Here is a 144,179-nt window from a genome sequence, read left to right on the forward strand (position 1 = left end):
GCTGCAGTCCTGATGGATTTATCCAAAGCTTTTGACTGTCTCACTGATTATATTCTTATTTGCAAGCCAAGGGCTTATGGTATGTAACAACTCAGTAGGACTAACAGAGCTCTGTGAATGTGTGTGTTTGTGTGTGTGTGTGTGTGTGTGTGTGTGTGTGTGATTTGGATTTTTAACATAGCTAAAACAGTTTTTGAGTCATATGACTACGATGTCTGCAGCGTGTCAGTTTATTGTGATGTCTGTTACTGAGGCATCATGCCGCAGACATGTAACATGATGTCCCCCCCCCCCGTCACATTATCCTGACACAAGGCCGACCAGCCATAACACCAACCTCTTAATGCTGAGCGTCAAGCAAGGCTGATGTTTGTACCATTTTTATGTCTTTTGTATGTCTCGGCCGGGGTTCGTTCCCACGACCTCCCGCATCCGAAGCGTACGCTTGGTTTGGTTCTTAATGGCACGGCAGCACAAGTAGGTTATTTAGTACCGAGGTGATTGGAGTAAAGTGCCTTGCTAAAGGACAAACCACAGTAGATGGCTCAGGTCGCTAACCACTGAGTCACTGTAGCTTCTCAGTTAATCAGGTAAGATGTAATATATGAAAAAGGTTTGTATATGTATAGGGTTATTAAGTTATGATCGCGTGATTGTACATCTAATGTAAAACATCTGATAAAATTGTTGTTGTTGTTGTTCTAGGGTTTAACGCCATTTTCAGCACAAGATAGGCTATACATGGCGGCCAGTATAACTGGTGGAGGAAGAACCCTGGAAAACCCAGGGAAGAACCACCGACCCACGAGAAGCTACTGGCAGGCTTTCCCACATGCCCACGCTAGCCGAGCCTTGGACTCGAACCCACGCAGACAGAGGTGAGATGGCAGTGATCCGGAACGGTGAGCGCTTTAGACCACTCGGCCACTCGGGGCCCCAGATAAAATTGTTAGATGTTCACAGATAAAAATAAATTTAAAAAATGTAGCTGACTTCATTCGATTTTTCGTATGCCAAATATATCTTGATGGATGTGAGCTAAAGAAGCACTACTTCATACTACGAATAAATGCAAATTACAAAAATCTTTAGAGAATTGTAACCCTTTAAAAAAAACAAAAACATTTACTGACCCATAAAGTACTGTCAGACATTTGGGTATATATAGATAATCGAAGTCAAACTGGTATACGTAGATAATCGAAGTCAAACTATCGGATTTTGTAAAGCATTGGTGACGTTTAAAGTTTATAAATAGCGAACAGGAATCTTGTATTCATATTTGAAAAACTTCGGCAGTTACCTTAGACGGTGATGATTCTAAGAAAACATTATAGAGACGAAAGCGTGATTCTCAGAAGAAGAAATGTGTTTTGTGGACAAACCGTCTGTATAGATGGGATTAGTTTCACAAAGGAGACGGAGAAAGAATGAATTGCAGAATATTCAACAGATACAACAGAGCTACAAGCCTCCAACCTATGAAAAATGAGTTAATTGAGAAAGAAGGGCGTTGCATAACAATTAACGGGATGTATCAAACTTCTGCGTCTCATCCTCATTAATCCTTCAGCCAATGTGCTCAGTGAACATTCCTTCAGTGTTCTGAGATGCCTGAAATCCTGGTTACGAGCAACAATCAGCCAACCGATTCTTAATCACTGCATGATAATGCATATTCACAAGGAACATGCATCAGAGAGAGAGAGAGAGAGAGAGAGAGAGAGAGAGAGGTGAGTGGGTGGGAGTGCACTTAGTGGGTTGGCGAATTACTTTAAACATCACCATTTTCAGCTTGATAGTAAAGAAAAGAAAATGTATTTATCTAGATTTTACCGCATCAGAGCGAGAGAGATAGGTGGGTGGGGGTGGTACACAGTGGGTTTATCCACAATTTTACTGCATGGGGGTGGGTGTGCATGACACTGCATAAGCTAATATTGTATCACTATAATAATAAAAAATATAGCATATTTATTTCCGCTCGTAAACTGTCTGCTGGGAATAATTATATGAAAATTTCAGAGTTATTCTTATCATACAGATGAATGTATACCTACAATGCACGTCGAGAACGTGATATGTATCATACGAAAGGGATTTATACTCATTTCCTAAGGTACATACAAGTTTCAACGTCATTTCTCAGTACTTGGTCGGCAGCCAGTATATCTAGTGGAGGAAGAACATAGGAAATTCCCGAGAAGAACCACCGATTCATGGGAAACTTCTGGCAAGCTTTCTCACATACCTATGTTGGCCGAGCCCAAGACTCGAACCCACGCGGACAGAGGTAAGATGTAAATGATCTGTACAGGCGAGCACCTTAGACCACTCGGCCACCTGAGGTGACGTGGTGCGAAGTTCATCAATCTTCGTTTCGATATTGTCAACTCCATCAAAAATGATTGTGCATGTGTGTGTGTGTGTGTGTGTGTGTTTGTGTGTGACTTGGATTTTTAACGTAGCTGTCACGTTATAAGTAAGGAAAAATAACCAGATTGCAACATGTATATGCTAGACCCTAAGGCTAATTATTCGCTTCATAAATGTTGCGAGTGTAAGCCTTGCGAACAATGAGTGTCAAGGCGATGTGTACACAGCTGGCCGGCCGGCTTATGTTACAATAGTGTAAGCCGACATCAAAAGGACGGGTGGGAAGCCAGTTGTATATAACATGGCCATAGGAACTTGTTACTGGCGCCTTATTTGGCTGCGTGCGATTCACATGTAAGTGGCATGAATTGCCGGTGTTGTGCTCAAAGGAACATCAAGTGGGGATCGTAAATCCACCCTTGACAGACTGCCGGGGAGTGGGCAATGGCTGCAAATATGTAGACCATGGGTGAATCGGCATCCACTCGGAACTGAGCAAGGCGTGGCCACCATTGGAATCGCAAGTTTAAATCTAGTGTCTTGAAACTAAACGTCAGTAGTCGCTAAACCATCTTGCGGGAATTACACAAGAAAGGTGTAAGCTACTCCGACATCATTCGAAATTGGCGGAAACACTGTTATTCTGGGAATTACAAAGGAGCTTCGGACAGGTCAGTGAATCATTTGCTCGATTATCGCAATCTATTACGGCAAGGTAATTGTACTTTAATTATGTGCAGTATGTATACTTAATTACTAGAATCATTAGTACGTAGACTTACCATTTGTAGGGTTTGATTCATTTGTAGTGTTTGATCTACATGCATATATTGAGATATGAGCAATGTTTATGTAAAGAATTAATATTGTAATTCGTTATTTGGTTAATTCGTAGTAACCTCGTGCATTTATTCATGTGATATTCTAGATTTGCTCACGTTGAATTGAATTATAACTTTGTATATTGGTTGCAGTGTGCAGCATTAGTTAATAAGGGTATTTGACTATTTGTGTATACTTTGTAGGAGTATAATGTGTAAGGATATATCAGCGCATGGATATGTGGATATCTGTGTACACTTTGCAGAAGTGTAATGAACAGAAATGCGTCTGATTATGTGATATTGTTCTGCATAATAAGATTGAGAATCTATATATATCGATGTGATGAAATCTATTGATATATGCATGATAAGCAGTTGATACCGTGTATACCATACCAGAAAGTATGGGTATTTCGATGTGCACGAATGTGTGACCAAAGAAGGTAATAGTTTATCTGATGATAGATTGTTGTTTAGTGTGAGACTAGATAGCTAGTGGAATATACTAATGTCCTTGTCTGTGTTCGGACAGGAAGCTTTTAGGGACCGGATGAGCTGTAGAAGACAGAGAATGGTCGTGAGTCTCTGGGGAACAAGAAAAAGAGAGAACGGAAGTGGAAGGGCGAAGGACGTGGTTGTTGGACTGAAGAGGTACTGAGTACCAGTCAAGTAATACTACAGATGAGTAGAAACACAGGACAGGAGGAAAATCTATCACACTAAGTCAGATGATGAAATAGGACGTCACTTGGTCGAGTGAAAGACGAGTGATAGGGTTTTGAATATTGAATTTCATTTGAGAAAGGACTATCTGTTATTGAATAGCATTAAATCTGTTGTTTATTTGAATTCCACCTTTTGTGTATTCAGTAATTTAACTTCGGCATCGCTGACTGGGGGCTCTGAGCTTTGCATCTCTATCACTACTTCAGTTTCTAACAAAAACGAGCCAGGTTGGGTCTTCTGTAATAACTAAAGATAATACTGGGAGCATCCCACCCCAACCCAATGCAGTCTACGAGACTTTTACGGTAGCTTTAAGAATTTTTCAGTCATATCGCTACGATGTCTGCAGTGTGGCAGTTTATCGTGATGTCGAGCACTCGGGCATCATGCCGCAGACATATAGCATGATGTTCCACCCAGTCACATTAACCTGACACCAGGCCTACCAGTCCTAACACTAACCTCTTAATGCTGAGCGCCAAGCGAAGCAGCTGTTAGTACCAATTTTGTACGTCTTTGGTATGACTCGGCCGGGGATCGAACCCATGACCTCCCACATCCGAGGCGGATGCTCTAACCAAAAAATGTTGGCCAAAACATGTTTAGAGATGAAATCCCTGGGTGTGGAGGTCAACTGCACCTACCCCACTTGCCCCAAATGTGTGGGCGCCCAGGGCTATCTCCACTTCTTCATGTTCCCATAGCTTTGTCAAGAAGTATTCAGTGATTTTTATTTTGTTTATTCCTGCCCTTTATCTTTCTATTTTTCATCGCTGCATCCCTTGGTATTCTATATTTGAATTTAAAGACGATGCGATTGGGGTCTTTCTTAATTTTATCCCTTCTTAGAACGCCATGTGCAGCCGCAGTCGCTATAATGTTACTTGTGTTAACTTGAATTTGGTTTACAATTGCTAATTTAATTCTTGCACAATACTCTATTTCAGCTCATTTAGGGCCTTTGCCACAAACTCTTGAAGCAAGCTCCCAGTTGTTTGTTTTTTTCTTTCTCTAATTCCTTCTTCTTGTTTTAAATCGTCTCCCTAGCTGCAACTTTCCATAACATTTTTTTAAAGTTAAATAAGTTTCTCTAAGATGGATTTTTCCCCAGTCCTTGCTATTTGACTATTGACTCATTGACCACTATATAAGCCTTACTAGATTGCGTGCAGTATGATACAGCGTGTACACATGCATGTACACTTTTACGTTGAGCCAAGAAGTCATTGTCTTCAAAATGTTTCAGCTTTCCCGTAACTACTGTGTCACGTAATCTCACTACTAACTTCGACATTATATAGTAAATGTGTCTCTAAATCTTTTAGCACTCATCAATTAACTTCATATTTTTCTTCAGCGACAACTCGAATTTAGAGGCCACAACCTGATGGAAACAAATATCTAAGTTGTACGGCAATCAAATCGTAAGCCCAACTTTGTCGCGCAATAATATGATAATGCACATTATGAATTATCCTGTGCCAGAGAAGGGTGTGTCAGAGACCCTTAAACTTGTATCGATTGAAGGAGTGTCAGTCTGATTCAAATCACATGCTCACTGTTGTACATCAAGATCTGACAGCAACCTATTCATAGATCATGTTCTGGTAACCAATGTTATTATCATAATCGCTAATTGTATCAGCCAGTCAGTTCTTACATCTTCGCGTTTGGAGACTGAGCAGCGTGGATAAAGAGCATGAATGTGTATCGGACATTTGATTCATTTTCAGATTTTTGAAAATTACATTTCCATTAGCTAATTCATAGGTCACCAAAACACGACCCCAAAGCGCTCGTTGTCAAATGTTCATGTAGGACAGCGGAGATCTGATTTTAATCAGGCTTAGGCAGTGGACTACCAATGCGGAAAAGTTCGGAATTAATTCATGTGATTGTGATTTATATTCCTGGAGAGACGTAAGGAAACGAAGATAAACTGGAGTATGCTAGATGGTTATTCGTTAAGTAAAGGTAAGTTATTGATTTGTCAGTTATCTTTATTCAGGGAGTAGATGTCAAACTTTTTTCGCTGACGATGTTCACGAGAGCACATGCATTGATGTCTACACACGATAATACAGGCGACTAAATGTTTCGTGACCGACCAGTTATTTTCGCGGAGAAGTGGGGGTGGGAGGCCCACAGAGATTTGTTATAATATAAAAAAATACGGCCCTCAAATAGCTTAAAATATTCTTACTTTGATATCTAGAAAAAAATAATTATATCAATTATGGTATTTGAAAAAAAAGAGTTAATTTTCTTGAGGTAAAATAACTAAATACTCTGGTTGTAAAGAAAATCCCAGCCACTTCCACCTAAGTAAGGAGCCAATCTTTGTACTGTCGATTTTTTTAATGAAGTTTTAGAAAATATGAGAAACGTGGCTTGTTGTATTGGCATGTGTGTGTGTGTGTGTGTGTGTGTGTGTGTGTGGGCATGTAATCTATATTTTTAACGTATTTGAAACATTTTTCATTCATATCGCTATGATGTCTGCAGTGTGGCAGTTTATAGTGATGTCTTGTACTGGGGCATCATGCCGCAGACGTGTAACATGTGGCAAGGCAGCTGCTAGTACCATTTTTATAAGTCTTTGGTATGACAAGGCCGTGGTTCGAACCCTTGACCTCCCGCGGAGTGGTATATTGGCATTTTATTAAATTGTATTAGCCATTTGTCATTACGATAATCATATGTATGTACTCCTATCAGAAGTAATCACAATATATGTTGTAAGGACCAAAATGGAAACATATACCTTAAAGACCACTGTACACCCTTAAGAGTTCCAACACTAAAAGTGATAGTTCCCTTTCAAGATCGAGCGCAGAATTATTGGGGGTGGGGGTGGGACAAACATGTAGTGATCAGCTTTTAAGTTTTATGAATGTAGGCCAAAACCTGTTTACAGATGAATTCGGGGGTGGGGTGGGGTGGCAAGTACCCCACCCTCACCCCCTGCCCGTATGTGCGGGATACCCATGTACACTTTTCAGCTGTGATTAGTGTAACTTGATAAACATAACTGTAAAACAGATTCACTTTGACAGACTCAGGTCAAATATATTTGTATAATTCGTCACCAAAACTTTATACTGACCTACATTTTTTCTTTATAAGGAACTTTGTGCCATCGACTAGTTTCAACAGGTAATTTAACAGGTGCAACGAAAAATCATAACAGAAACCACAGACAGTAATCAAAGTCAGCATTCTTTAGTTGTTTCAAGATTGGACAAAATCAACAAATACAGAATTGGCCAAGACAGATTTTCCAACAGCGTTGCTAGCAATTCCAAAAATAATAAAATAAAATGATAATAATAACAATAATAATAATAATAATAATAATAGTAATAATAATAATAAAGCGTACACTCTGTACAAATGGCTAGAATTGAAAACGATTGTATCAGTAATAGTTAGAAGGACCTATATTGTTCTGTTTGAATAAGGGGCCATCCATTTAGAACGTACGCAAAAATCTGGCAAAGCCTGACCCCACCACACCACGTACACATGCGTACTGTTTCACACCCCCACCCCACCCCACCTGCGTACGTACGCTGGACGCACCTCCCCCCAATTATATAGAATGGCCTATATTTAATCCACGCAGAAACCATGAAGGATTAATAATATTAACGTGTTTAATAAAACAGATATTCTACCGACGTTGAATGTCTGGCTGCAGCAAAGAAATAAGCTGCGTAAATTTTTAAACAGTTAGTGTCCGCTAAATTTCAAACGCCGACTGAACCCATTCCAACAGGTTACGTATTAGACAAATTATTATCGAGGTTTACCCCCCCCCCCCCCCCCCATGAATACGTACATTATCGGTAGACCACCCCACCACCACCTTACGCAAGCGTATGCATTTGGTTTACCCCCTCCCCCTCCATTCGTACGGACTAAATGGACGGCTCCTAATTAGGTGAATGGAAATAACTATGGAAGACCATTGTCGCCAAAATATGGATTTAAAACCAAATAAGTTGTTGTGGGTTTAAAGTCATTTTTGAGTGCAAGATAGGCGTTTCATGTCGACCAGTATAACGGCTGGAGGAAGAACCCGTGAAAACCTCGGGAAGAACCACCGACCCACGGGAAGCTACTGACAACGTTTGTAACATATTTATTTTGTCCGAGCCCAAGACTCGAACTCACGCGGACAGAGGTGAGACTGAAGGGCCCCCAACCAGAAAAGTAAACCACACTATTTGAGAGATAGAGAAATGCTGGTTTTGGAGATTGGGTGCTGGTGCATCCTTAGCTGTTCTGTTTGAAGCAAGCTTATGGCTTCTATCCTGATCGCTATCTGATTAAAATCAGATCTCCGCTGTTCTACGTGAACATCTGACGACAATCGCTTAGGGGTCATGTTTTGGTTCCCTTGGAATCAGCCAATTGAAATGCAGCTTTCAAAAACCTGAAAGTGAATCAAATCGTTCGGTACACATTCATGCTCTTCATCCACACTGCTCAGTCTCCAAACTCAAAGATATAAGACTTCATATGATTGGCTGATAAAATTAGCGGTTATGGTAAAAACATAGGTTACCATAACATGACCCCTAAGTGGTCGCTGTCAGATTTTCATGTATATCAGTGGAGATCTGATCAGATTGATCCTTATCTCTACGGTGCAAAAAGGTCACAGTGTACTGTGTTTAGTATAAAAAATGTATCAGTTCATACACTTGTGTATAAATGTGTCCAAGTCGTAAAAGTTCAGACTAAAATACTAAATTCATATACAAAATCACCCCCTCCCCGAGTTATGTGGTTCAAATGTTAGAGAGTCGCATGACCACACAACACAACTGCAAACACATGCCTTACTGTGACCACTGCATAAGGCAGAAACCAATATTGTGTAACACTGTAACACTTTATTTAAATCATTTGATTTTCTGAGAAACTTATCTTCAAAATCCTTTTTATGTATAAATTTCACCATTGTTCAAATTAATTAAAGTTTCAGAGGATGAAACAAGGTAGGCAACATAAACAACGCCCAGTGCTTCATAATGCATGGAACGCCTCATACTTCATAATGTATAACATATCTTTGAACTTAATAACTCTTTCGTTTTGACGATGTAGATAGTTCAGTTTGATATCAGACGCATTGAACAATACTAATTAAATATATTTGGGCATTTAGATTACAAACTTAAACGTTATTTAATGCCGATTAAAAAATACTTTGCATCATCTTATCCTAGGTGCTGCAAGTTTTGAACGATCCATAAGGAAGAGAGCTTACAGGTGAGCTTGTTCATCGTGTATGTATGTATGTATGTATGTATGTATGTATGTATGTATGTATGTTGTGTGTGTGTGTGTATGTATGTATGTATGTATGTATGTATGTATGATTGCATGTATGTACGTATGTATGTAGACAATTATCCAACTAATTCTCGACTACTTCTGCTTCTCCTCTCCAGCTTAATTAATTGAGCACACCTTATCATTCTGACCCTCTCATCTCGTCCCATTCGCTCTCGATTATTCCATTTCTTCTCCATCTCACCTAACAATCGTTCTGTCGTTCCTTACGATCTCTCCAACTCTCCAGCAATCTCCCAAGCTCGCTCCACGATATTTCCAGCTTGCCTCCACGATCTCTCCGAATTTCTCTTTACAACTGTTTAACAGTATTAGAAAACAAAATCACACGTTAGGTACTTTATTTCTGCTTTCGCCACCACAGGCTCAATTCATGTCAAAATATGTGTAGGGAATATGCCAGCTGAAGATTCTATTGTATTAAATTTATGCACTTACCTGCGGGATGCAAGATGCATTTTAATAATGGATAATATACAGGTTTACTTTCTTACATAATCACTAATAAGTTTCTTTTCTAATCAGGACGTATTATCTCCTAGTGTGTTTATCACTCCTTGATGCTTTATTGCTTAATAACAAGTTCTTTCTATTTTTGACATCCCCCCCCCCGCATAAATCCCTTTGGTACCTTAGGAGTGGCAAACAAAGATGAAAGTACCTATGTTACAGGTGTACATTACAGGTGTACCACATCTATAACCTGAGACTATTATACAGGTATTATTTACTGTCCTCTGTAAATGCACCTCAGGAAGTGTTTATTGTCCCCAAGTCATAAGTTAATCAATATATATAATTGTCTGGAGATGGAACTAGATCAGTGAAAGGCACGCAGGTTCATGTGGCAACAAAAAATTTAATGGTGTCGAAACAAAATGATGATAGCATTCAGGTATCTGAGCCAATTGTCAAAGTTACTTCAAAGATATGTTTATGTCTCCCATCTTGTCAAGTTCACTTTTGCGGAAGTTCGACTTAGCCACATTTCTCCAGGTCAGTCCGTACGTCAGTGCGTACGTACTTCCACACATTAGATTTATCTAATTGTTGAATTTTTTTATTTTTTTCACTTTCCAGTTGTTTTAATATGCTATCTCACCCTTGTCCGATTGGAATATAGCTTGGTTACAAGATCAACATGGAAACAAATGTGATCCATACACATTGTACAAATTATTTCGTAGTTTCCGGATAATGGCGTTGGAGATACGTGTATAAACGTTATTGGTATATAAGTATTTTCATAAATATGTCTATCCTGAGATTATGTCAGTGAAGTTGTTGGTTATGCCAAAAAAATATAATTAATTTAAATAATCTGTTTAGATTTGGGCAGTTTCCAGGACAAACTGAAGAATTTTACAGTGCCATATGTATTTAACTTTATTTTAACAGGATATGAACAACAAAACCTGTGTATTTAATAAAAAATTATCCGGTTAAGCGAAACTTGTCTATAAATGGTACTAGAGGGACCACATAGCAATTAATCATTAATTGACAGTTGTTACTAGTGAAGATGCTAAAGTGATCATACATATAATAGATGGGACTCAATGTGTCCTTAATCATCAGGTGTCCTCTGCCTGTCCGTTATGGTAGGTGTACTATGCGTTCATTGTAGTCTTTACAAGAAATCAAATTTTTTGGCCTTGGAAAGTGTTATATCCTGTATCTGTGGTGGCAAAATATGTGTCATTCTCTGTTATCTTAATGACACACAATATTATCCATTGTACCATTAATTCTATGATTGTGAACATTCTAAATCTAAATTAAACGAGTAAATTCTTTGCTTGTGATTTCACACATACTGCTAATTAAAGTTTGGTTCCCATTTATTTCTAAAAGTGTTTATTTACTCTCTCTCTCTCTCTCTCTCTCTCTCTCTCTCCTGTAATGCACCTAGTTATTATCGTAAACCCTGTTCAAATTGGAATCCTTTCGTACCTCGATAAATCTTGTATATCGAATGTGGCTTCACCATGCCGAAGAGAGTTGAAGTCGACGAGATTGACACTAAGGCCTGATTTTATATCCCCGTTTGTTTGTACCCCCTACCGCTTGCAATAACGAAAACGTTTAATGTAATAAAAAAGTGTACAGAACTAAGTCAACTGAATCATTGATTTATAATTTCTAACCTGACTGTGACAGGAATGGCACTAATACTGGAATCCCCTGCACCTTTCATGCTTAACGGACTTCCATACTAACGCTGAGAGTATAGAATTACATCCCATGCATCCATAGATGATAAAAACGTTTTTTTTTTAATTTTTATTTTATCTCGAAAAACGCGTTTTTTTACTATTTTAATAAATGTTTTGCGTTTTTTATATTTGGTACTTCCATCTTTTTTTTTATCATTGGCCATACAGCGGTCCTCTGTCATACTCTAGATAACAAATATCGATCAATAATGAATCTTTGATGCTAGCCTACGATACTTTACGTAAACATGCTACAACATAGTGCTGATATCTGGTAGTGTAGGCCAGGCGTGTATACATTGGAAGATGACGCTGTGTTTAACCTTTTGCAGTCCCTTTTTTGGAACGTTTCGCATGCTATAAAGTCCAATTTTTTTTAGTTTTTTGAGTATCTTCTAGTCATCAGATTAGGATAAATATCTTTCACAAAATGGCGTGTAAATAAGTAAAATATTGATTTTTGTGTTGCCTAAAAACGACTGGAACGTGGTTTTTTTTTTTTCGTTTTTTATTTGTTGAGAAAAAAAGCCTTTTTTACGATTTTTATTTTAATTTTAACGTTTTTAACATCTATTCATGCATCAATGAACAATTGTCACACATCCCCGTTTGTTTGTACCCCCTGTTTCCAATATTTAAAATGTCGAATCAAGCAAAGGAAAAGAATGACACACAACAAATTTGCCTTTCACGTGGATTTAACAAGTGGTTTAATTTCTATGTTCATGTGTGCAAAGGGATATACTTTCAAATTCTCAACGTTATGGTAATTTACGGAATTATCCGGCAGTTACCGAATAAGATAAACTACGTCATTATGTTGTCTGATGCACATAAAGTAGCCCATAGTGTACGCAATATGGCGCCATGTAAGTATGGAAAGTCCGTTAAGCATTACAGGTGCAGGGGACGCCAGTATTAGTTCCATTCTGGTCACAGTCAGGTTATAAATTATAAATCAGTGATTCAATTGACTTAGTTCTGTGCACTTTTTATCACATTAAACGTTTTTGTTATTGAAATCGGTTCGGGGTACAACAAACGGGCATGTATAGACTACAATAGAAATCGTTAACTCTTTGTTCATGATATTAGTAACATTTATTAGGCCCCTCCTGTACATAGAAATAATCGTGTCAATTTGTGTCTGTGAACTAGCCTTCCTGATTGCCAAGAAACTTGGTAAATATTAAGGTCATCACCTGAAGATGTGCATATCACGAAATCGGTTATGATCAAACAATTTTGTCTCCTTCGTTTCAGCTACAAAACAACCTAATTTTCAAGGGAATACAGTCATCATTGAACCAAAACGATATTCACCTTTCCCCAACTAAAATCACCATACTAGAAGTCGCCGAAGAAGCATCCTACGTGGAGACAAACCAGTTTGATCCGGATGAAAGTCGGTTCCAAAGCAAGCAGTACAGTAAGTAGAAATTTACGTTTTAATATTTGCCAACAATCCTTCCAAACCATTTTGATTTTGTTGTTTAGACAAAGTGATCAATCTAGGCAATCACTACTTTCAAAAAGGGGGAAACAAATTCCTGATATTGGGTTCTGTAAGTTATTTTACCTCACATAAGACCAAATGTAGAACAAGTGTTAACTTTGGTGTTTTTACTTGCGTTTAATGATGACGATATTTTAAGTTTCAAACCATTATTTATGTATAAATGAATTTACTAAAAGACGAATTCAAACAAAGTTAGTATAATCTCACATATACGTATCCCTTCATATGAGAGTTTTCGTGTCTTAAAACTCTAGTATCTTAGAGGTAACGAAAACACCACCATGCTGCTGAAGTTTATAATGTAATACATTTCCCTATTGAGTGTACATTTTCTGCTACATATTTGGACAGTGCACGTATTACGCTACACACTGGGACGGTGTACATATTATGCTACACACTCTGACGGTGTACATAATATGCTACACACTGGGACAGTGTACTTATGTTATACACTGGGACAGTGTACAAATTATGCTGTACACAGGGATGGTGTACATATTATGCTATACAGTGGGATGGTGTACATATGCTATATACTGGGACCGCGTACATATTATACTACACACTGGGGTGTACATATTATGCTATATAGTGCGACGGTGTACATGTTATGTTATACGCTGGAACGGTGTTCATTGTATGCTATACGCTGGGACGGTGTACGTTTTATGCTACACATTTGGACGGTGAACAAGTGCTATGTACTTAAACAGTTCCTTTGATATTCTCTGTAGTATTTGTGCTGATTTTAAGCGCCATAATTCATTGCAAAAATGTATATGGAATATGTCAGATGAAGATTCTGATATTATTTTAAATTTATACTCTTATCTGCATGATGCAGGATGGATTTTAGTAAAGGATTATATATATATATGTTTTGTCGTATCTCCAATTAGCTTGCTTTCTTCTCAGGAAATACTCCCTCCTAGTGTGTTTGTCCCTCTTTTATATATTAATAAAGTGTTATTTCCAACAAGCACCCCCCCCCCCACCGGCATGAAGCGCACTGGTACCTTAGGATTGGCATAAAAAAGATGAAAGTACCTATATTACACGTGTACAATACACACAACATGAGACTGATACGCAGTGTTATTTACTGTCCTCGGCAAAATGCACCGGTTAAGCAATAGACGTATATTAGTGTCGCTAAATATGGATCAACGAAAAGTACGGAGACTCATGAGGCAGCTATGAACACCTGTGGTGTCCAGACAAATCACAGATTTTAAGTTAGATTTCCTTACAGTGTGTGTGTGTGTGTGTGTGTGTGTGGAGGGGGAGAAATTGATACCTGAGTAATAACAAGGAAACAATTATGACACATTTCTAAAAGTATATATCTTCGACTGACATGAATCTGTTTTTACTATCCCGCTACAAAGTACATTTTACACTCCTCTTATCGATTGGTAAACAGGATTGGCTAACTAAGGATCTCATTCTGTAGTGGATGGAAATGGTTTTGAATATGAGATAATTTTATCATCTTCAAAATCGCTAGCACAAACCTCTATCAATACATTTTGAAAAGTGGTGTGTGACACGGATCGCCATTGTTGCTTGGTGTTTGCTTTCTCATTGGAAAATAGATCGTTTCGTCTTCATTATAAAAAATTTAATTTGACTAAGTTTTACACACTACTTGAACTCTTAACATTTCACATTGTAGATGTAAGCCGTCGTTCTCAATTGTTTGGAAGTTTATTTTTGCGTTTCCCAAATGTGGTAATCTTTTTATGGATGGAACGAATTTGGCGTGAATCGAGACTCTTGGTTTTGTGACATAAGTGGAGAACGTTGATTCAAGCTCACTTATGTCGTCTTCGAGATTGCTGGCACGGATCTGAGCTAACGCTTCAGCTCGTGTGTTAGGCGATACGGCACATCGTTGCCTCTTACTTTCTCAATGAAATCGTTTCATTTTATTGCAAAATTTCATTTGACTAGGTTTCACATGCAGCAGGTCCCTGTATATGGGGAGAGTGTCTTAGAGTCATAACATTATTAATTCACTTCTCAAACGATCAAGATGATGGAAGAGTGAGCACAGATCGACCTGCTGGTCAAACATTTGCTAAGAGTCATCAGAAAGCATAATTCGCAGTCGAGAGTGGCAACTAAACTTACCCTTCTGGTCGTTGATTTGATGAGAGTCATACGAAAGTGTTTAAGTGCTGATGAGGTTAGCTATATCTGCAAGGTAAATGGGCATTTGTCTCCAGAATACCTGCTTCGTCCAAGAAAGAGAGACAGAAGTCAAGATACCTGTTATCGTTGTCAGGAAAAAAGGACACTGGGCTTCAGTGTGCCCTAAGGAAAATTGAAGAAACAGAAATAAGAGGAGAAAGAGGAGAGGGACTCAGAAGAAGAAGAAATTGAAGATGAGGAAGAACTTGTGCCAGTGAAGAGATGGAAATGGAAAAATTTACAATTTGAGCCGGTGCGTCGGTCCTGATGTGAAATTTCATACTAACTTCTAAAAGAGAATGGACAAGAAAGAAAACGTAAGTTTCTCTTGGTTTTGAGCTTTTATAAAAAGGATGGTATGTTTTGTATTTATTAACACTGCATGAATATGTGCTCTTTCACCTCTCTCTATCCGTCTGGGCCATTTTTTTAGTTGGAATTGAAATGGAAGGGGTGTTTTCCTTTACGTACGCACTTTAGGTATGCAAATGGATAAAATGTTGTTGTTGTTATTGTTGTTGTTGTAGGGTTTAACGCCATTTTCAGCACACGATAGGCTATACATGGCGGCCAGTATTATTGGTGGAGGAAGAACCCGGGAAAAACACCGACCCACGAAAAGCTAATGTCAAGCTTTCTCACATACCCACATATGCTGAATCCGAGACTCGAACCCACGAAGACAGATGTGAGATGGCAGTGATCCGTAACGGACAGCGCTTTAGACTACTCGGCCACTCGGGGTCCCCGGTAAAATAGCCAGTCTGTTCATCCATCATTTTGTGTCTTGATTGTTCCTAAAGCGCCACACTGACGCTACAGAATAATGGGTTAAATGGATTTTGGAGTGTGTGTGGGGTTGGGGTGGGTGGGGGTGGGTGATTGGTAGAGTTGGTCATTGTAGGTGAGGGCTTAGGTGTTTTCAAACAAACTGTTTCTTCTTCGCTATGTTGATAGTATATATAATGGGTTATTTTCTTCAGTCTGTGTTGATAGTATATAACGATTTTATCGTCCCTCGGTGTGGTTTGTATAATATGTTTTTTCTTCTCCCCTCTGTGTGGATAGTGTATATTGGGTTATTTTGTCATCTTCCCTCTGTGTGGATAGTATATATGGGGCTTGTTTGTTTAATTCTCACCTCTGTGTGGATAGTATATATGGGATTTGGTTTTCTTCCCTGCTCTCTGTGTAGATAGTATATCTGGGGCTTGTTTTCCCTCCCCTCTGTGTTGATAGTATGTTTGGTGTTTGTTTTCTCTCCTTCCGTGTGTGGATAGTATAGTTTGGGATTTTTAGTATATAATAGTTTTTTCTTCTTCTTCTTCCCATGTGTTGATAGTATATAAAGGGATTTTGTTTTTCTCCTTTCCGTGTGTGGATAGTAGATATTGGGGTTTGTGGATAGTATATATTAGTTTTGTTTCTTCTTCCCTCTATGTGGACAGTAATTTTGGGGTTTGTTTTTCTCCTTTCCGTGTGTGGATAGTATATTTTGGGTTTTGTTTTTCTCCTTCCCGTGTGTGGATAGTAGATATTGGGGTTTGTGGATAGTATATATTAGTTTTGTCTCTTCTTCCCTCTGTGTGGATAGTATTTTTGGGGTTTGTTTTTCTCTACCCCGTGTGTGGATAGTAGATATTTGGGTTTGTGGACAGTATATAACAGTATTTCTTCTTCCCTCTATGTGGATAGTATATTTGGGGTTAAGTTTTGCTCCTCACCTGTGTGGATAGTAATTTGTGGTTAGTGTTTTTGCTTCTTCGCGTGTGTGAATAGTATATTATGGTTGATTTTTGCTTCTTCCCGTGTGTGGATAGTAGAATCTGGTTATATTTATGCTTCTTCGCGTGTGTGGATAGTATATTTTGGTTATGTTTTGGCTTCATCGCGTGTGTGGATAGTAGATAATGTGGTTAGTTATGGCACCATTCCGTGTGTGGATAGTAGATTATTGGGTTTTTTAAATGCTCACGTACATTTGTGTAGCTAGTAGAGTGTGTGGTTTTTAACTTTCCTTCTGTGCGGATAGTAGACTTTGTGTTAGATTTTGCTACTTCGCGTGTGTGGATAGTATATTTTGGTTATGTTTATGCTTCTTCCCGTTTGTGGATAGTATATTATGGTTATGTTTTTGCTTCTTTGCGTGTGTGGATAGTATATTATGGTTGATTTGTGGTTCTTCCCGTGTGTGGGTAGTAGATTATGATTATGTTTTCGCTTCTTCGCGTGTGTGGATAGTATATTTTGGTTATGTTTTGGTTTCATCGCGTGTGTGGATAGTAGATAATGTGGATAGCTATGGCACCATTCAGTGTGTGGATAGTAGATTATTGGGGGTTTTAAGCGCTCAAGTACGTTTGTGTAGATAATAAAGTGTGAGGTTTTCAACTTTCCTTCTGTGTGGATAGTAGATTTTGGTTTAGATTTTGCTTCTTCGCGTGTGTGGATAGTAGATTTTGGTTATGTTTTTGCTTCTTCCCGTGTGTGGATAGTAGAATTTGGTTTTGTTTATCTCCTCCCCGTATGTGGATAGTAGATTATGGTTATGTTTTTGCTTCTTCGCATGTGTGGATAGTAGATTATGATTAGTTTTTAGCTTCTTCGCGTGTGTGGATAGTAGAATTTGGTTTTGTTTTTAGACTCTTCACGTGTTTGGATAGTAGAATTTGATTTTGTTTATCTCCTCCCCGTGTGTGGATAGTAGATTATGGTTATGTTTATGCTTATGTTTTTGCTTCTTCGCGTGTGTGGTTAGTATATAATGTGGTTAGCATTTGTCTCATTACCTTTGTGTGGATAGTAGATAATATGAGAAGAGAAAAGTAGGGGATGTTTTCCTTCACGTCCGTGCTTTAGAAATAAAAGTCAAGTGTTCGTCATTCGCGCCATTCTACGGAATAAGCGAAAAGAAGATGGTAGCAGTCACGGCTTTATTTAACAACTTAAAAAAAGTTGGTATTGGATGGTAGATGGCTATTATGCAGTGGAAAAGCTTGAACATGAATGGAGGCATACAGTTGCAAAGGATTTTGTGACAAGTCAAGTAACAAGCCTGAAGGTAGCTATGGATCTTGTCCAGGGCATGATAGAAGGGGAAGTAAAGAGATTAAGAGGCTTCATTCACCCTCCTAATGTAAGAGTAGGTAGCTGGAAGGAAGCCCTGGATCATGTCACGAGAGTCAGGTGCTTCCTAGAAGATATCTTGGAATGTAGTGAGTGGTCATTTGTAAAGTGGGGAGTAGGCCAGCTCAAGAAAGCTGAAGAACTGATGAGGAAAGTGCTGACAGAAGAAGTCACGAAGATCAAAGAAACATGGACTAAAGAGAGAAAGGGAAGAGACAATATAAGGAAAAAAGAAGACTTTGAGAGGCTGAACAACAACTTGATCAAAGTCCAGGAAAAATTCAGAGCAATAGGCCATCCTGACTGGATGCCAGAGACAGAGATAAAGAAGAAGAATGGAATGTTAGGAAAAGTCAGGAGCTTGTGGAACAAATGGAGAAAGTAGAAGAAGAAGAAGCAGAAGAACCCAAAGGCCCTTTTCAGGGCCCCTCAAATGCCTCGAAAAGAATTGACTTTCTTGCCTCCCCCCGATTATTTTTATATAAATGTTGTATAAGTGTTTGTCTCTTGTCTGTGTTATATCTGTACACTCGCTCTTTGCTCAGTACTGTGACGTCACCTCCCCTAGTTACAACATTGTTACCAATCTCCCATACCGTGACGCCAGACGCTATACAGACCCCAATTTCCCTTGTCGCTTAGACAAACCCAATAGTCCCACGTTCCCATGTTCAATTTACCTTGTCGCTATACAGTCCCAGGGTGTATTTCAAAGTCTTGTCGCTAAACAGTCCCAAGGGGGTCTGGTAATTCTAATTCCCATTGTCGCTATAAATCTTGTTGCTAAACAGTCCGGGATGGGGTGGGGGGTCCGTAATGTATTTTCCCATTGTCGCCAGGGTATCCCACTTCGCTGCTAGTGTGTGACAGTAATCAGTTTTACGTTTTGGTTTTAGTTTGATGTTGTTCCGCATGTTAACAGTACACTTACCAAGTTTCTTTATTTGGAAATTTCTATGTTTTGCTTCTTGTTAGAAAATATTTTCTTAGTACATTGCAATTAGATATAAATAATAGAAAATCAATTCGGTTAAACAGCCGGCCAGAAATGTTCAGGCAATTTTCAAGTTTTCATACAAGAACAAGAGCTTATTATCTAAACAGTTAATCGTATTAAAGAGAGACAATGACATGCAATTAAACAAATATTAAATTTTTACGATTCATCTCTTTCTTTTTTTTTATTTCGTGAATTGATTCGCACACTTTGGTTATATAAATGATAAATTATGATTTCTGTATAGCTTATGAAATACCAAAACACTAATGCACAAATTTCATAATATTCTGTGTCATCTTATTCAAAGAATTTTATTACCAAAAATAATAATTGCACATCAAAACCATTGAATGTATTCTATTGCATATTAGTCTAAAAGTTATCATTTCTACAATGGATCACGTGACGGTATCTTCTCTTCCATTGCGTTCCCACCACATATTCATTTATACGTAACATACATATATGAGCCTGACGCTATAAATCTTTCACCAATGTGTATCATTTACATATTTGTACTATTTGTATTGGATTCACGCTCTTTTTTGGATGATCGGGAGAGAGGATCGGTTTTTCATAAATTTCTTCTTAAAGAGTATGAATAAAAGGTACAAATTTTCAGAAAATGAACCGTATGCATATAGCAAATTATATATGAAGTTTGCGCGAATTTCAGTTTTGCACGTTGGTCCCCTTTAAATGAGTAAGTAAAGATATATACACACAATATACTTGTGATCTATTTATAATGCATGGAAAGTCCCTGTTATTTATAAGTATTCGGGTGTGTTTTCGAGTACAGTTAAAGTTATTTATGTACACCAAGGTTCTCCTTCAGTGTTCATACTTTACACCTACACAGATAATATTTAGCTTACCTGTGTGAAATAGATGTAAATTACTACCACTGATGTCTGGTATAGGTGAAAGTCGCTGCGTCCGCTTCTGCACATATTAAATCATATACATATGTACACCCACGCTGAAATTTGACCATTCTTTCTTTCTATGTCCTATGCTCCATTTTGCAGCGGTGGGTTTCATAGCACATACCCCACCCCCCATCGGGAGGGGGAGGCTAAGGTCTCACTCGATAGTTTCGTATTTTGACACCTCCCTAATTTAAAGGTAGATTGCACGAACCTAATTATCACAAGCCTAGCATTTATAAATTGATACAGAAACTAAACCTGTAATGTAGTTTATATTTACTTTGAGTTAGGCTTGAAAAAGGGCTTGCTTGTTTGGTGGCTGCCTGTCACAGACTAGCACTGGAGATCAAATGCGGAACTCTTGCTGCAAATGAACAGCTGACTTGGCTTACATCTGCTACAGAAGCAAATATCTAAAAATCGAGATGGTTGAGGGGTGATGAAAAGTATCATAATTCGTTATAGTACCAGTGAACTTAAGTCATGCATAAGGCACATACTGATTCCTTTAGCTGCCTTGTCAAAGGGAAATATTCAAAAAAGCTCTTTGATGTCAAAAATGAATTTAAAAAGAGAGGTTGGTGTCAGTGTTGGTTTAGTATAAAAGCCACCAGTTGTATAAGGAATTAATCAGATTGCCACAGTCAAAATCTCACATGCATGCTTTCTACAAAAGTCATTAGTTTGTTTTTATATGCATCTTCAGTGTAAAATTATTCTCATATTTCTGCAATAGGTCATTGTGGATGAAAATTCACCAGATAAACTGTCCAGTGAGACTTTAAGAACTGGTGTCATTTTTTTCAGTCTTTTCAGTGTGATTCACTGTGCCATAAACCACTTCCTTATTACCTCTATGTCTTGAATCTGACATAGTTATGTATTCCAAACATACACTTCCTATAGATTTGATAGCACTTAATCATAGTAGAAGAAGGGTGTTAACTCAACACTGTTAGAGTTGCCAGGTATTGTTTCTGATCCATTCTGGTAATGAACAACAAATGCCTTATAAGTTTAATGCAAGGTGATTTAACTGAAGTATGTCACATACTTATTCAGTTTATCAATACTTTTAGTACATACTTAGTATATTTTCCTAATTTAGTGACGAGTGCCTTAATTTAATGATTTTACATACATATCTACTCATGATGTACTGTTTTAATACAGATATGTTATTGTATTTACAGAAATTTAAGTTATAATGACCTATATATAAGAAGTTGAGGGTTTTATTTTTTTTTGTAGGCCTCAGGGTGTATGGGAGTACACCTGCCAAAGTGATATTGCTAGCCAGGACGTCAAAGACTTCCTTGGGAGACAGCCGCACCAATTGTTGTGGAGATTTCAAAGGCTCAAATATATCTGCATCAGCTTCATAGGAGGTTTTGGTGAGTTATGTGAAATGGATGTCCCGTATTACATTGTGTTATTTCTCCTTCCCTTTTTTACTTTGCATGATTTTCTGTTTGCTTTAGAATTGAGTATATGCAGGTTACACTTACTAGCAAACAAAACTTCTCTAAATAGCAGCCGGTTCAGCAATAATATGTGCTAGCCAGTGTGAAAATGATGCAAAGGTGACCTTCTTAGTGTTCTTAAAATACATTATCCATACATATTGTTTTATCAGGAGACGAGATGAATCTGGGTATAGAAGTTCATTGTTTAAGTTTCCCAACTAATGTGGTTATGTTTACAAAGATTGGTCCATACACTTTATTTCAATCGATAATTTTGTCAAGTGAATCATTTAGTTGGTTTGATGTAATACCTCGTCTGTTAATATTTATAACGGATCAGAAGTGGTCCAATTTTAACAGGGTTTACCGTATATTTAAACATTTTATTAACATGTCTAACGGCGAAAGGTAACAAGGTATGAGATGAACGCCTACAGAAATGACAATATATAAAGACCTAAATTTTGAGCAAAAAGGTATTTTTCAGTCATTGGATATTTACAGGCTTTATTGTATGTTTCTATATATATATATATATATATATATATATATATATATATATATATATATATATATATATATGGCAACATATCTAAGAAAATTTCATGCTACATAAGCACTTAATGTTCTGTTAAAAAGTGCGCATACACACATATATACACATTATATATATATATATATATATATATATATATATATATATATATATATATATATATATATATATATATATATTTGGTTGACGATAAGTACCATGACACCTTGACAGTGTTCATCACTAGCTGCTTGTATCAGTCAGTATTTGGAACAAAAGTATAGGCCAGTGTTTCCTGTTTAAAACTTTCAATCGATAATGTTTTCAAGTTAATCATTTAGTTGATTTGATTCAATAACTCGTTTGGTAATATTTATAAGGGATCATAAGTAGGATGCAGTAGCATTGGAGTAATTGTTTTTAACTCATTGCTGGACACTGTTTACATTGCTGGGCACTGGTTACATTGCTGGACACTGGTTACATTGCTGGACATTGGTTACATTGCTGGGCATAATATACTATGATATTTAACATGAAGATATATTTTTTCATATTTGTTATAACGGATTCATGTAAAGTACTGTTATCAAATTGATTAAATTGAATGAGATGATGTGTTTATTGACGTTTATGACGGGAAAAGTGTTTTTCGTTTTGTTTCTAGTTGAATGTTTTATCAAAGCATAACAAGCTTTGTTTATCAATTTTTTTGTATCAGGTTAGAAAATATTTTCTTAGTGCAGTGCAATGCATATTCTAACAGAAATTAAGAGTGTTTAATAGACAGCCGGAGTACTTAAAGTTTCACACAAGAGCAAGAGTTTATTATCCAAGCAAATAAACACGTTGAAGATAGACAAGTATACACAGTTTTTTTTACACTGAAAAGTATACACAGTTTTTACAAATCATCCATCATTAGTCTTTGTTCTTTCTTATTTGGCAGATTTACTCTCACACTTCTATGATTAACACAAATTATGCATTCTATATAATGTATGAAATCCTAAAACGATTAATAATGCGTTAATTACATAAATTTCAGGCTCATCGTTTGCAGAGAAAATTCAATAACAATTATTTTAAAAACTCGATAAAAAACCTATTTATTGTAAGTCATTACAATTTAGTTTAAAGGTGATTATTCCTACAATGGATGAGATGATGTTATCTACATGTACTCTGCCAGTGCAAGAACATACATACATACATACATACATACATACATATGAGCCTGACAATATAAGTTTCATCGGTATGTGTCATTTACATATTTGTACTATTTATGTTGGATTCATGCCCTTTTTGGACGCTGTGTTGAAAATTGACCGTAGTGGATCTCTTTATAAATATATACACACAACAGAGCAGTGAGACCAGTTTAATTATGATGCTTGGAAAGTCCCTGCTATATATAACTATTCGAGTGTGTTATCGAACACAGATAAAATCATTTGTATATGGTAAGGCGCCCTTCCGTATTTATGCTCTAAGTCTACATAGATCAGATGATCCACGGTTTTAAATACATGTGTTACTCGTTGATGGTATCAACAGTAAACGTTTGCTATAAGCAGTGTTGACATAAATATAACTTGTGCGAGAGACTTAGAATATTTGTATTTGTTAGGCCTAAATGTCTGCACAAGAATAAATAATCATAAAAAAGCTTGCCCTCTTTTTCTCCAAGCCACTTCATGTTTAACTCACCTGTACTAAGAAGAGTTAAACTACTATCACTGGTGTCTGTTTTTGTGTCGTCGTCCGCGTCAACACAAATAAAATCATTCAGATATGTTGTTGTTGTTGCAGGGTTTAATGCCATTTTTCAGCACACGATAGGCTATACACGGCGGCCAGTATTAATGGTGGTGGAAGAACCCGGGAAAACCCCAGAAAAAAACACCGACCCGCGAAAAGCTACTGGCAAGCTTTCTCACATACCCACATTGGCCGAATCCGAGACTCGAACCCACACAGACAGAGGTGAGATTGCAATGATCCGTAACGGAGAGCACTTTAGACCATTCGGCCATTCGGGGCCCGCACTCAGATAAGTACAACCATGCTGAATTTCAATACTTCTTCCTTTGTCTGTCTTATGCAACATTCTGGAGTGGGTTTTAAAGCAACTAACCCCTTGTAGATACACGTATAATGGCTATTCTTTCGTTGTTAAGCTTTGCGTTTAGTAAAGATTTATATAGATCCACTATAGGCGGCAGGGTCCAGTTTTTATGTACAAATTTAATGCCGCAATCAGCGACCAAGTATATAAAATCATAAAAAATCACATACACAAATGAGGTCAAAAAGGTCCATATTTTTAGATACCTATATTAAAACAAAGCATAAGAATAGTATTCACTTGACCAGAGAAGTCAATAGCAGTTCACAGCAGAAGAGGTTTATGCACCCCAACCCCAATTTTATACATGCATTTTTCACATCCAAATGCCATTTTTGACAGCATGTGGTGCTCACAGTGCAAACGCAAGCCCTTTCCCAAGATGAAAATTTTGAAAAACATTGTCTACTAAATAGTTTGATGCAATTCAGAATAGTTGTCATCCAAGCCGTTTTTGAGATACTCTAGTTGCCTTGAACCCACGTGTCTACTGCTATGGGAGGCTAGTACTTCTTCCTAGCCAACTATTGGTATTTCACTATCAACATACTGCAGAGCAACTATGGAAGGTGTAGTTGCCTGACATCAGTTTCAAGAACAACACAAGCCCAAAACACCTAGTTCACAAATATATCCATATCTATAAATACTAAACAATAATAGCTGAAAAAGTCACACCATAGCCTTAAGTTAAGAAATTTGCCAGGGGCCAATTTACGAAACTGGACCCTGCCACCATAAGGCAGAACGTATTATGTTATACTTTTTTCTGTCGCCCGTCTTTCTATGACTCATTAGGTTCCTATGCATTAACTTTGTAGTCCGCAACCTGGAGCAAGTAACAGAGCCGGGTACCGCAAGATAATTTGTAAAGCGGTATTTCTCAACCTATCGCGATACTCTCACGGTAAACCGCAATTATATTAGGGGCCAACTCCATGATATTGTTAGTAAACAACATTAATTATCTTTAGATGAATGAAAGAGAATACAGCCCTGTCCCTTTCTAATTAAATGGCCAGTACCATAAAGCAAATGAATTTGCAATATGTATGTTAATTGTTGTATAAGTTGCAATCAAAAAGCTGTAACTAAAGTTGGATGATTAACCTTTTTGTGGTTTAACGCCATTTCTCAGCGCAAGATATGCTATATATGGTGGCTGGTTTAACTTGGTGGATGACTTCCCCGGGGAAGAAAACACGACAAGAACAACCGACCCACGAGAAGTTACTGGCAGCTTTCTAGCATTCCCACATTGGCTGAGTCCGACACTACATCCGACATTTTGAAGGACATAGTGATGACGTGAGAGACCCTAATGAAAATATACAAAGTACTGACAGTGAAGTATACAATTTTATTGATCCACTATTTATATAATAGGCAGGGAAACTTTGAGTAGGATGCCATCACCCGGACAAGATATTTTTCAGAGAGGACCAGTAAACATTAAACGCGCTTAATCAGTAAACGGGAGAATATTTAGTGGACTGAAGTATAGTTCTGATAGAAAAGAAGTGCCTACTTGAAAATCGTAGGATGATCCGCAGTCTTAAAAAGGAATACGTACTTATCATATTTCACATGCTTAAGTATATAATTTAAACATGACGTACTTTTGTGGGATTTTCTTGTGTTGTTTCTTTTAATCCTATATTTTTCAGAAAGTTGGATTTTGCCTGAATTAGTTTCAAATCACAGTCATCTGGCACCAGCTAAGACGCACACTAGTCAAGTTATGTCGCACCGAAATATATAGTCAAGCGCGCCCATCTATAATATATCATGCATGTTTATGTAAACTTGGTGAATAAAGTGCACACAGGGTACAGAATAATCACATTTATTTTGGAGTCAAAATTTCAAAGTTCACATCAGTGTGACTGAAATCATAAAACAATGTTGTTGTTTTTATCTCTCGCAAAATAACGCTAGTTCTACGTGACATACTTCAACCAAACTTCATGGATGGCATGCACTTGGGGCGAGGAAGAAGTGTTTTTATTCGGGCGAAAAAAAAACGTACAAGTCATGGTCATAATGACTAAAATAACAAAACGGTTTCTGGGCAAACATTTCAGTTATGTGCTTAGAAGACTATTAACAATGAATGTGGGTGTTCACGGTTACCTTGCTTGCACAGTGCATAAATATTGTGATACTTAGATTAATGAAACTTGGCAAGGGGCGTATCTGACGAGTATTACACCCTTATCTCTAATGTAGGTCACCGTGACGCATATTTCACGAATTACTGACATTGGTTAAATTTTTTCTTCTGGTATATTTCGCAAGCTCTGGGTCTTCAAGAATCAAGCAAACATTATGATTGTTTATATCTCTTGTACCCATTATGCAAACTTGTTAGACCATGATTCATGAACTTGGTGATGGGATGCATCTTGATGAGTGCTACACCATTATCTCTAACGTTCTTCATGTGACTATTTTGCATGCTTCAACGAATTGGGTTTAGTCTCATGTAGTGTTCATTCCGAAATTATCAAACTTTACGACTGTACGCATGTATTGTACCATACGCTTTCGACAAAGAAAGTTAATGTGTCCTACATTACACATTTTACAGCCTACTGTTAAGTTTTTGCCTTTAGCTTGTGCCCACATTGGAATTTTGTATCTACTCTAAACTGTTAGACCTGGAATTATGAAACTTTACGAGAAAGCTTCTTGATTAGTACAACAGCTTCATCTTAAAACGTGTCATTGTGACTCATATTTGAAGCTACTGAATTCGGTTTATTTGTTGTTTTTACTTTTCACGTTTTAATCATTATACAAGAAGATTGCATACATCTCTCTTTGTACTACACCCACAATAAAAAAAAAGTCGCTGTGACCTATATTTCACATTTGACAGGCTTAGGTTAAGGTTTTGCAATTAACTTTTATCAGCGTTGGTTTATTGTATGTTTTACGAACACACTTTCCTATCTAAAATCATAAAAGACGAGGTTACATTATGATGAGCAATACTCTCTGATTTTGGCAGTAGTTTATTGTGGCCCATATTTTATGCTCTGCAGACTTGGATTGAATTGTATTTCATGTTTATTTTTGAGGGGCTATTCGTGCTAGACGTATGAAATTGATGATGATTTTCATTTCTGTTGCTACCTCACTCATACAAGAAAAGAAGTTCATCTTTGATGTCTTGCTATCTTTTGCTATGGTTTTGCATTTATCTCATGATCACAAGAGGTTTTGGTATGTTATATGCATTCTACCCTACCTAGAATGATGAAACTTGGCAAGTGGATGCATCTTGCAAACTTCTTCGTCCGTTTTAGCAAAATAAATGTGTTTATATTTTTAAGAGACTCTGCTGAAATTTTGTCTTTAAGGATCATTTATGTTCCAGTTGTGGAAATTGATTATTGAATGCAACTTAGTTACTTCTGCATCTAAATGCTTTAATTACATGGGGCAAGTGATTGTGTTTATTATCGCATATATTCATTCATGCTTGACCTTTATACATCCTAGCCTACTGAGAAGTAATTTCTGACCAGTCCAGATCGAAGTCGGAGTAAAAATGTCGATTCAACAGTAAACTTTCCGTATTAATGACTGTACATTGTATATTGTAATAGGTTACCGTCGGCAGTTTAACTATACGTTGCGCAATTTAATAAATATAGGAACTGGATGAATGGATTACATTCATCTAAGGAAATGCCGCTTTTATGCTTGGACGAAGTTAATATATTATCAGATTTATTTTAAGAACAATGGTCGAAGTAAATAATTCAAAACAACATTAATTGGTGTTGATCAACTCATACATATCTATACCTGGATATACGACAATAAAATGTTCTTTTTATTGTTTAAAGTCTTTTAAGGCAAGTAATAGTTCCATAGGTACGTATGTAGGTAGCTGGGTGGTTGATAGGCAGGCAGATAGGTAGGTGGCTTTATAGTAAGCCAGCACAATACTGGTTGTATCATACCGTTTAAAATTTAAATTTTAATGTTTGAAGAGATCAAGTGTACAAGTAAATGCTTACAAGTAAATCTTAGCTAGAAAAGGGACCAATATTGCTTTATTCTGATTTTGTTCAGCATGATAATGTTTACAATGGTTACTGGATACTGTGGGATTTTATGTAGATGCGTTTTCTAATGGTTTATTATACCCTAGTTTACGTTCAGCGCAATGCGGTAGCAGTGTTTGGTGTTTCTGGTTTTGTTCGCAGGCAGAATGAAAATTACTAGGTAAGCAGGTATTCCTTTGTTTGTAGTCACCATAAACACTAAACAAAACAAACTATCTGTGGAACACTGGCAAAGACCCACCTGGTCATGAATAATAACCATCAGTTTAATTTTGTCCGTGAAAGCGGATATCTTTTGGAGTTTTAAAACACGCAAACTATATCCGTTTCGATAAATTCTTCGACCGGCCTAGTTCTCTGCGTATTGAATTTTAACAATATAATATTGTTTTTCTTTATGTATACAGTGTTATGTACATTTAATTTGTATTGTCTGCTGGCTTTTCTTCTCCATTATTACATGCTATGTATATTTTGTAATTTGTCCTTGACCTTGGTCCAAAATCGACTTCATGGTGTATCTGACCAGTGACATTTATTTTGTAAGCAGGATAATACATAGCTAATATTTCTCTGTGAGCATAGATTAAATATCAAGATCAATATTAACAGTAAACACGTTTTATTCTTGATTCGAACTTGGAAACTTCTAGAATGGAAAATTCCATTATAATGGTAATTGTGACCTAGGCCAAGTATACAATCTTGTTTACTTGAAAAATTATTATTTCCTATTTTAGTATCTCAAGTGGAATCTGTCTTATTGTTGTGTTTAGTTGTTTTTTTCTTCTTCTGTAAATCTTAGCTAGAAAAGGGACCAATATTGCTTTATTCTGATTTTGTTCAGCATGATAATGTTTACAATGGTTACTGGATACTGTGGGATTTTATGTAGATGCGTTTTCTAATGGTTTATTATACCCTAGTTTACGTTCAGCGCAATGCGGTAGCAGTGTTTGGTGTTTCTGGTTTTGTTCGCAGGCAGAATGAAAATTACTAGGTAAGCAGGTATTCCTTTGTTTGTAGTCACCATAAACACTAAAGAAAACAAACTATCTGTGGAACACTGGCAAAGACCCACCTGGTCATGAATAATAACCATCAGTTTAATTTTGTCCGTGAAAGCGGATATCTTTTGGAGTTTTAAAACACGCAAACTATATCCGTTTCGATAAATTCTTCGACCGGCCTAGTTCTCTGCGTATTGAATTTTAACAATATAATATTGTTTTTCTTTATGTATACAGTGTTATGTACATTTAATTTGTATTGTCTGCTGGCTTTTCTTCTCCATTATTACATGCTATGTATATTTTGTAATTTGTCCTTGACCTTGGTCCAGAATCGACTTCATGGTGTATCTGACCAGTGACATTTATTTTGTAAGCAGGATAATACATAGCTAATATTTCTCTGTGAGCATAGATTAAATATCAAGATCAATATTAACAGTAAACACGTTTTATTCTTGATTCGAACTTGGAAACTTCTAGAATGGAAAATTCCATTATAATGGTAATTGTGACCTAGGCCAAGTATACAATCTTGTTTACTTGAAAAATTATTATTTCCTATTTTAGTATCTCAAGTGGAATCTGTCTTATTGTTGTGTTTAGTTGTTTTTTTCTTCTTCTCATTTGGGTGGATTTATTTATTCAGATTATTTTTCAACGGAATTACAAAGTGCTTAATATTATTCTTAAACTGAAACATTAATTTGGAATTATTATGAATTCAGACAAGGACATCTTCGATTATATTATTGTAATACATCAAAATATTGCTGGCACATCGCCACACTCCAGACATCGCACATTATTCCATTCATGACGAAAGGCACACCAACATATTCAGCATTGGAACTTATTTCGAACACCACTGTAATTTAATAGAACTTTATTCATTAGGAGTTGTGATATAATTTTAGGACTATTTGGGATTTAATTCACAATACTTTAAGTTCTTTTGAAATTTTCACTTTGTATTATAGGAAATTAAATTATTTGTAGAATTAAAAAATAATTTGGTTTTCGCTCTTTTATGTTACCTTTTTTAAAAACCAAAGAGTCATAACAACTGCTATCTGAATTGAATTTAACTTTTGAACATTGTTTCAGATATTCAACATCAATACTTTCATTTTTGTCACAATTTAAAGTCATTGTCTATAACTTGTATGAAACACTCTAATGTAAATGTTTTATTTTACTAGTGCTAGCTTTAGACAATACATCTTCAAGGAACTTACAAAAGTGTTCCACGTGTCAGTATAAACTATTCCGAACTACCCATGTGGAAATCATTAGCATTAGTGAATGTTGTTTTCAGATTAACCCAGTGTAAAGGTTTCACTTTAATGTCAAATTTGCTACTGTAGGTATGTGAAAAATACTTTTAAAAATGCTTTTCATTTTTACAGATTTACTTTAGTGTAAAAGATTTGTGTTACTGGCAAATCTCCACGAGTTGGCATACAGGTTTAATGGTCACAGTGCTTCACATATACTAGTTTTAGAAAGAGTGTAACAGTTTAACTTCTGACAAAATCCAGCTGTAAGCATGGTAACTACATTACGCTTGGTCAGGGTTTGGCTTGCATCAAGGCGAGATATGGTAACATTTACTAAATTTTTATGCTTTGGGACTGTGTTACATATACATATCTTCTGCATCAGGCATGTACAATCATGCAGTGGTGAGTTTGTTTGACCGTCTTATAATTTTTATTTACTACAAAAATACGAGAAGGTCCATTTCTTTTTATTACACAATATATGTATATTTTCATTTTACACTTAATAAATACATTTTGCAACATGGCTGTTTCTTCAGTTTCGACAACTGTTTATACTGGAAAATCTAATTGGCTTGAATCAAGGGGTCAAAAAATAGGACACTGTTTGGTTGATTATTCTTTGGTTAGATCTTTTCAGCCTTTGTGATTCAGAAACCACTAATCTAACTCACCTCATATGTAGAATATGACCACCACAGTTTTGCCCTTTTTTCGTTTTAGAACCCTTGTCCGTGGGTGAGGAGTAAGGATTCTGAATCACTTTTTAACCAATTATATGGAATACTTTTTTCAAGAGCTATTCACTTTGCAATTGGAATATATTATAATTTACATTCCTTTCTATATGGCCGCTCCTGCCAATGTTAGTACTGCCAAGTGGTTGGGCTGTTATGTCAATAGGACACTTTCTGGTGAAATATTATTTTAGTACTTTGAAATTACTAAGCCTTTAATCAAAGATTCATATTCGGAATAATATGATATTAACACATTTTGCCATATCACATTCTGGATATACAGAGAGAGAGAGAGAGAGAGAGAGTACAGTTTCACAACGAAAAAAAAAAATAAATACCAAGCTGTCTATGGTCATTGCATAAAGGACATCTGGCCTCCAGTTTCACGTTCTGAATGAGAGTTCTTCAAAATGTGATTTAGTGGACTCTCACGTTTCATGCAGTAACAGCAAAAAGATGGCGCCTGCATGTGACAGATTTTACATTATAACCTCTTTATCACTCTCTGCGAGTATGGGTTCGTACCAATGTGTGTTTGTGCATGTATTTTGAAATATGGAAAAGCAAAAACACCATGCCCAATTGTAATGTATTTTCTCCAGTATACTTTGTGACAATTACAGACATGATTATATGAGTACTTCTTGTGTAGATTGCTAAACTCATTTAGCATTTGTTTTTGGCCAAACTTTTTGCATGACTGTACATGTTCAATGTTTTTTGATGGACGAAACGAAACATATGTGCCCAATGTCTGTGATTTATAGAGAAATTTGCATGAGTTTCCGCTGAGCAGTTTGGTGAATTAATCAAATCAGTAGGGCTCTTTCATCAGTAAAAAAAAGAGTAAAATGGAGCGTTGGAGTGGAGTCTGGAGTGAACAATAAATCTGGAGTAGAGACTGACGTCTGAGGTGTATTAATCGGGACAAAATTACAGTGTTTTTGTTTGTGTTCATTTACATAGATTTATGTCATCATAACATTGTTACTGCAGACCAAAATCCCAGCAATCGGTGACAATATGAAAAGTAGAGTCAGGTGTTTGAAATTACCAAAACATTGAAGTAGATTCCATAAATATTTTGAATGCATTAACTAATTCTGAGAGTATTATAACATTAATGCTAGTTTGATATTGTACAATTATTTGACTTCTGTTGGATGGTATTCATCCGAACTGACAGGCTCCACCTCTAAATATCATTGATTCTGCTTCATGGCTGACAGTGTTTGTTTTTACTGTATTTAGTCTTGGTATCAGATAGTGGGAATTCCACTCGTGTCAAATTTAACTGCTTTTAGACTCCCAGCTGTCTATCCTTAAAGCCCCTATTTGAGTGCCCTGTGTATGCAAGCTAGCCTTTAAATTTGGGATTTCTATACCGTATTTGTTATTTTCTAGACTGTACGTCTATATTTTGTACCAAATGAGACACTGTGGCTGTTGTTGTAATATATTTGATTGACAATACCTCCAAAGAAGTTGTTTGAACAGTTGTGTAACTTTTTCGCAAGAAGATTTAGTCTCAGCTCTCTGACTCACAATATGTAATACAATCAAGAATTTCAAGATGAAACAATGGTATTAATATAATATTACTTGTATTCAGCATTTACCACCATAAATAGCTCATGATATATACACCTTCTATTTAGAGCTTCTTTTTGATAAACTGATATATATATATATATATATATATATATATATATATATATATATATATATATATATATATCTGTGTGTGTGTGTGTGTGTGTGTGTCTGAAATTGTAGAAATATAAATAGCTTCATATCATGGTAGCTTCTAACTTTTCAGTAATGACTTAAATTAAGATCAATCAATAACAGCGCTCTCTCCAGAAGTCTAATCCTGTCAGTTTCATGCACCTCCACATCAAGAAAACCAGTGTACATGCTGTTTTGTTTATCATATGTTGGTCATTTAGTAGCTAAATAGGGACAAAAGAAAAGATATTCCAAAGATTCTATTCAAGTCAGATGTGCACATTTCAGTTAGTCACCTGGACACACTGCTGTTTATATCTTTGGGTTTTTATAATTAATAAACATATCAGGAGAATAGACAATACCATAAATAATATATTTACTAGTTGTTGGAGGGTTGACATAATAAATTTAGAACTTAGAACATTACGTCCAGGCTTTATTAACAATATATATGTATATATGGTATAGGTGATAAAAGGTGTCACAACTTATCTCAACAACATTAAATCCACACTTGATTGACAACTTTCATCTCATCATTGGCAACATAAATGATGTCATTTCTGATTGTATGTAATATAAATGATGTCTGGTGTTTTGTGTGAATTTTACAGACATTATAAATGCTAATTTGTAATATTGCATTCATCCTAACCCAGCAAGGAAAGAATCGAGTACAACTGTTAGAAAATGGCAAATGTGTAAAAAGCTAGTACTGTGTCCTGTAAAAAGTTACAACTAGCCTTGGCCACAAGAGAAATGTTTATTTCATAACCTAAGTTCTTCAAATTCATTGGTGGTACCTTATTACCCAACTGGTGGAAATAAATGTTAAGATTAACACTACTTTGTGACTCGTTGACTAGGAAATGATAACAGAGTCGTAATCAGTTTGTTTTCTTACCTTTGTAACACTCCAGATCTAGCCTCACATTTACCATTTTCTAACAGTTCTACTGGTATGTTTCTTTGCTGAGTTTTAATCTTAGGACAGGCCCTAAGAGCTTAGATAGTTTCTGTGTATTAGTAATAGGACACCCAGGTTGAATGACAATCTGCTATTAACATGACTGATGGCATGACAGATTCGTCCTGGCTGGTATTAACTACTATATACCTTCAGTAATGCGTCCAGTTAGTAACCACATAATTTGATGTCTGATGAACACACAATTGATGCAGATGCGTATGACTTAATAATGAGTGTCGTTTTTATGTATATAAATCTACTTAAACAGGCCTTGTTACTTCATGTATCAGCTGAAACAATTTCAAATTATGCAAAGTGTTCCTTCATATATAACAGTACACAAATCCTAGTACAATATTCAACTGGCATTGAAGTGTTATATCTGACTTTGAAAATTCATTGAAGTATTCAAAATATTCATGGAATCTACTTCAGTGTTTTGGTAATTTCTTACACTTATCGTATTGTCACTGATTGTTCATTTGCCATTGGTGGAATACAGCAAAGATGACATTGAAGATAGTCTTGGCTGATGTATTAGCAGTGGCGTCGCTAGGGGGGTGCGGGGGGTGCGGACCGCACCGGGTGACACCATCTCAGAGGGGTGACACCAAAATGAAAAATTGCAAATTTTACAGAGCACACACTGCTCGGTCTAGTCGGATTTCGTAAGCGGATAACCGATCATAGTTAAATACATGACTAGCAGGCACAGCAGTGGCGTCGCTAGGGGGATGCGGGGGGGGGGGGGGGGGGGGCGAGTGCGGACTGCACCGGGTGACACCATCAGAGGGGGTGACACCAAAATGACATTACTAAGGATTCTGTATGGTCTGTTACGGAAGGAGGACCATGCGGGTGACACCATGAGCTACCGCACTGGGTGACACCAACCCGAGTGACGCCACTGTGTATTAGATATACGTTCACAACAAATACTGTGAAGAATCATTGCTAAAATCCTACCTGTGATGGGTATTTCATTCTGTCCTTTTGATCTTTTGTTGGGATTTCGGGCCACTGTGACAGCATTAAAATCACACAGACATAACACATGGAAATAACAACAAACAAACACTGTAATTCCATCTAGATATAAGCATCAGCAACCAAACTCCAGACTCCAGAGTCCACGCAATAACCAACTCTAACACTCCACTTTACATTTTACACTATTCACACATTTTGTTGAAATCAGTTGAAGGGAAATTAAGCCCTAATATGTTATGAAATGCAAAAGCTAAATCTATTTTCAGCCATAGCGACAATACTAGTAACCGAAACACTCACAATAAAAAGTCAAATTAGGTTCTTTCTTGGGCAGAGGAAAACACATGTAAATTTCATACAGGTAAGTTGTGTCAAGTTATTGTCCACCAATGAAACTCGAAGGTCAAAACTCTTTCTTTTAGTAACAAATAATGACTTTGACCTTAGAGCAACTGGTTCCCAAATCGACAAGGTTATTCTTCATAAAATCATGCAACATGTCACTGAGCTTTCTGTGTAAAACTTAAGTCTAGAAATGAAATGCAGGAAAAATACCAAATAAAAAATAACAGTTTGATCACTGCCTGGAAGCTACTGTCCCACAAATCAATATCATTCTTGTCTGGGGTTACAAAAAACAAATATAGTAATATAATTACATTCTTTTAATATAGTTCATAATCTAGGAAATAGATGCATGAGCAAACACTAGTTTCAGCAAGACTGACCTTGGCTGCCTTAAAGCTACTCTAAAAGATTTTTTCCATAGGCAAAGTTGAACTTGTGTACCAAGCTGGATTGAAGTCTATTCACTTGAACTTTAGTTGTTGTCCAGAAATGCAATACCGAGTCAGCCTTTGTTTTAACTAGGTGTCCTTGGCCATTGGGATGTTGTTGTTGTTATTGAGTTACTGATTTAAAGGTCAACATGATGTTTGTATGGGATAAGGACAGCACATTTACTAAGTTCCCTTAAAATCTGTTTCTTCTTTTAACTTCGTTATCATTTGGAAATAAAACGCGCATCAAAATCTTCTTTTGCAAAAGTTACCTGGCTCTTAAATCAATTGTATTGATTTTTTCATTTAAGAGCAATTCATGAACCAAAGTTGATTGAAATAGATTTTCTCTCGCTTATTTTCCTGTTCAGAAATCTAATTTTTGAAGCAGTAACTTTTCTTTGGATCTTCTGCCCCAAATATCAAAGAACATCCTCCTTGGGTATAGGGGAACCTGTATACTTGGTTAATTGGAGATCTGTTCATTAGAAATTAAGTTTAAGTAATTGTTGGACATTACTTTAATTGAATCATCATGCTATTTCATATATAATTGCATTATCGTACCAAGTATGTACACCCACCCACAATGTATATGAACAAACACACTTATTCATGAGACCGTGCACAAATTTCACTGTATGAATTATAAGTAGATTAAATTATGCATTTTATAGTACTTTTCCATTAAGAATTATACAGGTAATATCCGTTATAACGCGATTCGTTATATTACGATTCCGCTTATAATGCAATGGCTGTATGACTCTCATTATATTTGTTAACGAAGTATATTTTATGTCTGATGAAACCTGGCGAACAAAACAAATGATATATGATCAAGAGGTTAGTTAAAACTGATGACATTGAAATTACAATGCACATTTTCTATGGAGAAGTTTTTCGAAATTTTTGTAACGCGATCCCACTTATATCGTGATGTTTTTCTTTGTACCAGAGCATCGCATTATAACGGGTTTTACATGTCTCATTTATATTCTGAATTGGTTTTGCATGAAATAAGTGGCTATGTAGCATGGACTTAACAAGTTGTAACATCTCATAATGTCTTGTAAAATAATACTTGATGCTGTTCTTTATATTCCAGTTCTAGAAGAATGAAATTGCTCATATTTCTTGGTTTTGTCCTTTTCGTGCAAGAACTGCAGGCAGGTGAGTTGTCTGTTACACTTGTACCTTATTGATACAGCTAAAATGAGTTGAATTATGAACATGTCCTAATAGTTCTGCATAAGAAGTCAACTTAATGACTTTTTGATCAATCAGTTTACTTTGCTTTAAAGAGTCTTTGCCTGGTGTCTCACAATGCTTACTATTTTTAACTCCATTCAATATTTATATCAGTTGCAGGAACAAAGTGTATTTTGTGTTATATGTTTTTTTCTTCTTTTGGCAATTCAAAATGTACTGCAAAAAGTCAGGAATATGCAATTATCATACAGTAGCCAGTGTGTGGCAACTAGTGTGGAACTTCTCTGTGTAGCTTTAGACTGGGAAGTGTGAGTCCCGTAATAATCACTGTTTCTGTCTGTAAATCAGATTGTTTGAGCTCTGTCTGTTTGTCCATGTATCTATGATGTATTTATATATTTGCATTTATGGCCTTTTAGCACAATAGTGGCTACATTGGTGCAATTATGATTGAGACAGAAAAATGTCAATGTGAAGAATTGCAAACAATGTTAGAAAGTTGAATCCTTTCAGATACATGTAAACATAAAGTACAAAAAGATAAAATACAGCAGTCGAATTGTTAAAATTCTGTAATAGGTATATAAAAAATAAAGGTTAAGGTAATACATTCCTTAAAATATATAGTCAAAATGTGGTATATAAACTGAATTCCCTCAGAAAGTTAACATTTTCTATGGTGTTACATCATCATACAGTTTCTTCATTACATCACTTCCACATGGTGGAAGTTAATACACTCAAGATATTACTCTTTTTATTGAATTTATTCTAGATATGTAGAAGACATTTTGAGTTTGCTAAAATCAAATATTATTATGTGGATGGGGATGTATTGGTATGCCAGAAGATGGAACAAAGTTTGGTATTTGGGACTAAAGAATATATGATATGCAGGATTAAATGGATTAGAGGAAAGTTTGATAGTGTACTGAAGAGTCAGTTTTCTTTGATAAAGTGATTGCTTAATTCAGACTTAATGTGGTATTTTATTCAGTATAGAGACTTTCTGTAGGGAAGTTCTAAATGAAGCAAAACAAAGTATATGTCCCAGATTGTTTATTGGATCAAGTACCTGGCATCATGATTTTAAGGCTAATCTGTACACCATCTAGCCATATTCAGGTTTAGATGTATGTACAGTAACTGATTACGTACAACCAGAGCAAAGTCTTTCCAAGCTGTGTTTGACATGACTTATCTTAAAGCCAGGGTTTGTTATTAATAATCCTCCTAAACTACAATTAAAGATTATAATGGAACTTGAAACATGCATTCATCCCTGGTTGGTTTTAAAAGATGTGGTGCTGCTTGGATATCCAGTATGGCCACAACAATGGACATCTTGAAAATCTTGTTATTGATACTCTTCCTGAATGGTGCCAATCTGACATTTAATATGGCCACCATACAGACATTTTGAAAATCATGTTATCAGTAATCCTCTGAATGGAAAGTCATATTGTCATGAGGTTTTCAACAGCAGACATCTTATTTTCTCTGGTTGGTCCTAAATGAAAATTGTACCAGCTCCTTCTGAATGGAAAGTCATATTGTCATGAGGTTTTAATCTTGTTGGATCCTAAATGAACATGGTTCTGCTTGGATATACAATATTGCTACTGATCCAGAAAGGATGGTCATATCAACATGTGGTTATCTCCGGAAGACTTCCTATCATAACTAGTTGGTCCTAAATATAAATGGCGCTGATTTGATATCCATTATAGCCATCTTGAAAATCATGTTATCTACTTCTTCTCAGCAGAAAGAGATAACACCATGGGGTCTAAAAAGTGATTCTTTATAATATCTAGCTGGTTCAACATTAACATTATTTTGATTAACCTCCAATATGGCTCCAATGGTAGCCACTTTGGCAACATTGTTCTTGCTACTCCATCTTGATTGATGGTCATATTGGCATTGAGGTTTCACTCAGATGATTACTTATGCTATTTAATTGGTTGAAAATGGAGCTGATCTTATCCAGGATGGATTTCACACCATCAAAATTGAAAATCTTGTTGTTGCTAATAATATAACACATGGTTTTAAATTGCAACAGTTATATAAAGAAGAAATGGCCTTATCTTGAATTCCTAGAAATTCTTTTTGGACAGTAGAGCTTCAGTCTCTTCAAGGGACTATTGTTGTCTTAGACATCCTATTACTAATTGGAAGAGGGAATATTCATCTTTGAACTGTGACTAGTGCCAGTATGAGAGAGAGCAGTTCAGTAGTAGCAGGTACATATTACATAATTAGATTTTTGTTACCCACAAGAAACTCCATATCACTGCACCTCTTTAAGTGATGGTTGTATCAAGATGGCATTTTCATTCAAACACTTCTAACAATATGTAATTGGATTTGAATGATGATGGCAACATGGTGTTCCAAAATTTGGGAACTCATAACAGCTGCTTGTCATAAATGGATGGCCATACTGAGATTTAAAAACGGCTGCCTTGACTGACATCCTAAACATTATTATATTGCTGCTTTTCCTGATTGGATGGTCTTGTCATAAAATGGGGATTTCAATAAAACACTATAACAGCAATTCTATAGCTGCATGGTTCTTAATGGTGACATAGTGTTCATCTCAAAAACTGTTATTACTGCTACTCTTAAATAGTGCATTGACATGGGTTTTTCACTGCAACAGATTACAGTATTTACATTGTGAGTGAAAATTGGAGCAAATCTGACCACAACACACACTTTTGTAAAGGAGCTTCTAAAACAAGACCTATTTGGTAAAAAAAAAATGTCATTGCTCACATTTTTGTGCTCCGCTGAACGGATGATCCACAGCTTTACTTATACAAATGAATTTTGACTAGACTTGATATAGTTGCATTACAGTGAACCAGTTGATAGTCAGCACTCTGACATTTAATTTAAAGCCAACAGTCATGGTTCTGGTTTTTAGCAAACTTAGATTTTGAGCTTGATAACACAAACAAGTAATAAATGGAATTTAATCATACTAAGCTTTTGTGGACACTTGTGATGAATAATCTGAATGCATGCTTCCTCAAAACCACTCTTTTGGGCATTTTAAATTAAAGGCCTTGAAATCTTTGAAAATTGACATTTTAGTTTTAATATCATGGAAAAGTCCCCGAAAATCCCTGAAATCATTAACTGATTGCTCTAAAATTGTTTTGGATTATTGCTTGTTATAAAGTTCCAGGAATATCATCATGATTAGCTAATTGATGATCTTGTTCTGATATCGAGTGTTTCAGCTTTTTTTTTGTTTAATGTTATAATACTGAGTTTTGTGTTTCATTACGATAAGGGTTATAGATAAAGGAAGATACCACAGTTATTCTAATAGAAGATCTCCTTCTTACCAATGCACCACACCCCTTCTTCCACAAAAAAGATCACCCCCACCCCCCTTGAAAATTGCTCTGCCCCTGGGGTGTCTATTAGAATAACTATGGTAACTCAATTTCATGGTTGAGGTTCAACCTTATGGAGTTGGTTTCCTTGCTAATTATGTGTATTTTTTTTGAGTTCCTTAGTATGAAAAATGACAACAATCAGAATGTAAAATAAATATAACGAAGCACAGTTTGGACTATCTTTGCATTTCTCAGATTTATCCATTAGCAACTTCAGCTTCATATGTCATTTTTTTATTCATTTTATGATTTTCAGAACGTTTTGTCCTAGCTATAACGATTGTATCTGTTTATATTTGACTCATACTTGGGAATATATATTAATTGGTATGTAAGTTGAATATATATATTTATTTTTTCCTCAGGCCAAAGATATGATAGTTTGTGTCTGTTAACATTTGGTAGCAATCAAGGATTTTCATTCTGACACGTTTCTATGACATGTGATAGTCATTTAACTGAAGTGCAAACATAATATCTTGATTTTCTGATCTTTTGTTATAGTTATAAGAAAAAATATTTATTTCTTTTGTTACCTTCCTTCATGAGACATATATAAAGGTTTATTAACTGTTTAAATTTCTGGATGAGATGTTATAATGCTGACTATTGTCATATGAAGAAAGTGTTAAAGGTAAAGGGAGATAATTCAATTTCATGGTCGTCATTGAACCTTACTGAGTTGGTCCCTTCCTAATTTTGTGTCTGGTTTATATTCATTAGGGATAATGCTTTAGTAGGAAAAATTGCTGCAACAAGAATGTAGGGAAAAATAAAATAGACTGATAAAACATTGACAACGACTCTGCCAGCAAGTAAATTCCCTGCATTAATATTGCTTGTCATTGTCTTCACTCTTCACTTTTCACTGTCCATAGATCAGGACTGCTCTGGTGGCATACTGGTTAGAGCATCTGTCTAGGATGCAGGAAGTCGTGGGATTGAACCCTGACCAAGTCACACCAAATACTTATAAAATTGGTACTCATAGCTGCCTCGCTAGGCACTCAGCATTAAGAGGTTAGTGTTAGGACTGGTTGGCCTGGTGTCAGGATAATGTGATTGGGTGGGACATCATGCTACATACATGTCTGAGATTTGATGCCACAGTGCTAGAAATCAATATAAACTGCCACACCACATACATCATAGCGATATGACTGAAAAATTGTTAGAGCTGCATTAAAAGTCCAACACAAACACACGCACTGTCCATATATCACACATCCAAGTATTGTTGTATAGAATTGCAAATAGTTGCTGTCATTGTTAGATCAGCAGTTTAAATCTTTTCCACTATGGTAATTTAAATGGGTTACTCTTAGTATTCTTGTTAACTATTTGATTACAAATATGGTGGGAAAAATGTGAGCTCACAGACTTGCTGGACTTTTATGCAAGAGTGACCCTTTCGCGATCGTTAATTATTATGGAAGCATATGCATTGTTAAATTACATGTACAGTTAAAAACACATTTGATTTTGCCATTAAAATATGTCAATATATATATATATATATATATATATATATATATATATATATATATATATATATATATAGATATATATATATACTTTCAGAGACACAAACAGATCCTGTATGCAAGGGTACAGATACAGTTCTGTTTCAAGATGAACATTTACCTGCTACATTGTATCAAAATAACACTCTATTATGCTTATGGAATTCAACAGGAAGTAGAAGTAAAAACTGTGAGAAAAGAGTGATAAGGGATGAAATGTTTAACATAAGACTGTACAATCTAAGTATAGATGATAATGGAATATATACCTTGATCTCTATGGATAAAACTGTTGGGAATAAGACCCTGCTCGTGTCAGGTAAGTGGCATCTACGTGCTATGGTGCATACAAGTATAGCAGAATCTCTTTGGACAAACATTCCTTGACGTGATAAAATAGGATTATTGTGATCAGTAGATTGTTATACTCCATGACATACTAGTAATTGTGAATGGAAGTTATACTTAAATCAATAAGAAAATGAGCATTTTGTGAAATTTAGCAAACAATAGAACCTTTATCAACTTTCAGATATGGAAATTATTTTTTGTTGATGATATTTGATTGGCCATCATTCTTCTGTATGAAATTAAGTCCCTTTAACAATTTTGACAACAGTGTAAAAATAATTCGGTGTAAGCCAGCACTCGGTTAGACTTATATTTGTGATCATATATGGTAAAATAGTTTAAAAAATTTCAGAATGATAATTTATTGTAACCTATTTGGATATCTTAAACCTACAGTTCTATCAAATCACTGATATCGTTTACAATCAGCAAATAAATCAAACTGAAATTGAGATGAAAAGGGGGTGGGGTTATACTGAAGAGTGAATTTAATTTTTGATGATTAATTTTGTCATAGCCACCTGCTTTATGAGTAGGAATGTTTTGCATTGCATGTAAAATATATGTAATATTAAAAAAAAAGGGTAATTTGATCTGTTGTACTTTGCCACACTGGAAGACTAAATGCATCAAATCCTCTGTAGAAATTTTTGAATATATTGATGTACTTGGGATGGGTTTCACTTTAAATAATTGATGAAAATGAATTTCACTTAAATTAAAGATAATCAGAAATTGAAATTGGAATATGTAACATTTCTGTCAAACAAATAAGCATTTCTGGAGAATGCATAATAATTATTATTTGATACTCGGTTAACTGCCTGTCCTAGGATGGGAATTAAAAATGTTAAACAAATTGGGATGAGCAGCTTCAAAAGAAAGTTTGAAGAGAAAAATATAAGCATTATAAACAGAAAGAAAGACAAATGTTGGTGTTTATATATAAGATGACTGTTATTTTAATGTATTGATTGCTTGATTATTTCTGTTTAAGATGAATGCAATGTACCAGTAATTAGAACAGAAGAAAATGGAATTTGTTGGATATGCATGATCTTGCTTGTGTCATTATGTGTCCTATTATTGGTTGGAGTGTTAATTATTTGCTGTCGGAAATTACGAAAGGTGAGTACATTAGTGTATGCTAGCTTTCAAATGGCTGCTTAAATAATGCAAATGACTTGGTAATGTATGTAGGAATTAAAGTAGGAAAGTATATCCCATTACCATTGAGTTAACAATTGTTTGAATAATGGGATCATTTTTAAATCAGTAGGGGCCCATCAGTGGATAAGTGATCTAAAGCACCAACTGTAATGGATCAGTGTCGCTTCACCTCTGTCTGTGTCGGTTTAGTCTCGGGCTTGGTCATTGTGGGTAAGTATGCCAGTAGCTTCCTGTGGGTTGGTGGTTGGTGGTTGAACTGGCTAACCATGTATATTCTACTGTGTGCTAAAATGGCATTAAACCCACAACAACAGCATCAAACCACTAAACATATACTGGTACCTATCTAACTGTTTTTCTGTCTGCCTATCTCATTTCATTAAATAACATCTCTTAAAACAAGTTTAAATGGAACCAGGTGTCTTACTTGCCTGTCATTGTTGATATATTCCATGCATGTGTCTGACTTGTAAAACTGTAAAACAAAAATGAATGGAGAAATTTAAATTGTTGATGATGTCATCAATGACACTGTTGCCGCTGCTTTCACCACTTGAAAACTGTTACCTGTTTCTTTTTATGCGAATGCATGTGAGACCATAACACATATCCAGGATAAAAATCACAATGGCCTTTCTCATATTTTAGTAGGTAAATAATGACTGAGCTGGACCACTAGGCATGCTAATGATACTACGTTTATTTGGTAATAAAATGATGTACATATTATTTCAAATTACAATTTTCTTATTATTTACTTACTCAGTACATCTTTAGCTTATGTGTGCTACTGAAACCTTACTATGGCAATAATGTTAGTTGATCACTATCATATTAATGAAATCCAAATGCTACATAAAATGGAAATGATAAAATGCTACAGTCATGGTACTGTAAAATCAACATGCTACAGTTGAGGTACTGAAAAATCAAGCAACATAATTCAATTTGTTTTATGACACAGAAGTAATGGAGTGCAGCAATCTCATGGATTCCGTATGGAATACTTCAGGAATTCGTATGGAAGAGATATGGACTGAAAAACTTTAACCCATAAGGACCTTTTTCCAAATGGAAAGCAGGCATCATGGAAAATACTCTCTGAAGAATTAATAACCTAAACTATCTGATTCAAATAGAAATATTGGTGGGAGTTAGAGTACGCGTATATGTCAGTGTAGCTGATGTTGAAGGATGAATATATACTCATATAAATTTGAAGAAACACATGTATGTCAGTTTTCTTTAATTTATTTCCACAGATGTTGTTGTTGTTGTTCTAGGGTTAAACACCATTTTTCAGCACAAGATAGGCTATACATAGCGGCCAGTATAACTGGTGGTGGAAGAGCCCTGGAAAACCCACGGAAGAACCACCGATCCACGAGAAGCTACTGGCAAACTTTCCCACGTACCCACGCTAGCCGAGCTTGGACTTGAAACCATGCAGACAGAGGTGAGATGGCAGTGATATGCAACGGTGAGTGCTTTAGACCACTCGGCCACTTGGGGCCCATTCCTCAGATGACCAAAACAGTAGAGAAAATATAAATATTATTAGAAAATTAATTTCTGGTAGTACAAGCATAGATGAATCTTTGGACTTAGAAAGTTTTGTGCAAGGTTGATTTTGGGTTTGATCTGATGTTTATTCTGAAAAGTAATTTTGTTGGCTTCCTACTAGAATATGCTCTACAAAACAAATCATACCCTAGTGAAAACATGACTGAAATTTCAGCAAAATCACTGAACATTTCTTGACATTCACTCAAATGTAATTTTTCACTAAAATTATGGCATTTTAGGAGATTTTACCAAAATTTCTTAAAATGTCAGTGAAATTTTGTAATTGTAAAAAAAATTCTAAAAATATAGTGATATTTTGTGATTGTAAGATCTCACCACAGTTTCAATGAAAGTTTTGGTCAAAATATTTGTGAAATCTCACCAAGCTTTTTAGTGAAATGAAAAAGACTTAAGTCATGCCATAATGGATTAGGTTTTGTATGCAAGAAAGAAAATGAGGACAAGAAAAACCTAAATCTTATTTGATAATGTCTGTCAAAATAATCCATTTTAAAAATTATTGTGAATATTTATCATTGATTCCCAATAATGTCCAAGAATCATTAGGCACTTTAATACAAATCTGAAGCAGATTTTTTATGGTCTAGGCAGAAAACGCTTAAAAAACCCGTCTGAAATCCGCTTTAAGTTTGCCTGGAAAATTTTGGATGGGATGGACTATTACCAAATTCCATATGAACTATTTACACATTCCAAATGGACTATTGCCAAATTCCATATGGATTATTCACAAATTCCATATGGATTATTGCCAAATTCCATGTGGGATTTTAATTTTATTCCATATGGACAAGCTACATATCTCATGGACTAATTTGCATATTCCATGAGATTTTCCATATCGAGTATGTGCGGAATATATTATAATTTCCAAATGTATGAGCTGAAATCTATAAGATTGCTTCAGCTATAGAATAGAAATGTCCACATGGATATTTCTGTAAAAGTACGTATGGATACACATCCAATCCATGTGGAAATTTTCGTACGGGTGATAATTTAAACAGTTTTCAGATAGTTAATGTAAATGTTTCAATGAATTCAGTAATGGCAATATTTGTATCAAGAGATAATATATGATTATATGCAGGCTTTGATGGAATACTATTGTAGTCAAAACTAGCTTTGATATAGAATAACATTCAATGGAATACAAATGTTGATTTTTAAAATTTCAAACATCAAATAGATTTCAGAAAAAATATGCAAATTTGCAGTTAGTATTTAATGATAAAAACATGAAATTAAGTTTTATTAGACTGGATATCAATTAGATGTTCAAAACTGTGCAATATGAAAAAAGAATTAAACTACACATTGAAGATAAAAACAAATTTCACCAGGCCAGTCTGCAACATTTCATAAAAACAGATAGAATTCAGGTGAAACGACTGAAGCAACTCATGTTGCCTCAGAATAACTACTTTATAATAAACCTTGGAAACATAAAAATATGACATAAATTTGAAATAATTCACATATTTGAAACATTGCAAAGCATTTGAAAATTGCTGAAAATAAAAGTTCTCATTGTAGATGGATGTCATGTTGGGCCAACATCAGTGACTCAAACAGTTTGGAAAACAGGAATTAATTATGTGGCCATTTATTCTGTGTGAGCTACTCAAGACAAGTATTTTTAAGACACTTTTACTGTGGTCTTGACAGTTGCCACAAATATTTGCTACTTGTGGTTTGAGGAAAATGAGTCAGAATAAAACACACTGAAAGTACAGTTAACTGAATCTACTTAAACATTGAACCAGCAAGGAATAAAATACACTGAAAGTAAAGTTAACTGAATCTACTTAAACACTGAACCAGCAAGCATGAACAAAATTACCATACAGATGGCTCTATGTTTGCCACTTGACAGTAATAAATTTCTTTCTCAAAATAAACTTGAACTGAGAAAGAAACACATCAGAAATGGAGAGACTTTTCTGGTGGCCTTGTGGTTAGAGCATCCACCTTGGATGTGGGAGGTTGTGGGTTTTAACCCCAGTCAATCCGTACAAAAGACTTGTAAATATATGCTAACCCCTCTCTCTCATGAGGACACTAATATGGCAGTGGATGTATTATCTCTAGGAAGACTCCGTATGAGGCCTTATTAATTTAAACTGTTAGAAAATTGTAGAAATCAACATGATTTCCTCTCATCTCAGATTCCATTGGGGTACAGTTTTAATTACTAATTCATTTGGTGACTAATCAGGTTATGGTTATGGCCAGAGGTCATATCCCCAATATAGAACTTTGATATTTCTTCTATAGCAGTGACTCAAATACAGGATGGGGCATTTTTCTACACCCAAAGGGATGGTTCACCATGAAAATGTGGGCAGTCTTTTGATCTCTGAAGAAGGCCATCAGCCTCCCGCTTTGTGGACAAATTTAACAATGAAATTATGGCAACCAATATATTACTTTTTAATGCAGTTTATGGGCATAACAATAATTTTAATTGTGCAATACTATCTGCTGTTAGTACAATATTCTGGACAAAAGGAATTAAGTAAGGCACTGGGCTGGGGTTGTGGTTTCATGTTCTTGACCGATTGGAAGGGGAATTTTCACTTTGAACTAAGTATTATCACCAGATTGTGACACAGTAATAGCAAGTTAACATTACATAATTAAAAGTTAAAATTTTGCTCTGCCCCTCCGAAAGCTACAAGTATGATGCATATTTGTATGTTTGTATTTTGCAGTAGAATGATATATTAATAGCAGTGTATGTGAGAAATTTCTGTCTGTTTGTATTTTATGTACATCACAGTGCTGGTTTTAATTTCCCAGTGTGATATGTCATTGATTGTCATATGTTTATGTTGTAGTAGAATGATGTAGTTTACTACTCTCATACACAATTGAAGTAGAGTGTACATTTTAGATACCTATTTGAAGAGATTACATTTGTTAATTAATTTCCAGTCATAAGCAACATAACACCCCCAAAATATTCTACTATTTTAATTTATTTTGTGTCCCAGGTCTGTAATTACTTACTTATTTTTATTGAGCACCACCGACCATTACTATCATTATGTTTGCAAAATGTGCTTCGTTCAAAATGCCTACACACAAAATTCAACAATGCCACTTGTACAAACCTTTAATAAATGAAGCTGGTTAATATTTTCTTTCCTGTTTTATCATATGATACGTATATCACAAAGATACATTTTTGACTGTAAAAATTTAATAAATGAAGCTGGTTAATATTTTCTTTCCTGTTTTATCATATGATACATATATCACAAAGATACATTTTTGACTGTAAAAATTTAATAAATGAAGCTGGTTAATATTTTCTTTCCTGTTTTATCATATGATACATATATCACAAAGATACATTTTTGACTGTAAAAATTTAATAAATGAAGCTGGTTAATATTTTCTTTCCTGTTTTATCATATGATACGTATATCACAAAGATACATTTTTGACTGTAAAAATTTAATAAATGAAGCTGGTTAATATTTTCTTTCCTGTTTTATCATATGATACGTATATCACAAAGATACATTTTTGACTGTAAAAATTTAATAAATGAAGCTGGTTAATATTTTCTTTCCTGTTTTATCATATGATACATATATCACAAAGATACATTTTTGACTGTAAAAATTTAATAAATGAAGCTGGTTAATATTTTCTTTCCTGTTTTATCATATGATACATATATCACAAAGATACATTTTTGACTGTAAAAATTTTATTGTAAAGGAGGCAGAATAAATGTAATTTCTCTTTCCTGATATAAAATACAGAAATTTCAGTTGAACTTAATTTATTGATACAGCAGATGCTACCGTAGATGTTGGGTGGAGCACATCAATATGTGATATAGCTGATCTGTCTATCCTTCTATGAGTGTGGCAGGCCATTTGTTTGAAGAGTTCTTGAATTTATTTACTATACAATAATACAAGTTTTAGCTTTTTATGTCATTTTGTATGACTATATTTGACCATTTATGCTTTTTTATTATTTCAGAGACAGTATTCTGGCATTGCACATGGTGATGGTAAGTGAACATGTGTGTGTATATGTGTAAGTGCATACAGAGCAGTTTGAATAATAGCATCTGTAACCATAAATGCCCCAACGAATACAAACTAAGCAAAGATGATATAAAAAATTAAAATTTGTTAGTCATCCTGATGAAATTTTGGACAGACAAATATATCTGTGTGCTATTTTCTGTAGAGAACATTTGCATTTAGGACATAGATAAAGAAACCTAAGGCCAATTTATACTGCATAATTGAAGTTAAGTTATACCCCTACGGGAGGAGGTAGCACATTTACCACAGCTGTTCACCACATCTACACAGGCAGACTTAAAGGTTGGATTAAAGTACCCATAAACTTGCTTGCAAATCATGAATGGTTTGTTGCAAATATACTTTGTGTATGTATTTAACTGATCCTACTGTGAATTTAAATATTTATCCTTCAGTATGATACTATGCAGATGAATAAAATAAACTTGTTTATAACATAATTATCGATAATTGCATACAGGTAATGTAATGTCATCTTCAGCTTTCTTGTAAACTACACCACTCTGGTGGCCTTATTGGTTATAATGTTTGCTTTGGATGCAGGAGGTCACATGTTCAAACCTGCCTGAGTCATACCAAAGACTTATTAAAACAATTGTACTAACAGCTGCCTCACTAGTTGCTTAGACTTAAGAGCTTAGTGTTGGTATTTTGTCAGGATGATGGGACTGGGTGGCACATGATGCCACATGTCTGTGGTGTTATGCCCTAGTGCTTAACATCACTATAAACTGACACACTGCAGATATTGTAGCAATATGACTAAAACATTTTTAAAGCTATGTTAAAAATCCAAATCATACACACATACTTGTAAACTAGATTATAGCCCCAAAAGTGCTAAATCAAATAAAATTGGATATTTAGATACCCTGATCAGGTTCTAAGACCTGATTAAGTTCTGGTGAACATGACTGTGTATTTAAATGTGATTCATATTAGTAAACATTCTGGACATTTTTTAGGAAGCAAAATTTGCTTGCAGGAATAAAGAAGAAATGAACTGAGTGAGACAAATGACAATTATTAAAATTCTTTGCATTCTGATTTCATTTTCATTTCATTATTGAGTTAGCAATTATATTATTACATTTTCTTGTACAGTTCGGTCAACTTTAGAAGCTTTTATTAAAATATAAAAGCCATGCTAGCACAGTTTAGCAAAAACCTAATTGAGGTTAACAAAATAAACTTAGCCTGCATATTTGTTGGCATATGTAAATAACTTGAATACGTTTTCATGTCATTAAAGCAAATGTTTCAAATTTTTGTATGCATTTTAATTTTGCTTTTTGCGTAAGATTTCAAGATTTCTTAGAAAAAGATCAAAACTGTTGTAATGGTCTGCTTAAATGTTCAGTGTGCAGTTGAAATTACAGAATTACATGATTTGTCATTGTGGTGGTGTCAGGCTGACATTATTTTCTCTTCAATGATAAACCCATTTGCATCTTGGATGGCACATCCAATTGTAACCTTGTTTATTGCACACATTAGGGTGACTACTGCAGATACACTTACTCATTTATAAAAGTGTACAAACTAACACATAATATACATTGCAGTAATAGTTTAATAAATTTGTCAACAAAAAAGTCTGTTTCTGCAACTGCCAGGTCTGTCAATGTTGTAAGGTAAATGTGTATATTTAATGAATTATTTTGGATCATTAAGAGAACATTGTTAGTACGTATTACCTAACTTAAAAGTTTAATGCAGCCTGTGGCTTGAGTTATTTCTTGCATTATAAGCCCTGGTGGCCTGTCCTGCAAATGTAATGAAATAATGCAGCAGGCCTTATTGTTAGAGAAGGTTTTCTTTGTCAAAATAATGATTATATTTTGCAACAGAGATGGATTATAATCAAGCATGGTGTGGCGTTCTGTCGTATTGGGGTGGGGTTCTCCCAATATAATTTAATTAAATTAAATTGAAAGTTCCACCCTGGCTCGTTAGGTTAGAAAGTTAAATTAGTGATGATGTAGATTTACAGCTCTGAGCCCCCAGTCAGCAATGCCGACGGTTAAATTATAGAGAACACGAAGATGAAATTCAATCAATAACAATTTAATAAATGTGATAATTTAAAAAAAACCGATAACTTACAATCACTCGTCTTTCCCTCAACCAAGTGACAGCCTAATTCATCCCGTGATTTACAGTGTGAGTTCGATTTTCCCCCTGTCCTTGCATCTACTCATCTATTTCTTCCCGCTGATTCCTTCCTTCTTTCCGTTCCTCTAACTCCTTCTTTGTCTCTGTTTCCTCTCTACTATCTCCTCCAGCTTCGCTCCAGACTTCAACTTCTCCTTTCCCTCTCTATTATCTCCTCCTCCAGTTCCGCTCCCAGACTTCAACTTCTCCCTCTTCTTCCCTCCTTTCCTCCGTCTCTCTATCCGAGACTACAGGACCAAACTTTAACTGGTCTGTCCCTCAAAGCTTCCTGTGAAAAACCACAAGGCATTAACAAATGTTTTATCGAACCTCACCTCACACTATAACGACAATTAACCATCAGATAGCTGTCACTGTTTCAGCCACGCATGCATACACATCGAAATTCCCACACACTTCTTGCAGGGTAAACAATGGCGTAATAACACAGTATCAGCGAATTGTTATACAGACATCAATACATTGCGTCATGTCAGTATATACACATATATATTTAATCTCATCATACTACAATCTGACAAAATCAGACGCATGTCTGTACATTACAAATATTCAACAATGGCAAAATCTATAATCATATAAACATATGTGTTAGTCTACTATAAAATACCCACGTAGTAAAGTACAATATTAACTCTTACGACGGCTGGCAAGCTATATAATTCTTTACAAATATCAACTCATTTCTTCAAAATATGCAAACATATTAACAAAACAAAGTAATTCTTCGTACTACGATTCTAGTACTAATAAAGTATACATACGACCTACAATTAAAATGCAGTCACATTCCACAAAGACCGAACAAATATCTACTGACCTTTTGAAGCTTTCTGTACTTAGACCTTCCCGCTCTAAGATTTTCCCGCCAATAACGAATGGCTATTCGGAGTTACGCTAACCTCTCCTCTGTAACTAACTTTTGCCGGAAAACGCAGGGATATCATTCTACCCAAATCAAGGTCTCCCCCCATCTCGATTCTGATTGGGTGGCGCTGTTCCCCTGTCCAATTGTCTTAACAGCCAGTTCAACCTGTCTGTCTGTTTGCAGGGGAAAGAAGTTAGGACACTCCCACTTCTTCAGGCAATTTCTTTTGATCTTGGAAACATTTCGACACCTAGGTGATAATTGGCTGTCTGTGACTTCGCAACTCCAATGTCCGGTCCTTCGATTCTAGCCACAACAATCTTACGTAACGGATTAGTGCTAGCCTTCGGCAATGTTCGACATCAAACAATGACCCGTCAGAATTGCCTTGATCATACATGTTTCAAACTGGGCTACTCTGGGTCGGGGTAAACATGACACATGGGATTATCATGGGAGATCCAGTATTGGTTATCTTAATGGGAACAGTTTTACAGTATGTGTGCGTGTGTGTGTGAATATATATATATATATATATATATATATATATATATATATATATATATATATATATATATATATATAATTCTTGGCCTCTCTATCAATAGAAAAGAGAATACTAGTCTTCAGGAACTTGATTTGATACTCGTTGGTCTTGTATCAAATATCAAGAATTGGATCATATTCAGGAGATATTTTCATTGTAAATTTTATATAATGTACATGGAACAAATAAAATGTTTCCATACCTTGTAACGAAGGAATGTTAAAACTTATAAATGATAATTAAAAAATGAAAAGATTCTACCATACAATTCAAGTTTAAACTATTCCGTTTTAAGATAGACTTTACATATTCATTTTCTAATTTTAGCAGAAGAAAATGGGAAGGACTGTATGCACTGGATCAAGAAACAAGAGGTAATATTCTCAAATGCATGTTTCTTTACAAAACTTTAATGCAACATGTGAAAATCACCTTTATTTCAATAGTTGCACTTCTGAATCTTTTTCAGGGGGTGCTACATTCATGTTTCAAGGCATTTGCTGAAAAGATTCAAGAACTGTATGAAACGATTGTGTAAAGGCTATGTATTTTGAAAATTTCTATTGTCAGCCAAATCATTCTTAAGTCTTGTCTACCTGTAGCCATGCAAATTATATATGTCAAGGTTTACCAAATCTATATAAGAATGGCCAACATTATGTAGCGGGAGTTGTTTGAGCTTTGTTATTTGGTAGAAAAAAGAAATCCGGATGCAATAAACAGACCACTATTAATTTTTTCAAACATTGAACTGGTTCTCATTTTAAGTCACCAGAATCAGCTACAAAGAGATGAATTCAGGAATTCTCAGATGTGCCGACTATTACCACGGCAAAATATTGTTGAGCATCATGTCAAACTGACACGATGAACAATACAACTGGAGGTATTCTCACTACTATAAAGTATAAAGGAAGAAGCCATGTTATATGCAGATGCTTGAAAAGACTTTAACCAAATCCATCTTTTTTGTTATTACAGAGACAGTCATAGATTCAAAAAATATGGAGAAGTCACATCTTCCTCAAGGCTGAATTGGGATCATTGATAACCATCTGGAGATTGGATAAAATCAATGTATTATAGATTATACTACCACCATTGTTAATATTAGTAACAATTTTAGTGACAACGATGTTGTTGGTAGTAGTACCAATTCAGTAGTACTAGTGCTTGAAACTGTTGCTTTTGCTGTTTTGTTGTAAAAAAAAAATGTTTTCTTTATTAGATTAAATTGAGAACAGCTTTCTTTTTTCATGTTAATGACTAAAGATTTAAAGAATAATTAATTTGATAATGGATATTATATTACATTAATATTCATTCACATCAATAACTTGATACAATATCTTAAATCAACATTAGTTTAGCTTTAAGTCAGACTGGTTCACAGTCACTACAGGCACAAGAAAAGCAGTCGAAGCAAGCAGTGGCATTTCATTCACCTTCTGATTTTACCATTCTGTAATGAATACAGTTTGGGAGCACACTAATTGTCTTAAATTTAATTTAAATGTACCAGTGTATAATATTTTACTTTATTAAGGTAATTTTAAAAAATATTTTAATTTTAATTGCATATTGAAAATTTGAAAAATAAATGCTCAACTCTTCAAGTGTGTGTTTTATTAGCATTTTGGAGATAAGTTGCCACACTTCATTGCATAGTATTCACCTACACTCCAAACAGTGTTATAGAACCCCTGGCAATGATCAGATTAGGAATTATAAATTGATGAATGAAATGAATAAGTTTTTTTTATTAATTTTTTATATCCTTGATGGTTGTAGATTCTAAATTTGATTGGGGAGTACAATCTGCCGGGGAGAACCTAGAGCTTCATTAAGACTCCAAAACTAGGATTGACTGAACATAGGAAGGCAGTGTAGTTGAATAATTACTGATTATGGATAGTCATGTGCGATAATAACATACAAATGTTGAGTGCACGTTTCCTTCAGTTACTAATTTATTCAAACTTAGCAACCATTAATGTAACTTTCTCAACTCCATCACATTTGAGTGCAGTCTCAAATACCCTTACCCCAATATTAGCAAAACAGGTATATTTATGCTGATTTCTATAATTTTATTTTGATTTGATCAAATTGCAGCAGTGGATTTGTGCAGTGTTTCTTAAACTGTGGTAAAATAAGCCTGTATGTTTTCTAATCTATCTTGGCTTCCAGGACAACTTATATTCAATAATTAGGCCATATGTCATGGAATATAGTCATAATTGGAGCAAAATTGGATGAAACACATCTGGCATCTCATTTTCGACTTTTTCAAGCTCATCCTGTAATATTGGAGAGTATTGGTCCTTAGTTCTATACACACATTATAAAATAGGTTGAACTAAACAAGTGGTTCCCAAAGTGGGCATTACCGCCTCTTTGCAGGTAGTTTGATTACCCAGGGGGGGCACTAATGCTGAATACTTCTTTTGACAGATTATGTAGTGGGGTACTGAGTGTAACCAAGGTGGGCGATGGCCTGAAAAAGTTTGGAAACCACTGAACAAAAATATTATAAAGAAATTCTTTTGAACTGTATATGCTATTTAATCTTAATATTAGTCTTAATAGGCCTAGAGTACAATTTGCTTTGTTGCTGTTTTTTCTTGAATTCGAAGCTCCATGTCAGATCACTAGTAATTGTGATGCATGTAAAATATATTAAGCATTTGAGATTTACAAATTGATCTGTAGCATGCAGTCATCAGAAAAGAGGCAATTGTTTTTAATCCAGTCATTTTTTTCATTGATGTGCCAGGAGAAAGGTATACAAAGTATAATACATGTTGCTTTTTTAAACCATATTTGCAAATACATGCCTTGATAAATGGTTAAAAATGCAATTGATTCAATGTTTGTCAAGTGTTGATTTGTACTTTGTCATGCTTTTACTTGTTTGCTGTTCTGTTTTGAATGTTTTTAGTTTATTATACTCATCTAAAGTAATTATGCATGATACATGTAACAAACATCTCAATGTAGTTACCAGGTCACATCAGTTGTTTCATGATTATAATAGAAAAAACAAGTCTTAGAGGATGCAGACATTCAAACAATTCACCAGGTGCCTTTAAATCACCAAAGATGGGCCTCAGCTAAGTGGTTCATGCTGTATTAGAAATGGAACTGTTGATGTTGGTAACAGGTGGAACATAAGCCTTAGCTATGTTACAATCACATCATCATGTCAAGTAACAATTTTTACCTTATAAGTATGGACATGTACATTGGAACGTGGGACAAAATAATCAGTTTGGTTTCTTTTACTGTTGGATTTGAAAGCTTTAGTTTGACAGATGTATGAAACAGATTTGTGAACAATTAACTCAGGGTGGTGTAAAGCCATAACTTAGGTGTTTCTATTTATGTAGGTAGGTCCTGCTTTTGAGATTTTTAAGAATTATATCAAAATAAAGGTGTGTTACATAATAAAACCTGTTCACAATCAAGGATTCCAAAACAGCACCAGAAGCAGGCATTATTGTATGGTAAAAGGAGATGTTTTGTACATATGTAATATTTTTATTGCATTTATTATGTAACATCAGATTTCCAACTTGAAGATTTAGAATGCCTCCTGCACAGTGTTGAGAAACATATCAATATGCTTCCTGTATTTTTTATTACTGTCAACTCAGTAAGTGCCTTCTCTCCTGTTTAATGAAATATTCAAATATAAAAAATAACATAAATCGCGAGGGATTAACTGACCATTTAAATTTCCCAGTGAAACAAAGTTTTGTTCTTAAATACATACATTTCATGTTTTTGCCTTCACGTGTTTTCATTATTTACTTATATTGAGTCAAATAATGGCTTCTGTGAACAATAAAGGAAGGTTATACAATGCTCAAATACTGTATTACTTGTGAACTAGACATATTAATTATGGCAGTAGGAATCCTTGGCCATAATTTGGCTTGTGCAAAGCCTGCATGGCTCCACCAACAGACAGTTAAAGTCAAATTGTGCTATATTTATATATAGTGATTTAACCAGACATTGGTTAAAAGAACTACAAAGATTTTCATCATGAATGTTTTAGCCAACAGCAGAGGAGTGATTTGATTTCATGGGAAAACTCAATTGAAATTAGAAGTTCTTAGAGAATCGCCTTAATATTACTCAGTTTTGATCCAATGTTTTGGATGAATAATGTGAAAATACCTTAGGGATATTATTGGAGACAAACTTATAGCAGTTCAGTGTGGTGTCATGTTGCATAGTTGTCATTAAGAGATTGTGGCTGTTTCGATCAAAATTTCCTAATTATGAATCTCAAAAACAAGTTCAAAATATCATGCCCTCAATGTTTGACAAGTTCTGATTTGTTTCACTTGTCTTGCCATGTCTTGTTTGTTATCCAAATATGTCCTCCTATAATATTTGTATCAACATGGGCCTCAGAAGCTGGTTCAGATACCAGGTGCTGATCAGGTATTGATCTTTACTTTGTCCTGCCATTCTTGCTTACATGTATTATTTAGACTTTTATGTTTATTTATTTCTATCTTGCCAATGTATTTTTGTATGTATTTTCAGATTTTGTACTTATTGCATAAATCATTCAATAAAAAAATATTATCATGAGAGAGAGAGAGAAATCTGTAAATATGCATATTGTTCATAATTTGGTGCAAAATTTCTTTGTTTGTTTTGATAGTAAATTTCAAGATTGTAAGATGTTGCTGTTGTAGGGTTTAATGCCATTTGTAAACACATGGTAGCCAGTATAAATGGTGGAGGAAGAACCCAGGAAAACCCTGGAAAGAACCACCAACCCATGAGAAGCTATTAGCAAGCTTTATCACATACCCTCATTGGCCGAATCTTTATGGCAAGTTTTAATTAATTTCTTAAATGCAATGGATTTATGCATATTTGTATGAATTTTGCAATCTCAAATGATTACATGCATATTGTAAAAGATTTAAATATTTTTAGTGGGAATTTCATTAAACTTTTGTACCAGTATGTATGCAGTGTTTACTCTTATTCCATAATCTTTCATACACTAAAACATTAGGGGCCATCCATTTAGTACGTGTGCACAAAAAATCTGGCAAAGCTTGACCCCTCCCCCTTGTACACATGCATACTTTTTTACAAACCCCCTCTTGCATATGTACACTTGACACATCACCACCGAATTCTATAGAACAGCCTATATTTAATCCATGCAGAAATGATCAAAGATTAATAATATTAATATGTTTAATAAAAGAGATAGTCCACAGATGTTGAATGTCTGGCTGTATCAAAGAAATGAGCTGCGTAACTTTAAAAGATTGTCTAGTATCCACTAAGATTCAAATGCCGACAGAACCCAGTCAGACAGGTTACATCTTAGACAAATTATTATTGCGGTTTCACCCCCCAGACAGGTTACATCTTAGACAAATTATTATTGCGGTTTCACCCCCCAAATTTCCTATAAGTATGTACATTTGGGTTAATCCCCTCTCCATGCGTACATACTAAATGGATGGCCCCTCAACCACCACCACGGTTACATAATAAAGGTATAAAATTTCACTTATTTTACAATGTCTTGAAAATATGCAAATTATTGTAAATAAAAGTGTTTATTTTTCATTAGAAGTGTCATATTAGATCTAATAACTTATCTACCCTTCTCTAAATTTTGGTCTATCATTTCTCCCTGTCAAATGGCAAGTAATAAATGTAGCCAGATCATTGATTAAAATATTTTTTAAACAAAGAATTAAACAGATGCATACAACTTTGGTGTTTATGCCCAATTAGATAAACTGTCACACACAGCAACAAATTCCAAGGTGTATGCCTTAGGAGAACATGAACTATGCAGCAGAACATGTCATGAGGAATATTGTATAAAACACTTGGTGGTGTTACATATTTGCCATGGCACTTCACCATGTCTTAAATGTGGCATTGGAGTCAAGTCGCATTATGAACCTTGCCGGCCATGTGGATCTGTTCATGAATATTATTGCACGTGTAGCTAAAGATTGTCACAAACATATATAACCACATCTGTTCCTGTGCCTGCACAAACACCTGACATTGTTGAAGCAACTGCTTGAGGAAACAGACACAGAAATTAAAGAAATAATAGCTAGGATAGCAGTTTCTGATATTGGTAGAGTACGCAAATTAAAACAAGGTCTTGACAGACTTTCTAAATTATCCTCTTATACAAACATGCCAAATGTGCATCAGCAAACCCAAATAGCAACAACAGTGTAGACAATGAACACCAAATCGAATGAGAAAACTGACATACCCGAATTATTAAAACCAATAGTTACGCTAGATCAACCTCTTGTCCCTGATAACCCATCATTGGTTAATATAACAATGGATAAAACAACAATTACTAATACAACAATGGTAAAATATCTTAAACAAATAATACCAAGAGGTGCATGAAAAATTGATATACTTGCATTATTAAGTATGGTTGAGGATAAACAAAATTGTCGTCACAGTGAGGAAAAAGATTGAAGCTTTGGTTATGTTCGTGCAAAACAGAGTGATCTCAATATAAATTTCATATGCTAGTGATGAATTACCCCACTCAAATGTAAACTAGGCAAAGTTGCTTGACAACTATTATCAAACATGACTCCTGGAATGAGATAAGTATTGCAAAGCTTTGATCCTTCTGGATTTACAGCAGACATTGTTCTTTATGTGCCTTTAGTTATGCCACTTAATCGATAGTCATCAGACATGGATGAACTTAAAGCGTTTACAACATACTGCCTACACAATCTTGAACCGTACATTTTGACATCAAAGCCATTCATTTTGAGATTGACGATGGAATTGGAAAGGTTGTCGATTTATCGAAATATACACTTATTCAGGATCAGGGTGGACTCTTTATTGATGTTCACAAATTGAAGTACTTATCTCACCAAATCAAACATTTCTTGGATCCAGTTACATACCAACACCACAGTGGCTTCTGCCACAGTCAGTGATAAATGTGAAGAGGTCTGCTCATCGATGTTTTAAGCAGGCAATCCTATCCGCTTTAAATCTTGCTTGTGACAAGAAAGACCAGCCTCAAAAATACCTGAAGCACCTAGGAGAACTTAATTTTGGCAATATTGAAATTCCTGTTGAGTTGACTAAGGCCACACGGAACAAATTTGAATCATTGAAATATCCTTGTTAATGTGTATACTTGGGATACAAGATTTTATCCTCTTGCACTATCCCCATCATGAACAGAGAGAATGAATCTTGATTGATTTGCTGTTGCTGACTGATATGACTGGTTCAGACTCATTATCTCTTTATGTATGGTTAATGAATCTTGACGGTTGCTTAACTGGCACATTATTGTAAGGCCCTTTTTGGTCCTTAAGGGTGCTACATATTTTTGTACATAGGAACTGATAGTGTTATGTAAGAGAAGATCAAAAGCTTGGGGATGGGACGATGGAAGAGGGGTTATATCATCAACATAAAATCGAGAACAATTTGACAATGTTTAATAAATTGTGAAAATAAATAAATAATAAATAAATAAAATAAATAAATAAGAACTATAGTTATTGTGTACAATCAGATTAGGTAATTCTAATATAACAAACTGGGGGGGGGGGAGCTGTCAGGTGTGGTGGGAGACAACTGTTACAATATATTTTTGTTGGAATAAATATATTATTCTTGTTTATTCGATATTGTAAAACATGTTATTTATAAAGATCCAATATGTACTAACTTGACACTTTGCTTTTTCTTTTTGTCACTTTGGATTTTGGCGCCGACTGTACTCGTCAGTTGTCTGACCAACAACGACAGCCCTCCACTATTTATAACCTTCTCCCAGACATCACATGACACAATTCAACCAGTCGCTGAATGCACGGCAACCCATGCAAGCAATCAGTGTCTTGTATGGTGTGCCATGTATTGCATTGTAAGCAATACAGTTTGCATGGTATACCATGTCAACATTACAAATACATAAATTACATAACAAGAAGTATTGGAATACTGTATGATTTGTCTATGAAATGAATAAGAACATTTTATGAGATCAAGTTTATGTGAAATTAAACTTTATGATGATAACTTAAGTCTTGAATAATTGAATCGATTCATGTAGACCAGGGTTCTGCACTTGATGCAGATGACCGGTACTGTCACATCAAAACATGAATTGCATACATCAGTACAACTGTATTGCAATGATGTTATCACTAAAACATACAAATTACCTTCTTACAGTATCCTACTATCATTAGAGAGAATAATTGCGATGCGAAAGTATAGAATCTCTAAATACGAAACACTCATGCTAATCCAAAATGGCGGAGATCGTGATACAAGGATATACATGGTCTTTTCTAGTCATGATTTTGCAGGTATTTTACATAGATTACAAATAGCAATAGCATAAGAACATAATATTTGTAGCAGATAAGCTAAACAGTACACTCTGAAAACTTTAGGACAGACTTTCAAAGACGTTTTACCGAAAGAACCTCTACCTCGAAAATAGGTTACATATGTTAAGATCGGTTGCCAGGATTGGCTGCTAGTTTGACAGTCGATAGACATTAGAGATAAATTAATTGCTATGCTTTGTTGTTGTTGTTGTTGTGGGGTTTAACGCCATTTTTCAGCACACGATAGACTATATATGGCGGCCAGTATTAATGGTGGAGGAAGAACCCGGGAAAACCCCAGAAAGAACCACCGACCCACGAGAAGCTACTGGCATGCTTTCTCACATACCCACGCTATGCTTTGTAAGTAAACAGTCTAATTCATAATCATATTCACCATATTTATAAAAACAAACTTAATAGAAGCAAAGACTGAAAATATTACCCAAGTCATTGTGAGTCTAGCCATGGTCATTACAGTATGTACACGGGTATATAATGTCCATGTAGACTTTTACTAAGGCGGAATCAACGAAAAACAGCAGCGGACAATAATGTCACAACCACGTAAAAATATGTCCAGCTTGACTGCACTATAACGAAAGATGAAAGTCCTGTGTATCATATACGCGGACTTCAAACGTATCCAGGCTTCAGCGGAAGACGAGTTGAGCCCAGATCTATTTCAGCCACCATACAACGCAAGTCACTGAACAAGTCCCATGCTAATTCTATCATGCTTTAGTTGGATGGGACGTGCAAACTGGACCACTAATTTTGTATCGTGGTTAGGATTTAGTTGAGGTTTTACTTAAGCTTTGTACCTACTGGGTAATTATCCCATTACCAGTGTTTAATCGTGAATGAATCCCTTCGTAAATTTACTGAATGCAGGAAGAAACATAATGATGTACTACCCGTGAGAAATCTGCAGTTGTACATGCGATAGCGAATGCGTGTAACCAAAATTCATCGAGTACATGGATTTCGCCATATGTTCAAATGAATACGAATCTGCCCACAATGTCCACACATGAGTGAGAAGATTTTTTTAAGCTCATCAACAATTCCGTATTCGAAAAAAAAAACATGGAGAACCTGCGCAAACGGATTCGAGTCGACCTTGTTAGGGATAGTGAACAAGATGAACATCCAATTCGTATTGACGATCCGGCGTTTGATTCCCGAAAGATCTCTGATGGTGAACTTGTTGTCGTTCACAGTAATGGTGCGTCTCTAGGCTTTAGTTGGGTATTAGATTCATGTCTTATATCAAATTGTGTACCAGGTACAAAAATTCTAGTCAGGCATATGTTCTTCACAAGAATATTTACTCCATGATATTCCCTGTATCTTTGTTAATGCTGCAGCGGAATCACCACCGACATTTTTTTAAAAACAGTCCACCGTTGGAACTGGAAGGTGTGGAACCCGAGGTTCTTATTAAGGTAAACTTATTTGTTTCACATCGAACAGAAATTCCCTTCAAGTCGACTTGGATTTGCGGTACGACCTTTCGTACGACGTTATATACAATATAAAGACATGATTGAAAAATTGTAGTATTTAGTAATATCTAAGAAAATAAAAATAATTCACACATAAAAAGCTCTGCTTTAAGAAAATCAAAGACTTTTCCGCTATTGATATTTTTACGCAAGCAACACATAAACCATCAAAGCACGGTGATATATTTCCAAACTAGGTTCGTGCACTTATAATTGAATTTGCTGGATCAGGAAAACCCCAACTGTTGATGAATATGATTTTACGGTGGATGATATTTGATCGGTTGTACGTGATTGAACAGTCGGCTGATGATCAACCGTGTAATGGTGTTTTATATTTTTTCCAAAAAGCGTTGAGTAATATAGCGTCATCGTCCACGGGAAGCGATAATTATTATAATTTGTTCCACTATCAATGAAGTACATACCATTGTTGAACTTGATTCAAGTGAAAATACTATTGTAGTGTACGACGATGTGATGATTGAGCACCAAATCAATCCCGCACAAATATTTTTGCGGACTCTACACAAAACACAGACGTAGTTTATTCGACTCAATGATACGCACACGTGCATAAAGTCATCCGTAACAACTGTAACATGTTGATGACATTTAGTGGCATTGACGCGCAAATATTCATTGGATTTAGTATGCCGCCGACCACTCTTGGGATGAATTTCGTGATATGTTTGCTCGCATCACATAGAACGCGTACAGCTTTCTCACTATTGATTTGAAAGATGGATCTGACCACGAATATGTCTCACAAAATTATCGTACGGGTCTGGACGAGTCTAACAAAACAATATAATAATCATAACAATTATAATAATAAAATCAAAGGTCCGCCAGTGATGTCATAGGAGGGTATCAAAAAGCTTCTCGTGAATATCAGGAATTGATTCATAAATCTTAGAAAGCCGTAAAAGTGTCAAAGACATGTTACAGTCAAGACAGACTGCACGAGGTGCACTCACAGTGGAGTTTAACAAACATTTGATCCGCTGATTAAACCAATAAAGGAAATTGCGGAACGTACTGAGGATATACAAAATGCAAAAATATCAACAGTGGAACAAGTGGAAGCGCTAGCGGGAGCAAAAGAAGAACCGGCTCAAATTCTTTAAAAAAACTAAACGCGCCAAGGATATAAAAAAGCAAGAAGAACAACTGTAAAGACTTGTTACAGGCTATTGAGGAAATCAAGGATTTATCAGAGACACGAATAAACCATTGGTGTGATTGCAAAGGCATCCTTGTACTGGACGAGGATGTTGAAGAGGAAGTTACTAAAATACCAAACGTGCCACCCAAATACAAGTTGCAGCTGCCAACACTGGTTCAATACTTTAACGAAACAGCTCGCCAGGCAATCTTTGCAGATATTATACAGACCCAGCAACTCGAAAGAGTACAAATACCATCAAAAACACATGATAAACACAGGGACACTGTATGGCCTTGAATGAGAATTATAAAGTTTATTGGAAAGAAACAAGCTACCAGTGATTGGTGGAATCATATTGTAAAAACTTTATGGAGAGAATTTTTAATACTGTACGTACCTCAACCAAAAAACCTTTTGACTCTAAAATGTTTATACGTAAACATTGGCCCACACTCAACTCTGCCTTCGCAATTGAATCTCCACAAATGTTTGTTAAAATTGGACAATCGTCCTTGAAATTAGTTCTTGGTTGTCGCAAAGATATTCCCGAAAATTATAAATTGTTTGCGTACACGACCTACAAGGACTATATATGACATCCAGTCATTGTAGGTCCTGCCGGCAACATTTGATAATTGGTCAGAATTACCTTAACGATGCAGGTTAATTTAACCTATGACGCCAACAGTGGTAGCTATGAAAGCGGGTTTTGATCAAGTGTGGCTTTTCAAGGTTCTATATTATTAGGATTTTCACCAATAGTTGAAGCAGGTGATTTGCTATCTATTACCCTGGCGGAATATGTTTATCTTCACCGTCATAATAATTGGCTGACACATATTCCTTTAACCCTTGTAAAACAAGACGTGCACGTTGCAGATCTTCGAGGTGAAAACTGATGACACAACTGTATATTAAAGATTGACTTGATATTTAATGTAATGACAGCCTTGCGTAAATGCGTGAGATTCTTGCGTGTTCTTAACAAAAGAAAACCCTTTTACGTGACATATTGCGGAACTGGTCTCGGTGACGTTGTTCGTGGACTGTTTACAGCCATACCAAATGTGCTTGGGGATTGTCTCCACGCGCTGCACCAGTCGCTAGACGTGTTGCGATGCAATCCATTAGTAGTATCAGAAACGTATTCGCGGATCAGGTGAAAATCTGGGATTACAAGCGGTTCTATCGATATTAGATTGAATACGGTGATTAGTGCTTCCAACACCATTAAAGATGGTTACGCTACTATCAATATAATCAATGATGGCTGCGGTCAACACAATTATTAATTAGGCCGCTCAAGAACGACTTTCGGATTTGCTGGTTGCAAATCTGGCAATGGGGCTTTATCTGAACGGCAACCTTTCACAAAAACGTATTAGACAAAAATCAATAATGCAATTTTTTTTTCATCATGGGTCAGTTCAAAGATGTACCAGTTTATACATTTTTGAAGGTTCGCCTGTATTGATGGATCGAAGTAAAAGAGATTTTCAGTATTATTCTTACCCGGCTAGGGACTTCAATTAATTACAAACAGTTGTTTTCTTTCTAAGTCAGGCATTCTTGGAAAATGAATGAAAACTTCTACTCGCCGACAACAATAACACGTATGGTCCTAACACCACAGTTAGATCTGTCAATAATGATGTCATGGTGTTGTTCAACAGCGGACGATGTTCATTCGATGGAAAAGAAATCGAATTATGTAGATATACAATTGGTTTAATTGCTTTCCATAGATGTCAACAGCGGAACGTCCATCCTTCTCAACATGTTTCTACCCTTATCTTGGAACACGTTCCGGATGGTGCGGCAGTAAGAGTGATCAGGTACTCCCCGTCTGTGATGACTGCCATATTTTGTATTCATGTCTGAGGCAGAGCCAACTGCGACGCTGTCTCTCTCTCTCTCTCTCTCTCTCTCTCTCTCTCTCTCTCTCTCTGCGGCGATGCCCATGCTTTCCCAGCTGTCTTGAGCGCCCTTCATTTTATTCCACATGCGCGGAGCATCATCCAGACTGACTGGGCCGGTAAATTTCTACAACCTACTTGCCCAGGGAACAACCAAGTTTTTCGTCCCCTGCCCCTGCAATACTCTCTCTACCAACTCTTGGTATTTCGTCTTCTTTCGCACATGAACCCCTTATGTCCTCTCTTCCCATGGTACAGTAAGTTCCACCAGGATCGTTTCCTTTGCAGTTGGTGACCAGGTAACAACACCAGGTCGGAGAGATGTATTAACGACATCACGAAATACGTTTCCTGTTCAGACGACTGAAATATCCAATGACTTTGATTCCTGCAACAGTTATGCATTCTCCTGCGGCTGAGGTCTTTTGCTGTTGTCCCGCTTTAACTAACTTGATAGCTGTGGTGAGCTGTCTTCTTTGGAACTCTCTACTTCCACCTTTCCATTTCAAGGATCTCAGCCATCTCCCTTAGTAATTTGTCATGTTGCCACCTTGAGTGACCTTGAGCAAGCACAACATAGAATCCTGACAATATCTGAGCGAGTGGTCCTCTTTCCTGACACAGTTGACAAGATGGGTCTTCTAAGAGTTTCTTTTTCACTAGATTGGCTGTTGAAGGAAGTAGGTCATACACCGATCGTAGCAGAAACTACAACTAAAATATCGCCACATTTTTGCCCAAGTAAATTTCCTCTCTGGCTATGACCACTTAATTCAACTTCCTTTGAGTTCATTTACTGATCTTAATTCCTCGTCTGCCCTACATATATCCTCTTGGACCATATTTCTCCTGTAATTTTTTCCACATTTTTCCATATTCGGGTTGTTTTTAACCATAGTCCTTCCCTCACAACGTTTGTTGAACCTGTAATATTCCAGTGCCTTAGTGCCTCTGCCTAGTTCATTCCGTTCCTCACTGACCATTTTCTTCCAGTTCGTACTCCAATGCCGGTACCGGTGACGTTCTAGTCTCTCGAATTCCTAAGGGCCAGAAGTCTCGTTCTTGCTAGAATGTATTCCTCTACCAAGGATGTCAGTGATATCTGTAGGTTATTAGTTCTGCCATATAACCCAATAATTGTAATTGATGGAGGAACACCAATCTATCATCGTAAATGCCTGTTTATCACTTACTCGAATTTCAGTACTGTACTAGGAGGGATCTCGTTAATAATCAGTGGCCAAATGAACATCGCGCGCCGGTCATGCTGTTCGATCCAGACCTTTAAAGGTCTCTGGAAGCCCCAATTTGTTTATCTTTCGCATATCTTTCTCCACCTGCTGTCTGAGTAAACTCTGAATTATTTCAGTCCTTAAGGGTTGCGCCGAACCATTTGATAAGGCATTTAAGTGAATTGTCTGATAATATAAGTATGTCTTCGCCTTGTATCGTCATTTAGACTTGGTTTTGACACGACTATTGTTTTACCACCAAACACCGAGTCTTCTTCGGTTTACAATTCGTTCTTGCCCATCGAGTCGTCTCATCTAAGGCTGTGAGAATCCATCTTGCTTAGATATAGGTCTGTGTTGTTATCGTCATATCATCTATAAACCCTCTATTGGAAGGAAGATGAATGCCTTACTCTGTTCATTCCTATCACAAACCTATTTACTAAGATACTACACCCAGTTGCAATGCCCTTTTCCAGTTTTAACCTTTTAGTTGTGAACTTGTTTGTTGAAAATCTTAAATGTATAATGTTGAAGTAACTCCTGATCAATTACCTGGCATGGTTAGGGACATGGTAGTGATGGAGAGCTGTCTCGATCAGTGGATGAGGTACCGTAAGAATTGGCTAGGTCGAGCCTCACGACTATAAAGCTTTTCCAGTGTATTCTAACTAATCATGGAATTCCACCCATCTGGACAGACGTGTCTATATATCTGTTATCTATCTTGCATGCTATCATCCGATTGCCAAGGTAGTGAATTAGATCTCCCATTCGACGCGTAGCAGTGAGAGTGTCCTGTACTGCTCGATCGATTTGGAGTATTTCTCCTTTGGTGCCAAGTAAACTTCAGTCAGTTGCCAATAAACTGGAACGTTCCTGTTCCTCCACACTGTGAGGAGAAGCTGGCATAATCCAATCATCTCAGTCATCTCAAACGCCTCGGGCTTTTTTGTGCATCTTATATAGTGTTTCGCTAGACCGTGGAGCTTAACAGGATCAGGATGTCATCACATCATCGTAAATGTCTGTCCAGGTCTGTTCTTGTATGTCTAGACGTTCGCTTGGTGGCTCTGCGGCGTAAATTTAAATACAATTACCAAAATGGTCTTCTCCCTGATGATCCGAAAGGTAAACTTTCAAAACCTCGTCTACCTCCTCTTTACTGCTCTACTTCTTTCCAGACCTTTCTGACCTTATTAAGCTTGAACTGAATCTGTACGGATTGGAGATAAAGGCTGCTGTTTCTTGTTCTTATCTTCCTCTTTCTCTTGATACTTTCCGCTGGTCTAATACTATCTCTTAGCTGCTTCAAACACCGCTCCGGTGGTCTAATGGTTAGAGCGTCCGCCCTGGATGCGGATGGTCGTGGTATTGTATCTCGGCTGAATCATACCAAAGACAAAAAAAATTGTAGTAACAGCTGCCTCGTTTGTTAAGACTTGTCGGCCTAGTGTCAGGATAATGTGACTGGGTGGGATATCATGCTACATGTCTGCGGCATGATGCCCCAGTGCTACACATTACTATAAAGCTGTCACACTACGGACATCGTAGCGATATGACTGAAAAATTGCTAAAACTACGTTAAAAATCCAAATCACACACACAAACACACTGCTTCAAACCCTCCTTGTCCGTTTCAGCTGCTCTTTTAAACTGTTTCCTAAGCGGATTTAACTCCCTTCGTATACTCTTAATCTATTGCTGCCTTCTATTTGGCATTGGTGCATTTTCCTCTCTGTTTCTTTGCCTCCCATGTCCAAATCTGTCCTTCCCATCTGCATAGACAATCGTTGTGACGGTTAGCAGTTTTCTTTCAGTACTACCCTGTAAAGTTGTTTCAAGCGTCTAGTTTAGATCGTCGTCAAATTTCTTTCAGCTGCTTCCTGTCACCTCCGACCATTCAGTTTTCATCTTTCTCTATCTTATTGCTGTTAGCTGTGGTTCTTCAGTTAGCACTTGTGATTCTCTTCCCACGCCTCATTTTGAAAGATCCTCCTGGGTCCCCCACTCGTCTGCGAATGTCAAAATGTAACTAGAAATGTTGTCTCCATCCTGGTTTGTCGGCAAGTCCTGTCTGTATTTCTTGCAGAATAGAGACTGATCTTAGATCGTCTGAAGATCAAATGTTGAGGCCACCTTTTATACTTTCCAAGAATAGTCTTCAATGTGATCTGTCACAATCGTATCTGGGCTCTCTGTTGCTCTCATAACAGGAGCTAAGACGCTACCAACAATGCGGTTGTAAACCTGACTGGATGCCGCCATTGTCTCACCAGATCAATATGTACGTTGCTGCTGCCAACTACGTAACCTGATTCCATCTTTGACTGATGGATTCTCACCCCTCTATCTTTCTTACATACTTTTCCGCAGTGGCACTTTGTTTTTGCCGTAACACCACTGAATCTCGTTTGGACTCGTCGATTCGTCGTCTTTGTATCCGTCCGATTTGGCTCATCATCCATCCTCCTATATGAAGGCCCTGGGGGTATTTTCTTTTGTTATCCCATGTAGCATGCTTTGGTTGTCTTTTTCGATTCTGGACAAAGTTGATGTTGCCATGAAGATTATTGGACCTGCCCGATACACAAGAACATCTGGTCCAACACGGATGTTTATAACTGATTTATCTGATAACGCGAATTCTCAATCGTGTACAATTAGGCGACCTAAAAATGACGATACAATAGTGTTTATATGGGTTTTACTGACCAGGATTGGTTGATAATGAAAGATAGATTTTAGTCAAAAGAATCTTTTGAGAGCTTATCGTAGATGTAACCGATAAATATATAAAGACATTGCTTTTTTAATGGAATTTCAGTCCCTTAACAGTCTTCAGTTTGGAACACTCGTTCCTGAAATTTGCACCTGTTTCTTTGGTGCGAAATTGAAAGCACATGTTTCAAAGATGTGAATGTCCAGAAAATGCCACGGCTCATATCCTTTTATCTACACAGAAACTGAGATCCAGGTTGCATCTATATTGATAAATATAGATTTGACCAAGAAGACTCAGAAATTTAAAGTTATTGAAATTTTAATATCATTATGTTTTCATAGGTTTACTGTGATAACTGACTTAGTACCACGAGTCCTGAATAGATTTTAATAACACTCTGGTCAGCACTTTTTGCAGTAAAACCCATTTTCCAATCGACGAATAACAAATCCATAATAGCAGTACAAGGGAACTAACTCGTACTATCTTATCAACTAATGAATATACATACACATTCAGTTACATCACTCTTCTTAAAGTAGATTTTCTCCCATGAACTTGCTTACGTTTAAAATTAGTACACGTGTCCTTGGTCATACTTAGAACACTTTTCTTTTAAGAGTCTTAGATTTACTGCAAAAAAGTTGACATGAACTTTCAGCCTTATGTGTTTAAATCAATAATGAAAAATTAACTTATTCCTTAAAATATTAACAGTCAGTTTGACTAGGTATTACAAATAAATGATTAACTAATTTGAATTAGTGAAAGTTCGGTTTCCAATAAAACTTTACCATTTCTCCTTTAACATTGCATCACTATCTGGCAATTAACAAACATTATTAGATTATAAAGTCTTTCTAATACACAAATTTTGCTTAGACATCTCCTTCTAGTTGTCTGTCAGTTGTTTCGAAATCAACCATTTTTACTCACACTTTCTACTTCCTTGTCTGTGAATGCGACACATTCAAGAAATTGCTATTTAGCGAACATTATACTTAAATAATTTGCTATTTGGCTTACATTATATTTAAGGAAATTTCTTTTTGGTGGACATTACCATTAAAGAACCATCTGAATACACCCAGGTAAAACGATATAAGACAATATGGCTGTCTTTCTATCTTTCTCTCTTGAACACGTCAGGGCGAAATATCAATATAAATATTATTTAGAGTCAGGATCGTCTGCTACATGTATGTATAGATGAAATACTTAGTTGTCAAGATAAGAGTGATATCCAATTTTTCTACAATAATATACAGTACCTGGCATGTGACGTATTCTTCATCCCGATATATTGTATTTTAAGCATCTATAAGACACACATGTGCAGAACGGCACACGCATCACACATATGAAAATATAAAATCACACATTATATATATATATATATATATATATATATATATATATATATATATATATATATATATGTGTATGTATGTATATGTATATATATATCTTCCCTTAACCCATTCGTCATGTATCAGATCTTGAGGAAATATGACCGAAATTACGTACGTAGTTTTCATTGTGTTCAGCTATAAGGAGTATTCATTTCCCTTTACATATAACAGATAATGAAATGATCTCAGTTTGATACATCTACTAGGAACACGCTATCATTGTGTCGTTGAACTGTATTATGTGCGACAGACAAATCTAATGAAAATACTTTTGGTCCTTTTGTTATATTTTCCATTGTAAACATCTACAGAGAAAAATTATCTCTCTCCTCTTCCCTTCCCCCCCACCTCTTTTCGATGCATCCTTAGAATAAACATATTACGATATATATATATATATATATATATATATATATATATATATATATATATATATATATATATATATATATATACAAACGTAGACCAAGGATGACAATACCGGGGTGGGAGTGGGAGACAACGGCACCCCTCCTCCGGACATGCCCTATACGGCTTGCAACTAAAATTCAGCTCCTGGCCTTCACGAGTGGCTTAGCTTCGAAGTTCGACGGACCAGGTTTCCACTAACATGAGAAGGGGTGAAGGCGGGCCACTGGCGACTTAAAACCAGTCGCCTCGGGTAGATGGGACTCGTACATCTTGGATGATAGCTCGTCTAGGAGAAGGAAAAGCTCTGATTTCAACCCACTCGCCGGAAAGGCTAAGGGAGTAAACCACGACAGACAATCCGGAGATGGAGTCCCTAAGGCGATATGACATTAACTTCAACGTCATTCTGGCAACCTGCGACGCTGTTGGTGCCAAGCTGTATCGGCATTCGTCGTTCCTTTGGGTCCACCAGCTGCGTGGAGAGGGGGATCTGCTGCATGGGCAACAGTTGATTTTCCATACCACCCTGCCCAGACTTCGTAGCTCCACTGGAGAGGACTCTCCAGCGTCGTCGTACTGCGTCGGCACAACACGAGAAGTAACAGTTCACCGGTTCTAAGTCAAAGCTCGATTAGCTTAGAGCTTGGCGCCATGAGTTACTTCTGACGGTGGGAGAGATAACCATATCTCACTGGACAGCTACCGCCCGCCTCAAGCTGGGCAGCCCCGAGTCAGCAAGGTGCTGTTCGCCACGGCGTGCCTGCTTCACTGGGTGCGTGGAGCTTAGAGAACCATCTCGACAAGTGGGCTACAAACTCCTCACCAGGCAAGACTCAAAGAGAGCCAGAAAGAAGGCGAAACAACAGATTACTCTGGAGCTACACCATTGCCCCCCGTGGATGGACGGATACCAAGTAGAATAGCATGAACTCAAATTGCTCTGCCACAACTATCTGAACTTGGAGAGAAAAGTTGAAGATATGTTTAGTCGAATAAAGAACGAACGCTTCAAGAAAGATTTTGAGCCTAAGCAATGCAGTTTTGATATTCTTGATAAACGCTGTGACGCTGTGACGCTTTAGAATCTCAGTCCTAACTGAACAGCTATATATTCTATAGATGTGATAAACTGAATGGCTACGAAACATAGGAATAATGCGAGGAGAAAATCAATATATACACATGCGACTGTTCAAAGATATCGTGCACATAGGCATATATATTATGCAAAGCCACTACCAATAATTCTCAAGGTTACTAATTTTAAAGACATAAAAAATGTGCAGAAATTTTTTAAAAGAAGGAATAAAGAAATAGGTGTAAAGTAGTTAATCGCCAGCCCGAAGACGTCACTGATAAAGAGATAGACGATAGGAATGTGTTATCACAATTCATGATTAAAGCTAGATGACAACCTACTGGTCTAGTAAGTTTGTGAAAGACATAAACCTCGTTCCCATATAGTAAATCAATCTGTGAAGTGAAAGTCATATCTAAATCTGTCGGAATTCTGGCATATATATATATATATATATATATATATATATATATATATATATATATATATATATATATATGCAAAATAATCTACGCACGATCTGAGCAAGCACGTGTTGGTGCAAATGACAATGATTACCGCACCCCACGCAAAGCGACGGAACGCCCACAGACCAAGATGATATTCAGTCATGGACTGCATACCGTTAATTTGAAACGCTACGAAAACCAGTACATAAATAGGAATGCGGTCAAGGCCCCCATGCACAAGACGTGAAAACAACAATACGCATATGTACTTGGAACCTTGAACAATTGTTTAAATATAAATCTGAAACTAACTTTCAGTCGTTCATGACAATATTTGACATCTGCGCTTTTGTAAAACTCCGGCAAATAAGAAAGAAAATTAGACGGTTTTGCATAGGAATACTTTTATGTTTAATAAAATAAGGAAGGAAATTCTGACGCCATAGAGATACTCAATACGTTTGACTGTATTTGGTAAGTCAAAATTAGAAGAAGAGAACACAGTGAAAAGAAATTTCTTTGAACTTTAGGACTGCCTCAGTCTTCACTTTAAAAGGAGACCATTTAGATTTAGATACAAATTTGATACTTTGCTTTGCATATTTGCTAACACACCGACGACATAGAGATACTCAATACACGTGTCTGTACTTGTTAAATCAAAATTAGTAGCAGAGAAGACAGTGAAAAGAATATTCTTTGAACTGGAGGACTGCGTCAGTCTTCACTTTAAAAGGAGACCATTTCGATTTAGATAAAAATTTGATACTTTGTTAACACAAGGGTCTCCGATACTGTACAGATATAATTGGCGTGACATCTGTGGGCTTGGGAACGTGGAGAGATTCGTTTGACACAGGCGAGAATTGGGTCGAATTATTTTTTTTAAAAATGTACTGTCAATAACAATAACTTTCTTTTCTGAAGCTTTTCTCTCATTGGTCAAATACATGAATTGTTGAACTGGTGATCTTAATGACTTCCTAAAACTGATTTTATAGATGAAAAAATGCTTTATATGAATCCGACGAGTATGATATTGACAAAAAATCTTAATATTCTGTTTGGTTTTTAATGCATTCAGTATCTCATTGATTGATTCATGTAAAACATGCACTAAAAAACCGTAAATGGTAGACATCACCAAGCTAGTGATGGAAATTGTACATTAATCGTAAATGATATGACAAGCACAGTTGACTATATGATTCCTTCAACCAGTCTTTATAAATATTGTTCAGATTTCGAACTGGTTCTATGAATGAATCTATACCTTTCCATATTACGTGTGAGTTCACATTTCCACTTGTCCACATTAGAAATAGACATATATCGGAATAAATGTACACGAGTCAAATCTTCGACAGGAACAGATGGAATAAAAAATGAACGAATTGATTAATTTATTTCAACGTGAACTTTCTGAGTTTTGATCAAATTTTATTAATTCTTTATCCGATTGGGTTGATTAATTTGTACAGTCTGTCGTAGGTATGTTGTTGCTGTATTAAAATATAAGATAATACAACCCTCGTTGTGTAACAGGTAAAGTAATCTCATAACGAGGCACGAAATATATTCTCTTCATAAACTTAGATTTAATAGTTCAATTCAGAATCTTACAGACTATAAAATGAGTAGAAATAAGTTACAAAATAGGATTCGCAACTAAAAAGATAATTACGAAAGTTAAAAGATAAAGGAACTCAAAGAGTCATGTTCAGATATTTTGAAAGCTGATTAAGCAAACCGGTATGAATACACCAGATCGTTACTGTATCCTGATGACTCAGAAATTATTTATAGTTTTGATTACATAACTGAAACTCCAGATAATGTTTTTTAAAATCCTATATCTGAAGTTGAAGTTCTCACAAGTATCCGAACGCTAAAATAGGGAAAGTCTGGTGGACTGGATGGAATAATAGCCAAAATGATAAAAACACAACTCCAAGCATATTTTCTTATTTAATATAATTACTTGTTAGGACTCTGTGGTCATAAATTAAGTAAAAGAAAGAAGCAAATCCAAAAGTTTTGTAAAACGTAACATCTGATTTAACTTTTAATGTTATAAAATGAAAATTTAAAAGCAACTTACTGTATTATAAATCGAGTCCAAAACAGTCCTGAAAAAGTTTTATTAGAGTCCAAAAGAAAGAAGACTTCCATATAAATTTCAGAGCCACGAATATACTGTTCCGTCAAAATGGCTTTGCCCAAACTATTTTGAATAATTAACAGTAGTTCCAAAATAAAGTTAGAATCCAATGAGCACTTTCTATTTACACAGAAAAATCCCAACACGTTTTCTTTTGTGTGGTCTCAAATAATATATAAATACAACGTGAAATACGTCTGCAGACATGATGTTACAGCAAGAACACACACAAAAAAAGAATAATAAATTGTCCGGTCCTAACTAATTATTTACAGGTAAACTGGTAAAACACGCATATGCTCACTACTGCTACGTGACAAATCGCAAATCTCCAATATCGTAGAAAAACTCACAAGATTTAGTCCATCGATACCATCTGACCGACTTGTCTAATGGGAAACAGCCCGAACCTTGTAATCATGTTTACCGCTAAAATATTATTAGTAACTGTAAACACGTAGGTAATCATCTATGTATAGATCTTCCCCAATTTTACCATCTTAATATATTGAAATAGAACCGTAGAACGTATAACACTTCAACTAAAGGTAATCACCACAATTTACAGTCACGAATAAAATTTACAAATATTACATTTATACCTAACATACTCAGCTAGCATTTTGACCCCGGGCAGTTCCTTAAACAATGGGGCTAGTGCATTTCCTTCTCGTTACATATAAACGGCTCCGACGACGACCGTAACAATTTTATGGGGGTATCTCTCTCATTGATATCTTGAATACAATGTTTACCAGTATTTTAAGCTAATTTACTGGAGAAGCCCAAGCTTGATTCCACAAAGGCAACTCAGGAATAGATTTTGTTGCTTCAAGCAATGGTTTACAAGATGGCCGCTATCGCTTAACCGGCTTGAAGCAGCTGTTCCGTTTTTTAGTGCCGTTTTCATGATATTTGTGCTTTTTGCCTGTTTTCATCTATGTTATTGTGTTCATTACGTATTGGCTGTTAAATTCGTATGTGTTTCTTCATCTCCTTGTTTTGGAAACGAGAATAATTAGACTTTTTCTCAGCTTTCTTGCTCCACTGTTTTTGAACAAACCGCCATCACGTGATACTCGACTGTCAACCCGTTTATGCTACGATGGACCCTCATTAATTGCTTTAAATGTTCACTCCTTGGCTCTCCACACTACATTGTGCTCTAGACTAAACAAACTGGGACTACATTCATCATTACCTAAATGTAAACAGAAGCGTAAAAAGAAACGTTGTTTCAAAGCTGGCCGGCGTAGAACAGGAAGAAGAATTCCAGTTATCTCCCTTATTTCGACAGAACCATTTAAAAACATTTCGACCGTTAATTAGATAAACCTAATTCAAATCCCAATTAATTCGTCAACCTTTATGTCAACTATCCAAGAAATACCTCTGCGCATTGCATTATTCAATGCCCAGTCAGTAGGACCACCGGAAAAACGCACAGAAATAGTTAATTTTATCAACGACGAAAATGTTGACATATTATTCCTGACAGAAACATGGCTAAAAACATCAGGCGATGAGCCCAAGTGTGCGGATCTAACACCCACTGGTTACTCCATCAAGTCGTTCCCCCGTAATTCTCGCGGAGGTGGAATTGCTGTCATCACAAAGAACTCCATGATAAAACGTCTGAACTACATCACAACATTCAATTTCGACCATACATCGTTTGAACTAGTCCAAACATCACTCACACTGGAGCAAAGGTCAGTACATTTTTTCTGCCTATACCGCCCTCCTCCTAGTAGAAAAAACAAGCTAGCTGACTCTCTCTTTTTGGAGCAGTTTCCGAATCTCCTGGACTATGGAAATTCGATAGGTGGCAACCTAATTGTTCTTGGAGATTTCAACTTTCACTTTGACTGTCCCGGAAACTCAAATACATCAAAACTCCTAGATTCCTTTAATGTTTTCAACCTCAAACAGTCATTTAACCAACCCACCCATAAACATGGTCACATTTTAGACTGGATTCTTCATAGACCTGATGATAACATTCTACGGTCCTCCCTGGTATCCCATGACCTTGCATCAGATCACCTCTGCATTTTATGCCATCTTGACGTATAAGTCCCTAACCCTCCACCTTTATCTGCTACTAAGAGAAACCTCCGTATGATAAATAGAACCAAATTAATGCACGACATCCAAGCTAACCTAACAACTTGCTTACCTCCTACCGGAGAACAACTCGATAACTGTCTGCGTTCATTACTTGACAAACATGCCCCAGCTACCAAGTGCAGAGTATCAATTAAAAAGTGTTCTCCATGGTATAGCAGTGTTAGGGACCAGCTTCGCACTGCTAAAAGAGACCGCCGTAAAGCTGAGAGGCTCTGGCTTTCCACCAGACTCACTATTCATAAGCAAATCTATGAAGTCGCTAAGAAGAACGTCACAGATATAGTCCATGCAGCGAAATTAGCCCACTATACTATTAAGATCATGGAAATGTCTCAGCTGCAAAGAGCTCTTCGAGATTACTAACAAGCTAATGTCAAGGAACAAATCAACACCACTTCCAACTACCTTCTCTCCAGTCGACCTTCCAGACATGTTTGCAAATTTTTTCCGTGACAAAGTACAAACCATTAGAGATAAGCTTGACACCACAATTTCAATCGACTCATCGTCACCATACAGTTGGGATACAGAATTTGAGAGGCAACCATTAGCAGCATTTGAACCTGTCTCTATGGATTTCATACGTACAATCGTGTTGAAGAGTGCACCAAAGTCATGTGAACTTGATCCAATTCCAACATCACTGCTGCTTGAGTGCTTAGATTCAGTATTGCCTTCACTAACTGGTGTTATTAATACCTCTCTCTCTCATCTGGGGAATTCCCATCATTTTTCGAAACTGCCATTGTAAAGCCTCTGCTGAAGAAACCAACACTAGACCATAACGATTTAAATAACTACCGCCCAGTTTCTAATCTCCCATTCATTTCAAAAATCTTAGAAAAGGTTGTTCTATCCCAGCTTGTATCTCATCTAAATTCAAACAGTCTTTTTAGCAATGTACAATCTGCATATCGCCATTGCCACAGTACTGAAATTACTCTTTTAAAAGTAGTTAATGACATTCTCTCTACATTGGATAGTGGAAAGATTACAGTCCTCACCCTCCTTGATTTGTCTGCAGTATTTGACACAATAGACCATGATATATTATTTCACCGTCTCCAGCATGTATTTGGCATTCATGATACAGCCTTACTGTGGTTCAAGTCCTACTTGGTCAACAGGACACAAATTGTATCTGCAAATGGAATACACTCCAACCCAGTTGATCTATGTTGTGGTGTTCCACAGGTGTCTGTTCTTGGACCAGTTCTCTTCATTCTGTACACTCAGTCGCTCTCAAGTGTCATAGATCATCATCCAGTGTCTCATCAATTGTACGCTGATGACACGCAAATATACAAAACTAGCCACCCAACTGAAGTTGATGCTACCATCCAAGGTGTAGAGAGGTGCATTTCTGATGTGAAATCATGGATGACTTGTAACAAGCTGCAGATGAATGATGATAAAACTGAGGCCATTCTGATCACAACACAAAAACTTTCTCATTCAAATCCTTTACCTCAAACAATAACTATCAACAACGCCAACATTAAATTCACACAATCAGTACGAAACCTAGATTTTACCCTGGACAGTACTCTCACATTGCACCAACATGTCATGAATATCTTGAGCTGAGACACATCAGCTCAATTCGTAAATATCTTTCAGTTGATGCCACTAAAACACTTGTGTGTTCATTAGTACTTTCAAGACTGGACTATTGTGACTCAATTATGTCTGGTTCATCTCAATATCCACTCCAGAAACTTCAAAAAGTTCAAAAAACAGCTGCTCGGATCATGCTTAGAGTACCACGATCAGAGCACACCTCCCCGCTGCTCTGTACCCTACACTGGCTATCCATTCGATCCAGAATCAAACACAAAATTTGTTCTCTGTGCTACATTTCACTGTCGGACTCCAGTCCAACATACCTATCTGACCTCACTCATGTGTACACACCAGCAAGATACTTACGCTCCTCTTCTGACAATCGTATACTCATTATTCCAAGTATGAAAACAAAGTCATATGGACAGCGTTCTTTTGCATACCAGGGCCCAGCAATGTGGAATGAATTGCCCACTGAACTTAGACACAACGACACAGTGATCACATTCAAGAGGGCTCTCAAAACTCACTTATTTCGACAGCAAGAGCAAACTTAAAGACCTAATAATGTGTCCTGCCTGAAATATTCTCAGCATATTTTTTATTTTTTTAATGTTTTTCTAATTTTATGTTGTTTGTTGTTTGTTTTTGTAATAATATTATTATGTTTCTTATCTTATAGGTGTTGTCTAAAGTTGTAAAGCGCTTAGAGCTTCTAAAGATTAGGCGCTATACAAAGTCCTCATTATTATTATTATTATTATTATAAAACATATTATTAGATAAGGAAGTCATTTTATTCTCTTTTTGAAGACTGTTCCAAGGCTTTGAAGTGTTGATAATGTCAAGTTACCGAAAGGCTTAGTCAACAACGGTATCGGTTTAAAGTTGTTTGAAGTTTCTAAACTGGATGTGTAAGAATCTACGTTCTTGTCTTAATAAAAAGGCCAATGTATCCAATGTTTCATCATTACTAATGACACAGGAGAAGGCTGCATAATAAGCCCTTTTCGGTTCAGTCTATTTATAGATGATTATCAGACCTCTGGCAAAAGTGTCTGAACGGTAAATTTAGTACACAAGAATTATGTGACATTATTGCGCTGTTGTATGCTGAGGACGTTGCAAATTGTGCTGTTCTGTACAAATGCTGATTAATATTGTGGATACATTTTGTGAAAATAATGGAATGTATGTTAATATAGCTAAGCCTAAAGTATTGTAGCCAGAACCGATGGATTTTGATTATTAACAAAGAGTGGCATTATAATGTCAAACAAATCCAAACATCATCTCTGTGTAAATATATGAGATTGTATTTCACGCCTAAACTCAGTTTGGACAAAAGAAAGGCAAGACACTCGCAATTCATGCAAGCAAGTCTCCACTTACATTAAGCATTATTCAGAGTAAGTTAGGCAAACTTTATGTGATAAAAGCTTTGAAACTATTTGATGGTATTATTGCACATATATTAACTTAAGTCGCTGATATTTGGTTGTATGACTATTCATATACAAACAAAAAAGCACATGATAGATTTTGTACTAGATTTCGAATCCTTCATATTCCTTTTACTACACAGAGACTATGAAAGGTTGACTATGTTTTATTTTTGTGTGCAAATGTATTAAGAATTGGATTAGGTTGATCTGAATGGGTGATATCCGACAACCAAGACAATGGTATATTAAGCCAAAAGAACAACAACCGATTAGTCCGGTAGAGTGACATGGGTTTTGAAAGTTAACGACATACGATTCAGATTTGGATTTGGTTATATTTGGCATGAGACCGAAAATTGTTTTTACTCAACTTCACACAACGTCTTTAAACAATTTAATTCGGATTGGAATTCAGCTGTAAGCAAATGGAATGAAGTATATCAATATAATCAGATTTTTGCCATTCAGTTTTATATAACCATTGGTTTACCTACGCATCAACAAAATGCATTAGGCCGAATCCGTCGTTAAACTCATATTTAGCTATAGAGGAAGGACGGCATAATGGCATCCCTCCAAATCGACGTATATGTATTTTATGTGAAACATGCCAAACATTACATTGTTTATAATGCTCATTTTATGCATTTTATCTTAAAACAGACTAATACCCGGGTTTTTCAGCTAAATTAATCTTTGGGAGAAATCTTCTACTTTCTGCACAATAAGTTACTTCAGCAGTCTGCAGAAGAAAGTAAATGGACACACACACACACACACACACACACACATATATATATATACATATATATATATATATATATATATATATATATATATATATATATATATATATATATATATATATATATATATATATATATATTAATTTTATACCTATATAGCTATATGCAATATCAAAGCTATATAATGATATAATGATATATCCGTTCCATCTTCCCACACATTTCTATTGTAGGAACTGGACATTTCCTGTCTTCCTGTTGTTAGTTCATTGTTATAAATTCCTTTACATCACTGCAACATTGTTAGTGAAATTTAACTGTATTATTATGGGCCTTAAGCCTACACTACCAAAACACAATTGTCGCACACACCCACCCACACACATGTATATATATATATATATATATATATATATATATATATATATATATATATATATATATATATATGTGTGTGTGTGTGTGTGTGTGTGTGTGAGAGAGAGAGAGAGAGAGAGAAATAGGTGTAAAATTAATTAATTTACAATAAAAAACTTACATAAATATGTGCGAAAAATATATATGAGAAATATAATTGTTTAAACTATCATATGGTGCGTATCAGAGTAAAATTCAATTACACCAGTTGAAACAAATATAGTGATGCAATTAGAAAGGAAATATCAGATAGTAAATCTTCCTATGGATAAATAAACTTTGCTATGCCTTGTTAAATGAATTAAAACTGTCTGTTTATAAAGAGAAGAAAATAATTTACATTTAATAGTTTTTGCTTTTAAATTACGTTTCGAGCAAATTTGCTAATATGTAATGGGACGATGTATAAAAATATCCCTCTTGTATTTCAAATAGACTTTTGGTCAAGTCATTTTATTTATTATAACTTGAAATACTGCTAAATGTAATTTATGTACCTATGTCCCTATGATTATGATTTCTGGCCAAATATTGGCATGATTATCTTTGCTTTGTGACCCTACGAAATCCCGGAAGGAGTACGGAACTCTGCGGGAAATCTTACCCTCACTATAGAATTGATTTGAAGAAAAAACGACAATATTCACTGAAAAACAGCGTAACGTTCCTAATAACGGGATAAATATTCATCAGATAATAATTACCTCATATAGAACACAGTTTCTTTCGTTGTGAAATACAGATTGCTTTTTTTCAACAAAACTTTAAAATTGATGTAGCAGGATGCAATAATAGCAATGACCCGGATGTGAACCCTAGTAAGGTCACGACATTTAGATCAAACACCCCAAAAGCAAACAAAAACAATGACAAACGAAAAAACAATTTTTTTTCCCTGACTGATTGATGCGACCAAGAAAAGCATTTGTAACGTTGTGTAATTCTATAATATACTAACATTTAGTAAAAGGTACATTGATCTTGATCTAGATTGAGTTTGTGCTATATAGCGATAAGTGGTATATTAAACGATGGTTCCGATTCAATCGAAGTGATCATAACGGATCCTACGTCGTTTTGCTAGATTCTGTTCTTGCCCCCCCCCCCTCCCCGACTTTGTCAAAATATCATTTTTCCTACTAATAGCAAGGGCAAGGACAAGGACAATAATTTATTACACTCAGGTTGTAAAGGTTACAACATATCAGGTATACAAGAAAACGAAATCAACATGAATATATAGCGTGTGATGATATTATATAGTGCTTAACAGGGCTTACGTTATCTGGAAAGCACAATCTAAAAACCTGCAAATATTTTTCAAGAGTCGTACATTACCTGTATTCATTAATTGATTATATTTATAAACGTTAGTCCTGGTAGTGGGAAAGTGAGGCATACATTTTCGTCTTTCATCGTGAAAATAAGAGCAAGATAGAAGATAGTGACATTCATCCCATATTTCTTGAGACCGACAAAGTGTGTAATATCTTTCGCTATATGGAACATGAGTTGACCTACACGTTTCGACGGGAAGCTATGATATGCAGTTCTGAACTTAATTTTAGATATATTTGTGGTAATGAGAAATAGATATTTTCTAAATCCAAACCCGTTTTAAACAACATCCGCGGAGTGAAGTGCTTCTTCGATTACACGATCGCCACTATCAGTGTGCACTGAGTTTACGTCTTTAATATGCTAAAAACAATCTTTCATTGCAATAATCGGAACCGGTTTATTTTCTTGCCGACATTATGTATAATAATCCAGAATAGATTTGGATCTTTTGACTGTAAAGAGCGTAGTTTCATTTGCAGGGATTTTTGAAAACGAGAATAATGTTTTGCAAGAGTTTTCTTAAAGTATATACTGGCAGTTATCATACTAGCTTTACTCCCTGCATTGTTTCTTAGTCTGTGAACTTTGCTATACAACCGGTAGCGTTTTCTGGCTTTCATACGCTCACTGCTAAACCATTGCCTGGAGTCAGTTTTATACCTGTGTGCATTTTCAAAACTTTAAGCCTGATATTCTTTATGAGCAAATATTAGTTCAGCAGAGCTTATTAAACATTATTAATGTCAATGATGATACTCTTTACATCGTCGGGTGCTACATTATCGCTATTGATGAGTTCCTGCAATTTACAATCAATATAATTCAGATTGTGAATATTTATATTAGCCGAGTATTCAGTTTTTCTTATCGTATCCCACAGTCTCAAGGATCTATAGTTTTCTGTGATAGAACCATCAAGTACATACAGCTGATTAATTATAAATTGGTAATAGATATAGCACAGTGAATATATCGGAAAACAAAGGGTTAAAGTTGAGCATTTCAAACATTTTGAACGATTGGAAGCCACTTCAGATCGTTAGTAGATACTCAATTATGCTTTTGTCACTAGACGTACATTATCCAACTCTTCGGTCTACACCCACCCTCCCGTTACAAATAAACATGTTACTATTTCAACAAAAATTCAGTAAATTCATATCATACCTATTTCTATTTTTGTCGTGTGAGTATCGTTTCTGAGGTATAATATATTTATCTGGTTGTTCAGTTCCCTCAATGTAATTCATCTCGCTATTGTCAAGACTGAGTACTTCAGCATGGTTTGTATTAAGAATGTTATTATAAATATCCGATAAAATTAGAAGTTTTGGCGTTGAATTCACCAAGGAGAAAAATACAACTAGAGCTGTTAAAAACAAGTAACATCCCATTTCTATTTCTTTAAGTGCTTCATCGGATTTATACTCCGAGCCATCGGGGAGTATATCTATCTAACTATCTATCTATCTATCTATCTATCTATCTATATATATATATATATATATATATATATATATATATATATATATATATATATATATATATATATATATATATATATATATATATATATTTATATACTGATCCAACAATGACAGGATAACTACCAGTTATTACATTATTTTTAATTTTGATCCATAGGGTATATTCTAATCCAGATTCTACAACATTCACCCACTCAGTGAGAGAATCCTTAATAAGAACTGCTATATCTCCATAACATTGGATTTCTCTTCATTATCTTATAACCATTAACGCTGATTATATATATGTCTCTAAGCTTAGTTTCAATAAATTTAAAAAAATCATAAGAATAAATAAATTCCAAAATTTCAGGTAATAAGAGATTTAGTCCTAAGCCATAAACATTTACAAAAGCGAATTTAACACATACAGGTTTAAGAGGTTCATATTGTACAGGTTCACATTCCTGATAATTACTCACTTGACACCGTTAAGCATTCACTGGGTCAAAATTCAGGGTAAACATTGGCTAATACATTACAACGGTTGTCAACTTTCAGGTTCACGCAAAACTTTTTTCGGTCCAGCTGTATGGTCACTTAGCTTGTGCATTATTGACGGTCGTGTAGGGGCTTCAAATGAGATATAAGAGCCTATAGTAGATACAATGTTGGTATTAACATCAGCCGTCTGCCAGGTAAGATTTTGACATGGACGACCGGTTGGTCCGTTGCTGTTGCTTGCTGTTGGTTTGTTAGTTTACGATTTATGTAAATCCTGTCCGCGTGAAATTCAACTCTCAAGTTTCTATCTGTCTTTCCTCTCCTGAAAGTTGACAAAAAGGTTTGCGTCTTTCTGCATTATCTTTTGGATACTGTTCATTTATGCCTTATGGTTTTCCTTTGAGATACACTGGTGTTGCATGACTTACTATTTTGCGATCCTTGCAGCAAAATAATTTTTCAACAATTGGTCGAATTCTGGGGCCCTTCCTTCGTTGGGTGTCTTCAGATGTCCCCTGTTCCGATGTATAGATCATATGTACTCGTTGGAATTCAAAGATTATGGGGTCAATTTGCAGCTCTTGTCGTATGAAATCTTGTAACACTTCCTAACTATTACGATTCTCGTTTTCGGTTTCAGCTATTCCAGTAAATACCAAATTGTCTCTCATACTTTCAACTTTCATAACACTGATGCTTTTTAATGTTCGTTTTTCGTGTAGTATAGGAGATAGTGTTTTGTCTATGACGTCCGGTTGTTTGCTCGTATTTGTTTATTCATATTTTATTCATCTTGTCTGTCGCTCAAAAACTGCAAAAGAGTTTTCTATGGTTTTATATTGACTTCTCATGCCTGAATTTTCTTTTGTAACCCCCTGAACTTCATATCCAGGTCATCTATATTTGCCAGCTGTTGTATAACACAGGTGAACCTTTTATCTATCTCTACCAAATATTCTGTGCAGCAATCCAGTCATGTGATGCTAATTTGGAGGCGATAGAAACAGGTGGAGAATGAAATGCACAGGGATAGGTTGGGTAGTTGTGGATGCTGGTGCCAGTGCCCAGAATCCTGATGGAGGTGGCGATGTTTACAGTGCCACTGGCATTGTGTGATTGCATTGATTAAACAGAATACTTGCAGCGCCTGATGTCAATGTTGTTGAAGAGCACAATATACATTAGGGTTCATACTTTGCTGAGTTGTATTTGGGTTTGATATTAAGTTGGTGGACGACATTATTGTGTTTAGGTTACATTTGGGTACACCGCAATCTCCATGTGAGTTTTCGATTTTTGACGTTTCATTTGCTTTCCAGATAGTTTTAAGTCACTCATCACTCATGGTCACGCATATTCAAAATAGCGGATGGAATTAGCGGAGAATAATATCTCTGCACATTATAAAGCACTGAATATTTTCCCTTACCTTGCAGACATATTTAAAAAGTTCCATCGCTTTCACACGCCAACACGACGTAAGTCCTGCTGCGGGGTTCGCGGCGAGCAGGCATTAGTCCATTATTCAGGCCAACCGCAACCAGGCACGGTTCCGACCGCCATGCTGTCAGACGTCCCCTTCATTACTGCAGTTTTGCTTCGCTGCAACCAACCAACACATGCACAACAGTAAATAGTTAAGCTCTACATACTGCTGGTATGGTCGTTGCGTTGATCAGACAGCCTTTTCTCATCACAACCAGCCGTGAGGCTATCGTTGAGCAAATCTTGACCAGGCAGCGAGTACCTGCCGTTAATATACACATTGCTTGGTTTTGCCGAGATCGGTCAGCCAATGTCACAGTTAAGCTCTACCTGCAGTTGATACTTTCTTGGGTTACGGTGATCAAAAAGCCGTCTGTTTCTTGTGGCCAGGAATCTGCAGGACGGTCTTTCTGAACCCATCGGAACTTGCCAGTCTGTCTCTCAATTAAGGCCAACCGTTAGTAGGATCTAAACCGCTAAGCCCAATTATAACTAGTCAGCCTCTAGCCACTGTCAAAGCCATCGTGTTGCCGGATGTCCTCGTCTCTACACTACTGTGTTTCGAGGCGATTAGGTAACCGTCCTTGTGTCACGAAAAGCAGCCGGGAAGCACACTAACGTTAAGATTGCTATGACTCTGCAATTCGGGAGCTGCACAGAAGTGTTGAACTTCTACTATGGTAACATAGAGCCATCAGATTCAAAAGCCGCTAGTTTGTTCCACCGACCTAGGGATGTGAAAAAATGCTTAAGTTAATTAACTCGAGCGTTGCTGACCGTGTTAAGAATCGAAGCAGATGCATGAATATTTACGAGGAGAATTTATGATATATGTCCCAACATACTTGAACATTGCCAACAACCATCACAAGCTCCATGAAATACAAGCGTCTTGACAAGATGACAGAAAAGTCAAACGCATTCCGCCGGACAATGTTTAGTTTTATTCTTATCGCTCAGATGGAAGAGCCAACATATATAATTGATGGAATAAGAAAATTATACAATAATGGAATATTATTGATACGACTGATACACTTTGTCAATATGGACACCTTCAAGTTATGAAATTGCGTATGACATCTGCAGATGGTTGCAAATTTAATAAGTGTGCAAAAGCCCACACAGTAAAGTAGTCGTAAATGCCTTAGAAGAGAGAAACGACTTTAATCAAACTTACCTAACACATCCATGTATTATATGCCAGTATAGTTTCGAAATATTTAAAACTCAAAATTTATGCACAAATAATTTAGTGTTAATCTAATGTGTTTTCGTCTACCTTGGGGTATTGCTATAGTGTGAAAAGTTAATATGCAAAGACTTTGGTTTTTCCAGTTATAAGGAACCATGATAAAATTATATGGTAATATGATCGGTCTGTCTTAACAACAGTCATGAATCTGCACATCACTGTCCGATTTCCCATGGAAAAGAGTTTGATTTGCACACTCAAGATGACACAGCGAACTATAGTAATGAGTACCTTTAGGTTCCTTTCCATGTTAATTATGAAGCAAATACTCATTGCTTAAAACTGAAAGGCGTCAAATATTAAATGTTTTATCTTCTACAATGTAAATTTCTTCTGACAATTGAATGTCAAGATCCAGAATACGTATGGCAATGTCAAGGCAACTAATTTATATATATATATATATATATATATATATATATATATATATATATATATATATATATATATATAATGTACGCTGTTTCATTGATATACCACGAGATGTATAAATTTGTCAATAAAAGGAAATGAGGCTTGCCGAGATTCCTTTAATTGAAAAATGTATACATTTATACAACGAGTGGTATATCATTGATACAGCGTACACACTGCACATATATTTATGTATATCATTGCAGCTACACATATTTGCCCTCTAAACGGAGTTAAGATTGACTACAGGCAATTGTGTATTGATCGGGTGAATGAATTTCTCACATGCCTGCCAAGTGTGTCCACTACAAAATATAGTTCTGTACTTTTTCTGGCTATCCACAATCACCTTTGGACACTGATAAGTTGATTACTTTCTTTTTTTGAGTTTCTAATTTTCTTCACAATGATTAAATTATTATAAGACACACTTATGATTTAAACATGAAAGATGGTTTTAATGAGGAAAGTATAGCACCACAAGCACTGAGCGCTCAACCATTCATGTACCGGTGCATGGAAATAAGTGTGGCGTGGAAACTAAGCGAAATGACGAACCAACAAGAGGTTATTAAAATATTTAATATATTTACAGCTGATCTAAGTCATTATGCTACTTGAACTAACACTACTTCCGACCATAAACTTGTTTTTTTTTCTCTCTCTTTCGGTTTGACTTAATTTTTACCATCATTCATAGGTCAAGAGACATCGTCGTACGACACAAACGAAAATCCTCTACGCTCGCATTTTCATGAATTTTCGCCCATATCTTGCTACGATTGTCCAGAGAGAGAGAGAGAGAGAGAGAGAGAGAGAGAGAGATTTATAGGTTTAAGGAAGGACAACAACAAGAAGAACAATAAAGCATTAAATACATTACATTATGTGTGATTTTTGCAACCGTGAAATGTATCGTATCTTGTCGACTGGCTATTGCAACTTTATATCATTCATTATATAAACACTGTAGATAAATCCCAAGGAAAGTGTACACATACCGTTCCGACTAAACATGCTCTTGTAGATTACATGGCGTACATGGATCCCAAAAGCGTTTAAATTTAACGTTAAATGCACAAAAATGATATACGTTTTCAGGAACGATTGGCTAAAAAATCAGAAGTACAATTTAAACCTTTTGTGGGCATTTTACTTTAAAGGCAAAGTGAAAATTTTGCCCACAAATGATGACAATTCGTCATTTTCGAACAATTGTCAAGATTTACATATCAGCGTGGAATAAAACTTGTCTTAATAAATGAAATAATGAATTATATGTAATACGTATTCCCGGTAGCTCATACACACATTAAAAAATCTTTTAGTGACGAATATGTGAAGTTTGTCTTTATGTTGGGTCCTTAAATTTGTAAGATATAGCATCACATGGCCTTCACATATACTGCTGTCGTGTAAGATAAAATGAACACTGGAGTAAGCAATACTAGAGGAAATGAAAACAAAGCCGACAAAGCACCAATGTTGCCAGATATATAGGAAAGCAAATGTATTAAATAGGTGAAACTTTTGTCACCTATCAATATATCACTAAAAGGATTGAGCCAATGAGATTTTATTGCATCCTACTGTAGTCCTTAAAAAAAAATCACTGATATTTTTATTAGATGCTTCCTGAAGATTGGCTAAGCAGTGAAGAATGTTACTTGTATTCACTCTTTGGAAACAACAAATAAGTCACTTTTACTGAAAATTTAGTTATTATTTTCAAAAGCAATTATTCCAGAGAGTGCAACATAACCTGTTATGTTATGTTGAAGTTGGCGCCTACTATCTTACCAGTTATTTATAATTATTCATCCCATGTATGGTATGTTATAAAATATATGCAAATTCAATCAGAACGTTAGCCAAATGTTGCGGCTTAAGAGAAACTGCAAACTGAGCTTGTCACTAAGTAATGCAAGATCTGATAAGTTAAATGATAATTATGAACTTTTGATTGGTTCTTTAGAGTAGCCACTGTACTTCGACAATGGAGAATACATCTGAATTATATATACTAAGAATGCTGTATGGATTGGGTCTTAAGGTGAATATACACAAATTTATATACGTAATTAATTTTTAATACTTTGATTGTGTATGAGTAGATAAATGGTAACTTAGTGTTGCCAGCATTTAATAAACTTAGTTCTGGATCACTGACTCACAAGGTATAGTGAAAAAAATTGTTTTGGAGAAGTGCTTTTGAATATGATATTGTTTAAAAAAGATAATTAGTAGCAATTTCAGTCACTCTTGACAGACTATTTTAATATTGTTTCAAAAGATTGCTGGATTTTAGCAATATTTTCTATTGGTTTGTGTAAACGTGTTCTGTTGTGCAAGTTTGAATATGCACTGAACACTTCTGTAAATTATTTAAATTATGCTTCATCGTTCTATTGGATTCGAAGTCAAATGTCATCGTCTGCATTTTCTTAAACGACATACATCTCCTGATTATTGAATGGATTGTAACATTGTGTTTGAAATAGAGTATACAATGTAGAGTCTAACTTTATAACTTAATTTATGAATTCTTGTACATGTAGTTCATGCGTAAAGGGTAAACTTTCATGATAAGGCACGTCATACGTAAGAAGACGTATTATGGTAATTTACCCAAAGAACTTTTTGCAGCGTGTAATAAGGGTTTATTGTTTATTAGCCATTCTTTAGGTATTAATTTTAGCCTTAATTACGACAAGGTTACAAGCGCACAGTGTATTAGGTCTGTGATGAGGAAACTATCCTTCAGCTACACTGATCAAATGATATATTGACGTTAGTAACACGGAGATATATGAAGTAAGATGTGATAGTTTGTTTACTTTTAAGTTAGATGAATATGCTTCGGTTTGGTTTATAAAGGTATTGAATAATTCTGGTAGGCAAGAGTTTCCTTGCCAACTCTAAGCCAGAAAATGATCGATTTACTTCTTTATAAAGCAAATCAAAATTAAGACCCACCAAATTAAACCAATCAAAAATGTACAGAAGTTCGAATATGGCTTGATAATAAGACATTTTAATTCTTTCTATTTACAATACTATTTAGCTGTATTCAGGTAATGATAGCAGTTGACATGGGGTTGTTGTTCTTTCGTTAACCAAACAAGTTTGGTACCGACTTTTCTGTTGCTTGTTGATATTGTGTATGTCATTAATAATTTAATTAACAATCGCCAAAGTTAAAGCAACTATACAATACAAAATACAAAACTGCAGACACTGAACATAGTGTGCATTGGGCAAACGGACAAGAGGTGGTCAAGGACAATGGCAACACCTGGGCAAAGTCCAACGTCGGAACTTGTCCAATGCAAACCAACTGTATAATTTACCAACAACTTGTACGTTCTCGAAATAGTTTAGATTTAGTGTACTTTAAATGTCCGAGCAAAATGCGTGGTAGAAGTTCTTTAGCACCTATACTTATAAAAGAAATTGAATAATGGTATGTGCAACATGTTATTAAAGAAGTTGGTGGGCTATAACATACAGTCACCGTCTAAAATGATAGTCAAAGAACTGTTGCTGTCTTTGTCTAACTAATGACTATTTAATTTTGCACGTACTGTTGAAGCGTAAACATTTGCCCTAGTGAAACTACATCTATCTTGATTTTTTCACTGCTTTGTTGGTTATGAAATCTTATTCACAACATAAAGAATGAATTGTTACAGATGTGTGGCATTTCATGCTCGCTGGTTTGGTGTCTTGAACTGCATGTTTAACACATTACTGGCTATGTCATGCAGAGGAAATGGGAGCTAAATACCCTTACCAAGGACATACTGAAGCAGTCGACCTGTGCCGACATGTGCGTCTATCAAACCTTTCACCCTTGGATTACGAGCCCGACGTTTCAAGAAGTTGAAATACCGCGGCTCCCTTGTTTTCGTATGCATTATGCATTGTGCTGTTCATAATTTGTATGTAATTTGATTTTAATATGTCTGTGGATATATCTGCATTTAATTGATCTACCTCATAAACATTTAATTATTCCAGCATGCAAAAGTATGTCTTCATGCTTTCGCAATGAAACTGCTTAATCAATAAACACTTTATTATCGTTGGCTTTATTATGTCTTTAATCCACTTCGATTGATGTTTTTTCAAAAAGAAAAATTGTGTCATTTTATCTTCCCAATTTATTGTTTTGTTCAGGTTTAAATTGACCTGATACTACGGTATATCCGTAAGTTAGTAGGTGGCAGATGTCGATTTTGAAACAGCAAATTTTGATGTATTCATTTAAAAATGAGATATCAGGCATTTCAAATTGCCATAAACACTTTCCTCCATTTAACTTGCCAGCAGGTAACCTATTAACTAACTGAAACAAAGAAAACTTTCCAGGTTACGGCAATGATGCCGATGCATTGCTTCCTAAAACTTTGTCCAGGATAGCAATTAGCTTACAATGATAATCAAATATGCATAGATGACGTACTTGCAAAATTAAGAATGAGATAATATGTATGTATGTATCAGAGTTTAACGGCAAATTAGCACAATAATGACTATATGATACCAATTAAATTTCAAGCTAAAAGTATGTAAAGACCAAGAGCTTCACAAAAACTGTAGGAAGGTGAACCCTTCAGAACATATGTAAACATGGATAGGGAAATGGTTTGAACATTTGTTTCTTTATTAAAGACGTCTGATCAGAGAATTATGAGGCTTCTTCTGGTTTCCAATTTTTATTGTGGTCATCCCTGTGAGGTTAATTTCGTTCATGTGGCGGTCAGGAAAACAGTGTTATGCAACGGGACTTTTGAAAGGTTTCTTGACTTGTAGATTCCTCCTCCTGTTTAGTTTTTAATTTCCCCCTCATACTCGATTGAAGAACACTATGCATGATATTCAATAAAGCAAATTTTGTGCTTTGCGCGTTTTGCCATGTCTTGAATCTATTATAACCACACAGTTCGAAGGACCCATTCAAAGATTGGTTTATGGGTTGTCTTGGTTTTACTTTGACGATGGTGTCACTAAGACTGACTGGTCTGCGTTATGCTGTGACGGATTTATTTGGTGAAATATTTGTTTAGAATCATTCAAAAGATAAACAAGTTTTGCAAAGTCATTGTGCCTAATAGAGGGCAATCTGGATTGATAGCAATGACAAATTTATCTTTTTATATTTTACATTGTTTTGTACGGTCAAAGGACGCCACGATTTTCCTTTCTCGCCTTTTTCTATTCCATAATTCAGAACAATTTTATGATAGTTCTCATTGAGAAGGCGTGGAGACAATTTGTTTGTAGGTTTATCAAATAATATTTTTTAGTCAGAGCAGACGATCCTTCTCACTCTTGCATTCCAAATATGATAACCAAAATTGTCTCAACACCTAATCCAGCGAAACAATGACTGAAACATTATGGCTGACGGAAGGCAAATTGACAAAATATAAATAGTTAAAAGCATATATTTATGTTGCTGTTGGTGATATAGTAATATTAAATTGTTTGATTTATGTTTCGATAAAAAAGCGGTATCTAAGTAGATATTATTTAACGCTGCTGTGTTTCTAATTATTGTTTGTTTGTGTTGTCCGCCTTGTATAAGGATTGTATAAGGAATCCGTAAATCCGTATGCATGTATGCTCTTGAAATTACTATTACAGCAAAAATCACAAATTGTATTTAGAGGATTAATGGGGAATATATAGACATTAAACCTTAATATGATTTTAAAAGATATAAAAATTTGTGTCAAAGGGCTGGGCCCAAAACGATCTTGTTGTTTAGATTACCAGTGCTAAAATTACAAACAACCGTTCTATATCTGAGTATTTAAATCACGCAAAGATAGTTAATAACGACATAAAAATCTGTATTTGCCATATAAGTCTCTTTCGTCATGTTTGTAGTCTAAATAATAACGAACATATCACTACTGTTCTCGAATTGCATTGTCATTTTTCATGTAAGTTGCATTGTGTTCATTTATATGGATTAATCATTTCCTATTACATGTAACAAACAATACAAAGTTTAGAGTTTAAGACAGTATCTCAGAATATGTTATCATTTGTAGTATTTAATTTTATGTAGCATGTGCAACTGACAAAATGAAAATGTCTTTGTTGATTTTTGCTTTCCTTGCTATTCCATACACCATCAGAGGTAGTTTTTGGCTTTATTATGCCTTGTGATGAATGCTTTTCAGGCTATTTGATCGATTTTGCCTTTCATGATACATAATTCAAATCAGTTTAAATATTAGAACATTAGAATTACCTCAGTGTGATTTGTGTTCCATTTCAGGTATGAAGACCGTTACAGGCCAGGTTGGATCCGATGTAAAAATAAACTGGAACCTTGACAATAGAACGGAGGAGGTGATATATATTGAACATAAGCGAAAAGCTATTATATTACTGTGGGCAAAAGAAAACTATTTCGATCCCATACTAGAGTACAGAGATCGAGTGCATTTCTCTTTTGTTATAGACGACAGATATGTGAGATTGATTCTTTGTATTAAAAATGTGTCCAAATTTGACGAAGGACTATACACGTCGCACACACAGACTGATCGCAAGAAAATAGAAAGCGTGAAATTGATCGTTACAGGTAAGCGGATGTGGATGGTATTATATAGATATTTATATACCTAAGTAACCTAATACAGGCATTTTAAAAACAAAATTAAACATGAACATTTATAATCATATGCATGCTACTTCTGAAAGTGAAGGCAGCTTCAAAATAATCATCACTATATAATACATAATTATGACATGTTTGTTTCTCAGTACTTACGTATTCGGTAAAACAAGAAATTATTCACCTCTAATGTATTAGTGTCTCGTTTGAAAGAAGGGAACATTTTGAAACTTATTACATTCTTCATATATTTGCATTGAGCGGACACACACACACACACACACACACACACACACACACACATATTTATATTAAAGCGACTGTTTATATATGTTGTGTATAATTTTGACATAGGATGGTCGAGAGAAAACAGTCTAGCTTTAAATAAAGTCAGATAATGTCTTGAACTTACTGTTAATTATACAAGCTGAAGGTGGATTATGACCAAGATTTGGCATAGAGAACATGAAGTGCGTTCGGATAATATGAAGTGCGTTGGTATAAACTACAATTGCCCCTACTTACGGCAATACAATTTTTTACCTCACAGTGTTATGTTGCAGCCGTGTTACTGTTTCTTTTGTGACAAAGTTGTAATGTACTGTTGTGAGGACCTTAATTTGTAGGGTTGACTTGCTGTTACAAAGATGCCATTATTACAAGTTCTAAAGGAAAATCCTTGAAACTCTTGCTCAAGTCTTGTGCATCGTCCAGTCAGCCATCCTGTCATATTCTGATTCCAATCAAGAGATAATGCAAGGACTTTATGATATGATGTATTGAATAAATTTAGCTGACATTGTTAGAATAGGTATGTATCATTTGTGAATCTTACACCTATGACGCATTATTCCAATCCCATGTCAAGAAGAGATCAAAGGTTGTTTTGAAGCAATCAGCATTACTCAAGAAAAATGACGTTGTTTCCTAACAACGTTTTCTTAGTACTATGATAATTGACTCATTCAAAGAAACAAACATGATGAGAACAATTACATACAAATATTTACTTAACTGACCAAGGCATTGAACCTATTCGCATTTTCTCTTACGATGCTGGTAGTAGACACATTTGTCTTGCTACTTTCAACTGGATCCATGCGCGTCATATTCAGAGAAATTTTCGTATGGCCAAGTGTTTAGATATATAGAAGCTGTTTTGACATGGCTATTTAACCCGCGCACGATCCAATAGGTGATATTTTGACTTAATTATGTTCTTTTTCTTATTTTCTTTTTGCATTTGGTAGTGTTTTGTTTTCTTCTTCTTTTTATTAGACCAATGATATTTGGCTGCAAGCCTCTTTTCCCCAAATTCCATATTTACTATAAACTATGCGAAGGACCGTATATCCGTTTGGCGTTTGGTCAGATCTGATTTAGATGAAAAGAGCAGTCGTTAATCGGAATAATAAACCAGTTCTGGAGCTGTCGACATGTTTCCTATAAAATATCTTTTGTAATTTGTTTTCGATTTTTTTGTTGTTGTTGGGGTGGTGGTGGTATTTTTATCGTGTTTATACTGTCTACATTACCTGGTATCACCGTTAAGCTGCATCATGTATCTTCAGGAACTCGGTTCAGAAAGGGCACTATAATGGTTTGCAAGTACATGTAATATTAAAAAATCGACATTATATGAACATCCATCAACAAAATCTCTACGGCATTAACCCTGAATTATAAAAGCAAAGTAATAATGTGCGGACCTACATTTAAAACCGAGCGTTTCTTCCCCACTTTGTCTAGACTCTGCAACCATGTGTGATGTTGACACAGGTATGACCTTGTGGGAGCCATTGACCCATTTAATATAATACTGTAAACAGATTCCATTGTTTTGTTGAAATCAGGATATGGAATTACTGCTACACTTCCTATTTATCCTATACAGTGTTTAAATGTATATTACAGTAATTGTAGTTTCTTTTACAACAAGAGTGAAGAAGGAATGCATTTCGTATGTTGAAAACAAGAAATCAGTCTTTCAAAAGATAAGGGCATGGTTATATTTCATTGGGTAATGGACATATATAAATTTGCACAACATTGTAGGAACTCTGTGTCAATTCTGGCTATAATGTTTAATGCTTGATTGATTTAATATTATTTTTACGACAGTAAGGTCTTAAACTAAGTAACATAAAAGAGCGAAAACCAATAAAGTTTGTAAAATTCAACAAACAATGTATTCTCTAGATACAAAATGAGAATTACAAAATACTTTACATTATCTGGGAGTGAATCCCAAAAAGTCCTAAATGTTCTATAACAAATCCAAAACTATAGAGTATTTCGAATTAATTGCAGTGGTGTTCTGAATGAATTCCAGTCTCGAAAGTGCTGCTGTAGTAATAGCCTGTTACAGTGCTGATATGCTAACATTCTTGATTTATCACAATATAATCCAAACTGTCTCTGAATGGAGCCACAATAATCCCAAATATTGATTTAGTCCGAAAATATTATTATGTACTTGGTAATCCCAATGAATATTTAAATAAATAAATACATAAATCCTCTTAGATTTTAAAACTGAACAGGTCTAAAAGACTAATTGTGTTTCGGATGTTAAATTTGATTTTTTTCAATGTACCAATTTTGCTCGAAGATGCTTTCCACAATATAGAAGAATATATATTTGATATAATATTTATGTGTCTTTTCTAACAATATCAATCCTTTTGAGCATGGTTGTATGTGTTCTTGCAGCATCATTTATGACATAAACAAAGCGTAAACTCGTATCACATTATAAACACTTTCTTTATCAGCTGGTATGTAGATGTGTGGTTACAAGCTCTTGGAGCAATATGAAACAAATAAGGAGAGGTAATATGCAGTACGTGCAGCCTTGCAATGTAATGAGTTGGCCTTTTGCCATCATAATGCAGTAAATCTGTATATTATCTTTAGCACGTGTTAGGGAAATGTACGTGATAATTATGTTTAGAACGCAATTATTCTTGCAAAGATATCACAATCTTTTGTTATACTTTGCATTATCAATAAACGCTTATATTATTTATTTTCAAGGTGCAGGTGCTGTTTTTTTTTTCTCTCCGATTGCACTAAGGTCAGTTCTCACCAACATTTACATTTAACACAACTCAGGGAAAGGTTAAAATGTTAAACGTTTTATATCATTTAAGTACTTGAACGTTGCAACATCACATCACAAGTAAACAACGAACACAAATTCCATAACTGTATATGATGCATGGAAATATAGGTTACGTTTTGTCGAATTTACTATGTTAGTGTTCAGTAAAATATATAAACAGTCCCGTTAGTTCTTTTCATATTTTCTCTATTCACAGGACCGTTAGAGGAACCAGCAATAAAATATATTTCTAGACACCAACATGACAATCTTTATAACAAAACTGAGTTATTGTGCCAGCTAAGCAAGGATTCCAATGATTCGGCGGTGTGGTGGATAAATGACTCTCTTCTAGCTTCAAATAAAAAACACGTGATTTTCAAAAATACCATAACAATTGTTAATGTAGAGGAATCTGACCAGTATGACAAATTTTCATGTGCAGGCGATGTGAACTCTGTTCGAAGTAAACCATACAGGATAAGAATAGGTACGTCAATTGAACACATTTCTCTCATATTTGCTGGTACGGAACGTTAAAACCGGACACTCTCAATCTTTAAGATATTTGTTTTTCAAGATGTGATTTAGGAAATCAGAGAGGTTTCATATATTGTCTAGAATTTATTACAATGGTCATTTGTAATAAATGTTGACTCGAATTCTTAAATCGATGGAGACTTTAAAGAGAATATTACAAAGATATTAATCAGAACATAATTCAGAATCAATATGGAATAGCTTTTCCTCTGTTTCTCCTGATGCGGGATGTCGTGGGTTCGATCCCGACCGAGGCATACCAAAGGGGAGAAACAGAACTGCATCATTTGCAAGAAAGTCTTAATCTTCATGCCTAAATTTCCTTGACATCAATTGTCCTTTCCGTTTATGTCAGCATCCAGTTAAATATAAACAGCTAAAATGCTTATGAAAAGTTTTCCACTTTTTGATCCAAAAGTACAAAAATAACATCAAGTGATTTAGTTCATTCATTAGAGCAACTGCTACAGATCTATTCCTTGGTTTATTTTCTCTGGGATTTATTTGTCCATCCATCTATAATGATATCTGCATCTATCTACTTGACACATTCCATGTACACTTATAAAATAATTTTCTTTAATTTTTTTAACGTATCGGCTCTTTTCCAGAAGGTCCAGACAATACTACGTTAGAAGCTAATAAAGACATACTTTATGAATTCTCTACTTTGAACATCACATGTATGGCCAACTGCTATAATTCATGCTTGTTTGGTTGGATAAAGTATGGTGACCGTGTCATGCCAGACACTTTGACATCGGACTCAGCTGGAATACGTGTTGAAAAAAATGTAACAAGGGAAGACGCTGGGAATTACTCCTGCATGGCAAAGAATAGAATCACAAACAAAACCGTGGTTAAGAACTTCACCCTGAAAGTTATATGTGAGTCTTCCTTCACATTCTTCACCTATATGGTATTTATTTCTGGTTATTGGTGTATCACCATCAGTCAGCAATACCATTAGATGTCATAGTCATCTGGATGAATACAAGGAGGACATTCTTGTTCGTCATCTTCCCGTTTCCTGCTTCTTTTTCTTCGTCTTCTTCTTATTATTATTTTTATTATTATTTACAATCTTCATAGGCAACTATATAAATCTTATTAACATCATCATCATTGTCGTCATCGTCGTCGAGTTAATGAAATGCAACAATTTCTGATGTTAATAATTTAAAGATGGAACACAGTTATCTATTATTTAATCACTTATGATACACAATTTTCTTAGCAATTCCTGCTATAGATATAATACTTTATTTCCATCTGTTGTTCGTTCATAAGAAGTATGCACATGATATTTACAGAAATTTATTTTCGTTCCAGATGGTCCTGATGACGTATACTTTAAGGAAGTGAATAAGAAGAATCTTCCAAGCTTGTCAACAGTCAAGTGTTCTGCAGATTGCTATCCTCCATGCATCTATTCGCTTAGTGGGTCAGGGGTGGATATTGTAAATTCCAAGGAACTTTGGCATACTGTAAAAGAAAAAGAAACCTATACATGCAGTGCAATTAATCCAATGTCAGGAAAAGTTTCAAGGACAAGTTTATTGATCCTTTCACATAAATATGGTAAAACGTCTACTGCAGAGACAAATACGTGACAGACGATAACTTTGCAAAAGGCGAGGCATAGCGTTTCGCTGAACCTTTATCTAATACACTATTTGCATACATTTGTGATGCTTTTGAAAGATTGTATGCTCATACCTTTCACAGTTTGCTATCAGTTGCTGTTCCTGGTTTGAATATTCAATTCATTGTGTGTTAATGTCATTAATGTAAATTTTGTTGAAGTAATGGCAAACAGAAAATCCAATATAGGAGCAAAACGAAGAGGAGGAGGAAGAACAAGGAGTAGGAAAACAAATACAAGCAGGAATATTAATGTTTTACAAATGAGTCGTTATCATAGTCGGCTTGGTGTCAGGATAATGTGACTGGGTGGGACATCATGATACATGTCTGCGGCATGGTGCCCCAGTGCTAGACATCACTATAATCTGTCACACGTCAGACATCGTAGCGATATGACTGAAAAATTGTTAAAGCTACGTTAAAGATGCCAAATCACACACACACACAATAGTGATAGACGTAGCAATAGTAGTGATAGAAGTGTAGAAGTAGTAATAGTAGTGATAGAATGACATAAGTAGTAATAGTAGTGATAGAAGTAGTAATAGTAGTGATAGAAGTAGTAATAGTAAAGATAGAAGTATAGAAGTAATATGATTAAGTGGACCTGGAGGAAGAGTGTATGTAGCAGTTGTAGTAGTTATGATTAGTAATGGTAGTTCTTGCAGTTGCTGCTGTTGTTGCGTAAAAATATGTAAGTACACTCGCGATTTGGTCCATTTTTCCTTGCAAGCAATCAAATTCTTGATCGATTGTTTTGAACATTATTTTCTAAAGAAGTGTAACATTCATAATATTAATGGATTGATTACAGGAATGTACACAAAATGCTCGTTAGCCAAACCAAATAGCGTAGAACGTGGGTCGCTTTGAAATTCTTTAGTATGATAATTCTTTTTGTTAATGACATAACAAATACGCATTTGACATGTACTGATCATTACACTATACTCCATATATACAGATTTTGCAGAGTAAACTATTTTGATACGCCAGTGTCTGTGATGTTTTGACCAACATTCAATAGACTTGTTTTCATTTACTAGCCCAGTACATTCCAAGGAAAACTCATGTTTCCATGAGTTGTCGAAATTAGGAAAATATAAAATGCATATGTCATGAATATGGGGAGAGTTATTGATACACCAATGTAATGTTAGTACGAAAACCGTATGTTTTATAATAGCAAATAATATGAAGATGCGAATGTAAATAATAGCTATTCTATAAGTTAAGGCCTACAACAACCACAATGACAACTGCGCTTAAAATGTTCTGGTATACTCTCTCGCGATCTGATATACGGGAGCTCAACATATTTGCATGGAATCATGCCTCTGCTTTGTCGTCAAGACAAATTAAGTACACTTTTTCTTTCTTCCGTAAAACAACATTTATACTTTTCTTTCTTCAACAGACCAATCTGCAGACCAGAATAATTCCAGGAATACAAGTGTGGAGGATACAAATGTTTTAGTAGATGAAACGAATCCTGTGTTTGGTATATATTCGGTTGCAAATTTTCACCTCTTGACATATAACACTTCTTAGCAATAGTTTTCCTGAAATCCGTTACCAAGCAATCATAAGCAGATGCATTCATTTAAATATTATTTAATCTCATGGTATGTTTCAGTGATTCAAAACTTTTGAAACAGTGCACTCTTGGGAAAACAAGTTTTATACATGATATTACTTCTGGCCTTCAGGTTCCGTTTCTTTGCTAAGGATTTGGAAAAGTTCGATATCGCGAACCTTTCCTGTCCATTGATAATGACAATGGCCATTTTGGCATCTCTGAAAAGGAAAGACATAATGTAACATAACATTTTCAAATATAAGAGGAAGGAAATTTTATTTTATGATCATCGTCACATATACACAAAGACACACACACACACACACACACACACACACACATATATATATATATATATATATATATATATATATATATATATATATATATATATATATATCGAGAGCCAAAAGCACCTGAATTGTTCTCAGTTTCCAACGCATCTCGAGATCTTCTGAACGTCACTTTCGTTTAGCTCATCTCATTCTGGCATCGTAAATATATATATATATATATATACGATGCCAGAATGAGATGAGCTAAACGAAAGTGACGTTCAGAAGATCTCGAGATGCGTTGGAAACTGAGAACAATTCAGGTGCTTTTGGCTCTCGATAGTTTCGGGAACTGAAGTAACAACAGGAATCAAAGATTGTATCAATGACAATTCCATAACTCCTAATAATGGACAATGTTGATCACATGACTCAAACTTAAGGTCCCGGGACAGTTTATAACGTTATTTATAAATACTACTGTCAAACTGTTCTTAAGATACTCGTTTGGACTGCTCAGTATACTCTTCTGGATGCACAGCAAGTATCATATTTGATTTTGGGGTTTTACAATGTGACTTTGATTTTCACGCTCAAATGTGATTGTGAAAATATGGTAAAATCCTCCCATAAACATTAGTCCTAGATGTATGTTGAAAATAACGAAATAAGCTATAGTTCGTGGCGAATTAACTGTAGTTTGAATTAGTAAATTATCTATATAGATGTACTCATGAAAGTCAGCCTACTATATTACCAATGACTCTATGTTACAAGTTTGATACTAATGTGATCACATATTAAACACTTTCTCCCTTTCTAGAGTATCCGATTTTGTCAAATGTTAATTAACATATTAACCAAACATTTTTTTCCGCATATATAACACGCACAAATAAGAAATTAGGCGAGGAGTTTATTCACCAAGCATGCTATTTCTACAAATATAACAGTCATACTGAAGCTTGAAAATGTACTTTCTTAGCAATGAAAGATTATTTTCTGATAATTGTGTCCAATCAGCACGACATGTAATTTGTATGACATTTTCGAAGCTGAAATGATATATTCTGAGTACTCATTGTTCCTTAAAGTTATATTATTTGCAAAACCAAACACGTATGTTTAATTTACCTAACAAGATAAAACTTTAGGCTATACGACAACCTCAGGCTACGCAGGTATTTATTAATAAACATGTTTCCGATCTTGACATCGTTGTTACAAACAGAAGTATAACTTTATATGTGTTTTAGCAATTATATCACATTAATTTATGTTGGCCCTTATACAATTTAAGTTATACTATCATATGAATTTAAGATCAGTTTCACCACCTTGGTTATTGAAAGACAAATTGAAAACGTCATGTTTTTAGCCTGTGAAGTCAAATTTGCACTCTTTGCATTTTATAATGTCTTTAGTAGTATTTCTGATGTACCCACGGTTAATTTTACAGATATTATATCGATGCCAGTTGTGACGAAAATCTTGCTGGGCACATCTGTAGCACTCACATGTCTGATATGCGGAGTCATTATTTGCAAATTGCGAAAACGGTAATACGTATCTCTAGTGCTTTTGATTATATATATATATATATATATATATATCCTTGTTTATGTGTTTGTGTTTGTGTGCGTGTGAATTAAAGTAATTCAAGTCAATGAAACTGATTATTGGTTTATTTTATATGATATATTGACAAAATATTTTCTTATTCGTTTAAGTGCACTTGCATTACGCAGATTTGAGACGTAAAGAAACATAACTTCGAAAATGATCAACGTCTGTAGACGCCAAATCAGTCCTCTTTTTGCTTTCATGAATTCTCATTGTCCTCGAAACATATTCGCAAAGTTGTGCGAGTTTACGTTCTATAAATCGATGCATGGATTTATTAGCGCGAAAGTATCAACACTTAACTGATAGAAATATTTCGAACTGAGTATTCTCATTAAAATATTAAACGGAAATCAGGTATATAGTTTAGATTTTAACCGAAATGTTCCAAGGTAATTATTTTTCCCTTATTTCCAGTTCTTTTTAGTATCTTTATGATTGAAATGAATATAGCAAGTTTAATTTGTAAAACGGAGTGTGGTTTGCGTTCCTCTTTTACATCATATTCCTGACATGCATTTACTATCGTTTTCTAAAGCAATCTTGACAGTACCTATTTTGTTATTATCATTGCAGGTGCTTTAAACTAAGCAGTAGCAAACAAAGTGCTGAAGAGGGTGCTCCACATGATAATGAAACTGGAATGTTTCGGGAAAATGAATGGATGCATAACAATATAGATCCAACTACTAACTACTGGACATTAAGAGAAGATAACATTGGAGGGCTCCAAACAGTGATCGACCTAACTATTACTTCTGCAGGCTCACGTTTAGGATGGAGATCATGTCCAATTAATATAAATGAACCAATTGAGAACATGCCAGATGAAGATCCATACCTTCATCCAATGTGAAATAATTTTTTGTTTATATGACCTTTCGGCATCTCAAAATAAAACGATCAGCTGAAATTATCTCGAAATTGTATTATTCATTGCGATATGTGTGATGAACTACAATGTTTTGCGGTATGATATCCTTTATTTTTGCTCCGGAACATAAATATTTTGTGTGCAATTTACATCAGTTTTCATTCATTGATATACAAAACATCGTGAGGAACGTCCCTATTATATGACTGAGGAGTTTTGAAAGTGTTTGGATGATAAAACCGTCAGACAAAATATTGTTAGTCTTAGTAAACCAATGCTATGGTTTTTTTTCTTAATTGAGCCTTTAATGAGACGAATCTTCGATATTGCAGATTTTGATATTTACATTTCTTCAATTATGTCGTTTTTCATTCATACTTATAAAACTGAACGATTATGGAAACAGCTTTTATTGATCAACCATAGGCTCATCACATCTTTACAATTTTAGGCGGGAGCTGGGGTGACTCAGAGGTTAGCGTGTCAGACTCATGACTGAATGGGTGCAGGTTCGAATCCTACGATCGGACAGTCCTGGTTCAGCTACTGAGGTTTTTCCTTGGGTATGGCACTTTACTCGAATTGCCTAGGTACTAGATAAGCTACTTGTCTCGCTGTGCCGTAAATTTCTAGCTTATTCTAATAGAGTTGCCATCATGTACATTATGTGGCATTTATGATATGTTCCGATAGTATATAGATAATGAACCGATTTACCCACAAGTTAAATAAAATTGTATAACCATGTACAGTTCACTTTTCTACTATGCTTCATTATGTACCACTGAGCGTCAACGAAGTGTTGTATTGGACTAACGTGCTAAGAAAAAATATATAACAAGTAAAACAATAAAAGATGGACAAAATGCAGAAATTGACAGTTGGTAGACTTGCATTTTCGTTGACCTTGAGAATGTTCTTGTTTTCGTTAGTTTCTTTGGTATTGTGAATGGCAGCATGGGGCTCAACAAAGGGTCCACACCGGATCGCACGGGGACTAGTGATTGTCATTCAGTATTATCTGTGTTTAATGCTGGGGATTCAGTTATGGCGAGCATGGCCTTCTCGAGCGAAGCCATGAAGAAAAGCAGGAGACGGAAGATATTAGTGAATAACTATAAATTATGGGAATGGAGATGAGTAAAATGAATGACTATTTTACTATGATGAGTGAAAAAATGGACTTAATGAGTGCTACAAGAGACAACATGAAAATGATTACAATAACTTGAAGACTGACAATGTTGTTTTTCTTAAACAAAATACAGCGAGAGTGTGAAATGTAAAAAAGCTCTGAAAAATCATATTAAGTCAATGGAAAGTCCAACGGACTAATTTGAAGCACATTCGCAGAAAATAATATCATTTTTATATGGAATGAAGGCCCCGCGATCAAAACCTGAGATGGCTGTTAAGTCCAAGGTTAGGTTCGTTGTATAGGACAATCATGATCTTGCTGCATACAACGACTGTGGACGTCAAGCGTGCAAAAACTGTCTTTAAGAGACAGTAAGCTTGTCCAACCAATAATAATACAAGGACAATGAAACCGTGCTGTAAAAAGCACGTGAACTGCATGAGAGAGGTTCGGCTCATAGGGTATCTGAAACTTTACACAGGGTGCGACATACCAGAAAATCATTGATTCATATTTAAATAATATTAAAGAATGCAACTGTTTTGCAGTTTTGAATTATGACAAACTAGTGATTGATAGTTTGATATATTCATATGATAATCACGAAGTTCTATATGTTGGTAAACAAAGTGCACGTTGTTTCGCGCTTGTCAGGTGGAAAGCGCGAGGCTGGGGACGTGGTAACAGTGTTGGCGATCGACCAGTTCAATAACGAAACACTTATGTAATAACTCCATTGGTGGCTCTTGATCGGAGGGTAATGAAACTTCATTGGACATAGACCGAGGCCTTCCTATGGCAGATAAGATCACCTCTGATTCGTCTAGCATATGGAAGCCCTGTTAAAAGTCGTATATGTCAGGTCACTCGCATAATGCTGAATCTTGAACGATGATGGTCCTAAACATCGTTGGGAGCATCTAAAATTAGATAATATCGACGATTCATCATATTATGATCCATGTGATTTATCCTTCGAATTGATAAACGTGTCCATTTTTCACACGCGTACGAAATAATCCGTTTTTGATCGGCGACATCCGTAGGCCAGTAGATTTCAGCCGAAAGGTGGAAGACAAGATTTGATTACATCGTAGTTGTAGACAAAATAAGCCAACGTCTCTCTGAGAAAAAATTTCCGCATCTTAAAATTTTGTTATTAAATTATTCAATATCGGAATTTGCCGAATGTATGACATCACTACATTTGGAGCACTACCGATAAATAAAGGAATAACGAGCGACTTCTGCGACTGAATAATGTTGTGGTACCTCTTATTTCTAAATTGAAAACAATTGAATGGGGTTGAAACCTAACATCTTAGATTTTAATCGAACGGTTAATGCCTGATAGATTTTTTTAAAAACAAATTATTTCATTCCTTTGATTCTGTGGTATACCAATATTATGCGTTGGTTTTGAAATTTGGGGCCCCACGTGTTTATAATGTATTGAAAATGTTCAAAGTCACTTTTTTAAGAAATATTAATGTATATCACGTAGCGTGAATATACATTTTGCCCTTGGACATTTTGACAGACTAGTGTTGTGTATGAGATATTACTCTTGGTGTGTTAAATATTGGTGTAGATTATTTCATATGGATATTGGCTGATACCCATCAGAAAGCTACAAAATGCTTAAAACATTAAATGATAGTGGACACATTACATGAACATCGAATGTGATAACTTCATGATTTAGTTATGATTTTGACTTTGTGTTGAAATCGCAAGATGTTGGACATGTTAGCGTAGTTGTAACTGCATTTTTCCAAATAATGGATGATTGTTTGAATCAAAGTTGCCATGATAATATGATACATTCGTCAAACTAATATCAAAATTATAACACACTATTAAATGTGGAAAATTATTTTTACATGGAATTGCCATTTCATATCCGTAAATATCTCTATAGATTCAGATGTTCTAGTTGTAACAAGATAACTGGGTGGGATTTTCGGATTCACAACAGAACACGTTTGACGATGATATAAATACAATGTTTAATAATGGATGACTTGCATGAGCAATTAATTATGAATATGTGCGTGTATATATAATCCAAATATTGGATTTAATTAACATAAGAACACACAGACTTAATGATGAAAAACACAAATAAATTAATTTAGCAAATACAAAGACAAGGGATGAATGGTTCACACCGATTTTACAATGAAACGATGGATATAGTTTACTCAGGTAGTAAACGATGTGAAATGTTATTCATGTAGTAAAATACATTCACTCAGGTAGCGAAATTATGGTGATGAAAAAGAGGGACAGATATACAGCTTATCTGTACAGTCCCAAAAGATACAAAAAATTAGCCCACGGCTAACAAATTACATGTACGGATATACACTCCGTCATCAGTACACTTTGTTTCAGCTCCACTGCTGCTACAATTGAGCTTCACAGCTACTACAGAGTACGGACACTCGGAGCACTTCGAAACACTCAGAACACTCTGAACATTAGACCCTCCGGACACTCCGGACACCCCGGACATTAGACACTCTAGTCACTCCAGACATAGACACGGACAGCTCTACAGCTGAAGATGCGCAAGTCCTTGAAGCAGACTGCCAGCTGACAAGACTAGTCCCTTTTTTTTAACTACGTACTGTGAGATATTTATACACAAACATAGTCTGTGCACTGTAGGCTTTCGGTTCGTCCCATCGAGAGCAGTTCGCACGTGCGGCATGGGATGAACCGAACTCACTATTTCGAAATACGACACAATATACATAAATCACCCTCCGGTATCATTGTACACAAAAAAGAAACCCGAATACATGTACTCAATAAATAAAAGAATTTAATTCCGTGACACTAGTCATAAACATTTTCATAAAGACTTGTAGACAAGATATTGTTACAATATCATATCGTTTCAGTAACTTCTCGTTTGTGGAAGATGAATGTCATGTGTTTTGTTATTTGTAAATATTACCAATATCGAAGGCAGAAAGGTATTTAGTTAAGCTAACTAACCTATTTTTAGAAAATGATTGTATGAATTTATGTCAAAGCAATATCTATTTGACAGTCATGGATGTATTATTTATCTACCATTTGCTTTATATATTTTTGTGTTAATGATCCGTTGTCTAGATTACCAATCAAATAATCTTGAATCTTGAATTTTGAATCATGTTCCGTTATGTAAGTACCCAGCGATCCGTTCCGTTTTGTGCTAACGTCAGACTGGTTATGTCAGCATCCTTTCTTCCCATGTATCCGTAGTATCAATTATCTCCACAACCGTTTCTCCCAATATCTCCGCCATGTTATGTTATTTCAACAATTTTTTTTTTGATATATCGGCACTTTATGTTATTTTTGGGACTGTTCACACGTTCACGTACGTTCACAGCTCTTTTTCGGGTATGTCGACACGTTCCAGTATGTACACAACGTCTTGCTTCAGTATGTTCGCATTATCTATGCAGCCTATTTTAGTTGTATACGGGAAATTAAAACTCATACTAAGGTTGATACGATGTGATGGACTTCTGAATTATTTTCACCATTTCAATGTCATGAGTACAAAACATGTCAGAAATCGGGAATTTACCTTCAGACTCTATAGAGTACTACAAGTACTCCTGACACCATTTATTGATACTTTTCTATGAAGGAATTTGAGTTGTAATTTGGTTAGATGCAACATGTCCTCAGCAATGCGTGTTTGTTTTGTGCTATTATCATTTTTCAAAAAATTGCTAAGATACCTGTTACGACTCTGTGATCATATTTAAGTTTTTCTTTTAACAACAGCAATCGTCCAAGGACAGTATGTCTTAAAACTAGTCCAAAAGGATTAAAACCTAATGATTTTAAACTGATACCCTAACAGCAAATAATAACAAATGAACTACCTCAGCAGCAGAGGGGGCGAACAGACCGACTTTGGAAGCGTCCAAAAACCGAAATAAGGCTTCTTTCGAGCTGAATATTTGCTTGAAATAAATGATTGAGGACTCCGATTAATTAGACCATTTATTTTCGTAAATTAAAATTACTATTACAAAAAAAAACGAACCAGCTTGAGGTCATGGCCCCCTCTGCTGCTATTAATTTATCCAAATATTTTATCAAGTCCAATACGATATCTTGTTCTAGGATCGTGCAAATTTATTGTTATAAACCCATGTGGACTAGCTTGCGCTCGTGAAAAGAAATTTCTGAATTTAATTATATCCATATCACCGCTGCACCAGGTTTGATGAATATTTCGCAACGTATGTGTATCAACTCCATTAAACACAACTAAAATATTGCAGTTATCTCTGATCACTTTTGGTATTTGTGTGTATCGTTGAGTAACATAAATGACATCGGTGTTTTTATGTCTACCTCGAGAAAAAATCCTAGCTGGATTTGATTGTTTGTCCAGCATCACATCACCGTATACAACTAAATTATTAATAAATCCGTCTATGCAATCAACTGATGGTGCTTCATCAATATCGGTTATAAACTCGATAACATCGTTATCCGAGTTTTCATTAAAATCCTTAAGCACATTATAACATCGTTAATCATCAACTGACGGGGCTACCAAATACAATTTATCCCACTTTAACCATCTCATTATAAGACTGAGTAACAACTGTGTCTTTCCACTTCCAGATGGTCCTATTATTATCATTCTAATTGAATTTGGTAACGCAGGATGGTGCTTGACAGGTTCTCGTTTTCTTGTCGCTGAGAAATCAATTATATCCATGCTGTATAAAATATCCATGGATTTATATTGTGTGAAGTGCAGGATGCGTACCCCGACGGATACACTAACAAATATTACCACAAAAAATAACAGATCAGCGGTTACGGGTAAGTGTACGCGGTGTGGTACAAGGAAGTTTAAATTTATTCCCGGTGATAATTCAGCGTTAAAAAAAAGCAACGCGGAGGTGATATTGCAGCAAAATTAACAAAATTACCAGGGACTCCGTGGGCTAAATACGCAGGAGAAAAACACCTACGAGGATATAATTATTGCGGTCCTGGTACTCGACTCGATATCAGGCTTGATAATCAGGATCAACCAAAACCAGGCGAGGAACCAATAAACGCTATTGATAAAGCATGCCATGCTCACGATGTTGCATATAAAAGCAATGATCTACAACATAGGCATATTGCAGATGTGAAATTAATTCATGCGCTGAATTCTATAAAAAATAAAAATATCAAAGAAAAATTAGCTAATTGGTTAGTAAGATCCGCGATGAAAGGAAAATTAGCACTAGGGGCTGGTAATATATAAATGGAATCGATTTATTATTCACCAATTGGATACTGGAAGGGTAAAGCAGCAATTAGTAAACTCGCTGATGCAGCAGCGGTTAAACATTCTACTGCTAAAGCGTGGTTATCCAAACAGGCAATATGGCAAATTTATCTACCGCGTCCTAAGCAAATTCGATTTGCACATTTCAGTGTCAGTGCTCCTAATGAAGTTCATCAAGCTGATATTCTGTTTTTACCACATGATACTGTGCGTAAATAAACGTTCAAATACGCGCTAACTGTTGCTGATGTTGCAAGTAGATATAAGGATGCAGAACCGCTATCAACGAAAACAGCATCTGAGGTAGCCGATGCTTTTAAACGAATTGATCAACGAGGTGGCCTGCGATGGCCACAGCTGTTACAAGTTGATCCTGGCAAGGAATTTCTTGGTCCAGTATCATCGTTAATGAAGCAACATAATACTAAAATACGACGAGGACATACTGCGATTCATCGTGATCAGGCAATTGTTGAACGATTTAATCGAACACTTGCTGAGCGGTTATTTGGATATCAATATGCGAAGGAATTTATTCAGGATACGAGATCTCGTGAATGGGTGGCAAGATTACCAAATGTGATAACTGCATTAAATAATGAGATTACTCGAACAACCAACATGAAACCTATTAATGCAATTGCAAGCGCGCACATACCTACACAACGACGTGATCTTTCAGCACAACCATTATTAGGTAATATCACTGTCAGGTATTTATATGAGCCCGGTGAACTTGAAGGCGATAAAAAAAGAGCGACTGATCCTATTTGGAGTGTTACCACACATAAGATATCCACCGTGACAAGATCCTCAGGTAGACCCGCAATCTACAGACTGGATTCGGCTGCTCCTCAACGTGGATTTGTACGTGAACAATTACAGATAATTCCCGATAACACACAATTACCACGCAAATCACTTAACTAGCTCCAAGGGTGCCGGCACCCTGACGTCGATTACACTCAAGACAGGTCAACATGATATTTTCTCGTGTATGACCAAGATTGTTATTTTTTCTATCTACGGTAAATTGTCTTGGATCATTTTTCAGATACCGCCATAACATTATACAATTACAACTTGTACAATGATTATTCTGTTGTTGTTTCAGCGCATTAATAAAATCAACATCAAGATTAAAAATCGCGTTTGTTTTTTTTATCACACTGTTTATAACCAGATAATTTTTTTCTTATTATATCGCTTTGACATTCGTCAAGGCCTCGACGATCGAGGTCATCACTAATCACTGACGAGTCCATGACGATTCGTCTCAATTGAGATATTTTTCTAACTCGAGACACTGCAAGATAAACCAAGTTCGACCATTCGATACGATCATCAACGATCCAAACAACTGTATCAGTAATAGTTAATCCCTGCGATGAATGAATCGTCATCGCGTATCCAAACGTCCACGGGGATTTATCAGCACGTAGAGCATCTGCAACAACATCAACATCAACTGTGATAATATCATTCAATACAAGATTCTGTTTCCTTGACTCGGTGTGTCCTGGTATATCAACGTCAATATTTTGCCGTCGCGTATCTGCTGGTCGACAACATAACGGAACTGGGAACGTTGGAAACTTTTCTCGTTGTAACTGAAACAACTCCCGTTGAAGTGTATCACGAACTATCTTTCTACTTGCAACTATCAAATCGTTTGGTCTCCACGCGCGCAAAAAGTCTTTCATGGGTGTTTCTGAAATTATCTCGCGCATTACTTCACACTGAATTTTATTCGGTTGTAGTCTAATTTTTTAAATTCCTTCAACGCTGCATCAAGTGCTCTATGATCATTAGATACTTCTTCGTAATAATCGACAAAATTTTTCAGCCATCCATGTGGAGATGGTAAAGCTACGGGTGGTGGTTGACCGTGATCGCCGCACGTTATCACGGCAGTATTTCTTGTTAATAACCAATCAAGAAATGTTTTTAGTGTTTCTAGCGGTACAATGCGTATTTCATCCCATATTATAATCCTTGGAATGTATTTCTCCCCCATCCTTAAAGATGTCCATGCATCACCCTTCCATCGTAAAAAGCTGTGATAAGTACATGATTGTACTCCTCGTTGTTTCATTTCTCGCGCGAGTCTGTGTGTAGGTGTTAGCACAATCATATCTGAATTCTGAAATAGTTCGATAGCTCGAGTGGTTTTACCAGAACTGCCAGGTCCGTTTGGATAAACAGTTTTGTGTCTAGTTATTGGATCGTATATCGATGGTAACAACGAAGTTGTCAATGATTGATATTTTTTACAGTAAATATCTTTAACCGCAACATAAGCGGGTTCGGAATAATCGAGCATATACTCCTTTTTTATTCTCCACGAACCCCACTATGCATGAGTGCCTATGTTTAATTTTTCTAACAGTATTGAATGTTTTTTACTTATATAAAACGAATCAGTAGCAACACTGACAGCGAGTGTAGAAACCTTATTTATCATCGATAATAGGTTTATTGAAACATACGAGAGCATCGATGATCTTAAATGAGTATACTGCGGTGACTCACCGTCCATGTAGCTCACAATTGTACCTAGTTTATTTCCATTTCACAAGAAAACTGTTTCTCGACTTATAAACGTGTTCTTGTTCGTTGTATCAGCGATTATAAAATTTAACTCAGCATCGTCCATGATCAATCTTGTACAGTGTCGTCTGTGATCATATGCTCCTCCTTGGGTAAATTTGCTAATTATTTTTCTACCAAGATCCTTTGAATCGGTTTCATCCGAATGTGGTAACCAAACCTCGGTTTGTTTTCGGACTGATATAATTGCTTCGCTGGTCGTCAGCGATATTAATATCGCACAATCAAGCATATACCATAATAACACTAATGGTGTCCACATTTTTTTTGAAAAATGTTTTCCAAACCAAACACGACAAATTGGATGAAGTCCTTTAGACGTTTCGAATGACTCGATACGAGCGAATCCAGTTAGGTCAAAAACCGGTAATGGTCCATTTATTGATACTCGAGTCATTTCGTGCGTCGGATGACCGAATCTTTTAAAGTACACAGAACAATCTCCGTATCCAAGAAAACTTCCGGGATAACACGCAACCATATCAACTGAAATAACTTCTCTGTGATTGTATTTAGTATTCCACAATCCGCCGTGTCCATATTCGACACAACTGGATACTATGTCATCAAGAAAATCAAATCTAGTTGGTTTCCACGAATTTTTCTTTCTAGTAAAATGAGCAGCAACTGACGGAACAGTAAAACAATTGCTCAATAATTCGTCAGTGTCATCAGTATATTGCAGTGCAAGATTTTTCATTTTCTCGTGAAGAAGATCTGTTCGATAAATAACGCCATTTGGTCTCACAAACTGATCAAATTGATTTTTTTCTTCCACGCAAGACTGAAATAACCATACTGACACAGGATCGTTTTTACTTATTTCGTTAATAAAATCAAACATACCTCCATCAGAATTATCTGGGGGATAACATTTAACAGTTCGATCTCGTGGAAATATTGTTACTGCGTTAGTCCACGCGTGTGCGTTATGATCAATAATTTCGATCGAAGCTCCTTTTGATCTATATTTTGATTCATACAAAATCTCTCCTGTTATCGTCGCTACGGTTATTGGAAATTTTAATTTTTTTCCTAACTCAGCGATATCTTTGATAGACGCACCGGTATCTTTAACCATTTCTCCCCACGTTTTTGTTATTTTACGTCTTTTATCCGTTAGTCCGTTTCCACGAGTGGAAATGGTAAAATGTTGTTACTCGTTCAGCTACACAATTTATTTTTGAAAATTTCATCGGCGCTAGTTTATCAACGTTGGGTTTTTCATTTATCACATAGATTCCATAAATAACCGCGGTCACAGGATATGCTCGCTCATAATACGGTTTGTCAATACCTGTCAATAGACCTGGTTTGGAATCTCTACTTAGTATGACAGTTTTTTTATTACCGTGGACAGGATCATATTTGTCACGGATAATCCAATCATCTGTTTCTGTCAACACGACAAATTTTATTCTCGAAAGATATTTGCGATTATCAAGATAGTTAATGATAATTGCTGCTCGTTTGTCGTTCATCCTAGCGTTAATGATATTTTTGTTGCGTATAATCTTGAACATTGACCAGACATGAGATACACCATCTGTGTGAAATTCTTTCTTGGCGTCGTGAATTGTATTAATCAAACCTTTGTTTTTCGGATCAACTAGATCTTGCATCGGTAGGTTAGGAGATATTTTGTCGAGATTAAATTTATCTCCGCTCAAGGGCTTTATTCGGGATAATCTATCGAATTCGTTCATATTATATTTCAAACAAATATTTAGATTAAAATATTATGTATACAATGTCTCAATACAAATGGCTCATGGTGGGTTCATTGATTCGTTGTAATAAATCCTGTTAAAAGGAATTCTGTGGACAACACATGCAGTGCTTTAACCGTGGAAGCTTAGGACCAATACCATGTATGCGATGTGGTGCTGGAGTGCGAGGAAAAACACAGTTGTGTGCGTGTTGTCGTGGTAAACGATACAGAGAGCTTAAAAGATATCATGACACAAAATAAAATAACGTCAGTGACGGCGCTATAAAATCCGTGTAGAATTATCTAACTAAGTTTTCAGACAAATTATGATTTAAACAAATAATATTATTGTATATATGGAGCAAAATGAATTTGTCCCACATCCTACAATAACAAACTACGAATCAAATATTTATGGCATGATCAGAAATTGCAGGTTGAAAAAACCAGTTGGTTGTATTAATAATCATGGTTATCTCATATTTATTGTTGGGAAGAAACATTATCGCTGTCATAGATTTATTTTCGAGTGTTTCAACGGATTGATCAAAGACGGTCTTGTGATCGATCACATTGACGCAAACCCTCAAAATAATAGTTTATCCAATCTTCGAGCTGTTACACAGAGCGAGAACTTAGCACGTGGTAATAGTGGGAGATGTAAAACAATTGCAAGGAGGGCGGTAAAGTCTACAAATACAGAAACCGGTGAAGAAATTATATTTCAATCAATGAACGCGGCTTCGAAATACTTTGATATCTGCATGCCTTCAGTATGTTTTGTCGCGGAAAATATATACAAATCCACTTTCTCAAAAAAATATAAGCAGAAAATCACCTTCCAGTATTGTTAATGAGATAAACTATCATCATTACCTCGAATTATATTTATTATTTTGGGGGGACCCAGTATTGTTTAATCGTATACTACTGAATTTTTAATTATGCGAAAGGGAGATTACTTCTGTAATATATAGTTTTCTTCGTAAATTTCCGATTTTTATGGTCGTAATTGGTTAATTAATACCAAAGAAAGATATTTATGGTTTCTAACTAAAATAAACATATTTTTCATCAGGAAATATTTTTAAACCTGTTATGAGAAATCAAGGCACAACACGCTGTTTTTAATGCAGATATTTACAATCTGTTCAGAACTGTACAAGTATTTAAACCGATCTGTAGGTGGTGGTGCCGTGGTAATTGTTAGTGCAAGATCTTGGCAGGAACCGCTGTTTTTAATGCACAAGTATTCATAACCACTGTTTATGATACAGAAATTTACCATCTATTTATGACCACTGTTTATAATGCAGAAATTTACAATCTATTTATAACCACTGTTTATAATGCAGAAATTTACAATCTATTTATAACCACTGTTGTAATGCAGAAATTTACAATCTATTTAGAAATACAGAAATTTACAATCTATTTCAGAAATACAGAAATTTACAATCTATTTCAGAAATACAGATATTTACAATCTATTCAGAAATGCTGTAGCTATATAATAACCTTTGAAACATGTAGTGTTAGATGAATTCGATAGCTCAATTGGTAATGCATCTGGCCGTGATGCTTGAGGAAGCAGGATCGAATCCCATGACTGACAACCGTCGGTGGTTACGCATATTAGCGATTTTTATAATGAATTGGGGCACCGCCAGCCCCCCTACGCTCAACAGAACCCTCCAAACCACATATCGCCGGTGGTTGATACATGTTTTGTATCACCCATAGGCTGATTGTTGGCGGGTGGTGGTGATTCTGTTGAGCGTAGAAAATGGCCTCATTTCGTTTCATTTCATTCATTCATTTCATTTCATCTCATCTCATCTCATCTCATTTCATTTCATTTCATCTCATTACATTACATTACATATATTTCATTGCATACTTACTGAACTTGCTAAAACACTCGAATAGAAGTTCATTCATAATATATGTTTGTGCCGTCCTTAATTCATTCATTGCATATTTACTGAACCTGCTAAAAGACTCGAATAGAGGTTCATTCATAATATATGTTTGTGCCGTCCTCCCTCTTGGGCCTCTAGACCGTTGTTTGACGGGTTAGGGGCTCTCGTAGAGGGTAGTATTTCGTGTGCCAGTTGAAATTGGTAGAATGCGGTGGCAAGCTACGAGTTCTTGGGTTGTACTGTCCTTTCCCCTCCCTGAACTTGCTAAAAGACTCGAATAGATGTTCATAGGGGAAATATTCTTTTTTATTTTAAATATATATATACTAAATAATGAACTACGAAAATATTAATGATGTAATTGTTGCTATTAAAAAATTGGAAAAAGATGGATTTAATATATCCGATGAACTAAATCCTGAAAAGATAGTTTCTGATTTTGAAATTTTACAAGAACGTAAAAACCAAGGAATACACACACTATCATCTGAATACAAGTTCATGAAACGGATTCAAGGCGGCGATGTTTCAGTCGCTAGCTACTGTAGAAGATAATCAGGTGAAGGAATTCGTTCCTCTCTCTGCCGCAGTAGAAAAAAATAGATTGGAGTTATCCCACGAGTACAAGACAAAAAAAAAAAACAATTAGTACTCGCATAAGACTATTAAGAAAAATTATGTTAGCGAGTAATAATTCTGGTGAAAATGAAAATGACTGGCCTGACCACGTGTAGATCTTTGATCAGAAATATTATTCTGAGATTATATTTTATTTATTCTGAGATTATATTTTATTTATTCTGAGATTATATTTATTCTGAGATTATATTTATTCTGAGATTATATTTATTCTGAAATATCATATATTTATTCTGAAATATTTTATTTTTTCTGAGATTATATTTATTCTGAAATATTTTATTTATTCTGAGATTATATTTATTCTGAAATATTTTATTTATTCTGAGATTATATTTATTCTGAAATTATATTTTTTCTGAAATTGATGGGCTAGTTGGTACTCAGAATCATGCAAACCAATCAATTTCGTAATTTTGATGGGCTAGTTGGTACTCAGAATCATGCAAACCAATCAATTTTGTAATTTTGATGGGCTAGTTGGTACTTAGAACTATGTAAAATGATCAAATTTTCAGAAAAAAATAAAATATTTCAACAGTTGTTATTTTTAGTCAAATTTGTCAAGGAAAATTTGTCAAATTACAATTTTTCGTCAGGTCAAACCTCGAGCGGTTGTATCGATAAATCGTTAAAAATCAGTAAAAGTAACTCAAAAAATGAGATTTTTCATGTGATTTTTGTTATTTTTTCTGGTAATTTTCGAAAAAAATGCGGATTTTAACGATAGAACTGCTCGAGGTTTGACCTGACGAAAAATTGTAATTTGACAAATTTTCTTTGACAAATCGACTAAAAATAACAAATGTTGAAATATTTCTGATAAAATAAAATATTTCTGATAAAATAAAATAAAATAAAATATTTCTGATAAAATAAAATAAAATATTTCTGATAAAATAAAATAAAATATTTCTGATAAAATAAAATAAAATATTAAGATCAAAGATCTATAATAAAATAAAATAAAATATTTCTGATCAAAGATCTATTATTATGATAAAAGTATTTCTACGATCAGAAATCTAAGACTTTACAGGTAGATTGACAATCAATTCCTCCCCACGCAGGTCAATTAATCGTCCTATGTGGTCTGTGAGTTTGAAATTTATTCGTGACAAATACTGACTATGTGTGCGTAGATAAACAGGATTGGTTGGTACTTGCACGATCAAATCGCCAGGGGGAACTTGTGGTGTGAACGTGTATAAAATGTATCCTTGTTGAGCCTGATTTGATTTTCCAAGATCTATTTGATAACTGCCTTCGATTACGTCACAAACTAAATTAACCGCGATTGTCGATGTTATATTAACGATTCCCGGAGATACGTGTCTGCCACCGCCGTGTGGATCATTATTATATCTAAGAATAGTTGCTGGTGGGGCTATTTTTCTCTACTCGGCAAGTATGTCAGGAAAGAATTTATCGATGAGATCATTGGTGGATTTTTTTAGCTGGGGTACATTATACCCAGGAAATTTAAAATTCACGAGGTCAGCTTGTTTTATATTGTACGTGGTTAAATTTTTTTGTTTATGTTAATTTATATCATCATCAACATAATTAATTGTTGCCTGAATTACTCGCTGGTGAAGATATTCCATGGTCCTTCATACACTGGGGGAACATCCGGCCAACCTAGTACGGATCTTATCGTGGACTGATAAATATCAACGACGTAATCAGGCGAGTTTATTTCAACCGCAGATGAAAGTGTTGGTTCATGAACATTAATTGATATTTTTGCTTCTTTTCCTGTTATTGATTTTATTCTACGAGCAAATTCATCATTGATTTGTTCGTTCTCATAACTGCCAGTTGGTATTCCAACAACAACCCAGTCAGGTGTTCCATCGGGTTTGTTTTTATTAGCAAATACAAGTGAGTTATTTGCCGGTGTACCTTTAAATGATCTCGATCTGATGTTTGGCCAACTATGGTATACTCGTAATTGCGCTAGTGCAATTCCATTCGCGCGAATTGCAGTTGGAAAATTGATGTTAAATTCAGGATTAATCGAGCTTTATCTTGTAATCGGATAATTTTTCATTGGTGCAAGTACATATTTTTTTTTTGCAATGATATTAAGCACACCTGCAATCGTTGTTGCTGCTGAAATACAAATAGTCACAGCTACTGGTGCCATCATTGTTACCGAAGATAATATTATTCCATCTCCAGCAACAACAGCGGATACCGAATAAACAACAACGTCAATGATAACTAATCGTCGTTGATACCTTTTTATTTTTATTGTATATTGTTCAACTCGATCTTTCAACGCTGCCTGCCATTCACGCGCTTGATTGTACCTAAATTTTTAAACGTCGATTGAGGTACTCATTATATTTTATGCAGTAACCAATTGAGGTGTTTCAGCTACAAATTCCAAACACCACCAGTAAGATGTTGCGGTTAATGTCTTATCAGCTGCTTCCAGAATAAATATTTCCTCGTTTCCGTTATTTAATATAACAGATACAAGCCCGGAAAACTTATCAGTTGAATGACGCCATGGATACGTTGTAAATATTTCAAATTTTGCAGCACTAAACACAGACAGCGTATTCACGCCAGTGACTGTTGCAGTATATTTGATAGTTTTATTTTGCTGCGACCATGTTGCAAATCCCGATGATACTGTGTATACGATGTTGGTAATATGCCCAGGAGTTATTCCGGCTGAGATTTTAATCAGACTGGTTTTATTAACATCTCAGGAATCCACGCTACGATGTTTTGCTGTGTTTGTTTGATCGTGTCGATGTTTGTCTTGATATCAACGAGTTTTATGTCAATGGCGTGCGGAGTGCCGAAGAATTTATCTATGGATTCATCGGTTTTTTGAAAATGTTATCGAAATCTTCCAAAAGCGCCCACGTGAACGTCATACTCGGCCCGCAACGTGGATAATTTACCGTCAACGGTGCCATAGTCGACGTCGACATATCATTTTGTTGCTGCGTCTTCGTCGGATGTGAGATCTCTTAAAACTACTATCTTATTTCCGTTCATCCTGAGTTCACCTGTCATTGTGTCACCGGTATTTTTCAAGCGATTAGCAACACTTGCTGTAATTTGATCTCTGATGGTTATAAACGATATACTTGAATCCCTAATTCTGCCGCTGTCAGTAAACACGGTTATATTATCCGTGACCATACCAAGTACTCGTCGAACTATATCATTCCATTTGATATTGCTCGTTTTTAGTTTACCATGTCGATCCTGAAAAATAACAACCTCATCTGGGTCAACTCCAGCCAGGTTCATAATATCAGCGAGGTCATCCTTAGTCGCGTACTTCGACAGATCAACGTCATCGGACTTTTTCTTAACGCGTGAAGAAGATTTTCCGTAAATATCAACCATTATAATCTAAGATCTGTTTAAAACGCTTTACGCGCAACGAAGCGGTTGCTTGTTTAATCATGCACGACTTTATGTGGTGGTTTGGATGATTTTGATATAGCGTTAAGTACATTAATTACTTCACGGCCTCATATTGGCGGATCTGTCATTGTTTGTGTGGGTAGCGTTGAATACCAAACTCTGGAACCAGAGGTTCTTGCCTGAAGTGGTGCAACATACTTGATAAACTCACTGGGTGGAGATAACCCGTATGAATCAAAATAAACGATTCTACGTGGATCAACCGTGTATGATACCCAATGAGTACCAGGTCCTGAATTCGAGTCGAGATTAATAATACCTGTTTCGAGTTTTTTATTTTTAATCGTTTAGCAGCATCAAGTAAATCAAAATTTGATGCTGGAGCATCTAACGTGGAAGCCTTAGACCTCTCCCCCAACGAGATCCTGGCAATCTTAGGCCGCGTCCCTTTTTTGTATCCCTTTCCTGTTGCTTTCTTTAGAGCCATTCCAGCAGCTGTTCCAACAGCACCTAACGCGGCTGCTTTTGCTACGGCTGGAGCGGCAGCAGCTATTAACGCTGAATAGCCGCGAGAACTGGAAAAATACCGCCTGTTTTAATTAAGTCTTTAACCGCACCCGCAGAGAGATTGAGTTTGACGTCTGTTTTTGATTGTTTAGCGTCGTTGAAATGTTTTAGCTGCCGTTCTGATAATGATAGTTTATTTTGACCACCTGTGATCTGATCTCGCTTTAGTGATATTTTGATTCCGCAGTTTTTTGCTGAATTTGATTGAAGGTTTCTAATCTGACCAGGAGTCAGACTGACGCTAACGTGATGATATGGCATTTTATGATTATACTCGTGTTTTTAAATAACATGATTAAAGATTTTCCACTGGTGCATCAACGACTCTCATTCGACCACTACCACCTTCAAGTAACATTGCTTTATCGCTGAGTATAACCGCGATTGCTCTGTAATCAACATTACCTGTATTTAACACTGCTTTAAGATGTATATCAACGACAGATTGTTTTGATAGATCAAGATGCTCCAGTGAAAAATAATAAATCGGATAAAATTTTCTGAAATCATATTGTGATATTTGCAACCCAGTATCAACATTTTGATCACGTCCCATGAATGACATCAAACGATGATATGCACGTCCTATATATGATTTTGTGCATAATTTAGTTGTATATTTTCTGTTGGTTCTTGTTGTCCGTATATCCATAAGGAAATATTTGTGAGACCTAGTTGGTTAAATATCATATGAGAGTGAGTTTGTGAGTTTAAACGATTATGGTTCTGAAACGCAATAAAAATATGCCGGGGTGCAGAAACACCTTGTTGTGATGCTACATGCCATGTAAACTGACCGTTAACGTTAGTTTGCATACTATCTGTGTTTGTTGTTAACCATGACAACAAGGATTTACCACCTGTGTCCATGAAAGAAATCAATTTTTGTTCTTCTGCGATCGTTGGAGTCATTACCGGCAACCACATGAAAGTTTCGGTAATACTACTTTACCAGCATCACCAAGAGGTCTCCACAGAGCATCGTTATCATCATTCTTTCTTACAAGAACAATCGTGTGTCTAGCTCCAAAAATAACCTTTTTAACATTCCTACAAAATCCAAAAATGTGCAATAGTGGAATTGTTCATGAAAAACCTCTATTGCCTTGTAACAACATAATTCTAGGCATTGTAAATCCCAAGTTGAAATTTTCATTAGCACCATGAACCACTGGCCACACATCAGCATCAGCGTTATTGGCATTGTTTCTTGGTCGTCTTATATTATACGGATCGCTTTCAGGGTTATCAGAATTATCTTTCACAAACATCATTGTGGGACCTGCTGATCTTGTATAATCATCAGAATATCTTGCCAACCCTATTATTGTTGTAGCAACGTCGACATCTTTCTCAATCGATTCGATATTTCTTCCATCGATCATATACGCGTCGCTATCAAATAATGCCATGATCCCGTTGTTGACAAAACCAATCTTTACTGCATTTGCGTAATTGGTATCATCCGTTCTTACAATTGTACCTTCTACCTCAATAAAAGCCTCAGCGGGTAGAAAATATCTACTTGTGTCATGTACTTGTAGTTCAATTCTTCCACGTTGATCTGGTGTTCGTGCGTCATAAGAATAAAACTGATAATCACGTACGGATTCATCTTTAAGGACAGGTGCTTCCATGTCAAATGCTGTATCGGATACGCGCTTGAACATTTTATTGTAATTATTTTCGTCTAACACGTTGATTACCGCGTTCGGAAAATTTCACCTCGGGAAGTTCCACTTCCTGATATCAAGCTTGAAATATTTTTTCCCGATTCACCGAGTCCCCGATCTGCCAACGCTGCTAGTTTTTTATTTGCAGCTTGATTTATTATTTTACTGACATCTGCGGGCATAATTTCAGTACTTGCCAGTTTCACTGGTGGTTGTCGTTTTCGTCTTATTAATCGTGCTAGTCTATCTTTGATCGCCGAGAACACCTTACCAGCAACATTAACCATTGCACCAGGAGCTTTTTCACGAACAATATCAATAGCTTTCATCGATAATTGTTTTGCAATAGGCGCTGCTTTTGGGGGTAACCTTGTAAATAATCCCTGAATAACATCACCAAGTCCATCTCCATAAATAACCCTATAGATTGGTAATCGTGAGTTTACCGCTCTGACCGATACGGATTTACGATGATTATTGTGTACGATCATCTTATTTTATTTACAATTTATCTAATCGCGTTGACTAATCATCAACGAGCTCGTCAATAAGTTCCCGGTAAACGCCAATGTCCATGATACCACCTTGAAATAATCGCTGGCAAATATCAGCTGCTTCATTGGTTATTTCTGGTGAGTTATTTCCGGCACGTTTTCCCCTTATGAGAACTTCTAACCGTGACACGTCATTGAGGATATTATTAGGACAAACAAAATTATTTTCTCCTGATGCAGTCAAAAAAACCACTTCCTACAGCGCTCGGGGGATCATCATCATCCTTTTCTGCCAACATCTGTTCTCTTTCTTTTTTAAACTCCTCAATTGGTTCACTCAATATAGTACTTCGTCGGGCGTATAATCGCTGCATGGGTGAAGGGTTTTGCTGCGGTGAAGAAGATTGTTGTTGTTCTGTTTGTTGCAGAGGTGGAGAAAGTTGATATGAAGGTTCCTGCTGGGAGAGTTGTTCTTGTTCTAGTCTCTCTGTATGAAGTCTTTTTACTTCTTCATAAATACTTTTGAATTCTGGACCTCTAGCTTGTTTTTTGTTTCTATATATGCGATACGTCCTTCTAATAAGATCATCTCATTAATCACTTTTTTACGACTGGGTTTTAAAATATTAGATTTTTTAAATATACCAAATAACATTATTTCGATAATTTTTTCTCTTTTGGTAGCATTTCTAATATCTTCAATAAACCCTTTGTTAAATCTTGCAATTAGTTCTGCATTTTCTCCTACTGGTTCGGGTTCAGATGCAAGTTCTTTTCTCACGTCGGCGACTTCAGTACGAAGTTCTCCAATATCTTCACCAACGGGTGGAGGTTGAGCTGCAACTATATCAGTTGGAAGATCTCGTAAAATCCTTTTTGTTTGTTTGGTTCTTCTTGCTATTTTGTCAGTCTGCGCTGCAGTTTGTTCTAATACTGGAAAAATATCCTTTTTCCTCTTCTCATCATTCTCCTCAATATCTCCCCATATAGATTTTTCAGTAGCTGTAGTGACGGGTTCAAATAGTTTTTCAACGTCTTCTTCGTACTCAACTTGTGCTTTTTGACGTTTTTGCAAGTTTTTTCTAAATGAATCTCTAACAGGAAGAAATTTTTTGATTGCTTCTAATCGTTCTCGAGCTATCCTTGCAGTATGAGATTCCGGATGTACCATTTTGTTGTAACATAATGATTTAATTATAGCAGCAGAGCGGGCCATGACCTCAAGTTGGTTCATTTTTTTGTAATAGTAATTTTAATTTACGAAAATAAATGGTCTAATTAACCGGAGACCTCAATCATTTATTTCAAGCAAATATTCAGCTCGAAAGAAGCCTTATTTCGGTTTTTGGACGCTTCCAAAGTCGGTCTGTTCGCCCCCTCTGCTGCTACCTCGTCCCAATTGTTTCCGGTATCAAAACAACATGGCCCAATCAAATTATTCAGAGTTTTATGATGTTTTTACAGCGCCCATTGATTTCAGGGTGATAGGCAGAGATTTAAATTTATGGATGCCTAATTCATAGATAACTTGCTGGAAAACTCCAAACCTAAACCTTTTATCTTTATCAGATTTGAGAGATTTAGGAAGGGGAAAAAGTTAAATAAAATGATTCAACATCTTGTGATAAGTCTTATGGAATCCGAACTATCTAGCCAAGGGAGTTACATATGATAAGCTAAGAATTTGCTATCTATACAACTAAACTACAACAATTTGACAGCTCAATGATCACTAATCAACAGCAGGTACTTCGCCCGGCCTCCATTCTCTCATACGTACCACATCTTGTCAACAACAAAAAAAACAAAACAAAAAACAAACAAAAAAAAAAAAAATACTGGAAAATTTGTGCTTCCATTTTCTCAATTAGCCCTCTGAAACAAACAGTAGATCTCAGATTCATTTTTTCTTTTCTACAACTAGTGGATGTCTTTTGTCCCACTCATTAGAAATTGAAAGAATGAGTAACAAATAGAGGATCACCGTGATCAATAATTTTTCATTTATCACCACGAAGAGCATAAGTGTCCTAATCTAAAGACCGACCAATATATGTGTTAGTTAAAGGAATACATTCTTGATCAACATCATTCTCAAGAGTTCCTTCTGCTATAGCGCTTTTCAATAGGATCAATCTTTTGATCCAAACAAGGCTTTTCAGTTGCAAGTAGATTAACACCAATCTTATCTTCAGCTAACTGAATGTATAGCAAACAACGAATGCACTCAATGGGCGAATAATCCACCGCTCCGAATGTTATAGGTCCGATGACAAATACACACAATGGAGAGAAACATTAACTCAGCTAATTGAATTTGAACACTTTCACTAGAAGAAGACTTCTCAGATCAAGACAAAGTAGCTGATAATAAAAAAATCGCGATGATCTATTTCACGTTGCGAATTCAGAATGTCGTTGGTTTCACTTCCCCCATGTGGTATGGCGAAAATTGAGGCTTTGAGGTTCTGTTGAAACTATCCAGCAATACAATGCTCAAAGAGAATATAGATGATTAAAATGTGCCATATGAAGCATCACCATTTACAAACGCAAATTTTTGGATGTTTTGACTGTGAAATGTAGTTGATTATATCCATGAGTTCAACCAATCCTCTCAGCTATCGATAGTCCAAACATGTGGATATAGAGATGTATATGGTGGGTATCACTACCTACCCGGAGCGAAGACAACAAGGCGTGTAGCGCTGAATACTGATTAAGAACACATTCATACATAGTTTGAAACTCCAGCTAATCTCCTATGTCTAACCTGAGAAATAATCATGTGTTTGCCATACGTCTCTGGAGTACTGGATAATCCAATAAGTCAAGGATCATCAATGTTGGTTCTTTCTTGGTAAATGGTTATATGATTAGACATCGGGATTTTGATAATATTAGCACAGAAAGAAGTGAAATAGTCTTTGCTTTATCGAGGTAAGGAAGCACAGGTCGCTGCTATATAAAAGAACAGATACACTTTGTCTAAAGAAAAACAAGTAAGCATTAGTTTTTTATATATAAAACATATATGGAAAGTATATAACATCTGAACTTGTTGAGCAATTGAAACAAATTTGTCATCCAAAGGAGACTGATGCTTGGTGTCGTGCCCTAGATGAAAATAATTGCATATCAACAACTCTTTTGGATCTTACCAATGTATTGAATTATCTGCCGCACATTTTCATTCCAGATATACAGGCTTACGGTGTAGGTAATACGTCTGAACTCTAATTTCAAAGCGCTTTTCAGATAAAAAGCAAAATGTTCAACTCTGTAACACTAAGAAAGATTGGCTAAACATAGTTATATGATTTATACAGACATCTGTTCTCGGTCCTTACTGTTTAGGAACCTCAAATATTATGTATGTACTTTATCAAACAAGCATGCAGAAATCACTCATCTTAAGGTTATGATTCAGTAGGTAATGAAGGTCAAACTCGGATACGTTACAGACCATTTACAATGGCCGTATAATGCATAAGGGTTAACGTCTTGCTCTATTGGAGCCATTCAAATCATCTGCCGTGACACTATTATGCTGCGTCGAGTTCGATGTAGTATTTCTTCCGAAACTTGATGAGAAAAAGGTGAAATATATAGAAAAACTTAAAGACATCCGAATATGTTGAATCCCGTTGGTAAACATTCAAGTTTACACGAGACACTGACTTTCACTTACTCTTGTACTCATTCTAACTTCAACTACTGTCATTTAACGGGACAACTGTGTAAGAATCAGAATACAATATGTTCGTTAGTAAATATACTCAAAACATAGAAACATGCTACTTTCATGCATATTTTTTTATTATTCGTGAAATAGTGATTATAATTTTTCCCGCTTCACACAATTAAAACAACGAAATTCATTTAACATAAATAAATTACTATCACCACCATCCCCATTCCAAAAAATATGAAAATTGCTTGAAAAATTAGTTAGAATTGAAGGGAGATAATATGTTTTCAAACGTTTTATATATGGACATTTCGTGCTTGCATATGTACTTCATAAAACTAATGTTACACTTGAAATAAGCTGAACAGTAGATCAATCATATTAGTACAAATATGTTAACATTTAGGACTTGTGGAAACCATTCGGTCTATGAAAGAACTTTAATCGTGCTCTAATGACCTAAATATACAATAAGTAATTATTCATACATAAATAAAGAGTGAGTAAGGGATATATTTTATTGAGTGGGTGAACAATAATTTAGTTTTTCACTCACGAGATGAAATATGTCCGTTATTGACTCACAGCAAGCAATTGTCTATATATATGTTATGATCCAATGTATTGGCTAGCAAGAATGCATAACCGATTGAAGTAGCAACTTTCTTACTGGGTCTAAAACATAAAGAAAAAGATTTAATTTGCACTTTTTTGATTTTAAACTCGATTCGTTTATAACGGGAGGCGGGCAAACGTATCACTGGACTAGATAATCGTCTAACAATAACTTCAGATCTCTTGGTAATAATGTTATCCGTGTGTATTGTCGGTCAGTGAAAAAATATACTTTTTTCAATGAAGTGAAATATCAAGATTATTTCCATCAGAAAGTCGAATAATTCGCGGCTTATCGTAAAATAAAACATTCTAACATATCACAGTTATTCACTTCAAAAGTAGTCTTCTACGATGCAAAACCCACTGAGACAATCTGAGAAATGTGAGACATAACCAACTCACGGATGAGTTTGAAGCAAAACATTGGAGCGTAATAGCATGTGCGGACATTGCATGAAGGAAGGCACGGATATATTGGAACAGAAGGTTGCGGATATGAAGGAAATGGCAGGCATAACTTAAGCTCGAACTTTAGTTTTTTTTTATATTGAAAGTTAACTTTACCGGAAACATATAAGAACTTAATCAAACTTAATTATACTGTGCATAAAATAAAAATACAATATTTTCGTCTCATACTTAAAATATTTTATATTCCTGTAACAACATTCATTTGTTTTAATTTCAATAATTTGTTTACTTCCTCGTTTGCCTGTGTCGTTTACCCCACCGCATTTAATTTAAGATGGACTTTTAAATATATATTTTTTAAAAATATAAGATAATGGGTTATGATATAGAACAGAACTGTGCTCGTTGATGTTTTAATACACTAATTTTACTAAATTTTAAATTAAAGATACTAGGCAGTTGCACGTGCAAGCTTCGCTCCAATATATGCTTGACAGTGGCATGACTTAATGATGTGCAATTTGTACAAAATAAGTAAAATCATGAAAACTGTTGGCAACTATAAGGGACAATTTACATGGCAAAGAAGTACCCACCATGGCCTTTCGGTAGCAAATCATGTACTCATGGCGTTTCAAAATATGCATAGAGACAAAGGACAAGTCCGTTGCAACATTATATCTGACAACGTAGACGTGACTAGAGTTTCTCCGTGGTAAAACGGTTTTTAGGAACCATCCGAAGAAAGTTTACTTAACTATACAAACATATTCTGCTCGTGCATTTCCTAATCGATCGTAGTATCTGGAACAGCAGCACACCATTGATACAGGTATGCAAATTTCCCAGCACGACTTCATTACGTTGTGCCAGATTTATTACTTTTCACTGGAACACCTGAAGTGCTTTAGGCAGTTCGAGGTCAACATCATTAATATACTTAACTTTCAAACTTTTGAAACCCTGCTTCTCTGCTTGTGTTGCTTTTAACTCAGTGTCGATTTTAACTACCACTTGATTGCTCTAAGTGGTCCTCAGATTCTTGTTGAAATGGCCACTTGAACCTCCTAACACCATTGATGGTGTCCCATATTACTTGAAGCAGTAAACACATTTGACCTACATCTAATACGTCCTTTCGAAGAAGTTTGCATGGTTTCTTAAAGGCTATATAACATAAACAAGAAGTCAACACAACTATTGAATATGGGTTTGGTTTCTTTAAAATTATTTTCACCTAATGAGTTGTATTTGTCTCTCATTCATACTCTAGAGCAAGAACAAGAACAGGCTAACCCAGATCAATGGCTTCCACAGTTTCTTGCAAAGATAACAACTCACATTGCTTGGTTTCTTAAACATGGCAGTTGTTTAATTCCATAATTTTCTCTTAGCTTACAGCATAATATTCATAAAAAAATGTCTATCATAGTTATAGTGGTTTGAATATCAACTAGGGGTTAGCATACAACTTTCCAAATATAACATTAGCACCATCTGATGCAAACACAAATAATCTAATGAAATAAAACTGTTGTTAAAAGTCAGCGACCTCAATGTTGAAATGTTTCTTTGACCATTTCCATGGAGGGGGATTACCGCAATAATTCTACGCATGTATTTTCTATTAGTGTGTGTGTGTGATTTGGATTTTTAACATGGCTTTAACAATGGTGCAGTCATATCGTTACTATGTCTGCTGTGTGGCGATTTAAAGTGACGTCTAGCACTGGGGGCATCATGCCGCAGACATGTAGCATCATGTCACGCCGTCACATTACCCTGGCACCAGGTCGACCTGCCTGAACGCCAGCCTCTTAATGCTAAGCGACTAGCGAGGCAGCTTTTAATACCATTTTTATAGGCCTTTTGTTATGACTCAGCTTTGGTTAGAACCCACTGCCGGCTATATACGATGCTGACGCTCGAATCACTAGGCCACCGGAGCGGTTTCTATTTTCTATTAGTATATGCGCTGCATATTCGTGCCTACATTATTCTGTTGTTCCATTTCATATTTGTGTAAGATGTACATCTTTACATCTGCCAATAGTTCTTTCGAGATTTGATATGCGTGATGTTTGAACACTGTCATTTCATACCCTCCAGTTTCATGTGCGTATTTTCAATATCACACACGTCAATATTCTATACTGGATTATTCAATTTCTAAGTCTCCTCGCTGTATTGTGACAGTTTTGTTTGACTACATATGTAGCATCATGACGGCAAAAATACATAACATTCTAGAAGTAACAATGTGGTACAGTGAAAGTTATAACTACGGTTTCAAATAAAGAAATGTTTAATAAAACATGTAGAGATTTGCGATACCGATCTAATGAAATTGCTCAGAAAGCCTAGACTCCTTAAAACTAATATTTAGCTTATTTAAAAAAATAATTATCTTTTTTATGTGATCGCATAAATCCACAAATAAGATATGACACGATGATACAAAGACTAATATTTAATTTGCAAGTCAAAAGGAAATGACAGATGAATATGAATCTGATGTCCAGTAACAAAATATAGTCTTGCTGTTTAACAAATGCATGTCACAGTAATGACGAGTATAAAGAAATAAATATATATCTAATCAATTTGACCATTTACATTCGTTCTTATCCACAATGCCGAGCCACCATTCCACTACGAACTCAGGGCAGGGCGTATGTTTAACAAGAAATATAGAAATAACATGATAAGATATATCAGAAAGATTTTGATGATTGAACAATCAAGATCTTTAATCCGTTCCAAACAGGAGCCGCAGTTGCTCAGGGCTTAGTGAGCCGACCTCACGACGTAAAAGGCGCGGGTTCGTATCCTACCATCAGATCAGTCCGGGTCAGCTACCATGGCATTTCCATGGGCATAGCATTTTACTCAAATCGCCTTGGCACTAAATAATCTATATGTGTTGCTGCTGCGTAAAGCACCAAAACAAACCATTCCAAAATTCAAATCAACCCATGTCGCAATTAACGACAACAATCGCCAAGCTCTGATGTGGCAACAACCCAGCCTACACGATATGGCGCTTATAGGACAAAAGTATGAACAAAGGTCATATATATATATATATATATATATATATATATATATATATATATATATATATATATATATATATACGCACACACATGGATTCCTATTTAGTAAAGAAAGATATGTACCAGATATTGCAATAATTAATCAATACATTTATATAAAACAATGAAAAACACGTATTTCTTCCTATAAAGTCAAAATGTCCATTGTTTTGTATATATATATATATATATATATATATATATATATATATATATATATATATATATATATATATACACACATATATATATTAGTTGAGATGGTATCACGTAATTGTATATATCACTTTTTATATTAAATATATGTACACGGGTTTCGTTTTTTGTGTACCCGAGGGTGATTCATGTATATTGTATAATTATTGTGATATGCGAAGTGCTTTCGATGGGGAAAACCGATTTATCTAGTGTATAAATAAATACCTCACCATATGTCAAAATCTTTATATTACGGAACGTCTTGTCAGTGAGCCTTCTACTTGAAGACCTGCAAACCTTCAGCTGTAGAGGTATGTAAGTTATTTATTAATTTCTTATGTATATTATAGGTTATAACTATTGTACTACCACGTTTACATTTTTATATTTCTATGTAACTCCGGATTGAGTAGTATAATGCAAATATTTTATATTCTTGTAAGTGATTGAACTGGAGATTTATATTAGCAATAAAGATGTTTAGCACCATATGAATCTTAACGGACATGGGTTGGTTCCTTATGAACCTGTTTATTGCTTTGCAGTCATTGTGCCGATAATGTAATCTGTATAGCTTACGGTATATAACGTCATTACGTTTTATCGTATATGCCCGTGTCATGCATAGTACACGGTGTTAGATGTATTTTTAGCTAATCGGAGACGACGTGGTACTAGTTGTAGAGCTACCCAAAGAGGTTGTCCATATCAGCTGTAAAAGATGAACTATAGCAGCCGTAGAGCTGAGTGAACAGTGTTGCTGGTCGAGTGGTAGGTGATCGGGCATTGATGACCGAATTGGTGAACGCTGATTGTTTGATTGATCAAGGAATTGAATGGTGGTCGGTGACTAGTTGAAATACTGACTGCTTGATTGACCAGTGTGACTGGTAGCCCAAGTGTACTAATGATAGAGTGTGTTTGTGTTACTCCATGCATGTAATGCTTTAACCGTGGGGTAATTTTGGGGTTTGTAATAAACAGTGTTTTGTGACTGCAAATATATTTTGTATGATATCTGTCCAAATATTTTGATCATTTTACTATTTAAGTAAAATACCTCATTTTTACTATTTGAGTGAATACATCGTACTATACAGTACCGCATGTTTTACTGTTTTAGTGAATTCATCATATTATTATTTGGGTAAAACACATCATTCCTTTCGTCGTGTGAAATTACTGTGAATGATTTAACTTTGTCATTGTACTGTGTAAGATCATTTATTTGTATTTTCATTTGTTGTATTATTAGGTGCGTGCGAACTATGTTAATTTATTAATTATAATTCTTTTCTCATTCAAGTCATTCATCATTACACATTGCTTTTGTATCACCATCAAGTGTTCTGTTATAAATCCGAAGTCTTGGTAATTAGTGATGTAACAAGCAAATATGTAACTATAGAAGTGTGTAATGCGTATATCTGTGTATATATGTATATTTACTTGACCAACGGAGCAAGCAAACATTCATTTGCTTTCCGAGCTAAATTGATGGTAATTTTTTATATATATTCTCTTTGTCATAAGTCAACTTTCTGACATGTTTATTCTAATATTGTCTACTTTTTCCAAACGTCACACAACTGTTGCCCTATCATTTCAATAATAGTCCTACATTCTATTTGAATATAGCGAATCTCAGTGTGACAATGTTGCAATACCATACTGCCACATATAATCTGTACATAACCTAATAACAAAGCGTACAAAAATTGACGTATGAAAAGTGTTAACTCCAAAAAGTAAAGAAATTCGTGAATTATTCAAATACAAATATGTTTTGCAATTCGCATGCAATGCCAATAATTCTACAGTATTATAGGGTAATCGAAAATTTGTTTCAGAATGTGAAGTAATATAAATTAGAAAATCATTTAATTACGGCTTATTAATTTGTTATAACTATTTTGGTTTTCAAAATGCCATTGTATCATTACATGGTTCAAACTTTTACCTCAATTTGGTACTACATAACAACTATAGGGCTCAAGTGCTACAAAATGATACGTACATGCATACATGCATACATACATACATATTACAAACAAGGGATTTTTACGATTAGTATACCTAAAATTAGTTTTAGTTGCGTACCATGCTTCACGGTTCATGTTGCCGCAGAAGTGAAATTATATTTAAGCGTCTTTGTCTTACATTAATATTTTTTATACATGTTACTAATAATGCTAAAAAGTAATTCCAATAGCGTATTCACGCTATAATACGGCTCATCTTATTATAAGGTAATGTAAAGTGAAGAAATACTGTACAGGTTGGATGAGTGTAGGTATGGATATATATCCATCTAAATCGAATACTATTTGAGCATACAATTCACATACAACTTCATTCCAGAAAAAAGTTATAGTTTAAATAAGAAGAATGTTACCTAGGAAGATAAATAGCAGACAATAACATCATTTATATTAAGTACCCCGGTTGTGTACGTTAGGGGTCTATTGACTTTCTGAACCAAGTTGCCTTCCCAAAAAGGTACTAAGAACAGATTAAAGACATCTGATAACTTGTGTGCCTAAAACCATGAACGTAAGGTCCCGGAAGCACGGACTTTTATTACCAAATACTGTGTACATTTCAAGCTACAGTACTTAAACAAAATTATTAAACAAATAAAAAGAAACTGACAACTTGATAAAGCCATGGAAGGATATACATTTCTGTAGATCGATTTTGCATGCCTCTTGTGTTGGATGGGTGTCCATATACGAGTTCAACTACTGTAAGCATAATAAAGAAAAGAAAAACAAATAAGGGTTAGAAAAGAAGAAAAGACAAAACGAAAACCCATTAAATTCTCCAACATTCCAAAACATTCCAAAAGGAATCATCCTCAACAAAATGTAAATATGTTTCTAATATATAGCATCCGTGATAAGAAGAAACGTAACTGCACTTTCCCCGTCACAAACATAATACAAATATTTGAAATTTTACAAATATTTGTAGAAGGAACTATCTTTTGTTAGTATTGCTGTAACGGTAATCCTGTGTAACCGTAAAATTGAAGTAGAATGCAAAATATGTTTATTTTATACCAAGATATGGTAAATGAATACATTATCTTCATTTATAAATCACATTCGTTCTTTCAAACTTTACATTTTGTCATCCGAAATCAAGAGATTACTAAGCATAAATCATTAAACAATTCGAGGAGGTGAAATCGGCAAAACTGGATATAATTTGCGAAAGCCATGTTTCTTCACTCAGAATATGTGATGTCGACCTTGGAGCTACTGAAAAAGCGGTAGGTTCTTTTGTGTCTGAAATACAATCCCTCTATTTTCCAGAAAATTATTTTCCTCCTGCGAACATTGCAACTTGATATTTGACCTTTTAACCTCCAAATCAGTAGACATCTTCAGTTTCTCAAGTGCATCTTATCTGCACGTTTTGCGGATACATCTGGCCTGAAACATGAAAAGTTTCGTGGAAAATGGATTTTCTTTTTGCTTAAAATGGTATTGTATCTCCAATGCAAGCTATCAACAAATTCTGGTTGATAAACTATACAAACTGATGTTATAATTTGAAAAAGTCTCTGTAGAGTATTTGAGAATTCGACAGGAAATCGTTCATATCTTAAGTTCTTGTATGGAAACTGTTCTTTCCTTCTTTAAATCCGTGTGAGCTTAGCCTCTCGTCGTTTGAAACCAAACTGAAAACTTTGTGTTCCGATTTCAGTAAATGTGCAAGGTGTGGTAACGATAGATGGCATATAACTAATGTTATTATGCGAGAACGAAATGTTGAACAGACGGTCAAACGGTCGGACATCATAATGTGGTATGGTCTGCCATATGGAGTGGCTTATACATAAAACGACCATTGAATAAAGAAGCATACATGCTTACTACCTTCTGGAGAAAATTCAACCAAACGTACTGGTTGCGCAGAAGGTGACCATTTAACTAACAGCCAAAAAAGCAATTACTTTACCAATTATACAATGCCATCACCTATTTACTTATTCCCTTGGATAATACGTTCATGGAATACGTTACCTTCTCTCAATAAAGCAAAGGATGAAAATTATTAGGCACATTAGAATGAAACAAATGTCAGTGCATGTGATATCATTTATTTTAAAACGTTCAGTAATGTTCAAACGGTGAAGTTTTCTTTCGAAAATGCTAATAAATGTCCCCATATTTGCGGGTAGTCCTAAACTATGAGGGGATTGTTGGAAGTAAGAAGCAACCGATGAATCTGCGCTCCACATCCTGCCAGACAAGATTTTGGCTGAGGTGCAGAAATACATGGTTTTATATAAGTTTAGTAAATTAGGTGATGCGCTGCATAACACATTACACACTTAGTTGTCCATGATTTTAAGTTATACTTTGGATAATATAAATAGAATGTTTACATAGCTAACCTTTGCTGATCACCGAAAGTTGAGAAAAGTATGCACATATATTTGTTTAGAATTAGATTGGAATTTTCAGTTGGACTTATTCACATCTGGTTTAATGGTATATATATATATATATATATATATATATATATATATATATATATATATATATATATATATATATATATATATATATATATATATAAAGTAAATACAGAATTAAGTATTGTTTTAGTTCAGTCTGCGTGCGAATCCATTTTGATCAAAATCTATTACCAAATTCAGATGTCATACGAGAGGAATTGTTTCGTTAAAATATTTATTGGAATTAACAAAGTGGTCGGTCATTTTTTGGGTACTACAGCTTATTCGCTCCTTGAATAATAACCAGTTCTTAATTATTGTTAATGTATTCAAAGCCATTTCAGTTTCTTTCGATGTGATCTATCAGGACATTCAAGACTTTTGAAATTCATTCGCAACATTCTCTAGTTCTAGAATTGCGTGATATTAATTTAGCATTATTTGGAATTTAGTTAAAAAAGCTGTGCCTCTTGAATTATCTCCTAGTATTGTAGATACATAATTGTCTTCATTCACATGAGGTAAAGAAAAAAAGATTCTTAATGTATATGTTCTATTGAATGTATTATATGTTCTATTGAATGTTTTAAATTACAAATTATATTTAAACAAGTGAACTTGAAGGAGAAGTTGTTTATGATAGCGAGGATTTCCAGATGGTTATGACTGAAACGGAGAAATAATCATCACATGAAAAATAATGTATATGAGATTTAATGGCTGTTTCTGTGACACATTTGGTACTAGATTTTCCAAGTCGACACTGGCACCACCAATATAAGACACTTAAATGTCATGAACAGAGTTTTTAATATACAGAACGTCGTGCTAGTCTGCTTCCATGTATTTTTCCGCATTTGAGAAACATAAAAATAAAATAAAGAACACTGGCAGACTAAGAAACGAATAAAGGAAATTGTGGCCAAAAAAAGATATTTACTAGTAGAGGACAATAACGGACTGGCAAAGAGGAAAGTAAACATGGAAATCAATCCACAGTGACCTAATATTTATAGCGTTAATTTGCTCTCATTGAGAGAACCCAAATTTAATTTTCCTGATCTAAAAACACATCTTTGTTTAATCTGTATATTTTCTAATTTGATCTGCTTTTCAGTAAACATTGGATCGCTCCAGAGACTAAAATCACGTAACTTACCGATTATAGTGTTACGTATTTTTGATTTAATTTATATTTGATTTAAGTTGTGTATGATTTGATTTAAATATTTTGCTGTTTTGGAATATTTTTATTTTCTTTCGATGTCATTGTAATGTAATTTTATAAACAAGAAATGATATATTTTCCAGAAAATTTTGTTTGACCTGATTTTTTCCATAAATACCTAATAACAGAAAAACTGTTTCTATTTTTGACTTAGTTCCTGGCCTTTATTGAGGGCCAAGTAAACAACTTTATTCTCGGAGTAAAATGATTTTTCTGATCAAGACATTCAGCAACTACGTGATTTGTTTATTATGCAAATATGATCACGTGCTCCTTTATTTCCCAATTAGGCATTTCCAAATTGCGGAATACTTACTATTAATAGAGACATTTCGAGAAAGAGATCGATCCATCGATCGATCGATCCATCGATCGATCGATCGATCGATCGAGAGATCAGAATCCTACGGCTTTTGAATACTTGATGTCAAGATGGTTTTTTTTCTGTTGTGACTAGTATTGAGTTCTATTTTAATTTTTTGGATTCTCAAGGATTAATTCATTCCTCAGGAATTTTGTGCTCATATAGGATACTTGAACAAAGACACTTCTTAATTTTTTTTTTTTGAATTTCCTAAACCGGAGTGTTAATTATTGTGTTCCTACAAGGAAGTGTCTACTTCAACACAGTACAGATTACATCATACGTCATTGCCTTCCATCTTGGATTCTTCGTCGGGACTCGAACTTGAAATCATTAGAGCATTTTATTGTTAGAACTTCTAAAATAATATTCGTTGATTATTCTTGGATTATTTTTGGATTTGATTCTTAAAGCCGTAAGTTTATATTTTTTCATTTTTCTAGATTTTTTTCCAGGGAAATACATTATTATATTATATTTTTCAGAGCTTGTTGTTTTCACACTTTCTTGTGTTACTGTTTATTTGAGCCTAAACACGTACCATAAAAAAAGTTAAATCGAATATATCACTCTTACTTTGTAGGATACATGGAAACGCGACCGAGAATAAAATATAGTTTGTGAAAAAAGAGATTCATTGAGGTCCCCACATAGTCGTTTTATTGTGATGTTCCTGTCTAAGCATCGGGTATGGCGAAACTGGTGACAGGCCATTTGTATCTAATAATTTATCAAGCATATCAAAATTATATATCGATCTACTTCTTTTAAGTGGTGATAGCGGCCGTCATGGATCCGGAAGATCTCGAGTTCGAACCCCGGTAGGGTCATACCAAAGACAGAAATGATGCTAACTGCTGTTTCGCTAAGCGCTCAGCATTAAGACGTTGGTGTTAGGACTAGTCGACCTGGTGTCCGCATAACGTGACTGGATGGGACATCATGATACTTGTCTCCGGCAAGATGCCCTGTTCTATACATCAACATATACTGTAACGCTGCAGACATCGTAACGATATAACTGAACATGTTTTAAAGCTACGTTAAAATTCCAAAGAACACACATAAACACATTTTTGTAAGTAACATTCAAATCTAATATGAAGCGAACAGCTTCACAAAGATATCAACAATTCCGTTTAAACCGTAGAACTCTTTCCTCTTTTAAATCTGGAGATATGGCCCGTCCTGACCACATTAATCAGCCTAACTTCGGACGATGGTATACATATAAAGTAAAGTGTATATATTCTTCAGAACTCCACTTGGTAATAGTCTTCGTGTCATTTGTAAGTAGGTTTAACCACAATATATGAATCATGAAATTTCCAAAAATGATTTAAAGGTTTTAGAGAAATGAATAAGAAACGTACTAATAATGGATGAAATGATACATTAATGTAACTTGTTGTCTTTAATTATGACAATACTATATGATACACAACGTTCGGAGTTTGTAAGCGTATACAATGTAAATATATTTTTCTATTCAGCCTTACCGCTTCTTCTAAAGTGTTTGTGCGTAATAAGTTTCAAAGTTGAATTTAAATGGATAATTTATGTGTTTTAAAGGGATAATGTTAGACACGTTATTTCATAATAATAAAAGTTTGCAGTGAAAAAGTATTGCAGTAGTTAACTATAATGATTTTATTTGTTGTTGTTGTAGGGTTCAGCGACATTTTTCAGCACACGATAGGGTATACATGGCGGCCAGTATTAATGGTGGAGGAAGAACCCGGGAAAACCCTGGGATAGAACCACCGACCCACGAGAAGCTACGGGCAAGCTTTCTCTCCTAATAATTGTATAAAGAGGAGGTAATAGTAGCAAAATGTAGCAGAAAAAAGGTTTGAGTTTATGATAGGTAGGACACAAAGGAAAAATTACAATGCATTTAGAATGCATGTATTGTAGAGGTAAAAGTGGTGTACACAAATAGTTACACAATGCATTAGGGAGGATACTATGTTTTGAAACACCTGTCAACACTTCCAACTGGTTCCATTTCAAGACTTAGCATTAAATAAGCTTCAGTAGGCCTAAACAAAATTTGGCTTCCTTTCACTTCTGTCGACTGGAAACATGGTTTCAATGGATTTTTTATTGTATAGTGTAAACATGTAGGTACATTATTTCGGATTATGAACTTGCCTCGGCAATTAAGTTTGAGACAGATGTTACAGAGTAAAATTGACCGCAGGCCTACACAATGGAAATATTTATTTTTCTTTTCAGTTTCGCCGTTTCTTAATTATTTTCTGGGTAATAATTTTCAAGCGTAATGTTTTAGATTGGCTTTAAAGGAACAGTGTAGACGTGTTATTCAGTTCATTCAATTAGATAGCTGGATAATAATAAAGATTTACATTTGAATGATATTGCAGTAGTTAGGTCTGTGACATTGTGAAAGAGTAAGCAATTTCAGCATATGGTTACAGAAAAATTTCTGGTTTATGATAAGTAATACACTAAGGCAATTTTACTTTCGATTTTGAATAGAAAACAAAATGAAATATGCTTTTGGCAATTTATGTAATCAGTTATATAGGGAAAATTGGTGTATAAAAATAATTTCACAGGGAATTAAGTAGGTGATTATACATTGAAACACCTATCAATACTTTCAAAGTTGTTTCACTTATACACTTAGCACTAGAAAAGATTTAACAGGGATCAATATTTATTTACTTCCTTTTATTTATGTCAGCTGGAAACATCAATCATCATTTTCATTGTCTAATGCAACATGTGAGGTTGATAACAGTTTCGGGTAAACTCGGGCTGGATCTGTAAAAAATAATCTTCATTGGTAAACGTATAGGAAGTCCAGAATCCGATTGGTCTATTCTCTCCATTGTAAGTATCATTCTTCAGCCAGGACAATGCGCGAATGACTGATTTCCGGAATTAGAAGTTATAATAAAATATATGCGTGTGTTTATATCTCATGAATACACAATGACACGTTGACACATGAAACTTTGGTATATTCTTGTAAAAGCAATTATATTTTCTTTTCTCCTCCCTTATTTGTTCTTTAATATATCAGAAGATGAGTTCCCTATTTGGCTCACAAAGAAAAAAATGTTCACCTAATTTTGTGCGTCATTAGGTAAACTATACGCTTTCATAAATACGAAATATTGTTCGTTCAATTCTAATATTCCTATTTTGTCTTCTCTTAAATCATCAAATTCTATCAGCAAATTTTTGCATGTAACAATCCTATAGTTTTCTTCTGCTAGTATCTTTATATTGCGACTGAAGAGAAGAGATTATATCAAAGATTGTTAGCCAAGTGTCCTCAGTCTACATTATGGTCTATGAGGACTCAAATATTTAAACAAAAAGAAAATGACATAGGTCGCAGACATTCAAAACGCAACACATTAATAATGTTAAAAATAATGGTTAACAGAATAAGTCTACTTTACTTGTTTCTTTTGTCTTCCAATCTCATAGATTGCCGTCAGACAACTCAACCCTTTAAAATGTAGCACTGCGCCATCATCGGAAAACCTCGATTTTGGCACAACTGAGATCATATGCCTTCCTAGTGTTCTATTGGATGACTTATTGCCTTGGGTTTTGTACCAACAGCATGCGAGCGAACGGTTCTGTCGCCTTTCATCTCAACCATATTGTATCCTGTATTGACTTAAATTTATCTTTCGTGGCCTTCTCATGTATGACTGTCTTTCTTACAAAAGATAGATTGCTTACCAAATCTCTTGGTGAACATTATACCATTCTCTATACCAATCGTGGGTAAAGGATTCTTCTTTGATATTCGGTTTTCACAGGAGACGTACATTTCTTCGTCGTAAGAATCTAAGTGAGTGAAGGTGACATTGCTCTGTGGGTGAATAATTATGATTTGTGTATGGTAGCCATAGACACCATTTGCACTATATCATGTTCTTTGGTTTTTCTTCACATTCCAAGAAAGACTGCATTTTCTGTGTAATAATGCATGACCTTATCTGAGATCCTGATAAGTGACATCACCAGTGCCTCCTCTTATTTCAAGATGGTTTTTATCTCCATGGTTAGCACACTTTCTGATGAAGTTTAGTACCTTCTTATGTGTACCCTGATTATCTGTCAAGTCATCTGCAGCCTCTGATTGACAGACGATGTAGAGCGCGTAGTTAGTGTCATACCTTAACACTTTTATTGCTGGCATGTTAAGTGTGGCTGCTGTCTCTAAAATGGTAGCAGACAAATACTGAATGTTAATAAAAAGGAGCGTTAGTTTTCCATGAGAAACCCCCAAAACACAATTCTCGTTTATGGCGAAAAAGCTTTATTTTACATTGTTCGGGTTGATTTAGGTAATGTTCATGCAGTTTATGTTGGATGACACGTGTATTACTTTCACCACAGCGCATACCTGCAACATTCTTAAACAAATCAATAAACAAGGAGAATAGATTTTTACTCAGCATTTTACACGAAATCAATTGCATAATTTCAAAGATTAAAACCTATATCCTGAGCAGAGCGGAGTTTGCAGTGGATAAACAGATATCGACTAAAGGATGAATTTATGTGGCTATATTGGTATGAAATACTAAGCGAGAAGGCACAACTTAATTGTTTCATGTACAAACATATGACAACAACCAGCAGCATACTACAGACTACAAACACGTTTTCTTTACATCCGACAAGTATATTAATATTGATGCATTCATTATGCGCACAATACTGTAAAATGTATTGAAGTTGACTCGCTTTTTTGTTGTTTTCCCATTTCCGATGTAAATTGAACTGGAAATCATTGTATTAATAGTTTCTGAACGGTCTAGCACCATATACAATGAAAGACAAGTCTGATAACATGATGACGAAGAATGAAGGCTAAAGAAGAATCTCTAAAATTTTGAAAACTATGGAAACCAATAATCAGGCGTGCTTCTGATACGTGTGGTAACTCTATAAGAGTGATTTTTGTTCACACATAAATAATCTTTCATTTGTGTGCTCTCTATGAAGGAAATGAAGATGCTAACGAAATACATTCCTGCTTAAGTTCATCAAGGATGCTGTCATGACTAAACTGTGTTGAAAAAAATCGTCTTCGTATGGATCTCATGTATCTAGAAAACGGCTTGGATCAGAAAGATATAGAGGTTAGTCCAGAATGTCGTAGAGCATTGTTAAGACTTGAATGTTTATGCCATAATACCAACATTAGTTTTACAAATTAAGACATTCCAACAGGTGAATTCAGTTGACCATGGTGCATGTCAATCCGTTGGTGAGGCCACGAATTAAAATGCACCATGCATACATCAAGAAGTGACTTAATGGGTGTACCTTCAGTAATGTATCCTGTAGGTTTGTTATGAGTAATTAAAATATAATGATTTTCGGTGTTAGCGTAGTAACAAATTACGACAATGGACGATATAATGTTAAAAAAGCCAGTTTAAAGCTGAAAGACATCTAGTCTAAGAAATAAAGTGCTAAATTTCATGCCGAATTTCAATTCGTCTTTGTTGTACAAATGGAGATAAAATGCTTTGATAGATGGTAACATTGTTATAAAATAGTTGTGAATTTCCGTTTCCTGTTATCTTTATATAAAGCTTTTACGTAAGGGACATATCGTCCAGGTTATAATATAAGATATATTGTATCTGGTTCTATGTGCTCTCAATGATGATTCTAAAGGCTATTCTATAAACACTTTCACGTTAATATCCTGAATGGAATTTGCAAAATGATGTGTGTGTATTATTTGATGTATTGCTACTTTTAGTGATAGCAATTTATTCTAAACAATGCAGATATTAACTAATAAAATAAATACGGTCAGGCGTCTGTGTGCTGTGTGCATCTAAATGTGTAGACAACATAAGTAATAAGACCAAAATAAGATGATATATTTTATCCAAACTCACAGGCAAGTCGGATAATGAATATATGTTTGATCTAAAATAAACTAAGGATACTTTAGTCTGCAGGAGCATGTATATTTGTTGCGAACGTGAGAGAAAGTGTGGGAAATACTATCTCTAGAATGTGGCAATAGTTTGATTTGTGATACTGTGCTAATATTCTTTTAATGTACTATACTAAAATGATCCAACAAATGTATTGTTAGAAATTACTATAGTTCATATGAAAAGTCCAGTAAAATAATATTGTTGATGAGTACTTTATAGTTTCAGTGAATAATAATTTGAATAAACAATTCCACC

At 35.4% G+C, this 144,179-nt stretch overlaps 2 protein-coding genes across 2 annotated transcripts; both read left to right on the plus strand.

The window, feature by feature from the left end:
- Positions 1-5,607: 5,607 nt before the first annotated feature.
- LOC149778546 (uncharacterized) lies at positions 5,608-58,537 on the plus strand. Its single transcript, XM_089939448.1, has 10 exons — positions 5,608-5,900; positions 9,164-9,206; positions 12,770-12,935; positions 21,531-21,673; positions 37,102-37,166; positions 42,206-42,466; positions 43,496-43,626; positions 49,258-49,288; positions 53,246-53,292; positions 53,900-58,537. The coding sequence occupies exons 5-10, from the start codon at positions 37,112-37,114 to the stop codon at positions 53,909-53,911; spliced, it is 537 nt and encodes a 178-aa protein (XP_089795574.1). The 5' UTR covers positions 5,608-5,900; positions 9,164-9,206; positions 12,770-12,935; positions 21,531-21,673; positions 37,102-37,111; the 3' UTR covers positions 53,912-58,537.
- A 35,695-nt stretch (positions 58,538-94,232) lies between these two features.
- Positions 94,233-105,301, plus strand: LOC149778547 (uncharacterized). The gene is made up of 8 exons (XM_089938496.1): positions 94,233-94,309; positions 94,451-94,759; positions 98,113-98,385; positions 99,047-99,322; positions 99,768-100,016; positions 101,500-101,583; positions 103,396-103,495; positions 104,136-105,301. The coding sequence occupies exons 1-8, from the start codon at positions 94,255-94,257 to the stop codon at positions 104,413-104,415; spliced, it is 1,626 nt and encodes a 541-aa protein (XP_089794622.1). The 5' UTR covers positions 94,233-94,254; the 3' UTR covers positions 104,416-105,301.
- The last annotated feature ends 38,878 nt before the right edge of the window (positions 105,302-144,179 follow it).

Source organism: Sinohyriopsis cumingii, chromosome 17 (genome assembly GCF_028554795.1).
Source record: "Sinohyriopsis cumingii isolate HCF-2022 chromosome 17, ASM2855479v2, whole genome shotgun sequence".
NCBI lineage: Eukaryota > Metazoa > Mollusca > Bivalvia > Unionida > Unionidae > Sinohyriopsis > Sinohyriopsis cumingii.

Bases quoted from the DNA above. Each gene is read 5' to 3' on its own strand.
- LOC149778546 (XM_089939448.1), top strand. From the start codon at position 37,112: ATGAAATTGCTCATATTTCTTGGTTTTGTCCTTTTCGTGCAAGAACTG. The intron at 37,167-42,205 runs GTGAGTTGTCTG...ATATACTTTCAG, and splicing joins CGTGCAAGAACTGCAGGCAG to AGACACAAACAGATCCTGTA. The intron at 49,289-53,245 runs GTAAGTGAACAT...TTCTAATTTTAG, and splicing joins TGGCATTGCACATGGTGATG to CAGAAGAAAATGGGAAGGAC.
- LOC149778547 (XM_089938496.1), top strand. From the start codon at position 94,255: ATGAAAATGTCTTTGTTGATTTTTGCTTTCCTTGCTATTCCATACACC. The intron at 94,310-94,450 runs GTAGTTTTTGGC...GTTCCATTTCAG, and splicing joins TATTCCATACACCATCAGAG to GTATGAAGACCGTTACAGGC. The intron at 99,323-99,767 runs GTGAGTCTTCCT...TTTTCGTTCCAG, and splicing joins CTTCACCCTGAAAGTTATAT to ATGGTCCTGATGACGTATAC.